The sequence below is a fragment of the Otolemur garnettii genome, unplaced genomic scaffold (genome assembly GCF_000181295.1).
Source record: "Otolemur garnettii isolate 467f Iridium unplaced genomic scaffold, OtoGar3 scaffold00019, whole genome shotgun sequence".
Classification (NCBI taxonomy): Eukaryota; Metazoa; Chordata; class Mammalia; order Primates; family Galagidae; genus Otolemur; species Otolemur garnettii.
Genome location: NW_003852414.1, coordinates 8720539 through 8853075, shown reverse-complemented (window position 1 = coordinate 8853075; position 132537 = coordinate 8720539). Strand labels below are relative to the sequence as shown.

Here is a 132537-nt window from a genome sequence, read left to right as displayed (position 1 = left end):
CTTCCTTTCTTTCTTTCTTTCTTTCTTTCTTTCTTTCTTTCTTTCTTTCTTTCTTTCTTTCTTTCTTTCTTTCTTTCTTTCTTTCTTTTTGAGACAGAGTCTCATTTGTAGCCCTTGGTAGAGTGAGGTGGCAGCATAGCTCACAGCAACCTCAAACTCTTGGGCTCAAGCAATCCTCCTGCCTCAGCCTCCTGAGTAGCTGAAACTATAGGTGCCTGCCACAATGCCTGATAGAGACAGGGTTTCAGTCTTCTCAGCCTGGTCTGGAACTCCTGAGCTTAAGCAATCCACCCACCTCTGCTCCCAGAGTGCTAGGATTACAGGCGTGAGCCACAGCACCTGGCCTCAGACTACCTGTTATCTTCACATGAAGTCCCACCTGTCCAGATACTGAGCACCACAGGAACCAGACTGTGGCCTAAATAAATCCGAGCATGAAAATAGATGAAGACACACCCTTGACTGTGGGCCATGGGCAGTATTATAATCTAGTACAGAAATCAATCCCATAGACCAATAGGTAGAGGGAGGACTGACATTACCGAGGAAGAACAAAGTTCAAATCATGAACTCTTGTTTGTATCAATGTGCCTGATGGCTGATAAAATTTGAATATGCTGTGAGTTAGCACACAAAAAGCCGGATTCTCTGATAATGGCCCACAAGTCAGTAGTGAACTCTGATCTAGACTGGCCAAAATGAAGCAACATGAGCCCTGCCTATTCTAGCAACTATTGGTGTCAAGTTACATGCACTAGAACCAGGAAATCCTACTACAGGAGCTGATGCTCTATTCAGAATACGAGGTGAAGGTTTTTCCTCTCAATGTATGGTATATACTGTTTTTACATATTTCAAGACTTCCCCCAATATTTTATTGATATGTATGTGTTATTCCTAAATTATAATAAATGTTACATCTACTTTTAAGATAGAAAATAAGTATCCTATAAGTTTCAGTGAGCAGAAAAATAGATTGATGCTACAGTGTGTTTATGTGTTCATTTGCAGTCAGGGAAAATTATTAGATTTGGAAGATTTCTATTATAAGGAATTTTTGCCCAGTCATTTTGGACCAAAGGATCATAACCCTAGTTTAAGAGAACAAAGAAGTCACCGAGAACTCCAGAATCAATGTTTTAAAGCTAATGAAAGGTAATAAACTGTACTTTAAAGTACAGCATTTTCAATTTTATACTCGCAATTCCATTTCTTAAGCAATTTTAATGCAGCGTGTGGGTGAGTTACAAAGCATCCTTACTGACTTTTGCATCTTTGGAGGGAAGTAAAATCATTAAGTATTATGGCAGGGTAATCAAGCATCACAGTTTTCCTAGCCAAAACTTAGTTTATACCTGTTTTCTTGGTGTAATTATTAATAGTCACCCCCTTTGGGGTCATGGTGTATGGCACACCTCTTAAAAGTGGGACACAATTATACGAGGGACTTTACCTAACAAATGCAATCAGTGTAACCTACTCATTTGTGCCCTCAATGAATCCTAAACAATAGAAAAAAATAAAATAGTACCCCCTTTTAAAAGTATCATTTTGGATGACAAGTGATATGGCCAAACTAATGATTAGCAACATGCCATATCCACAATCTATGTTCAAGCTCTAACCAATATAATTTTAATCACTTACTGTTTCTTTATTATGTTTGTATTGATGATTTCTCAGAATTGGTGGTGTCAGACCCAAAAATACTTGGGAGAAAGATTCATAGAAAAATTTCAGATTTGATTTCTCACCTTACCACTGACTTTGCGACCTTACTTATTTGAGTAAATAAGTAAGTGGTTAAGAAAAGAGATGTTAGAGTCAGACAGTCTTAAATTTATATCCTGATCCTGCCTCTTGGGAGTTGAGTGACCTTGCTCATTGCCCCAAAACTCTTTAAGCCTTTACTGCCACACCTGCAAAAGGATTTACTAATAACTGCCTTATCGTGTTGTAGAGATTCAATGAAATGATAGCACATTTAACGCTAAGGCAGTGCACTTAACACCTGTATTTATTTTTCCAGAATCTACCTAAACTATGATTTTTATCATCTTGGAGTCAAGAACTATCACCCATAGAGTGCTATGGCATCACAGCTCACAGCAACCTCAAACTCTTGGGTGCAAGCTATTCTCTTGCCTCAGCCTTCCAAATAGCTAGGACTATAGGTGCCTGCCACAATGCCCAGCTACTTTTTTTTTTTAAGAGACAGGGTTTCTCTCTAGCTCAGGCTAGTCTCTAACTCGTGAGCTCAGGCAGTCCACCCACCTCAGCCTCCCAGAGTGCTAGGATTACAAGTGTGAGCCACCACTCCTGGCCCTCATGGATTTTTCTAATTGATAAATAAAAAGTATACATATTCGTGGTGTAGAGCATGACATTTTAAATGTTAAAGCCATTGTGGAATGGCTTAAACTGATTAACATGCAAATGGCCTCTCATACTTAAAGATTTTTGTGGTGAGAAGACTTAAAATCTATAGCTTTTAGCAATTCTCAAATATACATCATCATTAACTGTAGTCAGCATGTTCTATGTCCAGTAGCTCTCTTGAATTTATTCCTCCTGTCTCACAGAAATTTTGTGTCCTTTACTAACATCTCCCCAAACCCCACCACCAGCACCAAGCCCCTGGTAACCACCATTCTATTCTCTTTTTTTTTTTTTGAGACAGGATCTCACTGTGTCACCCTCAGTAGAGTATGTGACGTCACAGCTCACAGCAACCTCAAACTCTTGGGCTTAAGCAATTCTCTTGCCTCAGCCTCCCAAGTAGCTGGGACTATAGGCGCCTGCCACAACACCTGGCTATTTTTGTTGTTGTTGTTGCAGTTGTCATTGTTGTTTAGCTGGCCCAGGCTGGGTTTGAACCTGTCAGCCTCAGTGCATGTGGCCAGCACAGTGGTTACGGCGCTGACCACATGGCTCTCCAGGGGCCAAGCCTATTCTACCAGTCTTTCTCTAGTTCCACATCTAAGTCCAATATTTGTCTTTCTGTGCCTGACTTACCTCACTTAGCATAATGTTCTCTGGGTTCATTTCTTTTGTCACAGATGGCCCGATTTCCTCCTTTTTCAAGGTTGAATAGTATTCCATTGTGTCTATATGGCATCTTTCCTTTATCCATTCATTCACTGGTAGATACTTAGGTAGATTCCATATCTGGGCTATTGCACATAACACTGCAATGAGCACAGGAGTGAAAATATCTTTTCCACATACCAATTTCATTCCTTTGGATACATACCCAGAAGTGAGATTGCTGCATCATATGGTAGTTCTACTTTTCATTTTTCGATGAACCTGCATACTTTTTCCTATGATGGTCATACTAATTTTCATTCTCACCAACATCGTGAAAGGATTCCTCATTGTTTGCCACACCTCGTCATCTTTTATTTTCATCTTTTGGATAGCAGCCATTCTCACAGGTGTGAGATCATATCTCATTGTGGTTTTCATTTGCATGTCCCTGATTAGTCATGCTGGGCATTTTTTTCATATACCTGTTGGCAATTTTTATGTCTTCTTTTGAGGAATGTTTATTTGCATCCTTTGCCCATTTTTTAGTCAGGTTACTTGTGGGTTTTTTCTTTTTTTTTATTGCTAAGTTGTATGTGTTCTTTATGTATTTTGATACATATCACCCCCTTATCAGATGTTTTGTTTGCAAACATTTTCTCCCATTTCCTGGGTTATCTCTTCTCTATGTTGAATGTTCCCTTTGCAGTGCAGAAGTTTTTTAGTTTGATGTAATCTCATTCATCTGTTTTGGCTTTTGTTGCCAGTGCTTTTGACATATCCAAAAAATCCTTCCCCAGACTGAGGTCATGGGGCTTTTCCCCTCTATTTTCTTCTAGTAGTTTTAAAATTTCAGGTCTTATGTTTAAATCTTTATCCACTTTGAGTGGATTTTTGCATATGGTGTGAGATAAGGGTATAATTTTATTCTTCTGTCTATGGATATCCAGTTTTCCCAGCACCATTTATGGAAGAAATTATCCTTTTCCCACTGTGTGTTTTTACTACCTTTGTTGAAAATCAAAAGAATGTAAAAGTTGAGTTTATGCCTGGGCTTTTTATTTTGTTCTATTGGTCTTTGTGTCTGTATTTATGCCAGTACCATGCTATTTTAATTACTATAGTTTGGTAATTTAGTTTTGAATCAGGTGTTGTGATGCCTTTGGCTCAAGATTGTTTCAGCTATTTGGGGTCTTTTGTTGTTCTATACAAATTTTAGGATTGCTTTTTCTATTTTTAGAATTTTGATGGAGATCGCATTGAATCTGTAGATCACTTTGGATAGTACCAAAATTTTAATACCATTTATTCTTCCAATCCACAAGCACAGGATAGCTTTTTTAATACCATTTATTCTTCCAATCCACAAGCACAGGATAGCTTTCTATTTATTTGCATCATCTTCAGAACCTTTCCTCAATACTCTACAGTTTTCAGTAAACGAATCTTTCACCTCCTTGGTTAAATTTGTACAGAAGTATTTTTTGGTAGCTATCGTAAATGGAATTATTTTCTTGATTTCTTTTGTGGACAGTTCACTGTTCTTGTGGATTTTTTTTTCTTTAAAGCATAAGGTCTCATTCTGTTGCTCAGGCTCGAGTACAATGGCTCAATCATAGTTCACTGCAGCCTTGAACTCCTGGGCTCAAGTGATCTCCCCACCTCAGTCTCCTGAGGGTGCACCCAGCATGTCTGGCTATTTCTTTTTTTAAATTTTTTGTAGAGACAGGGTCTCACTGTGTGACCCAGGCTGGTCTTGAACTCCTCACCTCAAGCTTGTTCCTGAAGCTAGTGGCAAGTGACCAATGATTAGAGAATGGAAGGAAGAATAGGAAGTTGTCTCCTTGTCCCCTTCTATGATGGGACCTAGTAGGGTCTCTGCTGGGCAGTAGTAAGAGATGTGGGGTATTTAGGGCATGACTGAGTTTTAATTATGGGTAATGAAAGATGAAAGCATTACTGGAGCACAAGTGCCTCCGTTAAGGGATAGGAGAATCAGGAAAGAAGCCTCAGCAGAAAAGAGGCAGAGAGATACACAAGGAAACAGGGAACACGAGCCCTATACACCTGTGGCTGAATCCTCCCTCCACTGCTCAGTAGCTATATCAACCAGAATCAGTCTGCTCTCTCATCTGCTGACAGCAGATAAGAATCTAAGGCCTTGCAGTGCTGTCCTTTGGAGTCAGAGATAATATGTGTGATGTCCATAGCATGTGGTTGATACTTAATGTTCTTAGAACAAAAATCAGCTGAATGTATAAAAATTCAAGTCAGTAACTCAGAAGAAGATCCTCTACTCCATCAGTACCCATCTTGACAACACGTGCCCTTTCCTGTCAAGCATCCACTGAGCTCAAGATGCCCTGAAAGACCTTCCCAGAGGTTTTTTTTCTTCTTTTAATTCCCTTTTCAGAATGGATCAGAATAAAGGCATGGTCCATCTATAGACCAAGTTCTGGCCCTCTCCTTTCACCATTAATTGCATTCATTTGCATTTACCCTCAGCGGCCTTGGCTTTCTCTCGTCCCCAGTTATACTCAACTGGCAAACTCTTGCTGGATAAAGCCAGCTTTCTACCCCATCGCTAGCTGACTATAGCTAGAGAAAAGCACAACCTACTCTCACTTAAAACCTCTGCCCACACACCTTAGGCAGGCCCTTAGAGTTATTTTACAATGCTACGTTTCCCTAAAAAATCCATTACCTCGCTTTCCGAGTCCAGGCTCTCAGACTTCCTCCTCTCTCTTCAAACCCTCAAAACTTCCCCACTCTCAGCTGACAATCTTCTCTTAACCCAGTAACTGATATCAGACAAATGCAAAGTCTACTGACCTTCTTGCCACTTACTTCCCCATGTACTTCCCTGAGGATACTGTGGGTGACCGTTCTGTCTTCCCAGCTAAAGCTACACCTGCCCTTTGTGCACAGTGCAGAGAATTGCCCTGCACTTGTCCCCTCTTCTCCTGTATCTCGAATGGTTTTTCTCTTTATCAGACCACTTCTGGCAATCCGTGAGCATGATACCACCAGACTCATCCTATAAAATACCCTTAACTCGTAATTAAATTTGGGTATCATTTGGGCACTATACTTTTAATTTTCAAAAATATTATCAAAATTATTAGAAACTTAAAATCATAAGAAAGATAATTACAAGACTATTATCTGTTTCTATAAAGTAATCAAAACTAAAAATAAATAAATACTTTTGACCCAATCTCCCTTGAAGACCACCCATTTTCCTACTCTTCAGTATCGCAAATGAATAATACTAGAAATAGCAATGACACTAGATCCTCCGTGTCCTTTCTTCCTGTTCCCTGTTAAGTCACTTCACTCAGGTTTCCTTTCCCACTGCTGAAACTACACCTGCCAGGGCCAACAATGACCTCCATGTTGCTGGATCCCGTGATCTATGTTCATACCTATTCTCTTCCTGTTAGCAACATTTAACACTCTGATCACTCATTTTTTTCTTTAAACACTTTCTTCTGCAATGGCTCATGCCTGTAATCCTAGCACTCTGGGAAGTCGAGGCAGGTGGATTGCCTGAGCTCACAGGTTCAAGACCAGCCAGAGCCAGAGTGAGAACTTGTCTCTAAAAATAGCCAGAAAAAAAAATTAGCCAGGTGTTGTGGCAGGTGCCTGTAGCCCCAGCTACTTGGCAGGCTGAGGCAAGAGAATTGCTTGAGCCCAAGAGTTTGAGGTTGCTGTGAGCTGTGATGCCACGTTACTCTACCAAGGATGGTAAAGTGAGACTCTGTCTCCAAAAAATAATAATAATAATAAATTTTTTAAATCACTTTCTTCATTGGCTTTCAGGACAGTAATTCTCTTTGTTCACCTCTTGCCCCGCTGGCTACTCTTCTCATTCCCTTGCTGACCCTCCTTCATTTCGCTGATCACTCAATAGTGTCGAGTCCTTTGCTTCATCAACACTCACTCTCATGCCCTTAAATATTATCGTCATGTTTTATACCCCTAAACCAAAATCTCTAACCTAGGTCATGATTCCTATACCCAACTGCCTGCTCAGTAACTACCTCTTGAATATCTAATAAAGAATAACAAAATTAAAACCTTTATCCCACCCCTTCCCCCCAAAAAGCATGGTCTCTTAGCTTTCCCCATTTCACTAAATGGCAACTCCAATCCCAGTTGTTTAAGCTCAAAACCTTGGTGACATTACTGATTCTCTCATTCTCAGTCCACATCCAAATGCATCCTCCAACTCCCTCCGTTCTACCTTCCAAGAATGACCAGAAATTGGCCAGTTCTCACCTCATCCTTCACAAGCCCAGTCTAAGCCACTGTTGGTCTTGCGGCCTTGTGTGGGCTATTCCTTTACCTTTTAATAGGTCTATCCACTTCCATTCTGGCACTCACGTCCTTTTATGGGTCACTCCTTCCTCCACATAGAACCCTTCAATGTTTCTCTCACTCAAAGTAAAATGCAAGTCTTTGCCACAGTCTCAAAGCACTAAATTATACTCTGCATAAATTTTTTTATCCTCATTCCTCCTACTGTCATCCCTTGTAGCTTCCCCACCTGGCTTACCCCAGTCAAGTCACAGTGGCTTCTTTGCTGTTGCTTAAACACTGTGTGCACACTGTAGACCCAGACCTGAACAATGTTGGTCTATCATCCTGGAATGACTCCCCTTCTCCCAAGAGATCTACATGGCTCACTTACCCTCTTCCTATAGTCTCTCCCTAAAGGTCATGAATTAGGGAGGCTCTTCCTGACCGCCCTTTAGAAAACAGCTTGTACACACACACACCATCACTCTTTCCCCATTATTCAGCTTTATTTTCTGTATAGCACCTGTCATTACCTAGTGTTTAAAGTTGCCTGTGGTGGGCCAGGCACAGTGGCTCACGCCTGTTATCCTAGCACTCTGGGAGGCCAAGGCAGGTGTATCTCTTGAGCTCAAGACCACCCAGAACAAAAGTGAGACCCCATTTCTACTAAAAGAAAAAAAATTAGAGAAACTAGCTGGGCGTCATGGTGGGTGCCTATAGTCCCAGATACTCAGGAGGCTGAGGCAAGAGGACTGCTCAAGCCCAAGACTTCGAGGTTGCTGTACGCTAAAAGGATGCCCTGGCACTCTACCCAGGGCTACAGAGTGAGACTTTGTCTCAAAAATAAATAAATAAATAAAGTTGCCTATGGTCATTGCCACACTATACTATTAATTCCATCAAAGTAGGGACCTTAGCTCACCCATCACCTATATTGGCGGCTGGTAGTGTTCCCTGAATTAATGAATGAATTGATGTAGCTGTATTTTAGGGAGCACCCACTTCACCAGCCATGCCACAGAATTTAAAGGTAAATGTTGACAGGGGTTCAGGACAATGGGTTGAGAAACCTTGGCCCTGCCACCTCACTGAAAATACAGAAACATTGAAAAAGCAAGCAAGGCCCACGGCCCCTGTGCAGCTAACAGAGCAGTTGGTCAGATTTGGGGGGACCTTTTAAAATAAACAGCAGCTGAGCAGTTTTAAAACGGGTGTACACATAGGTACTTTGAGTTTTTCTATTTGACCAAAGTGTGTTAAAAATTAAGGTACTAAAAAATAAGCGTTCGTTTATTGGTCATGAATGATTTCGATGCAAATGAAACTCACCTGGCGGACACCTTCTGAACTTTACCTGGCCACAAAGTCACCAGGTTCCACCAGCTCTCTGCTCCTCCCGGCTGACAGGTGTTTTGAAAACCCGCGGAGAGAATAATGGCAGATCCTGTCATTCCGACCGGGCCTTTCTCAGATGCCGGCCAGCGGTTGGTGGAACCTGTGAGGAAGAGGACCCGCCTAACTCAGGGTGGGTGGGGACGCGCGGTGGCGCGGCTGACACTGGGTCTCGCTCCCAGGTGCTGGGCAGCGGAGAGCCCGGAGGAGGAGGAAGTGGAGGAGGAGGAGAGCGGGCGAGCAGCCAACCCCTACGACTACCGGAGGCTGCTGCGCAAAACATCCCAGCGCCGGCGCCTGGTCCAGCAGGTGTAGGGCAGCTACCGGGCGGCCGCAGCCGTCGGAAAGTGCTGGAGCCTGTGGGGTTGCTGGGGCCAAAGCGAGCACCTTTGGGCTCTGGCGCACGCCTCCTCCCCGGCCCCGAAGGGGCTGTCTGCTGGAGTGGAGAGCCAGGGTCAGCCTTCTGTGCTCCGAAAGAAAAGAACCAGGAACCCTCGGCAAACCTCGACGCCACCTCTCCTCTCACCGCCCGCTGGTTGGAGCGTCCCTTTCCTTGGTCCCCTAATGGGTCTCTTTGCTCAGTTGTTTCTGAGTCCTGTGGGCAGGACTGCGCCTGAGCGCCCCCCGCCCCAAGTCCTCCCTCATTCTGGGTAACCTCAAAGATTTCTTCTTTCTTGGAAACGTCTTCCCCAGGCCCCGCGACACTGGAGGACAGGTTGGAGCTTCGAGAACAAAGCGCGGGGGTGGAGTGAATTTTGAAGATGAATTTCATCTTAGACTTGCGCGCTTCCTTTCGTTGTTACGGCCGGTCACTGAATAAAAGAAGTGCCTTGGAAAGCCTGTGGTTTGCGTGGCTGGTCTTCTGCTGTAGGGCTGTGCTGGTGGCCCTGCTCAGGGTGGGGTGTTGAGGTGCCTTCTGTCTCCATCAGCGAAGTGCCTGCCGCCACCACCCAGCCACCTCAAACAAACATAGAATCTAAGCTAAAACATCGCAAACACAGCCCCCAGACACATCTCCAACCCCCCAGCACACCCGCACAGCGCGCTCGCACGCGTTGCCTTCCCACCCACACCTATATAAATTCCGGTCCCCACCTCTCAACTGAACTGTCAGATTTTAGGTCCTCCTAGTCTGTAAACTGGGGGTAATCTTCCCTGCTCTGAATTTGAGTGTATTTAAGATGGGGGAGCAGGGTTGTGGGTGGGCAGAAGTTTGCATTCCTCAGTTGAGTGCACTGGTTTAAGCTCCTCTGTTAACTGACACTGTTCGAGTCTACCCGGGCTGGAGAGGATGAGGACCGGTGACTAGGTGGTTCCACGGATGACTGAATCCTGAGAAGGGCTCTGGCCTTGTGGCCGGGATAGGGCTTGTCCCATCTGTGAGTGCCCTGGGCTCCTCCACCTACCGGCTAGAGCCAGAAAACTCTAGGGAAACACTCGGTGGACTAGTGAGGGCGCGCGCTGAGGGCTTCATAACGTTTGCTGCGACGCCGCTGGTGCAAGGGACAATGAGAGCCTTTCCAATTCCCAGAGTTGTCGCTGAAAGGTCGCGGGAGATGATGCAGGCCACCGCTTTATTTTACAAATACGATCCAGCGAAGAGGGAACCTCCAGCAGTGGCAGGCCCTGTCCAGATTCCAAGTGTGCTGCTGGCCTTGTTTGTCCCTGGGTTAGCGCCTGGGCCTCTCCAGGGGTTGGGTCGGAAAGCGAATCACCCCCGGCTGTACCGAGTCACCGAGCGGCCAGACCTGGCCCTGGCGCCAAGGAAGCGAGCACACCAAGACCCCACAGGCCAGGAGTGAGGGGAACAGGAGTGTCTGAAACCCTCGGTGGGCCCTCCCCTCCAGGAGGCCTTGGGGTGCGGAGGGAGCAGAGCTGTGCTTGACAGCCAGGCCCTCCCCTCAGTCCCGGCTTCCTGGGTGGCACTGCCCTTCCGTTGCTGGAGGGGAGGCTACGAGCCCTCTTCCAAATCCTCCCTCACTTCTTTTTTAAAGTGAGACTAGAAAAGAGAACGGCTCGCACTTGGTGAACCGCTGCAGTGTTGTCGTTTCTGTTTTCTTTCCTATTTCTTTGATGCCTCTCCATTTACTTTCTCTTTCCATCTCTCCTTCTCTGTGTGTCCTTCCACATGTAAGGACGAGAGAAAACTTGGACCAGAGACTCTCTGGGGGGCGACGGGTCTCTGGATAACCCACCCGGAACAAAATAGCTCCTGCGAGGAGACTGTCCCTGCAGGCTGTCTCTCGCCATCAGGTCTCTCTCCCCTTATTCGAGGAAATGCTTTCAAAAGCTTTCCGCCAGCACTGGCCAGCCTCCCCTTCCCATTTGGTGGCTGCCTCCTTTGTGAACTAATGACTGTAATTATTACCTCCCTGAGCTCTTTTGTTATCTCCAATTCAGAGTCGCAGAGGGGGGAGGGGGGCATGGGGCTCTTTTGCAAAATCAAAGTCATTATAAAGCAAATTGCCCTCTAGGGAGGTGCTGGGTTAAGGAAAGACAAATCAGATCCCGGTCTGCCTCCAAAGCTGGGTGCGTTTAAATTTAAAAAAAAAAAAAAAAATGTAAATACCACCATTAGATTTGAAGTACTCCAGAGCTGCGGGATTTCGTGGAGTTTGAACAATGGAGGTTGAAGTGTTTGCCTTCCAAAAAAAAAAAAAATCAGTTAAATTCAAGTGTTGAGATTTCTACCCTTCTTGTATTTTTTAATCCTTGGGAGTTTTGTGTGTGTTTTAAATGCCTGTTTTTAATCACCTTCATGCCTTCGACACTCATCCATAGTAGAAAACTTCTGCAACCCCTGCCTGCTGGTCTGAAGCACACCCTTTGCAGATTTGGTGTGGATTTAAACAAAGAAGCTGTCCTGGGGTGGCTGGAACGAAGGCTGCGGTGCAGATGGCCAAACCAGGTAGTCTTCACATTCCTGGAGTTATCTTTGTGACTGGAGCATTGGAACCGGGAGTCCGAAAGTGGCCAAACTGAGGCCTGGATTGGTGACAGCAGCAGCCGTTTGGGCTTTTCCAGCCAGCCAGCTAGGCTCCACAAGTAAGGACCCCAACCAGCGCCCTCCCCAGCTCCAACCCTCGGTGCCGGGAACCTGGGGTCGCAGTGTAGATCTCAGGATGCCATGGGGATCCCCAGGACTTGGACATGTGAGAAAACAACGCTTTGTGGAGAGAATTAACCAGGAGACAATTGTGCCTGGGGACACAGGACCTGGGCCAATACGCGACCACCTGGAGCCCCACGCGCCCCAAGTGAACGAGGGCAGAGAGGAGTTAGCCAAGACTGAGGATACACAGGTCTCTGCGTTGACAGCGGCTCTGGCGACTGGTTCAGAAGGCCAGGGAAAGAAAAGCTTGTGAACACAATGGAACTGACAGGCGCTCTGGAAAGGCGCGGGGAAGGCAGACGCCTCCGGAACCGAAGGCAGCTCTTTCCCGCCAGGGTCATTCTCATCCTCTCTCTGCAAGCCCCGGGATCAGCAAAGTGTACTTCAAGTGATCTCGACCGCCAAGAGAAAGCAAGGCGGATTCAGTGTGCCATCCTAACAGCTCTTTAGAGAAGGGAAATCATCAGAAAGATTTTTTTTTCGGCCTTTTCTTTATTAGAAAAGAAAGAACCCCTTCCCACCAGGCCTTAGAGACAGCTCATTTCCCGCTCCCCAGCCCTTCACTACCGTGAAGATTGTCTTAGGGCGGTGTGGGGGGAAGGAGGGTCATTGGTTTGAGACGCCCTAAAAGGAGGACCCAGCAGGCGATGCCATCTTTCCTACACAGATTTGGAAAGCCGAAATTGCTTGGTTGGAAACCCCGTGCGCCCCTCCTCCCGCGCACACACGGATTCCCTGCACACGTAAGCAGCAGGCCCTCCACGCCTCCGTGGTCCAAGGTCACTAAATGACCTGATCTTATCCTCACCACCCCCATCAGTCATCAGTCCTGGCTCTGACCGCTCCGATTCCTCCCAATCTCTTCCAAGAAGTTTCCATTCGTTTTATTACTTTTTTTTCCCTCCAGCCCGAGGTCCTTAGTGATCGACTCCAGCGTGGATTTTAATTGCCTCAATCATAGGTCCTTCTACCTAGCCGTCAGTCGCAGTTTGGACCGTGGTCCTGCGATCTAGCCCTCGGCTGCACAGGAACCGTGCGCCCCGGGGGACGGCGCGGCTCACTGGGCAGGCGTTAGGCTCTACTAAGGAGCTGAAATGAATCCATCAGCGGGTAGGCGCCCTTCCCCCACTGTCTCCCCCCAACACACACAATCTCAGAAAAGGTCCCTGATTCTAGCTAGGTGGCCCGAGCTCTCTCGAGGTCGCAGCGACCTCAGCACCCGCTTAGAGGATGGAGGCACGAGTACTGAGCTTCCTTCCCCACAGCCAGAGCCAGACTTCAAACAATCCACCAATCCATGCGTACATAAAACTCGTTTCAGCCGCTCTACCCCCCTCGCCGGGGTCTCCCCAGTTCGCCCCTGGCTGAGGCCAAAGCCCTGCCTACTGCGGTAGCACCCTGGACAGCGCGCCCCGGAGGACGTGGACAGCCGACACTTTACGCCTCTTGCTCTCCGGGGACGCGCCTGCACGCCTCCCACCCCCTCGCTGTGACTCCAGCTTGCACGCACTGTCTGACTCGCGTCCTCACGATTCAGCTCCCTCCCTTTCCCATTTTTTCTCTCCGCCGCCCCCTCATGCACCCCACAGGGCTCTCTCGTCCTCAAAACCTCTCTGGCGCTCTGTGATTTCCTATCTCCAGACTGTGAGGACCATTCTGTCCCCTTCCCTATTTAAATTTCACGGCTTCCACAGCGTTGCCAGGTCCCTAAACTCTTAACTCCAACACACACGCACACGCTGACACGCACGTTTTCTGTCCCTGTGTGACACCCACCCTCGCCGCGCGGCCCCGCAGGTCCCCGTGCGGTGCCCTCCTCCCGCCACACACAGGCGCGCGCGCGCAGGGCCGAGTTGAAGGCAGCTTGTACGCAGCTAACACTCGGAGGCGACCTGCTCCAGTCTCGCATCGCCAATGGCAACTCCCGGCTCCGGCTTTTGGTCCTTCGGGTCTGAGGATGGCTCCGGGGATCCCGAGAATCCCGGCACAGGTAGGAGAACGGGACCCGCAGCAGAAGAGTTTTGCAGGTGGAGTGGGGGGTGCAGGGCTACAGGGAATACCAAGGAGGTTTTTCCACCTGCAACAGGAACTTCTTCGGGCGCTTAGCCCTGCTTTCGGGGGTAAAGTCCTTAATGTCCCAAGACCCAAGACCTCTACAGCCCCTTGTCCCCTGGGAAGGTGCCTAAAGAGTCTTGGGCTCCTTCCGCGGAAAGCTGGGAGATACCCCCCCCCCCCAAAAAAAAAAAGACGGCGGCGTCTCCAGGACACCGAATTCCGTGGGCCTGGAGCAGTGCTATCATCTTGATGTCTGGAGCCTGGGGAGGGACAGAGAGGCGGGGGAGACAGGAAAAATGGGAACAGGGAGAGAATTCTTGCTCTAGAAAGAGCCTGCGAGGAAACTGACAGCCTCAGTGTCTGGGGAAACTCGCCCAAGCCAGGCAGAGAGCGGAGTTTGAACCGTTTGGCACCTAAAAGGGGAGCACAGACGGCCGCGGTGTGGGCTTCTGCTTGGAAAACAAATCAACGAAATGAGGGCTAGTCGAGGCAGCTGGACTCCCACTCGTCGCGCACCTGCCCACCGCGCCGGGTCCCAGGCGGCCACACAAGAGGAAGGCAGCCCTTCCTGGGACCCCGGGCCTATGGACGTTCCCATAGAACGAAATTTCACACGTCTGTCTGTTGTTCTCTTTCTGCCTCGCTGTCCGCCCGCCTGTCTTTCCTTGCAGCGAGAGCCTGGTGCCAAGTGGCTCAGAAGTTCACGGGAGGCATCGGCAACAAGCTGTGTGGTGAGTGCGGGCGCCCGGGGACGCGGGACTGGCAAGGTCGGGAGCTTGCGGCCGGCTGGGTCGAAGCCGCCTTCTCACCTCTGCACCCTGCATCGGTGCAGACGGGGTTTCTTGGCCGCAGGTGGGTGAGGACGAGGGAACCGGGCCTGGGGGGCGGCTGACCGAGTCCGGTGCTCCATGTCCTTGCCCAGCCCTGCTTTATGGGGACGCAGAGAAGCCAGCAGAGAGCGGTGGGAGCGGGCCCCCGCGAGCCGCCGCCAGAAAGGCCGCCTGCGCCTGCAACCAGAAACCCTGCAGCTGTCCCAAAGGGGATGTCAACTACGCATTTCTACATGCAACAGGTAAGGGCACCTCGCGGGGCCTCAGGCGTCCCTGCCCCTCTCTGCCCCTCCCAACGCGGCCTGGAGGGACTGGCTGGGAGCAGGATCGAGGCGTCCAGGTGACGGGCAGAAGCAGGCCCTGCCACAATCTTCGGACAACAGCAAGAAATGCTGGACCTGCCCTCTCTGTCGGAGCCCTGGCCCCCGGCCTCTGCGCTCCACTAGGGCTCCGGCAAAGCAGCGCTGTCCCCCCAGCGCTGCCCTCTGGGCGGCGGTGACCTAGGCGCTCGCGCGCGCTGTGGCTCAATGTCGACTTCCCCAGGCCGCTGGGGCCTCAGGTGGGACTCGATTTTACATACAGTGCCAGGGAATGCAGAAATGCTGAGATTTTTTAATGTCTTTAGATTAGGTCGTGGGAGTGACTTCACAGGAGAACGATGCTATTAATGTGAGATCCGTACGTGAAGTTTTATCCCCGTGCGCTTACACGCCCGGTTTCCCAAATTCATTCTCTCTCTCTCTCTCTCTGACACACACACACACACACACCCCTTGTGGAAACAGCCAGAGATGCCAAAGTTGCATGTTCCATTTTGCCTTTTCTGCTCAGAGGCATTCCTCAAACATTTCTGACGTGAAGTACGTCCATAAACATTTAAGATGATTTACTGAGAAATAACGGTTAGAAAACAACGAACTGCTGTGAAATAGATAAGTGGAGGTGCACTCTCTTTACACACACACCAAAAAAGTAAAACTAAGTTATGACTTGAAATGCAAGAATTGATTTGGAGAGAAGAAATCAATCCTCTCCTTCATTCTCTTTGTCTTTGAAAACAGGAAACTGATTTGTGTTTCCAAAAGCTTTCTTTAAACATGAAATTGCTCAGTTCAGAGAGAAATTGCCTGATCGAGACCTCGCCTGAATATTTTGATGATAGAATTAAGATGTGACATTTCAATTCCATTCTTTAGATCTGCTGCCAGCTTGTGATGGAGAAAGGCCCACGTTGGCGTTTCTACAAGACGTTGTGGACATTTTGCTTCAGTATGTGGTGAAGAGTTTCGATAGATCAACCAAAGTGATTGATTTCCATTATCCTAATGAGCTTCTTCAGGAGTACAATTGGGAATTGGCAGATCAACCGCAAAATTTGGAGGAAATTTTGACGCATTGCCAAACGACTCTAAAGTATGCAATTAAAACAGGTATTGTCCAATCAGAAATAATAAAGCTATTTTTTTCTTGCAATCCTTTTCTATAAAAATGCTTTGTTTTTGTGGAGCTACTGGTATTTTCAAAATTGCCCAGGTCTTTTTCATTCTCTGCAAAATAGTCCTTATTGCAATGCTTCAAATCGAAAGCACCTTCCGCTGTTGTTAATGCTTCCGAAGTTGATAATATCAGAAACGGTATGGAGGCATAAATCACCAGATCTTACATCAGCGAGATTTAACTCACTGGTGTAGAGGCAACCATTTGTCAGCAGAGGCCGGTAGAAGCAACTCAAAATGGAGAAAGACAAGGAATATGGAAATTAAAGCTCAAAAAGGCATGATGCAAACAAAAGCCCAAATGGCAGTGTAGTGCTGGGAATTTCTCTGCCACGGAACTGGTCAGAAACTGGGCTGACCATTCTATGTAATTACTGAGCCAGAGGGATGAGGGTTTGGCATTGTCTCAAATGGCCAAGATTTGAATTCTGAATTTTTTTTCCTATTTTTTTAAAGAAATATGCACACATAGACAAAAAAAAAAAAATACAATATAGACTAGCGATTCAGCCATGTGATATAAGGATGTGTGTCCCTTCCAGCAACTGTGTATTTAAAAGAAAGAAAGAAGGAGGGAAGGGATGGATCAGAAATCTTTAGGGGTAAATTTTATCTAATGTATTTTGTGGTCTGATTATTGCTTTTTCACAGTGTTCTTTATACTCTATCCATGGTGTAGCTCAGGTGTAACATGTACTCGGGTGCACTCCAAGCTTCCATTTTATCTACACAAAGTCAGCTGTTCATCTGCCCAGGTCACGATCACCCATTCTTGCTTCATGGTCCCTAATCATCCTGATACATGATGGCATGGCACCTCATTAAAGCAATAAAAACGAATAGGAATGAATTTCTAGGAGAGGGGGGAGACTTTGTGATTAGTAGACTTAAAAAGATTTTCTAGCAAGTAACAAACATAAAGTAGGACAGGAACATTATTTAGCATAGGAACGGTCATCTTTTTATATTGCAAAATTTTTGTTGGTGAATTATCAGTATTATTCTAATGGACTCTTCAGTCCTTTTTTTTTTTTTTTCACATTCTTTATACCAACAGAGAAGAAAGGTATACATAGAAGAAAAGAAAGCTTGGGAAATCGATTTACCACATTATTAGTATATACTTTTGGGAGACTGTAGACTCAGAACTAGATACATCGGGAAAGAAATTTAACTTGTTATTTTTATCAATCTGCGGCCTCATTTTTGAAGGCTTATAAAATACTGTCCACAGTCAATGTTCATAAGAACCCACATGATGTCTATAAATGATGACATTTAAAAAATGTGCTTCCTGCAGCTTTTCATAGATCTGTCCGTGCAAATCTGAACAATGTTTTTTTTTCTATTTTTTTTTATTAAATCATAGCTGTGTACATTAATGCAGTCATGGGGTACAATGTGCTGGTTTTATATACAATTTGAAATATTTTCATCAAACTGGTTAACATAGCCTTCATGGCATTTTCTTATTGTGTTAAGATGTTTATATTCTACATTTAGTAAGTTTCACATGTACCCTTGTAAGATGCACCGTAGGTGTGGTCCCAGCAATTACTTTAATTAGTTTTCCTCTGAGCCGTTCCCCTTACCTACTGTTTAAATATGTTAATAGTAAATTGCTGCCTATTATTTTGGTTGTTACCAAGCCAAGAAGAATCTATAAAAATGTTTTACTTACATCTTCATCCTTAAAAGCTAGTTGTGTTTGAAATGCAATTTAAAGAGTTAAGATCATGGGAATTGCAAGTCAATGAAAGTAATAGTTCTGTCTATCAACCTTCCATTTAAAGTCTGGGAAAGATGGGCTGATTCAATACTTAAATTCTGCCATAATTCTTGTGCAACTGTTGAACTGTTGCTCTAATGTATTTATTTAAAATTCCAATAAAAAATATAATGGATTCAGTTGAATTTCTAAGCAAGGTGTATCAATATTAATTCAGTATCTCAATATTATTCATAATATTTACTCTGCTGGCCTTCTCTTCCCAAATAACATATCAAAAAAATTAACAGCATCATCTTCTCACCTCAAGGGGCAAGTTTATGGATTTTTTTATGCTATAACTGTCATATTTGTCATCTAATACTATTTGGGATCTGTCAAAGTAGTTACCATCCTGCTACCAGAAGACATTGGAATTCTGGGGAGATTATTTTATAAAATGCATGTTATCAGTTGGTTCCTACTCAGAGTCCTTAACCTGATTTCTTCTTGGACTCCAAGCTTAGAGAGGAGTAAGGGGCAGTAGAGAAATCCTTGAAAATGAAAGTCTTTATGGATTGTTAAATTACCTCTGGAAGAAATATTGGAATATAAACCTGCAGGGAATGATAATATTCTGGAGTAGTTAGTGTTTGTGGATGTCGTTAGATTTGATGATAGTGGTGATGGTGGTGGCTGGGGGAGAGAGTAGGGGGTAAAGTAGTCTAGAATCTTTAGCCCAGCCATCAGACAAAAGAAATTGAAAAGTGGATAAATGAATCCACCCCTCTGTGAGTGTTGCCAGTATAGAAAGGGCAGTGGGGACTGACTTTTGGTCCCTCCCTGACCGATTGTGACCATCAGAGTCGCCTGAAGCTGGTTGTTGGCAGAGTCTGAGCACCTTTCCGGGCTCATTTGCTGACTTGTGGGGAGCATTTCAGAGTCTGGAAGGGCTGGAATCTCACATCTCAAATGCTCTGTCTCCCTGGTTATACAGGCTGTGTGTGACCCCCCCAAGCCCCAGCCTAGCAAGTGGTGCCCCCATCACCAAGCCCTACCTGGCGTAGCAGCAGTGGGATGCCTGGGGCTTCCAGACAGCTGATAGACTTTCATACTCTCTCTCAGAGAGCCCTGCCTCAATTCACTCACTGGGGAGCCCTCTGTAGCAGGCTGTAGGGGCCACAGGACAAGTGCAAATATAATTAGGGGTCTGTTTCTACCAGAAACCAAGAGGGCCTGTTGCCCTACCCTATCAAACTACTTCCCTCTGTACTTTCACAGAATGATGAATGAAAAGTGAGCAAATGAATGAACATTTTGAGGCAGGAGAGATTCAGATGAAAATGGATGACCAAGATCAACAACACAGGTAGCAAAAGGCAAACCCAGCAATAGAAACATCATACTTGTTTTCGGAGTTTGCCACAAGTGGTCAATTGGGGCAGATTTCCCTTCTGCTATCCAGGGCCACAGCATACCTCTTAGAATCTCTCTCATTTTTCTGCAGAGATTTCCATGCCATGGTTTCCCTGGTGTTAAATACTGAGTGATAATAGACAGCAGACTCATCCAGAAAGTGTGTATGAATGGGGAGAGTAGATTAATGGATGGATTTGCTAATCCTTATGAATTTCCTCCTTTTAAAAAATGGCTTGGGGAAAGAGAAATGAAGGGGCCTCAGAGGGAGAAGGCATGATTTCAGCTGCAATTCCAGCATAATGAAATGGGGAATCACTGAGGCAGAGAGCAGGGGAGGGTTGCTCCAGATGTCAGCAGCAGCCGCAGCAGCAGGAAAGAAGCCCTTTTCACCTTTCATAGATGGGTTGCCTGACCTGGGTTAGCCTCAGAGGGCCTGGAAAAGAGCAGAAAAAGGTAGAAAAGGTTCCGTGCAAGGCCACGAGAAGGTAAAATCATGTCCACAAGCCCCAATCCCTCTAGACGGTGCTGTTTCCCAGCCCTATCTCTTCCCACTGTCTAACTCTCTGGCCACATGCCTGAGGCTGATAAGAGAGAGGCTCCAGTCCAGGAGATAAGCTGTGCGTTGACTTTTGTCCCCGCTTTCCCCCATTGCCTTCCTTTATCTTGTTTTGCCGGGGCTGGCAACCAGAGACTATCACATCCCCAGGCTTCAGACGGATGTCCAGTAAGTGGCAGGTACCTTTTTATCAGATGCTATTTCCATAATTGTTCCTCTGCCATGATTTTTGCTACTATGCAAATCACAGACTTATCCGTAAGCTTTTGTGGGGTGAGTGGAGGAAACAGAATTCTAATGAGCTATTTATAATCACATTTTAAATAATAGTCTCAGGAGAATGTGGATGTCAGTCCATTGAGAGAGTTTTAGAGAAATCCAGAAGTTAATTAGCTAAGTCTTCCTCATGGACCACTTGGGCCATTGAATTTTTTTTTTTACGTATCTTGTTGACAAGACAGTAATGCTAACTGTATTCGGCTTTCTTTTAACTTGTAACTAGGAGAGAGCTCTGTTGTTGATAATCAAATATTAAGGCAGAAAAGAATTGGCAAGAATTAGCTTTATCCATGCCACAGTTGAGACAATCATCTCCTCTTGAATCCAGGGCAGATCACTCAGCGAGGGTGTCCTATTTTCTCATTTTTGCCCTGTCTTTTGTAATCATCAGCCATTTGTCACTGATATTATTATGAATGTTGGCATGCCTGGGGGGATGTCACGGTCTGACTGATTCTCAGAACCACTACAACAAAAAGAGATCTTTAGCAGCAGGAGTGCAAACGAGAAGTCACCTGTCTTTGAATTGCGTTGGGTTTGAGGTACCATTCTGGTTTGCAAAACTATTGGAAGAATGTAGAAACAAAACCAGTGTCCAGATTGCAAGCCACACTTGTTGTCTCTCAGAGGGTATGTTTAGGGGAATATTTTTAGAGTCTGTTTTAAGACATTTCCAAACCCAAAGTAGCCTGTGTGATGATAGGAAATGCTTTCAAGGCTGTGAGTGTGGGTTCTTATACATTTGCACGCGTGCGTGAACGTCAACTTTCTGAATAGGAATTTCCTGTGACTGAAGGCTCTTTCCAGGTTCTTTAGCTATGGAAGTCATGTGTTTGAGAGGTATTTGTTTTCATGGCCTCTCAATCCTGATTCTGGTATTCCATTTTGTTCAGGGCATCCCAGATATTTCAATCAACTTTCCACCGGCTTGGATATGGTCGGATTAGCAGCAGACTGGCTCACATCAACCGCAAACACTAACATGTAAGTCGCTAAATGTATTTTTGTGTAATCCAGGATAATTATGAGTGAGATTCCATGGTCTTCACCTCGTACGTGAAAATCTTTCTATGAAGTAGCCCCTAAAATAGTGATATGAACTTCAGAAGTACATCAGTGTTCATGCTAACTTCATAGAAAATAGTCCTGATCTATCTTTCACACACTCAAACTATACAAAAACCTTAAAGCACAAAAAGGATTTTTTTTGGCATGTTTAGTTTATAATTACGCATAATGTGTAAGAGAAGTGGTCCTGGCTGTCTATTAAACAGTATATTCTGCAATGCTCTTTATTAATTCACTGTGATAAACTACCCATGTGCATTAGATAAATAATAGAAGCTCTTGACTTTAGGAATCCAGAAAAATGAGGACAGGATTTGGAAGACCCTTTTGAAATAATCTTCTCTCTGCTTAAGATTAGAAGCATGACATTTGTGAATGTGCAGATGTGGTGATGATGGTGAATGATTTCTTGGCGTTAACATACCTAACACGGGGCCATTACTGCGTTTCAGGTTCACCTATGAAATTGCTCCAGTATTTGTGCTTTTGGAATATGTCACGCTAAAGAAAATGAGAGAAATCATTGGCTGGCCAGGAGGCTCTGGCGATGGGATATTCTCTCCTGGTATGTGATATTTCAACCTTTCTTTGTATGCTGTCTTCTACCGTGCAGTGCCTTGATATGATCTAGGAAAGAGTAACTACCTAACCCTTGTCTCTGCTTACGTTAAATAGACTGCATTCCTCAAAGGAATGAATGTGATGAAGTGCACATGACCATTGGGCATGCCTCCAATTTACCCCGTGCTTGAATGGTACATACTGTGTTTTAAAAGAGCATCATCAGAGATAGTACTTACCCAGAACTTCCTCTGTCATCCTACAAACAGGCTATATGGATAATGTGAGACCAAAGAATAAAGATTCCCAGTAAGGGAATTCATTCTCTGATGCTCCTCCTAGAATTAGCGAAAGGAAAAGCGTGGCCTCATTCAAGGAAGTATTTGCTATTTGAGGGTACACAGCAAGGCAGAGCTACTCAATAGAGCATTTGTACTGCTCTATCCTTTGGAATAACAGGCGGGGAAGCAGATTTACCCTAATTTCAAGGAGGGCAGAGTGCCTCAGGAGATAATTTCTTAGAGCTAAAAAAGTGCTGATGATTTCGGCTCGACACCTGTAGCTCAAGTGGCCAGGGCGCCAGCCACATACACTGGAGCTGGCCGGTTCGAATCCAGCCCAGGCCCACCAAACAACAATGACAACTACAACCGAAAAAAAAAAAAATAGCCGGGCATTGTGGAAGGCACCTGTAGTCCCAGCCAGTTGGGAGGCTAAAGCAAGAGAATTGCTTAAGCCCGACAGTTGGAGGTTGTTGTGAGCTGCGACGCCATGGGACTCTACCCAGGGCAACAGCTTGAGACTCTGTCTCAAAAAAAAAAAAAAAAATTTATGAAGATTTCTCCAAGAGCTTTCTCATTCCTTCCCTTCTTTATCACGACATTCAACTTTTTCATTCTGCTCTTTGTAACTGGCCATTGCACCCTAAACTCCATTGTTTACATATCTTTGAGCTAAGAGAATCAACCTTGGTTTACAGTTCTAACCCTGACCTTGATTGGATACAAAAAAAGAAATAGAAATGAGGAAGGCAGTAGGAAGGAGAGTCACTGACTCATGGAAAAGAAACCTTTTGTGCAGACCATCGCCTCCTCAGTGGCTGGAAGTCGTGTGAGTCCATCGAGAGTGTCCCTGCTGGGGACACAGCAGGGCCACACCTACTTTAGTGTCAGGGAAGGCAAAGGCCAAGTGGGAGCTCTCTTCAGCAAATCTACCAAGACAAGCAAATGATGAGAGAGAAGGGGGAAAAAGAAATAGGAAAAGTGGAAAGAAGAGGTGATAAACAAACCACAGTGACCTCAAGGCCAGGGCATCAGATAAGCGTGTTTGTCTATAAGCTCGGATGTGCTATTTTATTTTGTTTTTAAACATAGAGCACAATTTTTCAGGTGCTGAAAGAAAAAGTGTTAGTTAAATGGAAGGGAAAATTAGCCTTTTTAAAAAAAAAAAAGTCATTGAACACCAGCTGTGACGAGTTTGAAGCTAGCCTTTCTTTTATAGGAACTTAGTACTTAGTTTTCCTTTGGAAAACCACCCCATCCAGGGAGCTTTGTCCTCATCACCTGAAACTGACACTTTGAGGGCATTTTTTAAGAAGAAGAGATTAGGATAGCAAAATCAATATCACTTCTACCTTTCTTCTTCCTCCCCATATGTGGTTGGTTGTAGGACTGAGCTGTCCCCAAGATGAACCTGGAGCATGCTGGGCTCTGTTTTATTTTATTTTATTATTTTATTATTTCATTTATTGAAACAGAGTCTCACTTTGTCACCCTGGGTAGAGCACCATGGCATCCTAGCTCGCATCAACCTCTAACTCTTGGGCTCAAGCGATTTTCTTGCCTCAGCCTCCCGAGTACCTAGGTCTACAGGTGCCCCCCACAATGCCCAGCTATTTTTAGAGAGGAGGTCTCGCTCTGGCTCAGGCTAGTCTCAAACCTGTGAGCTCAGGCAATCCGCTCGCCTTGGCCTCCCAAGTGCTGGGATTACATGCGTGAGCCACCACGCCCAGCTCTGGGCTCTATTTTACCGTTCCTCAGGAGTAGAAAGAGGACTGGTGCAGCTATTGATCTTGATATTGTGACTTATTGGACTCGGGCCTGGAACTAATTTCCCTAGCTCATCTGGAAACCTACATCCCCAAGAAAACGTATACCCAGAGAAAGATTCCTCTTTGGCAGCTCTCCTAGGCTAGATATGGGCTTAGGCCTTACCCCTGCACCACTGCTGATGATGAGAAAGTTCTAGGTAGATACACTCAACAGAGCATATGTACCACTCCAGTCTTTGGAATAACAGGCAGGGAAGCAGATTTATGCTCATTTCAATTAGCTCTACTACGAGGATTCTAGGCTTTCTTGGAGCCCAAATACCCATATGCTGTTACCCCAAGGTGCAAGCCACAGATGTCATGCCACAGTATAATGCACAGGTTGCACAGTGGGAAGGGGACAAGCAGAAGTGGCCGCTGGCAACCTATTTCTTTTTTTAGAGACAGAGTCTGACTTTGTCACCCTCGGTAGAGTGCCAATGCGTCACAGCTCTCAGCAACCTCTAGCTCTTGGGCTCAGGCAATTCTCTTGCCTCGGCCTCCCAAGTAGCTGAGACTACAGGTGCCTGCCACAACGCCCAGCTATTTTGTGTTGCAGTTTGGCCAGGGCTGGGTTTGAACCTGCCACCCTCAGTATATGGGGTCACACCCTACTCACTGCACCACAGGCGCTGCCCCAGCAACCTGTTTCTGTTCTACTTTCTATAAAGCATCAGGGAGAAAAATGACCATAACATCTCTGCTTGCTAATGGCTGATTTTCTAGATAATGCCCGGCCTTGTTTCTGGGATAAAGAGTCTTATAATTTAAGCAGGGGGATAGGAAAAATCATATCTCTTACATGCCTGTGATCTAAAAGTCTCATTCTCTGGGACTTGCTGTGACAAATGATGTCTGTGACTTATTTTATTTTATTTATTTATTTATTTTTGTAATTGTCATTGTTGTTTAGCAGGCCTGGGCCAGGTTCAAACCCACCAGCCTGGTGTATGTGGCCAGCACCCTACCCACTGAGCTCCGGGCACCGCCTGCCTATGTCTGTGACTTAAATATATAGCCTGGCCCAGGAGCCTCACACCTCTGCCTATAATATCCACAGCCTTTGAGCTTCTCGGACAGTTCTGCAGAACTAGAAGAAACTGCTTATGGAACGTCAACTAAACCTGGGGCCCAGAGTGACAAGGCATACTCTTCCCTGCTCAGCAGGTCAAAAAGGACAAACGCTAAGGGGGAACAAAGAAACGGGGCTGAGTCACAGACCTTTTCCTATCTAACAAGAGATGCAGACTGTCTCAGCACTTGTTTTCACCCTTTGTGAAAGGCTTTGTATGAAACGAGAGCAGGCAAGGCTCATGCGTGGATCCTCACCCACGTTGCACAATGCAGCCTGCTCTGAGCAGACCCAGAAGCTCCTTCTCCCCCCTCAGGCTGCTGAGTCTTCAGGCCTCCTGGGTAGCTCCCTGTGAAGCACTTTCTTTGGGTACATCCTCCCCTTCCTCTTCTCCCTTCCTTCCTCCCCCAGCCTCTTTGAGAAGGACAAGTAGCGCTACAGGTCCCAAACAGAGCTATTCTGCACACACACACACGTATCTCTCCAAGGGACATTTGGCAATTGGCAATATATAGGGTGGACACAAAGTTCATGTCCAATTTGCAATTTGCGCATGAACTATACGGCCACCCTATATGTAGACACTTTTCGTTGTCTGGGGAAGGGAGTCTGTGGGCATCTGGTGGGTAGAAGCCAGAGATTTTGCTAAACACCCTACAATATCCAGCACAGCCCTCACCACAAAGAATTGTGTAGCTCAAAATGTCTTACATCCCAAGATTGAGAAACCACGAGCTAGAATGGATGTTCCCACAGAAGCCAACCCTGGGTATGGCGTCTTACAGTCTTCTAGACAGGGTGCGTGCTCAGAGGAGGCTTGGCCTGGATTCTATTTGTCCTGTGTCTCTGGGGTCCAGAAACGTAGGCATTGACCTCATTCTGACTGATGGGTGATGACTCCCCTGTGCCAGGTCACAGCCCAGGACACATGGAGCCAGAATCATAGCCCTGCTGCGCCATTCTGCATGGCACAGAGCCCTCCTGCTCCTCAGCCATCAGGAGAGAAGGCCACTCAAGCACTCCCAGGAAGGCAGGGGTGTCCCACCTAGGGGTGTCCCCCTATGGGGGGGGAAGGGGAGGTAGTACCATTACTCCGCTTCCTTGTCTCATGCCTCCCATGCCAGCACATTCATTCACCTTCACAATAATCTGCCTTTCTCCTGGATAGCAAAACTCCTAAGCTTCCCAACAACCCTAAGGAAATCTCACTTTGCTTTGCTTTTCACGTGAGATACTACTTACGAGAGACACAAATCTGTTGGTTCAGAATCCCTGACCACCTTAGGATGACACGAGGAAATTCTATTAGTTGGGTGCTTCTCTGTAATTACAGAACAGGTTTTGTTAACTAATACAGTTCAACGTCAGTGTGATGTCTTTGAGAGGGAAGGATTGGTTTGTGGGAATGAACAGATGAGCATGATGAGATGGACTTGGGTATTTATTCTTCATTCTATAGGAATTGCTGGTCATCTGCACCTTTAACAGCAGCTGATTTATCTTAGTCCAAGTATGAGTTACAATGAAAAGAAGTAAGCATTCTCCATCAGGATGTCCATAGAATTTTATGAGCCTAATGCAGAATGACCCCACTTACAAGCTGGGAAGGAAGGCAACATTTTCTATCTTTGAAAGTCTCTCCAAAGGGTTCCCAGTAAGAGCAGAATCTATTGCAGCCTCCCTTAGTGAATGGGGGTGGGGTAGGGTGACCCCTAGGCAGAGGTTGGGACCAAGGTGCCTTTAAGTCTGAGGACTCAGTTCCAAGGATGGCCAACAAGGTTTCCTCTGTGCCCAAGGAAGACTCTGGGTCAGTGGAAATAAGGAATGTTGCTGGCACGTGAAATGATGTTGATGATAACGGGAAGTACCTGTGTATTGTGGTGCATTTTAGGTGGCGCCATTTCGAACATGTACGCCATGATGATCGCACGGTTTAAGATGTTCCCGGAAGTCAAGGAGAAAGGGATGGCTGCTGTTCCCAGGCTCATCGCCTTCACATCGGAGCATGTAGGTGTTTCTGTTCCTTCCAAATTTAACATTATGTTCCATAAAGCCTGAATTGAAGAGACAATGGCCGGAGATGTTTCATTCCCAGAGGTTCATTTTCCAGCAGACGTGTCGGGAGTATAAGGGTGAGGGAACAGACAAGGGATTCTCCTTATCTCCTTGGAGAAAGCAGAATGTTTTTACTTCTAGTTCCCACCCTTCGCTTCTCTGTGACAGTGTTGCGTGTTGGGGGACAGGGAGGGGAGAAGGCAGAGTGACCGCATACTCAGGTGGATGTCGATGCTATGCCTATGTTTATCCTGTCAATATAGTCTTGGTGTTTATAGATATTCAGTCAGCTGACCCAATAGATATTCTACCCTCAGGGTGCCTGGAACTATTTAACTTTAATCTTTACCAAAGCTTCCTTGTTACCATAAGGAAATAGCAGCATGGTCTATCCTAGCTGATGTTTGAGCCAAATCAGCCTCAGCCAAGCACAGACTGATGGTTCTGGTCTTCCTTGTAGTATCACAAATTTCCTTCCCCTTAATCTATTCTATTTCCTTCCCCTTAATCTATTCTATTAATCCTATTCTCCTAGACCAGCCACGCCTTGTGCACGGTAGTCTAAACTATTCACATAAATTGAGCTCAACAGCTGTAGCCTGCACCCAGCTTTCTCTCACAAGCCAGGGTAAGGCAGCACGCAAGCTGCAGCTGCGTGAACCACCTCTTGGTTCCAAACCATCCCCCCACACAGGGCCCAAGGTCAACCTGAGATCCACTCCTTGACAGGTATCGGATGAACATTACCTGCGTGTAATTCATAACTCTGTTCCCTTATGACCTCTGCCCTAAAGTAGCCTCGGGTCTAGGATCCAGCTGCCTCTGAGAGGATGGGAGCCCTCCGATGGCTAGGGAACTTGGAGACAGTGCGGAAGGGAGGGGTCTATAAGAAGACTTGGGCCGCCTGTAAGGAGACATTACTCGCAAGAATTAGGGAGCCACAGTGGGTCTCAGATCTCCCATGGAATTTTTCTTTTTCCTATTTTAAGTGGGGTGTGTGCCTCTGTGTGTCTGTGTCTATCTGTGTGTGTGGTTGTGTGTGTTTATGAAAGAAGAGACAGGGCAAGTTCAGATTGGAGGTCAGCAGATAGGGTTCACTACCTTAGCAGTAGCTGTGGAATTAAAGGAAACTAGCAATTACATGTTAATGAATTCACTTGAACATTTTGGTCTCAGTAATCTTTGGGAGTTTATCTTTTTTTAATGCCCTTTCTTGATTTATAGGGGCCAAACTTAGCAAAGAAGACCATAATTTGACATTAAATAGTATGTTACCTTTCCATTACTGCTAAAACACGTTATCACAAATTTAGTGGCTAAAAACAATGTGAAGTCATCGTCTTATAGCTCTGGGGGACAGAATTCTACAATGAGAAAAGCAGGGCTATATTTTTTCTGGAGGCGCCTGGGAAGAATCCATTTCTTTGCCTTTTTTAGCTTCTAGAAGCTGCTTGCGTTTCCTGGTTCATGGCGCCTTTCTCCATCTTCAAAACCAACATCATAACATCTTCAAATCTCTCTCTGACCTCTATTTCCCCACCAGACAGCTTTTTGTCTATGGCTCTGACCCTCCTGCCTCCCTCTTTCACACGTAAGTAAGGACCCCGTGATTACATTGGACTTCCTCGGATAAACCAGGGTAATCGCCATCTGCAAAATCCCTTTTACCATATCAGGCAATATAGTCACAGGTTTCAAAGACAAGGATGTGGACAGCTTTGGAGGAATATCCATTATTCAGCCTACCACCTAGGCAGGTAGTCCCTGGGTTACAAATGAGATAAGTTCTGTAGGTTTGTTCTTAAATCGAGTTTGTATGTAAGTCAGAACAGGCACGTTAACCGCTTACCTGTAATAACCTCCATTTGTAAGGATGAGTCGTAGGTCAGTCAGATGTTTGTAACTCTGATGTACTGTAATAGCCTCCATTCATAAGTGCACATTGGACATAAGTGAGATGTCTGTAACTTAGAGACTGCTCGTCCTCCACCAGGAGATTACATTTCATTTCTCATCTCCAAGGGTAGAAAAACATGATATAATTTTTCTTATCAATTTCTATTTCCCTGAAGGGGATTTGAACCCCTAGTTACCTCAAATGTAACTACATTCTCAGCCTCAAAAAGCCCAGAGGGCCTTACACTGGACATCTTTTTCTTCTGGCTTTTGAGTTGTTTCCACAAGCTACAATGAGGTGGCCCCAGCAGCAAGCTGCCCTGTGCTGAATGAGCTTCTCAGCCTCTTGCAAAATGGACTTGGCCTTGTCCAGAAGGCTCAGGCCATGTGATCTGAGGATAATTTTGCTATACTGTCTTTTCCTAACGTTGTAAACTTGGAGTCTACTTCTTTATTTCTGAAAGAAAGAAAGGCCATACAACCATTCGGTTCTCCCTACTCCTTCCTGTGTTTCTATCCACTCACAGAATTTGCATGATTTTTAGAATTGTGAACCTTTCCTAAAATCTGAACTGGTTCTAACAAAAGGCTTATCATTTTTGACGGATGAATTGTTTTTCTAATGTATGCCATTTATCCAATTACTATTTGACAGTTTCCAAAAACACTTCCAATATACCAGTGTATAAGCTTCTTTGATTCTCCCAACAACCTTGCGGGCAAAGTAGAACAGAGATTGTCACCAGCATTTTTCTTAAACTTTGTGTTAATATAAGAGGATGTACGATCAGGTTACATTATTTGCCTTTGTTAGGAAAAGTCCAAGTTGTACTTGAGTCCTTCACCCCGGAGGTGTCCCATATATACCCTTACATTCTAAAAATGAAGAGGCTGAAGTTAGCTAGGTAGGATCAAACCAGATTTCCCGACTCCCAGACAACTGAGGTCCCTGCCCCAACTACCATGGTAAAGATTAAAAGATTCAGCAACAAACTTTTGTACACAATAGCTCATCAATCAAATTAATGTTTTATAACTTCTCTAATCAAATTGCCACTATGAGCTTTTTCGTAATGTGAAGGGGGTGCTAAGTTGTTATTGCCTCCCCCTGCCCCGGCAAAAAAGCTCCTTATGATCTCATAGGGCTGGGCTGGAGGGGATTGGACAGATGAGCTGTTCAAAGTGTTCAGAGCTGGTCCAATTTTTAAATACTACCTCTGAATCTATTAAATTTTTAAGTCCTACCTCTGAAGCTCCAGGTGAAGAAGTACCACCGTGGCCCTGTCTCTAGTTCCTTTTAGGCTCTAGACCCCTCCTGCAGGATATCCAATTCATTATGCAGTGTCACTCCTTCTGGCCTCGGGCCAGCCAGGCCACACACTCCCTCAGTCTCTTCAGATTTTGCAATCACTTTGTCTCTACCAGCTCCAGAAATAGACCTGATGGAAGAAAATTAATAAGTCATTTCTCCAATGCCTTCTCTCCAGGCTAAACAATGTCAAGCCTTGCATGGAGATGTCTTTCCTGAATAGCTTGGCCCACGGGGAGGAAAGGGTGGGGTCAGTCTTCTGTGTTGATTGCAGTGGGGACAGTGGAGGCCAGTGGCTGAGGCAGAAGCTGGCTCAGGGAGTCCTCTCTCCAAGGCCCAAGACTTTGGGAGAATCAAATAACAGCTTTATAAAACACTTGTCTCAGAGCCTGGGACATAAGAAGCTCTATATAAACAGGAAGTAACTTTAGAAAACAATAACCTTGTTTCATAGATGAAGAAACCAACCCTCAAAGATGGGAGATGCTTTGGCCAAGGTTTACAGCAGAGCCAGAGCTAGGCCCTCAGTTACCCAGCAGTCCCTGCATTGCTCTTTTAGCTACTGGGGGGTGTGTCCTGTGAACACCACTGTCTGGCTGGCTGCTCTCAATCTACTTGGAGCATCTTTTCCCAAGCCCCATCCTGCCCATGTTGGTTATAGTAGTGCTAATATACTGTCCTGATCTACTGACCCAGGTCGAGTTGCCATTCTTTCTTCTATGCTGAAAATTGACTTAATAACTGAGCAGATTTAGAGCCCTGGGTGCAGAAATGACATCTGTAGTCCTCTGCATCCATCACCCAGAGATTCATATATTCAGAAACAGAAGAGCCATCTTTTATTTGCCAAATGACCCTCCACTCTCTCTCTCTGTTGCACTCACCAAAGCTGCCCCCCCCCCTTTTCTGGCCACCAACACAGGCTAGAACTTTACCGAGCTGACAAGGTGAGCAAGCTATTAAATTTTTCTGTTTGGTGGAGCTAACTGATCTCTTAGAAAACTTGAATTAAATAATATTGCTGTGAGAAACTTTAGAAGAAACAAATGAATCACTGAATTGGCATGAGAAATGGCATTTAAAGTATCAGTAAAAAGTTCTGAGATTACTTGCCTCCAAAATATGGGATCAGAGGATCTCAGACCTGGAAGAGATCTTAAAGATAATTTGTATGAACATTATTCATCCTTTGTTGGAATCTCATCACCTTTCTCAGTGATAGAGAAAGGCTTGGCAAAAATTAATCCAAGTGTATGATTTTTTTCTTGAAAGTACGTTTAAAGGGAAATGAAGATCCCAGGTCAGTAATTCACGTCTCTAGTTTTGAATCCTTTGAAAGCCTAAACCATGAGCTTGATTCTAGACTTAATTCCTTGTGTGGCACAAGCTCTTCCAGAAATAGCTTCCATGAAATGGCATGACCTCATCTAAGAAAAATGTTCTTCATAATTACAACAGGCACTGGGATCTTTTAGGCAAATCAACCATAATCGCTTCACTCGGTCTTTACAGGCCAGTCCCACCTCATACCCACATCACCCAGAATCAGTCACCAAGCTTTGGGCCACTTCAGTGAGAGGTGATTCTCATAATTGCTTTAGAAAGATATCCTTATTTGAGAGGATTTTAATTCCAAAAATAGATTTAAAAAAAAAACAAAAATGAAAACCAGCAACCTGGGCAGCTTGGAAAAATACAACTCCCTCAGAATGAAATGCTTCCCATCAGGCCGAAATGTGGTCTGAGGGAACTGGAAGTAAGTGAAATTGAGCTCACCCCGGGTTCCCTAGCACCCCTACTCTGAGTGCATTCCAGGGCCCTGTCCCTCTCATGTTTTTTTCTTCTCCACCCAGTTCTATAAACCTCCTCTCAGGAAAGAATCTGACAGCTGCTGAGATGGGAGTAGTAGGGAAGACCCAAGTGTCACCTCCTCTGGGTATTTCCAGTGCAATAGGAAGCAAAGGAATGACCTGGTTCCTGCTCTCGGGGCATGTCCCCTGCACTGGGGAAGAAAGGGAGATGGGGTCTGCAGAGGACCACAGAGATCACATGCCACATCAGGGGACTGACTCCCCTGGTTCCAAGTCCCAGGTAGAAGTAACTGGATGGACTTGTTTGATATTTCTCTCCAGGTGAGCAGACAAAGCCCATGGGCTTTGAAATTGACTAGAAATGGTGACAGGCCCAGGTCTGCCACCTCCTGGGGCCTGCTGCTTCATTTGCTCATCTATAAAGTGGGAATAATTCCACCTCACTCCTATAGTTGTCAGCAGGATAAAGTGAGGTGATAGGGTAGAGCAGTGCTTTTCAACCTTTTTAAATTCACGGCACACTTGAACCTGTAGTCAAACTTCCATAGCATGCTTAAATTATGTTGATCAGAAAGGAGAATAAAAAAAAAAAAGGAATATACTTACTGCGCTTTGAACTTCTTTCAAAAATAATTTAATTAACGATCTTTAAAATTTTTTGTGGCACACCTAAGCTCCTCTCATAGCACACCAGTTGAAAACCACTAGGGTAGAGGGAGTCACACAGCTCCTGACCCTGGGTGAGCACCTCACAAACAGGCAGCCAGCATTGCCGTTGGAACCAGCCACCCCCTGCTGTCCTGTGTAGAGAAAGAGCTGAGACATGTAAAATTTATTCTTAGTTACTTTGAAACATGCACTTGCATTGTGCACATTAGATAAGATTTAAATGTCTTACCACAAAAAATAAGTAAGTGAGGTGATGGCTATTTTAATCAGTTTGATTTAAGCATTCCACGCTGTATATCAGATCATCACATTGTACCCCATAAGTGTATACAGTTATAATTTTAATTAAAAAAATAATTTTAAAAAATTTTCAAAAACAGAGGCGAGCCAATATGGAGGCAGCAGAGAGAGTGACCAGTTGGGGGACAAGTCTGGGACCAAGTGATTTCCTTAAAATGCCCGTGGCCTCCCTCCCAGAATAGCAGAGCAACACTCCAATAGTCACAAGAGTTTTCCTCCCCTATTAGTGCTTGTATAATTTTGAAATTTCCCCATAGGCTCCAGATGGCATACACAAGTCATGACAAAAGTTTTGAGACACTTGAAAAATCAAGAAACCTAAAATCCGCACAGACAAAATGAAACAAATGAAACCCTCCCAGCAACACGGATAAGCCGGGCAAGTTGAAACTTACACTGGGGGATCAGAAAGGAGCCTGTCGACTGTGTTTCTTAGAAGTGAAATAACAGACCTTAACACAGTCTGTCTCAAAACTTTTGTAGTGACCCACGGTTTCCTTAAAGAAAGAGACTTGACATTAATTTTGAAGATTTCACAATTCCACTCGAGGTAATGAGAGAGAGCTGAGGATGGTCTCACACTAGGTGAGAGATTAAGGAAAGCCACAGCTTATGAGCAGCCTGTTGTGCACTGAGCAGCCTGGGGGCACCTCACATGGGACATCTACACCTGTCACAGCAATGCTGCCAGGAGAGGGACTCAGCATGGCAGCTCAGTAAAGGATGCCCCAGGATAAGGAAGAAACTGGCCTAAAGAGATCCACATGTCAAACCCACATCAGCGTGCCTCCAATCACCTCTTTCCGTTACATATTTTCATTCACACATCCCAGGATCCCAAAATCATGGGAATAATTGTCCACTGAGTCCTAGAAAAGACCAAATGCATTCTCAGTACCCATGTTTGCATTTGACACCAAACATCCTCCTTAAGTCTTTTTCTGTGTTAAACATGATCCTGCTAGCTACCATTCCTTGGTTTTGACACATGCTTAGGGTACAAGCTTACAGTGGTGGGGGGGGGGTTCACACTGGTCCTTAGAATTGGCTATGGCTGAGGAGACAGCAGCTTTGCAGAGAGCCTTGGGTACAGATCTACAACATCTCCAGCTCACACAGTCGCTAAAAACACGGCTAGAGGATCCCCTCTTCCACCCTATTATAACAAGTTAGAAATTAACCAGGTGGTTTCCCAGAGCACAAGGTTCCTGGAAATCAGGCCCATTGATGAACAGAAGCAAGCACAGAGGTGACCGGTCTTTCCAGGGCAAATGTAACTATCATTTCCTCCAAGTCCTAGGGTCTACCGTACAGGAGGCAAACCAGTGGGTGTGTGGGAGGGGTGTGAAGGAAGGAAGATGCAAGGGGACTGTGGGAACCCTCATCGCTGAGAGATTAGGGACTCTAAGCCCTGGAGAAGGGTCACAGAAGCAGGTTCCAGCTCCTTCCCAGGCTGAGGACCCCTGAGCATAAGAGCCTGTCCACCTCTGTTCATCGTCCTTCTACACACACCCATCAACTTCACCCACAGAGGAGAGGGGCATTGGGACAAAAGGAACAGAAGGATCAAGTCCAAGGACAACTGATCCAAGGACAGCTGAGCTAGAAGGTAGAATGCTCAAGTTAAGAGCTGAGATCTCCAAACTAGTATGTCCTTTCTCTTTGTCTGAAATCTGTAGGAAGCCTCTTTCTCCTCCCAAGCAATGGGTCTGGTTAGGAGGGCCTGCAGCTGCCTCCCACCAGGGAGGGGCTCTGTCTTAGGGAGCCTTCTCTCCTCTGTTTCAGGGAGAAGTAGCAAGGAGATCCCTGGACTTGCTTTTATTTATTTTTTAGTTTCACATTAATATGAGGGTACAAATGTTTAGGTGACACTGTTTGTGACTCTAAGGTAAAGTTCAAGTTGTAGTTGAGCCCTTCACGCAGGAGGTGTGCTACACACCCTCACACTGTGCACCTTGCCCTCCCTCCTTCCCTCTCCCCTCTCCCTTCCCCCTTGCTAGACTGTATTTGTGTTTTATCTTTCGTGTGGGTGTGTAGCTGTCTATATATTGGTTGCATGTTATGGACTTGCTTTTAGAATGGGCCTTAGATGAGAGCCACTGGGGTCTCCTGAGACCACCATCATCTGGTTCTAATCACCAAAGCCCACACCTCAACGTTGGGATTTGTGACCAGAAATGTAAGGCAATAGTGACATTTCCCTGGACTTGTTCTCTGAGCATATAGTCAACAAATTCAACAAGTGGCTCAGCACCTGTGGTTCAAGCTGCTAAGGCGTGAGCCACATACACCTGAGCTGGTGGGTTCGAATCCAGCCCAGGCCCACCAAACAACAATGATGGCTGCAACCAAAAAGTAGCCGGGTATTCTGGCGGGCACCTGTGGTCCCAGCTACTTGGGAGGCAGAGACAGGAGAATTGCTTAAGCCCAGGAGTTGGAGGTTGCTGTGAGCTGTTATGTCACAGCATTCTACCCAGGGTGACAGCTTGAGACTCTGTCTCAAAAAAAAAACAAATTCAACAAGTGTTTATCAAATATACACTGGGACAGAGTCTTGCCCTCACATAGCCTCCTATGCCCTGGTAGGGGACATACAGTGAACTAATTACACATTTGCTATAAGGTCATGTGGTGACAAGATAGTAGGGGATATTGGGCTATTTTATAGAACTGTCACAAAAGATCGCTCTGTGGAGGTGATATATGAACAGAGACCTGCAAGGTCTGAAAAGTTTGTGAACTCACCCTAGATAAAGTGCTTTGAGGGGTGATCAGTGCATAGCTTCCCAAGGGGGAGTACTTCAAAGGTGACCACGGGACTCTTCAGTGATGGAGTATGTAGCACTTTTTCTGGGATGAATTCACAAACTTAATTGTCTGACATCATAGATCGAATGAGAGAGGGTTTTCAGGGAAGTAGAACAGCAGTGGTTTTCAACCTTCCTAATGCCATGACCCTTTAATACAGTTCCTCATGTTGTGGTGACCCCCAATAAGAAAATTATTTTCGTTGCTACTTCATAACTGTAATTTTGCAATTGTTGTGAATCGTAATGTTAGAAAGCCTGACTTTTTTTTAATTTCAAGTGTTTTATAACTCTAAAATCCCTTAATTGTTTGCACTTGTTTGAAAGCTAAGCCGAATCACATAATCTTGTTTCTAGAGTTCCCTCATATTTAAAAAAAAAATAGAGAAATGACTCTTTCATCATCTTTGAACTTTTCATTTAGCACAAAGTAAAAATTATATGGGTATAGAAATATAATAGAAACTTATAGAAATTATAGAAAAAAGTATAGAATATATAGAAAATATAATAGAAAATTATATGGGTTTAAATAGAAATATAATTTACTCCTACATAAGCATGAGAGTCAATTGCTATTTTTTCCAAATCAGGGAAGGGGCCGTAGGTTGGGGGCTCATTAACTTATTTTCCAGAAATTCTATTGATGAACAATTGATGATTATGAGAGTCTTAGTACTGCAGTCCCCAGTCCCTGGGCTGTGGCCTATTAGGAAGCAGATTGTATGTACAGCAGGAGGTTAGTGAGTGAAGCTTCATCTGTATTTACAGCCATTCCCCATTACCTCCTGAGCTCCACCTCCTGTCAGATCAGGGGACATTAGATTCTCAGAGGAGTGTGAACCCTACTGTATGAGCTGTGTGTTTGCAGGATCTAGGTTGCACACTCTTTGTGAGAGTCTGATGCCTGAAGATCTGAGGTGGAGCTGTAATGCACTTGAATCATCCCCAAACCATTACCTTGGCCACTCTAGAAAAATTCTTGTATTCCATGAAACCATTCCCTGGTGCCCAAAAGATTGAGGAGTACTGTTTTATTAGTAGTAGTATATCATAATTATAGTCTTATTATTAGGGACAAATTTGAATCCTTGTAGCTTCTAATTTTTGTTCAGAATTTTGCCTGTTATATAGAGCATCCTGTCCCCTGTCCCACCTTGGCAGAGCCCTTTATATCTAAAGGCCACTGAATCTTTTGTATTAACCTGGAGAGAGTTTTGGAGAACATTATCTCAAGTAAAGTATCACAAAAATGGGAAAGCAAGTATCCAGTGTATTCAATACTACTATGAAGCCAAGAGATGAATTATTCCATGCCCACACAAATCAAGAAAAACTCAATTTAATTCAGGTTGGGAGTGGGGACCAGTGCTCTCATCCAGTGGGCACAGTGTGAGAGTATATGGCACGCCTCCTGGGTGAAGGGCACAACTACAACAGGGACCTTACCAAATAAATGCAAACATTGAAACCCAATCATAGGTACCTTCATATTAATCGGAAATAAATAAATAAATAAAAGCCACCTATGCCATAGGTCCGTGATGCCCTCTGCTCATGGCCAAGCTTCCTGAGTTCTCTTCGGTCACCTGCTTCCCAGGCTCCTCCGCATCCAGAAGTTAATCCTTTTCTCCTCTCATCTACCAACAAGTGGCTCCGTTAAATGTGGTGCCAAGGATTGAAAATGAGAGACGTGCCATTTAAGCTGCCTTCCTTGTTTCTTCCTCATGAGATAGTGGTATTTTTCCTTTTTTCCCTCTCAAGTTCCTTCTTCTCCACGAGTCCCTTGCTATTTGTGAATAACATTTAGCTTTTTTTTTTTTTTGGCTCCTTTTCCTGAAAATATAAACAGACTCGATGTTTCCTACCTAATTTTCTTTTTCATGCCTCATCTCACCTTTGTTCCCCATCTTTAAGCTTTCCATTTGGGCATGTGTTTTTCTTTAAATCGGTAGCATTTGGCGCAGTGATCAATTATCTTGGGTAATTGCTCTTCATTTAGGGCTCCCCATTCTTTCCCATTAGAGACCAGACAGGAACGTGGCTTCTGTTGACCAGGTGCACCAGATCTCTTACTTATCCCCAATTTGCCATTTTGCAGTTCAGAGCTTAAGAGCTCGTTCACAGAAGGGCATAATTTGAGCGGCTGGTGTTGGCTCAGTGGGGGCAGCTGGCCCCTCTGTCCTGTGCCCTCCTGGCTGTAAGGGACTTAGCACCACTTTGCCCTTAGCTCACTCTCCTCAGGCTCTCCCAAGTCTCCTCCTAAATACACAAAAACACTTTTTTGTGTTGACGGGAGGGTCATGCATCTTTACAAATCCCTGACCTAATTAAACTTTCTCCTCCAGCTCCCAGGTATCTTGGTAACGGTCATCCACTTTGTCATTCTCAGGTTGTAAGATGAAGCTAATGGCCCTTTCTCATTGCATCTAACCGCACTGGGCTTTTTAAACTCCTCTGTTCAACGTCCCCCTTGACTGGGTAACATTATTTGCTGCTGTTATAAATGTGATTTCTTTCTGAGTATTAGACATACGCCCTAAAAATACAGTATGTTCAGAGTTCCTGTGCTGTGTATGTAAGAATTCAGATGAGTGGAAAGTGGGCGTTGGAAGAGAGAGTACCCTCTGTGGAATCGTAACTTAAAATTCCAGTCAGCGAGCCTTTGGAGATGTAGATGGAGGAAGCCAGCTCTTCTTTTGGACGGCTTAATGATCTGTAGTTAATAGGGAGAGGCTGATGGGCAGATGCGGTACAGCTGGGTTTAAGTCAGCCTTTCTCAGCTCTCAGAATGGCACAGTGATTATGACCATTGAGACACACGATCCCACCCAGAATCAAAGGCACAAAGACTTGGCAGTGGTGTGAGGCTGCCACAGGCTGGGCAGTTGCCTGCAGGACAGATCACCCCTCCAACAAGTCTGGGGAGAAGAGTGCCAGGTTGAGGGCCAACTTCCTGAATGCACCGATTTCACTGAACTTGGAAGAAACCGGGTATGCTCTTTTGGTAGCAAAATGCAAGTCTGATCGCGGCTGGAGGCGGCTGATTACCCTGGTTAGTGACATAGGCCTTGATGTGAAGTTGGCTCAGAGTTACAGTGTGCTGGGGTATCGGGTCCATTTCCAGTTTCCAACATCTTGTTATCTTCCCTCAAAAAGCCCAAGTGACTTCAACCCCAGTAACAAAAAAAATAAGCTTATTCAAAAATGGGCAAAGGACTTGAATAGAACGTATCCAAAGAATGTGTATAAATATCCAGTAAGCACGTGAGATGTTGAACAGCTAGCTAATCATTAGGGAAATGAGATGCAAATCAAAAGCAAAATGAGTTACCGTCTCACATCCATTAGGATGGTTATTTTCTTTCTTTTTTTTTTTTTTCTTTTGAGACAGAGTCTCACTCTGTCACCCTGGGTAGAGTCCTCTGTCGTCATAGCTCACAGCAACCTCAGACTCTTGGACTCAAGCGATTCCCTTGCCTCAGCCTCCCGAGTAGCTGGGACTACAGGCACCCACCCCAACAACCGGCTAGTTATGAGGATGACTATCATCTAAAAACACAAAATTACAAATGTTGATGAAAATGTGGAGAAACTGAAACTCTCATACTCTGCTGATAAGAATGTAAAATGGTGCGGCCACAGTGGGGAAAGGAGGGAAGTTCCTCAAAAGGTTAAAATAGGAGCGTCATGTGATCCAGCAAAGCCCCTCTAGTTACCTACTCAGAACAATTGAAAGCAGAGTCTTGAAGAGGCATTTGTGTGGCCAAGTTTCAAAGCAGCATGAGTCAGTCACAAAAGCCAAAAGGTGGAATCAACTGAGCAACCATCCACAGATAAACGGATAAACAAAATGAGATACATACATACAGTGAAATATCATTTGTCCTTAAAAAGGAAGGGAATCCCGACCTTGGGGACTTTATGCCAAGTGAAATACACCACTTACGAAAGCCAAATTCTATATGATTCCACTCATTCTAAGCACCCAGAGGAGTCAAATCCACAGAGACAGAAAGTAGAGTGGTGGTTGCCGGGGCTGGTGGAGGGAGGAAATAAGAAATGTTTAATGCATACAGAGCTTGAGTTTTGCAAGACGAAAAGTGTTCTGGAGTCAGATGCAGGTAATGGTTGTACACAACAAAGGGAATGCATTTAAAGCTGCTGAATTATACACTTAAAAAATGGCTAACAGGGTATTCACAGTATACAGAGTGGCCATAAGTTGGGGTGCAAATTGCACACTATTTTAAATTGCACTTGGACTTTATGGCCACCCTGTATGTGTTTCACCACAATTTTTAAAAGTGCAAGAGAAGGATGCCACCTTCTGTCAGCAGCCCAGGCTTTGAAGATTACAAACTAGAAATATAAGGGGGGGGGGGGAAGCCAATGGAATGGAACTTATCTTTATATGAAACTAATTGCAAATATGCTCTTTTTTTTTTTTTTCGGAGTCATTTTTCTCTCAAGAAGGGAGCTGCAGCCTTAGGGATTGGAACAGACAGCGTGATTCTGATTAAATGTGATGAGAGGTGAGCAGGCATCTGTAACCCTTGTTGGTCAGTGACTTGTGAATTCCACAACAAATACCTTTCGGTCTGAAGACAGGAGACGACCGCAGGGCAGCCAGCCGCTGCTGGCTGCTCTTTTGTTTTTAACCTGTTTGGAGCCTTCAGAGGTTGTGCCTCGATACTGTCAGAGGCTCTCGCAGCCTTTGAATCAGAACCTTTGTTAAATGAATCAAAATATTCTGCACGTTCAGAATCTGCAGGAGCACATTCATCACCTGGGCTCCTTAGCAGCAGCAGACAGCTCGATCTCTGATTTATGGCGGCATCATCACGTTCAGCATGATGACCGATGTAAACTTGATGAGCTGATTACGGGAGGTAGGGGGCAGTTTGGGGAGCGGAGGAAATGGCACACCAGTAACTCCACAGTTCTGTGCTGGAACTAGAGGACTCCCGGGGAAAATCCCTGTCTCTATGGGCACCTGGGTTTCCCGGGCGCTCTGGGATTGAGGTGCTGCTTTGTGGTGGAGATTTTAAAGTATTTTTAGAATATCCATGTAAAGTATCACTGGCCTATAGGCCAGAGCCTCGTAAAAACTACATCCAGTCTTGAAAGGCTTAAGTAACAACTTTCGCTAAATTGAAAGGAAGCCACTCCATGAACCATTCTTATATATTTATTAGGCAGGGGTGCACTGATTGGCTACCATGTCACTAGGTTCTAGAGAACCATGAGGCTGGACCCCAATTCCCTGACAATGATGTGATCTAGGTGGGAAAATGCACTAGTATCAGTAGGGGGCAGTATATGGTTGGACCGCACAGCATGGGTGAGCACGTGTTCACAGGACAGGCATAGAAAACTTCATGTAAGGGACAGGCGTTAACTGAACTTTTAAAATTAGAAGTTAGATAGGTGCAGGGGAAGGCAGGGGGATTTACAGAAGACTCGACACCAGCAGAAAAGCTGCAGAAGTAGCAGGGCTGAAGGCGAGGAGCCAGGCCTGAGCAGAGGCAGCAGGAGGGGTCAGCCCTGGCTGGTACAGTTGGTCCCCTGGACCCCTGAAAGTTCTGAAATTCCAATTGATTAATAACCACATTCACCTCTGGGTGAGGAGGTTAAAGACAATTGTCACTTTTTGTTTATACCTTTCTGTTTTGCCTGATTTTGTTTGCTTGTTTGCAAAGAACATACATTGTTTGTACAAGGCAGGTGTTACCGGACAAAGACCGGGTCTGGCTGCCTGTCACTGTCAGCCAGGGGCTGAGATAGGGATTAAGTCCACCACACTTTGTCATCCAAAAGTCAGCAATCCAGAGAACAGCCAGAGTAGTCTCTCAGTTCTGTTCTGACTCAGTTACAGTTCTAATAATTTTTATAATAAGAATATAAGGAAACCTAGAAACTTTTAACTGTATCTGATAGGAAGCAGTCTTCATTTTAACAGTGTAAAATGTTTAAACAACAGAAAGGTAATTTGCACTTTAACCAAAAGAGAATCATCAAAGAAAACATTATATCATCAAAGTAACCTTTACTGATATCCAAACACCTATGGTCTATGTGTGACTACTTCCCCCAATGTCTTTTGAGACAAACATCCTCACAATCACAGTGAAACCTTAACTAGATAATCTTGCAAGGTGTGTGGAGAAGGCTGAGCCAACTAAGGTCAGCTGTAATGCCCCAGCTCAGCTTCTCAGACTCCATCTTGCAGGCTGTTTTCCTGGCTTCAAGGGGATGGAGGAAAGGTGTGTTATTCTTTCCTTTGGGAGCAGTGGAACTACAATTAGGGCTTGAGCTTGATAGGTCTGGGAACAAGGTAATTTGAAAGCATTTGTATTCAAGAAGGACATGGATGAAGTTGCCCTGGAGGAAGCAAGGAAGGGGAGACGGTCTCCAGCCAGGTAGGCCAGGTGGGAAGTTCTAGCAATGGGACAGGCAAGAAGTGTGAAAAAGACCGGGGTGAGGCTGCACATTTTGAAAAATGGAGCTGCCTTATAATTTTAAGGTTGCCAATGTGCCTCATTAGCAAGGACTTAAGAGCCAAATTCGAGGTGAAAACTCAAAAAATTGCTTAATCAGAAACAAGGTTTAGATGACTTTAAAATTTTTCTTAATCCGTAGTTGATCTGTTTTGAGTAAGAAGTCTAGAATTCGGGGAAGACCCTCCTAGATAAGCCATCCTGGCCCTCCTCGCTGCCTAGGCCAGAAGCATTCTTGAGTTGAATCCTAGTGGGCTGATGGGGCATCCTCTTGCCTCCACTCCTAAAAGCATCCTGATGGCCACTTCTGCTACTGTGAAAATCGGGTGTGACAATAAAAAAGATCTTGCACAAGTCCACCAAGCCTCGTGGGAACAAAAGGCTGAGGACCCCTGAACATCTGCAAGAGAAGTGCAGGCCTGGTCCAGAGGGAGAGCTAAGGGCAGGGACCAGGCTGCCAGGACAGGCACCAGGAGCTTGTCACCACCAACAGGAGGGCGGAGGAGGCAGGAGGCAGGAATGCTGGAAAGCCAGTGGGAGTGAGAATCACTGGCCAGGTGGCCTCAAATCTGAAAATCAAAGAATGTTATTTCAATGATTTTAGAGGCCATTAGGAAAACTATAATGCTTAAACTATAACTTTAAAAGTACTGGGTTATACAACTTAAAAGTACTGGGTTTTTGTTTTGTTTTGTTTTTGAGACAGAGTCTCACTCTGTCACCCTGGGTAGAGTGCCATGGCATCATAGCTCACAGCAATCTCAACTCTTGGGTTTGAGCAATCCTCTTGCCTCAGCCTCCCAAGTAGCTGGGACTACAGATGCCCACCACAATTCCTGATGAGTTTTTCTCTATTTTTAGTAGAGACAGGGTCTTGATCTTTCTCAGGCTGGTCTCGAACTCCTGAGCTCAAGCAATCCACCTGCCTTGGCCTCCCAGAGTGCTAGGATGACAGGCGTGAGCCACCGCCCCCATCTAAAAGTATTGCTTTTTATCTTTTGCAACTTGCTTGATGGGGGACAGAGGAGAGCAGTAGAGGAAGGAAGGAAAATGGAAGGAGCAAAAAGAATAAGAAATAAGGTGGGAAAGAACGAGGCCTAGGAGAACCAGGTGTGCGGTGGAAGCCTGCGGCGAGGAGGAGAGGTGTGAAGGGAAACGGGAGCGGAAGAAGGAAGCACAGTTGGAGCTTTACGAGGAATAAATTACAGTTTTACCATCTAAATAACAACTATGCTTTCTTTTAAAAAATAGACGATAACTGCAAAAAAAAAGCCTAGTTCTACCATCTAAAGATCATCACTCATTCCATATCAGTATCTAAATCTTTGACTCTCTTTTTCTAGGCATAGAAGCATTTTCATTTTTTTTCTCTACATGTTTGTGATCATTTTTCTCCTAAGTAAACAAGATAATGTAATTTTTGTACATTGTTACATACAGAGACCCCCTTAACTGTGTGATATTTCAGGGGTGGCTGTCAGAAAGCACGATAGTACTTTAGAGGGCTGGCTCTGGAACTGATTGTTTGAATTGGAATCTCAGTGCCCACAGTGGAAGGTACATGCCTCTCCGTGCCTCATTTTATCTGAAAAAAGGAAAAAAGGACTGGCACCTGCTTCGTAGGGTTATGAAGATTAAATGTGTTGAAAAATGTGAAAAGCTAAAAAGAAAGAAAAAGAATGAACAATACCTAGAACAGAGTAAGCAGAAACGTGGATATTCCTATATCTGGAATTCTTGTCAAAATTAGCCTTCCCATCCTTCAGTACACATCCTCACATTTCTGCAGCTTCTTCATTTATATTTATCCCTTCATAGATTTGCTAACTAAAATTATATGAATGTTCGAACGGGGAGGGAGACGTCAGGCCAGATTACCTTGTAAAAGGTCTTGCCAGATTATTCTCTTAGCAGTATTATATGAGGGTCTGTGGGGGGGAGAAAAACGGATTTAAAGCTGTGTTAGTAGCTACATGTAGTCTTTTAACTGTATGTTGATAATTCCTACAATCTATGTAGCATGAGTTGAAGACTGACAGCCACCCTGGCCTTAGTGATTTAAGTGAAGTTCATGGGTTTGGGGTCAGACGCCCAGAAGAATGTCTTGGACAGTCATTTGTAGCCGCCACTCCCATCGGTATTGGCTAAAGCACTCTGGGCCCTTTTTATTGTCCTGTCCTTGTGAAACTCAGACGTGCAGTTCAGAAAATCACTTGAAGTTGACAAGGTGAGTTTCTGCATGCTCGCTGCTCCTGACTGTGCTTTGGGAAGTCCGTCCAGGCCCAGAACACAAACCTGGGCCTGCTCTTTCCCAGGGCACATTGATCTCCCTGCGGCTGGGGTGATGGGTTTCACTGTGTTCTACAGACAGTTGAACTAGTGGAGATTCGCGACTGAAAGGACGTGTCTCAGTGAAAGGGAACCCTCTGTGCCTTTCTAGCTACAAATCCCAAATGACACGAGGCAGGAGATCTCAGAAAGGTACCCTCTTCCCATGAGCAGACACAGGGGTTTACTTTGGTGACCACTTCAAAGGGAAACTGGTTCTCAGTTAAAACAAAATAAAGATAAGGGTATAGTAAATCCTTGTCTGAACTAGGTTCCCTCAGAGTTAAATATCAAGAAGCATTTTAATTGTGTTCTAATAAGTAGAATAAGATGAAGTAATGCAAACTTTGAGTCCACCACAGCCTACCCTTCAGTGTGAAGTATCATGGCCAAAAAAAGAGTATTCTATTTTGTAAAAAATGACTAATTAAATTCCAGGAAGGGAAGTGTGTTGAATGAATCTTCTATTTCATTCTCGTTTAAGAGTCCCCTTTCCTTGTTAACAAAAAGTCAAATATTCACATTGATGGGATTAATGATTTTTTTTATTCAAGTGCCATTGGGTCTACGATTTGCAAAATCTGAATTAGTGAAGTCCACATGAATGCTGTGTGGATGCATCTAAGAATACAGAAGAAAAATGAATCAATATAGGAAAATATGTACTTATGAAAGTAGACTGAGCAATATTTCAGAATTGGATTAGGTCGCTGAGCAAAAGAGATGTTTTCCCAAATATTCAGTAAAGAGAAGAGGAGAGAAAATTTCTACCATATGCATGATAATTTGGGAGACTATCAAGTTCCCATGTTAAGAAAGTGGGAGCTCTGTGAACTACTTCTTTTGGCCATGGGCAGTAGCCTCGATTGGGAGCACAGTGGACATTGTCACAGATGATACAAAACTTAGCCCAGTGTGAACCAAGCTATAACACTCAGGAAGGTGAGCACAATGATATACTAGGCCATTGATACACATGCAGTTCTGCTTCTAGAGGAAGGACGATGGGAGGTCGCCAGGTGAAGATGAAGAGGAGAAGAAAGGATGTTCCAGGCACATTCTAAATCATTGATGAGAGAACTTGGCTTGTTCAAGGAACTGGAAAAAAGGGGAGGATGTGGTGAGACTATCCTTACCATGAAGGGCCTTGTGCATGAGATTAAGCTGTTTGAACTTGAGGTTGAAAGCATGGGACATCACTATGTTGAGCAGAGAAGCAACATCATAGTTTTATGTTAGATTAGTTTCGATACAGAGTGAGAGGGGTTAGAGACTGCATGTTGGTGGCTGCTGTAGTAAGAGGAATGGAAGGTGACAAATGGGGGGCTGAGCAGTGGACAAGCAGTGCTAGGATTAATACAGATGTTTATTGACTGGCGTGCAGGATGAGGAAGGAGACCAGACAGATGGCAGCTTCTGGCTTGCCAGCTAAGCCAAGGTGGTGTTCTCTGGGATAAGAGCCCCTGGCTGAGCTGAGAAGTTCAGATTAGGAGATGTTGAGTTTGAAGAGTTTCTGGGACATCCGAGGGAGGCTGTCTGGTAGGCAGTTGGGAATGTGAGCCTAGGGGTGAACTCCACAGAGCGTCCACGCTTCGGGGGCAGGCAGAGTAAGAGGAACCTGCAAGGGAGACAGAGAGAGTGGCCTGAGCTGTGGGCATAGAATTAGGAATGGAGGCCACAAGGGTGTGTCTAGAGCAGTGGTTCTCCACCTTCCTAATGCCGCAACCCTTCAATATAGTTCCTCATGTTGTGGTGAACCCCATCCAGGAAATTATTTTCATTGCTACTTCATAACTGTAATTTTGCTACTGTTACAAATTGCAATGTAAATATCTGATATGCAGGATAGTCTTAGGTGACCCCTGTGAAAGGGTCATTTGACCCCCAAAGGGGTCAGTGACCCACAGATTGAGAACCGCTGGTCTAGAGAAAGAAGTGGTCAGCAGGACCAAATGCTACCTTTCAAGGAGATGTGGGTCACCCACTACCCCTTGGCTTGACTTACAAGGAGGTGGCTGGTGAGTTTGGCAAGAGCAGTTTCGATGTGGGGTGAGGTCCAAAGGCAGTTAGCAGGGGCCCAGGTGAGAGACAGGAGAAGAGAGAATCCAGACAAGCAACTTCCAAGAGCTTGAGCAGGAAGGGAGGACGTAGGGCAGCCAGAGGGGATTGATTGTTGGATCCAGGGCAGGGCAGCTTTTAAGGAGAGGAGCTGAAGGCCTGTTTCGCTGGGAGGGGAAGGTCCTGCTGGAGAGGAAGTGTGAATAGTGTGGGGAGAAAGAAGGGATAAAATAGATTGCAGACGTTTCATTTCCCCCGTTGAGTTCCTTCTTCTTTTGGCTGAAATTGTGTGGGCTCTTTGAGGATCTCCCAAAACCTCTGGAATTATCACACATCATAAAATTGGAAGGGAATGGGAGAGAAGGCAACAGGAGCAAGATGGAAAGTGGGGAGGTTTGGGGAGGAGGGGGAGGAGGGAAGGGACAGATCCGGGCATAGCCTCTGTTGACAACTGAATAGTATTCCATGATATACAGATACCAGAGTTCTTTTGACACCCTTAGAGTTGGAAAGGTTCTTGGACAGTAACTCATCCAACCTTTTTTTTTTTTTACATTGTATTTTCTAAATAATTCCGAATGGAAAGAAAAATTGCAAAAATAGTCAAAAGGTATACCCTACACCTACATGGACCAATTATGAACATTCTGACACATGAGCTTTTTCCTTCTTTTTCTCCCCATATATACTGTATATAAAATTCAAAATATTACATAATTGAAGGTAATGAACACTACATACATTAATTTCATATATATACACAGTTTTTTTTTCCTGAGCCCTTAGAGAGTTCCTTATAAGACATAGTCCCAGTTTTACCCCCTTAATACCTCAATGTGTGTTTCCTGAGAAGAAAGATATCCGCAAACACAGGACAATTATCAAAATCCAGAAATTTGACACTGATGCAATGCCATTATTAAATCTACATACCGGATGCAAGTTTGATCAACTGTCCCAGTCATACCCACCGTAGCTATCTTTCCCAGTCCAGGATCACAAGTGGCATTTAGTCATCAGCACAGCTCTTCAGTCTCCTTTAATCTGGAACATTCCCTAAGCCTTTCCTTTGTCTATCACATCATTGATCTTTTCTGAAGCATGTAGACCATTTATTTTGTAGTTAATTTGGATTTTTCCTGATATTTCCTCATGATTAGATGCGAGTGACGCATTTAGAGCAAGACTTCAGGGACATGCGGCTTCCCCTTGATCAAGTGTATTTCATCCTGAGATGAGATTACCAGTAATGGTAACTTTGACCATTTTTCCAGGTTTCTCCATTACACAATGACTATTTTTCTTCTTTGCAGTGAGTATCTTGTAGGGGATTCTTGGACACTATATAAATATCCTGTTGCTCCTGAAATGTTCACCCACTAGTTTGACATCCACTGATGAATTTTGCCTGAAATATTGTGATGGTCCTTGCAGAATAGTGATTTTCGAACTCCATCATTCTGTCTATATTTATTAGTTCCCTTCATTCTATGATAGGAGAGAGTTCCCCTTATCTTTTTGTCTTTTTTTTCTTTTTGTCCTCTCTCTCTCTCTCTCTCTCTCTCTCTCTCTCATTTATTATCAGTGTGGACTCAAGGGTATTTTTAGAAATTAATAGCCTCTAGCACTCTCTATTTTTAGAAATTAATACCCTCTTCCCTCTCTCCTCCATTCTCCATCTCTTTCTGCTATCTTCAGGGTTCCTTTCTGTTACTTACATTAGTAGTAATCTGTTGTAAAACCTTACAGAAAAGAAATCTAACCAAGGCACCTGATACCAGCTGGCAGAGGATTAAAAGAGGCACCAGCTTTCCTAGCTCCTGTGTAACACAAGAATTTTGTCAGCTATTTTGATTAATGCTTTTAATCGCATACCACAAATTAACTACTAATGCTTCTGTATACATTTCAGCCTTTCTTTTAAACCCATCACTCTGGCTTTATAAATTAAAGTTAGATTACATTTCCCTGTGCTTGTTAAGGACCACACTTTATCATACAATTGGTTGAAACAATTGAAAGTATAAATAATCTGGGGTCATTACACTCTTTTCTGAAATTAGCTAAATTGTGGCCAGTGCCAGAAAGTGGTTAGGGATGCTCATTAACTCTTTCAGGTCCTTGGGGAACTGTTCTGTGTTCTGTAAGAAAACACATTTCAGATAGACACCAAATCAATTATTATCAAGCAGGGGCCATGAGAGGCACTCTGAGTGCCCGGTCTCCCATGAGTTTAGATGCAGAGAACTTAGGATGTTGATGGTGTGGGGTCTTCATCATGTCCTATACCAGGGGTCCTCAAACTTTTTAAACAGGGTGCCAGTTCACCGTCCCTCCGACCATTGGAGGGCCGGACCACGGGCCCCAGGACAAGTCGCTGCTAAGCAGGACAGGCAGTGGCGGCAAAAACACCCGGCAGGCTGGATAAATGTCCTAGGCAGGCCGCATGTGGCCCACAGGCCGTAGTTTGAGGATGCCTGTCCTATACCAAGAGGGATCCTAGAATAACAACAGCTGACACATACTGAGTCTTTATTACAAACCAGGCACAATCCTAGGCTCTTTGCACATTTGATCTAATTAATTCATTTAACTACACATACAAAAGCGTCTATTTCCTTACATTTACTTCGTGCTGACATAATGAAGTGTTTCCACAACACAACAATATTCAACAGTATGGCAAGTTTAGGGGATGTTTTTCCATTTGACCTTTAACACCTCACAGGTGATACATCCAGCGTGACATGGGTGGCAAGTGATGAGTCAGGACTTGGCCTCAGAAGACAATTCCTAATATTCGCTAGCTAAACACAGACCCTGCTATTTTCTTCCCTAATTTTTCATTGTGATTAAAAAAAGAACACACAAAATTTTTCATCTTAACCATTTTGATGTGTATATTTCAGTGGGATGCACTCATATGGTTGTACAACCGTCACCACTATCCATCTCCACGACTCTTCCTCCTGCAAAACTAAAACTCCGTGCCCGTTAAACACTAACTCCCTGTCAGCGCCTCCAACCCTGGCATCCAGCATCCTGCTTTCCATGTCTACGAACTTGACTTCTCTATAGACCCCACTCATATAAATGGAATTGTATAGTGTTTCATTTTTTTGACTGGTGTATTTCACTTACTATAATGCTCTTAAGGTTTATTCGTGTCATAGCATATGTCCCAGTTGCCTTCCTTTGGGGGGCTGTATAATATTCCTTTATAAATATGCATCTTTGTTTATCCGTTCATTCATCTACAGACACTTGAGTTGTTTCCATTCGGGGCTACTGTGAATAATGCTGCTATAAAACATGGGCATACCATTCCCTCTTTGAGACTTTGCTTTTTGCTGATTTGGGGAGATATCTAGAAGTAGAATTGCTGGATCATGTGGTAATTCTATTTTTAATTTATTGAGGAAATGCTTCACTGTTTTCCATGACTGCTCTACCATTTTACCTTCCCATCAGCAGTATGCAAAGGTGCCAATATTTCAACATCTTAACCAACACTTGTATTTTCTGTTTTCATTGTGTTTTTTTGTTTGTTTGTTTGTTTTGAGACAGAGTCTCACTATGTCAGCCCTGGTAGAGTGCTGTGGTGTCACAGCTCACAACAACCTCAAACTCTTGGGTTCAAGCAATTCTCTTACCTCAGCCTCCCAAGTAGCTGGGACTACAGGCACCCACCATAACGCCCAGCTATTTTTTGGTTGCAGTTGTCATTGTTGTTTAGCGGGCCCGGGCTGGGCTTGAACCCACCAGCTTCTGTGTATGTGGCTGGTGCCCTACTCAGTGAGCTACAGGTGCCGAGCCTTCATTATGCTTTTGATTTGCATTTTCCTAGTGCACGTCTTTTCATGTACTTGTTGGCCATTTATACATCTTCTTTTTTTTTTCTTTGTTTGCAGTTTTGGCTGGGGCCAGGCTTGAACCCGACACCCCCAGTATATGACCTCCTTGAGTCACAGGAACCACCCCATTTATACATCTTCTTTGTGGAAATGTCTATTCAAGTGCTTTGCCTATTTTTGAATTGGGTTTGTCATTGCTGAATTTTAGGAGTTCTTTATATATTCTGGATATTAATTCCTTATCAGTTATATACTTTCAAATGTTTTCCCCATTCTGTGAGTTGTCTTCCTCCTTGTTGATAACGTCTTTTGATGTACCAACGTTTTGATTTTTCATGAAGTCCAATATGTCTAGTTTTTCTTCATCATTGGCTGGGCCTTTGGTATTATATCCTCAAAATCATTACCAAATTCAGTGACTTGCAGGCGGCACCTGTGGCTCAGTGAGTAGGGTGCCGGCCCCATATACCGAGGGTGATGGGTTCAAACCCAGCTCCAGCCTAACTGAAACAAAAAAATAGTCAGGCATTGTGGTGGGCACCTGTAGTCCCAGCTACTTGGGAGGCTGAGGCAAGAGAATCACCTAAGCCCAAGGAGTTGGAGGTTGCTGTGAGCTGCAACTTCACAGCACTCTATCAAGGGCTAATAAATGAAACTCTGTCTCAAAAAAAAAAAAATTAGTGACATGTAGATTTTTCCCTTTGTTTTCTTCTTAGAGTTTTATAATTTTAACTTTTACATTCAGGTCTCTGATCTATTTTGAGCTAATTTATATGATGTTATAGGAGATAGTTCCTTTTTTTAAATAATTATTCCAGAAGCCACACATATTAATTGTGGAAAAATAAGAAAATAAAAGATAAAATATTTCATAATACTTTGGTGCATATGCTGTCAAATGTATTTTTATACATTTTAACATAAAAGGAACAAAATGTTCAATATTATCAACAACTTGCATGTCAATAGAAATTCTCCAATACAATTCTCAATCACTATTTAATAATCTATGATTTAGCATTTATGTTACTTAACAAATCCATTTTTAAACATTTAAGAGCCTTTAAATTTTCACTATTTAAAAATGCTGATATAAATATCATTGTGGCTGAACACGCACACACATCCTTACAGTATTTTCTTAGAATAAACTCCCAGGATCTCTGAGCCCAGGACTTTGCCTATGCTGAGTTTTTGGGGGGTTTTTTGCAGTTTTTGGCCAGGGCTGCATTTGAACCCGCCACCTCCGGCTCATGGGGCCAGTGCCCTACTCCTTTGAGCCACAGGCACCACCCGTATGCTAAGAGTTTTGATATTGATGTCAGCAAAGGTCCAACCAATTTACCCTCCCGTCAAGTGGTAGAAAGGGGCACCTGCCCTGACTAACCCATAAAACCTTAAGTGATTTGTGTCAATTTGATGGATGGAGGGTTTTTTTTAATATTCATGTTTTCATTTGCATGTTGATAATTAGCATAGTTGACTATTTTATGCTTGCCAGTTATTTATAGCTCAAAAAGGAAAAGAAAACAAAGCCATCTTTTGTCATACATGTTGCAAATGTCTTCTAAAATGTATAATCTGCTTTTTAATTTTAATTTCATTAGTGGTATTTATAAAAATGTTTCTTTTTTGGTAGTCAAAGTGATAATCACCCAGTTTTCAACTTTAGTGTTGTTAGAAGATGTTTTCCACTGTTGACATGTATAAATATTCATGTTTTTCCCTAGGACCTTTGTATTATTATTATTATTGAGACAGTCTCACTGTGTCGCCCTGGGTAGAGTGCTGTGACATCACAGCTCACAGCAACCTCCAACTCTTGGGCTCAAGCGATTCTCTTGCCTCAGCCTCCAAGTATCTGGGACTATAGGTGCCCACCACAACCCCCAGCTATTTTTTGGTTGCAGTTGTCATTGCTATTTAGCTGGCCGGGGCTGGGTTCAAACCCACCAGCCTCTGTGTATGTGTCTAATGCCGTAACTATTGTGCCACGAGCGCCAAGCCAGGACCTTTGTATTATTATTTAAATATTTAAATAGTTGATCTATCTGAAATTTATTTTAGTCTGTGGTAAGAAATATGAATTTTTTTTCTTTCTCTCTCTCTCTCTCTCTTTTTGTTGTTGTTGTTGCTATTCCAATACTATTTAACATCCCCCGCATCTCTCATTTATATATTTGTACACTAAATTCATACTGGGTATTTCTCAACTTTTAGATTTATTCCATTGCTATCCCTATCTGGCTCTATTATCCTACTATTTATTTATTTACTTAAGAGACAGAGTCTCACTAGACTAGCTAGAGTGCAGTGGCATCATCATAGTTCACTGCAGCCTCAAACTCCTGGGCTCAAGCAATCCTGTTTCCTCCTGGCCCCCAAGCAGGTAGGATTATAGACACACACCACCATGCCCAGTTAATGTGAACTTTTTGTAGAGATACGGTCTCACTCTTGCTCAGACTCGTCTCAAACTCTGAGTGCAAGTGATCCTTTTGCCTCTGCCTCCCAGAGTGCCAGGATTACAGGCATAAGCCACCACTCATGGCCACCATACTTTTTAATCACTATAGTTTTATAATATGTTCTACTAGGTAATAGAAAAAAAATTTCCCCTGCCCATTCTTTTTTTTTTTCCTCTCTCTCTCTTTTACTAATGTTTTTCATCCTCTTCTACTTTAGAATTACTTTCCCAGGTTCCCACTCACCTAAAATTCCCATAGGGGATCCTATCATTGGGAATTCTGTTAAGTTTAGATATTAACTGTTGAGTTTTCTTATCAAAGAACATGATGTGCTCTCCATTTTATGTGTCCTTTGGTAAAGATCTGGTTTCTCTTATAGATTTTATAGTTACTTGGTAAGTTTATTTTGAGATATTTTTAAATTTTTGTTACCATTGTTAAATTTCTCTCTTTTTCATTAAGTTTTCTCCTGATCATTGTTGCAATATAAGAAAGCTTTTGACTTTTGAATGGTTTTAGATTTCTGATAGTTTCAGTTTACTCATTTATAGTTTCAGATACTGATTATTATCATACCTCCCTTCCAGTCTGCCCTTGTCTTTTTCTTATTATTTAAACTTTTAAGAAAAATGTTATTTTCTTCCCCACCTTAATTGAGGTATAACTAAGAAATTAAAATTCTGTACGTGTAATGTATACAGTGATGCTTTGATATACGTACATGTGTATTGTGAAATTATTACTACAATCAAGCTAACTGATTCACATCGGTGCCCCTTTCTACCACTTAACATTCACAGTTACCCTTATTTGGGTGAGAACACTTAAGATCTACTTTCTTAGAAAGCTTCAAGTATATGATGCATCGTTATTAACTATAGTCACCATGTTGTACATGAGGTCTCACCTTGAATCTGAGAGTCTGTAAACATGAGACCAATATCAGCCCATTTCCCCCACCCTCCACACCTGATAACCACTCTATTTCTATGAGCTTGGCTTTTTTAGATTCTATATATAAGTGAGATCAGGCAGTACTTGTCATTTTGGACCTGGATTATTTTACTTAGCATAATGTCCTCCAAGTTCATCTGTGTTGTCACAAATGGCAGGATTTCCTTCTCTTACAGTCCTGAATAATATCTCTCTATATACATTTATCACATTTTCTTTATTCATTCATCCACTGACAAACACTTAGGTTGTTTCCTTATCTTGGCTATTGTGAATAATGTTGCACAAAGACTATATGATAGTTCTATTTTTAATCTTTTGAAGGAACCACTGTACTGTTTTCCATAATGGTTATACCAATATAGAAAAGCTCTCTTTTCTCCAAATCTCTCCTAGCACTTGTTACATTTTGACTTTTTGATAATAGCTACCATAACACGTGTGAGACGATAGCTCATTGTGGTTTTGATTTGCATTGCCCTGATGATTACTTATGTTGAGCAACTCTTCACATACCTGTTGGCCATTTCTATGTCTTTTTTTGGAAAAAGCTCTAATCAGGCCCTTCACCCATTTTTTAATCAGGTTATTTAGGGAAAGCATAGGTTTTGCTCTCAAGTTGCTTGAGTTCCTTATACATTTTGGATGTTAAACCCCTATCTGCTATATAGTGACAAATATTTTCTCCCATTCCGTGAATATCTTTTCATTCTGTTAGTGGTTTCCTTACCAAAAGCAGAAACTTTTTAGTCTGATGCAGAGTCACACTTGTTTATTTTTGGTTTTAGTATCACATCTAAAAAGTCAATGCCAAAACCAGTGGTGTGGAGATTTCCCCTTGTTTTCTTCTAGTTTTACAGTTTCAAGTTTTATGTTTAAATCTTCAATCCATTTCAAGCTGATTTTTATGTATTCCTTTTTTTTTATATATGGATGTTCAGTTTCACAGAATAATTATTGAAAAGACAGTTCTTTACCCACTGTATATTTGTAGCACTTTTGTTGATGATTAGTTGACCATGCATAGGCTTATTGGGAGGCTTTCTATTTTGTTACATTGCTCCGTGTGTCTATTTTTATTCAGTACTATACTGTTTTGATTACTATAGCTTTGTAATATAATTTGAAATCAGAAAGTATGATGCCTCCAGCTTTGTTCTTCTTGCTCAGAATTGCTTTGCCTTTGGATAGTATGGACATTTAACAATAGTATACAAGGTACAGATTCAACAAAATCCCTATCATAATTCCAAAGGTATGTCTCACAATAGAGAAAACAATTTTATAAATTAATATGGAAACACAGAAGACCATGAATAGTAAAGCAATCTTCCCATGAACACAGGCTATCTTTTCATTTATTTATATCATCTTCAATGTCTTTCATCAACATATTATAGTTTTCTTGTATGCTCATATTAATTTGAATAAAAATATATATTATAGTTTTCAGCATACGGATCTTTTATCTCTTTGGTTGAATTTATTACCAAGTATTTTATGGTTTTGGTGCTATTGTAAATATTTTCTTAATTTCTTTTTTGCACAGTATGGTTTTAGCGTATAGTATCACCACTGATTTTTTTTTTTTTGTATGGTGATTTTTGTATCTTGTAACTTTCCCAAATAATTTATTAGTTCTCATAGCCTTTTGGTGGAGTCTTTAAGGTTTTCTATCTATTAAATCATGTCATATAAAAACAGTGAAAAATTAACTTCTGAAATTTGAATGCCTGTTACTTCTTTTTCTTGCCCAATTTCTCTGATAAGGACTTCCAGGGTTGGGTAGATGTGGAAAGAGTTGGCATCCTTATCTTGCTTTTCTAATCTTAGAGGGAAAGCTTTCAACTTCACTCTGTTGAGTATGATGTGTTAGCTGTGGGCTGGTGGTCATAGGCAACCTTTATTGTATTAGCTGTGGGCTGGTGGTCATAGATGACCTTTATTGTATTGAGATACATTCTCTTATGGCTAATCTGTTGAGAGTTTTTTAACATGAAAAGATATTGAATTTTTTCTAACACTTTTTCTTCACTTATTGAGATGATTAATGGTTTTTACCCTTCATTCTGTTAATGTGGTGTATCACATTGATTGATTTGCATTTGCTTAACCATCCTTGCATCCCAGATATGAATCCCACTTGATCCTTTTGAAGTGCTAATGAATTAGGTAGTATTTTGTTGAGGATTTTTGCATCTACATATGTTCAAGGATGTTGACCTGTAGTTTTCTTTTCTTGTAGTACTCTTGTCTGGCTCTGGTATCAGGGTAATGCTGGTCTTGTAAAATGAGTTTGGAAGTGTTTTTCCTCTTAAATTATATAGAAGAATTTGAGAAGGATTGTTATTAATCTTTCTTTAAAAGTTTTGTAGAATTCTTCAGTGACACTATTACGTCTTGGGCTTTTCTTTGATGGAAGATTTTTGATTAATGTTTCAATCTCCTTACTCATTGTTGGTCTATTCAGATTCTCTGTTTCTTTAGGAAGAATATTCTTGTCCCTAAATTTGATGAAAACATATTTATTATTTTTAGTATTTTGTGTTTAGATATTATGTATACTTTTGATTTGAAATAGATTTTCTTTTTTCTTATTTCTTTTTTTTTTAATTTCAGATTAATATGAGGGTACAAACAATTGGGTTACAATGGTTGCCCTTGTTAGTTAAAGTCCCTGTTGTAGTTGTGTCCTGCACCCAGGAGGAGTGCCATGTACCCTTGTGTCCATTAAGTGGGAGCACATGAATCCTCCTTCCCTTTCCCCTCTCCTCCCTCCCTAGATGTTCTTTATTATGTTAAGGAAGTGCCCTCTTTTTCTTTATTTACCAAAAATTGTTTTTGCTTCTCTTTCTCTTTCCACCTTTGTCTCTTCCCCCTTTTGCCAATGTTCATAAAATACGTTTACACATCCATTAAGGCAACACTATGATTCCCTCACTTTGATCAATTGATAGGATGAGTTGTGCTAAGAAGATTTTCTAATAGTTCCCACCTTTGCATTCTTGTGACAAATCCTACTTGGTCCTATCTTTAATTTCCTTCTGGATTATATTCCCCAATATTACGTTCGGGATTTTTGTAACTATATTTGCAATATATATTTATAGGTTTTTCTGAGCAATCTTTGACAGATTTTGCTTTCAGAGTCAGCTAGTCAGAAAATGACTTTACATTATCTGCTCTGTAAGAATTTTAGAAGTATCATCTGCCAACAGTAGACTTGTTAAAATTCACCAAATGAGCCTGGCATTTTTTTTCTGGCAACTTTCCTCCCACTTATTTTTTGTTTATTAGGTGTTTTTTTCCAAGTTTTCTATATATTCTTGAATCCATTCTTACAATTTACATTTTCCTAGGGAAAAAGTTTTTATTTCCTCAAGATTTTTAAGATTAGTATGAAGGTTTACATAGAATCTTTTTATAGTATTAAAATGTCTTTTAAACCTTTTTTAATCAAATGTCATGTCTTTATCTATAATATCATTTCTCATTTCAAATGTTACATTTTCTCTGCTCTCTTTATGAACTAATCAGATAGTTGTGATCCACTGATCTTTTCAATCCCCCAGCTTGTGAGTTAACTTTTAAGTTTACTTTCTTAAGTTTTCAAATTCACTGAAAAATTCATTTTTTTCCAGCCTATATTATCTGTTATTATTTCCCTAGCTTCTTGTGTTAAATGTTTAATTTTTTATTCTCAGTTATTTAATTGCAAAAGCATTTAGGGCTATACATTTTCCTCTGAGAATGACTTAGGGTGCTCCTCATATTTTTATATGTAGTGCTCTTATCATTAATTTTTAATGTTCTATAATTGCCATTTTGATTTCCTCACAGACTCAAGAGTTATTTAGAATAGCCAAGCATGTTTTGTTTTTTTTTAATGGCAAATTGGACCTTTTATCATAACCCAGTTTCCCTCATCACATATTTCCTGCTCAGGTCAAATCCTGGCCTTCAATGGCAACAATCAGGAGGTCTCATGTAAAAAAGTAGGTAGCTCCCCATCACCTCACGGAGTCCTCTGCTGAGTATCCCTGGGATGGTTGTGTAATGAAAGTATGTGTGCTGAGTGAATGTTTTTAGGGACAGACAATAAGAAGAATTGCTAGAACTACAAAAATCACTGCTCGCATGACCTGACCATAATGCTGAGTGATCGCGCTGTGCATATTAGAAAACAAATCTTCAAAGAGAAAAATGTGGTTCATTGTTACAATTAAAATTCATTTTCCAGGGCAGCGCCTGTGGCTCAAGGAGTAGGGTGCTGGCCCCATATACCAGAGGTCGTGGGTTCAAACCTGGCCCCGGCAAGAAACTAAAAAAAAAAAAAAATTCTTTTTCCAAATCAAACTATATAGCAAAGGGACCAAGGAAGTTTACTGGTTATAATTAAAGTAAAATTCATGCCAAAGGATTTGGTCTTATACCGCAAGTACTTCTTAATAGTCTGTTTTGGCTTTCATTGGTTAATTTACCTTGGGGGTCTTTCCTCAGACAGGCTGCTCATGTTAACAGCAGCCATGGAAGGACATGTGGACCCATGGTTCCCAAGGGAACGCTCTGGTAATTTGTACCTCCTCTCTGCTAGTGCTACTTCTAATAACAAGCATGTATTGAGTTGTCACCAAGTGGAGTTTGCCAAGTGGAGTTGAGTGTGCCAAGTGGAGTTTCATATTTAGTGCATGTGCCAAGTGGAGTTTTATATTTAGTGCTTCGTGTTGTTTGTAGTATCTCATTTAATCCTCATGCAAACCTTGCAAGGGAGGTGCTATGATCATCATTTTATAAATGAGCAAAAGGAAGAATGTAATTCCTCAAGTGCACACAGAATGGGATCCAGGACAGGCACCTGTCTGCCACCTCCGTGTTCTAAGCTTTAAGCCCAGTTCAGCTGCCTCTCTGAGCTTCACTTTTCTTATGTTCCAATGTAAGTGAAAGAATAACTCTCTAGTAGGTCTGGCGGCAGGAACAGATATTATGTTTGCAGGCATAGCACAGGGGCTGCTTCTAAAACTGGTCATTCAATGCCATTACCAGTGGTGTTGCTATGATATAACATCAGTCAGTTTTAACAGGAAGGATTCAGTATCCTTTGCACACATGTTTCCGTGATCAGAACCAAGTCCTACTCAGTCAGAAAAGGCTGGTAGAATCTCTACAGTTTCAGGGCAAGGGAATAACTCAACCAATGACTCAAGCACCCCCTATGGGACAGTTTGTAAGCCTGCCTGGGTATGTACACTGCCCAGTGATGAGCTCCATTTGATGAGATAGTTAGATCTTTCCTTTAGAGGCGTGGACCTATAGTCCAAGGTGTAATCAATGTTTTTTGCTTCTTCTCACAAAGAGAAGCTCTTTCCTGCTGGTAGTTTTACCCGGCATTTTGTCCAGGTAACTTTCTCTGACCCTGTAGCACCGTGGGACTTTCCAAAGGCTACAGATGATCAAGAATCTCAGGGCAAAACAGCCTCATCCCAAGCGTTGGGTGGAATCAATGGCCTTCACTTTAGAGGCAGTTCATTGTTTTGTTTTTGTTTTGTTTTGTTTTTGGAGACAGATCTTATTCTGTCACCCTGCATACAGTGCAATGGTCACAGCTCACAGCAACCTCAAACTCTTGGGCTCAAGCAATCCTCTTGCCTCAGCTTCCCCAGTAGCTGGGACTACAGGCACCTGCCACAATGCCCAGCTAGTTTTCCTAGTTTTAGTAGAGATGGGGTCTTGCTGTTGCTCAGGCTGGTCTCTAACTCCTGAGCTCAGGCAGTCCAGCTTGCCATGGCCTCCCAGAGTGCTAGGATTACAGGCATGAATACATTAAAAACTAACCAAGACCAGTTGTCCCCAACCCCCAGCCTTGTTATTCTGCAGCCTATCAGGAGCCTGGCCACAGAGCTCCTCCCTGGAAATCTGTGGAAAAATTTTGTCTTCCATGAAACTTAGGAACCAGCAGGAAGTGAGCAGAGGGCAATAGAGCAAAGCAGCTTCATCTGTATTTACAACCACGTGCATCACTGCCTGAGCTCTACCTACCCCCCACCACTCCGCACCCTGTTTGTGGAAAAAATTGTCTTCCATGAAACTGGCTCCTGGTGCCAAACATGTTGGGGACTGCTGCTATAAAGCATCTGTGCTGCTTAACTGTGATATGTAAATAGTAAAGATATACATTTATGCTATACAAATACTTTTAGACCAGGCACAAAGTATGGAATAGCTGGGATCTAAAGTCTTCCATGCACTGGGAAATGCTGGTCCAGAAAAACCAGCTTGGAATCCTCAGAGGACACCTGTCGGTTGTCACCCAATGTTTTATCCCTCCATAAATTATGCACAATGATACACAAAGAGCTCCTTCTGCGGCCAGCCTTGTTACAGCCACAATGTTTCCAAACCAGGGATCACAAGAAAAGTACTTAGTTAGTATGTTACACATTCACTTAAATACCTCCAGGCTAACACTTCCATTTTAAAGCAGTGTTTTCTCAATATAAAGACCTGGGTCTACCTGCTTCAGAATCACCCGGGGGGTTTGTTAGAAATGCAAATTCCTATGCTTATCTGTTTATTTATTTGTCTCCCTCGTTAGTATGCAAGTCCTAGAGAGTAGAAACTGGTTCTGATCACCCAGCTTTTAGAACCCTATTTGACACAAAGTAAGTGCTCAATAAATATTTGTAGAATGAATTAATTCCTGGACCTTATGATGATCTACTGAAACTTAAATCTCTGAGAATGGCACCAAGGAATCTGCACTTTAAACAGGTACACTAATTTTTGAGAACCAGTGTTCTAAAGTGATTCAGCCAATTCTATCAGCAAAAGGTAAAGGATTTTGTCCTAAGAGTTCTCCATATTTTCTGTCTGGTCAGACTGAAGGTAAAGCAAACTTATTAATATCCTTGGGTTAAACTTTTCCCTGGGGTACTTTCCTCCAACAAATGTGTTTATCCACCATCTGCCGTATGTCAGGCTGGGTTCCTAAGTGGACAAAACAAATACAGGCTTGGAGCAGAGCCACACCCATCTCCTTCAGAAGGGAACACTCGGAGGTGATTATTTGACAAGCCTGCACCTTCCTCCTGCCCAGAGCTCGCTGATAAGAGAATGAAACCGAGTGTATGTTCATTGTTGTTTTCCTGGCAGGCTTGGCTGACACCTCTGATTCACAAAAGCTGTGCATTTATCTTATTTTAAAGGAATCCAATATGTTTGATCCTTGGAGTTCATTCTGGAAGGCCGGGCTTTTCTTTCCAGTTATGACCCCACCTTTTACCAGTATTTGATCTCAGGCAGCTGTTTCATCTCTCAGCCTGTTACCTTATTTGAAAAATGAGATGGTTCAGCTAAAATCAGGTCTTATGCCCCTTCTAACTCTAATGTACCCTAGTCTGTAACTTCACAGAGACATCTTACTGCCTTATACTTAACAAAATGCCCTGATATGAGATGAACAAACAGTGATTGTCAAGCTAGTCTCTCCAAAATTCTCCAAGGCAAAGGGATTTTGCTTGTGATCAACTTAGTTAAAATTCAAGACTTGCAAAACAATTTCTAAGAATTCTATCTCTCATTTTACGTGTTTACCTACAAAAATACTAGGGTGATTTTAATGCACTTAAAACTTTATATGAAAGGTAAATATAATCCCCCAAGTTTCTTCAGAAATGTGAACATTTTGTTTATAATTGGGGCACAACCTGATCTAGGAGAGGTTAAAAATCGCCGCTTTGAGGAATGTTCCAGGCAAAGCTATGAAGTGTAGGGAGAAACGTAAGTGAGATGATTTCCAGAGCTTTATTCCCCAACCACACCACCCTCCGTTCTGACCTCTCCATCTCACGGAAGTTCCCTAAGGGTGGGATGCTCTGAATCTAAGTCCAAACCCTTTGCACCAAAGATACTCGTGATGCCCTTGTTCCATTCTGGCCTGGCAAACTAATCTCCAGGAACTGGTCCATCCCATCACCCAGGTCATTACCTCTCTTTGAGCAACAGCTTCATTTAAATCAATGATTCTCTGTGCTTTGAGGTTTAATGTCTGCTTTATAAACCATTTTGTCACGCCTCCTTTATGGACCAAAATGAAAATAGTAGAAACTATAACTTACCTTTTCACTGTATAATGCTCGAATTATGTTTTAAAATAAAGAAACGTTAGGCAAGTGATTTGTAATCATTTCAGTATGTAAAAACTTACGCAGGACACCCCAGAACGGTGGTTCTCAACCTTCCTTGTGCCGTGGCCCATTAATACAGTTCCTGTGGGTCGCAACCCACAGGCTGAGAACCGCTGCACTAGAAGCTATAATGAAATAGTCTGATGCCAGCTGTTAGGGTAGAAACTTACTACCCTACCTTCATGGCAGGCTGGAGAAAGAATTCTCACACAGTGATTAGGATAGAAAGAAGATCAACCTTTATTTATTTTTCTGGGGAGAGAGACAGAGAAAGAAAGAGAGAAAAAGAGAGAGGGAGGGAGGGAAGGAAGGGAGGAAGGGAGGGAGGAAGGAAGGAAGGAAGGAAGGAAGGAAGGAAAAAAGGAAGCCACCTACAGCACACAGAGGAAGGAGTAAAAATGCCAAGCAGTTGAGGAAAAGCAGCTGGTTTTTTAAAGGGTAAAAATGGCTTTTTTTCTCTGCTTCAGCAGACTGATAACAGAAATAGTGGCAAAGCAGCTGCAGGCATTCTCTCTGGCCTATCTGAATCCCTGGAATCTGGCTTTTGGCAAGAACTGAGGCAGCGGCCTGTAGGAGCAGGGTCCAATCAGGGCTTTTCAAGGCTGAGAAAGCAAAGCCTGCGAGATAATGAGTTAGGGCACCGGGATTTTAAGTTAGGGCACCGGTGTTTTAAGCAAAACAGAGGGAGTAATTGTTATCCTGAGTTTTCTCTTCAGAGGGGCCATTAGAGCTGTAAGTTCATTTCTCTCACTTTCTGTTTGATAGTTTGTGTTCCTCTGTCAGACAGGTGGTTAGTAACACCACCTCCACAGGCTGTGTATGAGAGTCACAGGGAGAGCCTCAAAGGTACCATTGCACTGTGACAAATGCCAAAATCCCAGCTGACTGTTCACTAAATGCTGACAGCATCTTCCAAGCACTTATTCTGATAATTACCTCTATTGTAAGTTGCTTTTTCAAATAGTCTTTTAAAAACCTAGATCAGTAATGTCTGGTCAAGTTAGCAAACTCCAATGAGCTATTTTGGTTTAAAGATTATTTCGCTGCCTCCTGAACCAGGAAACTACTCTGTCTGCCCTTTGATTTTTTTTCCCAAGGTCTTGAAATAGAAGGTCACAATGCATTAATAAATTTCAACAATTAAAACTAACATTTGTTGAATGCTTACCATATGTCAAGCCCTTTTAAAAACCGTTTTGCATCAATACCCTATTTAACCCTTATAATTCTATCAATAGTGTTATTTTCCAGGGATACTTGGTACAGGAGATTAAGTGACTTGACTAAGATCACACATGTAACCACACCTAGCTTCTTGTAGAGACCAATTAATTCCTCTGATTATCATAGACGTAAGCAAAGTCCTGTTAATTTTAAGGAGACATTTCAGAATGAAAAGGTGTTTCTTTCTCGAATATCTTTCTATCTTAACTGTTTGAAATTTTGAGCCCAGGATTTCTTGGCCCATTCTGTGCTTTTACACTTGGAATGTAATCAACTAGGTTTGGGCTTATTATTTTCATTCCAGTGTTTCAGAAGGGATTGTTTTTTCTTCTTGGTATTTCATCTATATGAAAAATCGCATTTGAAGATTTGGTGTAAAAAATGTTTTTCTCAATTCTTCTTTCACTGCCGATCAGGTTTGTTTTAACCAAATTAAGAGAATTACTTCAAAAGAAGTTTCTGTGCATAGTGGAGAACTGACTTGAGAACTGGCTTGACTCATGGTGTGGGCAGGAGTCTCTAAGGTGTGCCAGGAATGTAGGCATGTATTATTCAGGGAGGTAAATCTGTTTCTTCCTAGAAGCAGCTAAAGAGTTATCAACAAGATAAAGACGGGACTTTACCCTCATCTGGCTGCTTACATTGTAAAGACAACAAAGTAAATTATTCAAAGCAAACATGTAATGCCTTTTTTTTTTCTTTCAGAGGGAAAATGATCCCATCTGATCTTGAAAGAAGAATCCTTGAAGCCAAACAAAATGTAAGTTTCCGTAGAAAGCTTTATCCAGCCTATATTTCTATTTCTCTCCAATGAAGAATACGCTTTGGTTTTCTTTTATTAAAAAGAGGATCCAAACCTCAATCCCTGGCTCTAGTGAGAATATGGAATTCTGCGCCCAGCCGTTATTTCTCTGCATTGTAGGCTCTGCTTTAGAAAAATGTAAATTGCTGGGTAAATATTATATACAGGGATACTGTAAGTTTCCAAAGCGATTGTCTCCCTAGTTGAGGTGAGGGGTGGCATTCAGCAGGCACATCTGAAAGATCATTTTCACAAGCAGGAGTGATCAGGATCCTAATGTAGCTTGGGAGTTATGGTTGTAAGTTTACTTCAAAGGGGGCAGTTTTTCCTGGGTAGGCTTCTGTTGTGTGATTTGCTCTGTAAACAGCACAGTCTGTAGGAAGCAATTTAGAACTCTTTTCAGAAGTAACAAGGTCCCGAAGACCTGCCAAAGACACCCACAAACCTCCAGAAAGTCGTTTACATAGTCGTTTACATCCCTGGGTGGGTTCTCAAGCCAGAGAGTTTGTCTCTAGCATTCCCTGTTTAACTTTTAGCAGATAGAATCCTCAGGTTCTGGTTTAATGACACACATATGTGTTTTATTATTACCAACTCAGGGATAATTCTTTGTTTCCATATGCCCTTCTTTTTGTTGTTACAAAGTGGCAACAGGAGATTTCCCTAGTTCTTGTTCAGGTGCTAGAACTGCTTGAGACCATCACTAGGAGATTAAACTTTTGGTGCCACCTAACGACGGACTGTGTAACATCACGTCTTATAAAACAATAGGACAGCGTGCGTCCTTATGGAATGTGTGACTGCGATCCTGTATGTAGCCTCTTCTTCTGCCCCATTCTAGCACCAGCCTGTTACTCAATCAGTTTTCATTTCGCTAAAGCCGCAGAGACGAAAACAGCCTTAGTCTAGCTAGAAGGCCTGGCTAGAATATACAAATGTCTTCTGGGCGTCCCTGCCACCTCTGGAGTCAGCATAGCCTCTTCTGCAAACCCTATGTCTGTTCTCACAAGGCACCGTGCGGAAGGGCGCGCAGGGTTCAGATTCCAGAGCAGACATTAATTCACACCAGGACCCAGGGTGTCCATAACCCTCCTACAATTCCCAAAACACAGATGTGTGTGGTAGGGGGGTGATTTCAGGTGTTTTTCATGCAGCCTTTAAAAGCATTTCTTGCACCCCTGTTTTACATCATCGGGGGCTTTCTCATTTCTGTAGGGATTTGTCCCTTTCCTCGTGAGTGCCACGGCCGGAACCACCGTGTATGGAGCATTTGATCCCCTCTTGGCCATCGCTGACATTTGCAAAAAGTATAAGATCTGGATGCACGTGGATGTAAGTACCCTGAGGGCCTGGCCGCTACAGCGTCCTTGCACATTTTTCCTATGGAGCTCACGGAATAATTTTTTTTTTTTTTTTACTTTATCAACTTATTTTCAGAATGGTGATATTTATAGCTTTTAAAGATTTGCAGAAACAGGGTGGCGCCTGTGGCTCAAGGAGTAGGATGCCAGCCCCATATACCAGAGGTGGCAGGTTCAAACCCGGCCCCAGCCAAAAAAAAAAAAAAGATTTGCAGAAACAAATTAGCATACAACTCACACAATACACAACAAGTATTGTAAGGCCACTTGTGCCTGAATGTCCCCAACAGGGTAAGGTTTTTATCTCTATGAGGAGCACCAGAGCTGAGCACTTGGTCCTCAATTACCACCTTCACCCATGGAGGGATACAGCCTACACAAAGTCACACACATGTAGATCTTCCTTCCTGATAGAATTGATCAAAAGGGTCAAAAGGGCCAGGCACAGTGACTCACGCCTGTAATCCTAGCACTCTGGGATGCCTGAGCCCAGGAGTTTGAAACCAGAGCAAGAGCAAGACCCTATTTCTACAAAAACCAGAAAAACTAGCCAAATGTGGTGATGGGAGCCTCCTGTCCCAGCTACTCAGGAGGGAGGCATGAGGATCACTTGAACTTAGGAGTTTGAGGTTGCTCCGAGCTACCACACCACGGCATTCTGATGCTACCGCTCCTGGCAACATAGTGAGACTCTGTGTCAATCAATCAATCAATAAACAAACAAAAGGGTAAAAGGCGTTACATTTATATAGGAAATTCAAAGGGTAAGAAACTCAAGCTCAAGTTAGCTATTCATGTGTTTGGAGAGGAAAATAAGTTTGACAACTTAATGGGAAATGTGGACCACCAAATATCCAATTTCTTAGCTTGGTCAACTAGGAAGATAAATTCTATTATAGTTGACATGTTTTGACATCAGGCATAATCACACCAAAATAATGATGATGGCGGGGGTGGGGGGGGGTGGTAGTGGTTCTGGCTCACCAGAACATTTTCAAATGAGAAATAGTTTTTAGAAGGACGAATTGAAAGATTTAAAATTAGATTCAGTATTACTTAGAGTATAGTTTGAAGATCAGTTGCCATCTGCAAACTGTTTGTTCGGGATCCATGAAGCATCACTAATCACACCCATCACAAACTAAGTACAATGTTGGGTTCAGCTGATACCTTTTTCATGGAAAGACTTTCTCAGCGAAGGAATCCCTAAGTGGATGGACATTTTGGTGCAAGGCCCTTATGTTCTTGTGGGCTGGCACTTAGAATAGCAGGGCCTTAGATCACTTCAGCTTATTAAAGCAAGTACTCAGACAAAATTAGGTCCCTTTCTTTAGAAGCTAGAAACTCCCCCGGGCTAAGTGGTGCATATTCCCATTAATTATCTTGCATAGAAGTTTCCAGCCTTCTTTTCCTTCTCTGATCTGCTATGTGAGTTGTTCATTAGACTGCCAGACAGCCCTTCTTTTTATACATGAAGACACCAAAGAAAGATTGAACAACTCAGATACTTTCAGTGACCTGGTTCTCAAAAGTGGAAAACCTCTGAGCCATTGCTGGCTGACTCAGTAAACGGATTATCTGCCTACTTTTAAAATGAGAATATTTGTGTATCCTTAAGCAACAGATACCATGGTCTTCCTTCCAGGCTTTCTACATAAATTAGTACTAGGGGATCTTTTAACCATTTGTGTTAGCTTTTCTTTGAAATGCATCGTTTGCCACTTATTAGCTTTAACATTCATTAAATAATTAAACAGAAAAAACTTAAAATATTATACATGTGGAAAATCAAATAATTGCTCAAAGTATAAATGAACTGAAATTATAACAAATAGGGAAACAGTAATTACATCCTAACAGGGTTTTCTTTTTTTTTCTTTTTTTTTCTTTTTTTGCAGTTTTTGGCCGGGGCTGGGTTTGAACCCACCACCTCCGGCATATGGGGCCAGCGCCCTACTCCTTTAAGCCACAGGTGCTGCCCCTATTTTTTCTTTAAAATTATCCCAGAATTATTTGTACACGCAGAATAAAGAATGTGAACACTTTCAAATGAATCTCCATCTTGACATCCTGTTTTAAAAGATGATTACTACACCAGATCTTCAAACTTAAGTATAAGTTTTTAAGGGATATATCCTAATTGCTCAGCTAACTGGTAGGACTCTTTCCTACTTGTGGATTTTTGGTGGGTGTTTTGCTGTTTTGTTTTTTGTTTTTGTGGTTTTTTGAACACAGAAATTATCCAAAATGACACATCAATCAAATAAGGTTGTGAAGCTGCTTCCTCCCTCTGGAATCATCCAGACTTATCAAAAGCGTTTTCTTTGCAATGTGGAAGCTGTTTAATAGATGCTTGGTCCATCTGTTCTTCTGTGAACCGTGTAGACCACCAGTTTTCTCATTCTGAGAACACGGGCTTCACTGGAACTCACAGTGGGCGTTGGGCTGGGGCCAGGTTCTTTCGCCATCTCAGACAGATTGAGGAAATGTACCCCAAGTTGGCTCCTGACACTGTATAAATGTAAGATAGAGTCGGATACCATAGGGTGGCCCTCCGATTTAAACTTTGAATGCCTAGGAGCAGAAGAGGGTGGCCAGCTCCCCAGTGACCCGGAAGACACCAAACTGTAGAAATCTAGGCAATGAAAACTGCCACCTCTTTCCCTGTATGATCTTCTTTTCCAGGCGGCTTGGGGCGGGGGATTACTGATGTCGCGGAAACACAAGTGGAAAGTGAGCGGCGTGGAGAGGTAGGTGCCTTTTTTTTTTTTTGTTAACAACGTAAAGTGTTGAAAGCTGGAAAAGTGAAAAGCAAATGACACTCAATTTCCAGGGACTCTCGGAATCCAGGGGAGCCCAGTCTTTTCAGTGCTTGTATGCCTTATCGGGTGTGGCATTACACGCGTGACTATTGTGTGTAAACAAGCAAAAAAATCAAATCCCACGTCAAGTGACCCGGCTAGATTGTCTCTTAGACATAGTGATTCCTAACCAGGGGCATATTCCTGGGAACTCTGAACCACCTCAGAGTTGTTCAAAACCTGCAGACAGTCCATACTTTTCTAGGGAAAATATTTATAGCTTTTATGTTCCATAAAAGAATAATATCCACCACTTAAAAAAAAATTTTTTTTTTTTTTTGCAAAGCAAAAAACAATACCTTGTAATTTATCAGCATTGAAAGTTTGCACTTGGGGTTTAATATGTCAGTTCACATAAAGTGAAACAGACTCGTGTTCACGTCATCACACAGTTTAATTCCCGTAACCTTTTCCTCTGCACAGCACCTTTTATTTAGAGCCTCTGCTACTGCAGAGACCACCAAGAAAAGCTGCAAAATGCAAAGGAGGTTCTACTTGATTAGCATAAGGGGTCTTGGAGTCCACAGGGGAGGATAAAACACAAATTGCAAAATACTGTGTCAGGCTTTGGTGCTGGGCCACATGAAAAGGGAAGCCAGTTCTGTTGTCCCAGCACAGCCGGTCAGCTATGGGGGTGAGCTCTGTCAGTCCAAGCGACTAAGAAAGCCTGAATTCAGCAGAGGCTGCCAAAGAGCTTCACGCCAGCTCTGCCCCTAGATATCATGGCACAGTTTCTGCTCCAGGCCCAGGATAGAGGCTGGTGGAGCCTGCGAGCAGCTGTCAGCACTGAGCAAGCAAGCAGTGTGCAAGTACTGTGTGACTCCGGCCTGCTCACACTCAGAGAGCCCATGAGTGTGGATGGGGGTTTACTGGGATGGCGTCCAGGGTGCTCTGCCAAAATGGCAGAAAGAAAGCTAAGGACAATTTAGGATGGACTAGCTGAGGCCCACATCACAAGGATGATTGTCACTGAATCTGCTGGCCAGGGTCAGGGTCTGGCCAGTTGGGTCTGGCTTGGGCACAGCTAGATTAAGGGCATGGAGACCCTCCCATATTCTGACCGCAAGTGCCACTTAAGTGTGGGAGGATGAAGACAGACCATCCCCCTCCCACAGTCAGCCAGTTCCAGGCTTCTGCTTCTTGTGCTCTGGAGCTTCTCCCAGCCCTAATCCCTTCCCATCATGAAGATCTATATGGAACCAGAAACTCACGGAAGAGGCAGTGAACTCAACAGAGAAAGACCACAAAAAAAAAAGAGAGAGAGAGAGAGAGAGAGAGAGAAAGAGAGAGAAACGTGGATGTCATCTGCTCAGATGATCAGAACGAGAACTCAATTCATGTGTTTTCAAGAGAGATGGTCTAGATAGAGCCCCTCCTGTTCTCTGGGTTTCTTTCTGACTAGCACAAAAAGGGTCTCTTATTCTACGTTTGATGTCATACGTGACTGTAAGTGCTGAAAACCCTGGAACATCATCTACTTGCAAGCTCACTAAATTACCTACTCGGAACCTTAGAAGAATAAACACCCACACGCTTTTGCACTAGAGACTGTTATTTGAGAGCAAAGCTTAGAACGTTCATAGCAGAACAAGAAGTCCTCTCTTGGCACCGTGATTCTTGAAATTGTGTTGTAAAGAAATCTTTCAAATAGAATAGCCAGATATGAAGTCCTAAAAATGAGAGGGCTGCTGACGTCCTCCTTTGGAGGGGAACCCTGTTAGCCTCTCACTTTCCCTGAGATCCCCCATCCTGCTGACTTACCATCAAATCTTACTCACCTTCTTTCGTGAAAAGGTCGTAGGATCAGGGGAAAGGACTGACACATAATGTTCATGGACACACATTTAGGAAAGAAATTTGTCTCACTTGGGGGGGACTGACCCTTTTCCAAGCATTACAAACCAAAGTAAGGGGATGAAGGGTAGAAAATTACATGTGGGGTACAGTGTACACTATTCGGGTGATAGGAATACTAATAGCCCAGACTTAACCACCTTATAACATACGCGTGCAATGGAATTCAACGTGTACCCTTTATTTTTTTTAACTTGTACCCTTTAAATCTATTAAATTATTTTTCAATTTCAAATAAACAAATAAAACATAGTCACAGTCTCTAACTGCAAAATTAATTAATATCATTAAAAGTGGAGAAAATCCTCAGACATTTCTCGTCCTCAGATTCAGAGGTTCCTCGGTGGTCACAGAGGGGCCTGAATGCCATTCTCAGAGCCAAATAGTACAAGCATCAGGAGCCCTGTTCAGCATCTCCTTTAAGAACCAATCCAAATTGTCCAAAAACAACTGTCTTCCTGGTAGGAATGGCAAAGCTTTTAGCTGGACACGGTGGTGCGCACCTATGAGAGTAGTTCCAGCTACTCTGCAGGCAGAAGCAGGGGGATCACTTGATCCCAGGAGTTTAAGGTTGCAGTGAGCCGTGATAGTGCCAGTGCACCCAAGCCTGGGTGACAGAGCAAGACCTTGTCTCAAAAAAAACAGACAAACGAACAAAGACGGTGACACTGAGAGGGCAGCAGGAGCCCTGGCACTCCAAAACACACCTCCTGCATTCTATGCTGACCCCGTGCTCACAGGCTACCGCGTTCCTGTAATAGCCCATTGCTGTGTCCACTCTCCAGGCTGTCAGACCCAGTTGAAGGTTCTGGGGCAGTTTCTGCTGCTTCGCCAGTTGGCCTCCCTCCCGCCCTGAGAGCCAAGGGTTCAGAATTCGTTCTGAGGTTTCTGAATTTCTGTCTTAGGCAAATCACACACGAGGCACAAATTTCAAGGTACAGGAAGTAAAGGTTGGGGAGACGGACAAGTGGGCTCATTGGAGAGCACAGAGAAAGGAATGGTTCGTTCTGAGCAGCACTGTTACAAGACGCTTTTGCCAAGGGCATCAGTGTCAGAGCTGAGTGACAACAGATGCGGGTACTTCATGAAGCAGAAATACAGAAGGGGTTTCAGGCTGAAGAGCAGAGACACAGACGTTTGAAAGTGTGCGGAGCGTCACAGGAGTTCGGGAGGTGGCTGAGATGGATCCATGGCACTGGCAGCTGGTAGAAGAGGCAGAATTCCTGTCCAGGGAGTCTCTGCCAGGGGGCCCGCCTGGAAAGCCGGTGAGAATTACCTGGGATGCTGTCCCCGCTTCAGCTGGGAACACTGCTGTGTGAGCCACTGTGTGGGTGGAGAACATTCTATTTCTCGAGACGGGGACAAAAAAAGATGGAAAACCTCTGTGTTGGGAGCCACAGCAGGGTTTCGAGCAGAGGAGAGATAGCTCCTTGCCTGTGGTTTGGAATAGCTCTGCATTAGAGAGGAGAAGGGAGCTGGGACTGACTAGAAGCTATGAAGCTATCAGGACCCCAGGTGTCGGGGGGAGAGAGACTGAGGGTGTGACAGGGACTGTAGCAGCAGCGAGCCAGCAGGACCGAGACAGGCCCCCAAGGGGTGGTGGCGGGAGAGGAGGAAGGATGGAATGAAAACAGTTCCATCACTGAGACTTGAGGGGCTGGATGCCCAGAAGGAAAACGATGCTGGGAACACAGAAGATAGAAGAGAAAGAATAAATCTAAGGGGATGAGCAGTGGCAGGTTCATCAGTTCCTTGGAATCTGTGCAAACAAGGGCCCGAGGATGTCTTAAAACGGTCCTGGGGGATCAGTTCTCTCCAACTCAACCACATGACTGAGTCCCACGGCAAAGCATTTCGAAATGAACCTGAGGAAGTTTTTCATCAATTGGTACCATTTCTCCACAAAAGCAAGGTCATGTCATCGAATCGATCTGCATGGCTTTTTGCCGTCTTTATGAGACATCTGAATGCCTCCGAGAGACAGGACAGAGGACTTAGTGGCAGGTAGCTGTGCGTCTCGACAGCTTCTCTTCTTAACAGATGAATAGGCCGCTGCACCAAAATAAGCACCCACAGTCACAGAAAGCGAGGACAGCTGCTTCCCTCTCCCATCAGACGTCCTTACTGACAAAACTACACTCATCAGAATTGGATGTCTAGCTATAGAATATTACAGAACGTACGGAATGGTGGCGTGTATGTGCCCAAGGTCACAAAGCTCATAAATGAGAGACAACTTCATTTACTCCTCACTGTGTGTTAGGCACAGTTTTAAACACTTTACTCCAACTATTTACTGTTATTCTCCTCTTACACATGAAGCCATCTGGGCACAGAGAGGTTGAGTAGCTTTTTCAAGGTCACACAGCTAGGAAGTGGTGGAACCTGAGTGCAAAACCTTATTTTCTTACTACAGAGTCTTTCTCCCTTAGCCGTAATGATCTGTTTGGCTCAAGCACAGGTTTCTTCCCTTCAGGGTCATTTTACAGAGCCTGTAAATATTTTCTTGGAAGGAACTTTTCAATATGACAGGTTAATCTTCATTTGGTCATTTAGTCCTCTGTCCAGGGGGTCATAATCTGGCCCTGTACTGCCTTTGCTTCTGATTCAACAATTCTAATCTTAAATGTATATATCAGCCAGTGTCAGAGCCAAAGAAATACCAGCAGATGAGCTGGACTATTTGCTGGCTCAGGTAACATCCACAGGCCAGTAAGTGTCCTCTGACAGGCTGGCCGACTTCAGCCATTCCTCAAATGGATGGACAGGATCTTTCCTGGCTTCTGATTTCTTCCCAAGGTTTGGGATGAGCTGGAGTGGAGTCAGCTGTCCCTGCACTCCAGAGGCAGCAGCCACAGATCGTTCTGCCACTTTACTTTCTCCATGGGCCTGTCTGTACCACGGTCACACCCATGACCCTTAACCTGAAGGAGCCATCAGTCTCTCAGAAGATAGGCTCAGGGACTCAAAGTGCCTGATAAATAAGTGACATGAGTGGTGGGATTCGTGCTGGGAGCAGCTGCTTTTCCTGGGGACTGGAGGAGGAGCACAGCAGGAGTGAGGAAGAGACGTTGAAGCTCAGTGAACAGGACTGTGGAGGTGCCGCTGAAAGGCTCGGGGGGCTTGAAGAGTAATCATGACTCAGCCACGTGACGCGAAGGGAGATGACATTCCAGGAACAGGAGAACAGAATTCTCTGAGAACAAAACAAATAATCTGGTGTGATGAAAATGGATAAAGGAAAGCGAAGTGAAGAGATGTAAGACTCAGTGTGGCTGGGGCTGGTGGTTCTGGGGAGGGCGCCTCATGGCCAGACCACAAGGTCCAGAATCTGGGCTGGGGGCAAAAGGCGTTTTCAACAGTTGGGAAGGGGAGAGGGTTCTAAAGAGAGCCAGAAGATAATTCTGGTGCCAGGTGGCAGATGAAATGGAGACCAAGAGTCAGTTAAGATAAAACTGCTGTGTCCAGAGGAATAATAATTATTATTGAAGGAGTCTGAACTAGGACTGTGGTTCAGGCTTTTCAAATAACATAAATCCTTGAGCTGGGAATCTCTGCTGTGTGAGCCAATGTCCCCAAAGAGGGAGTGTTACATGTCTCAGATTGAGGGGGGACACAAAAGGAGTGGAACCGTCTGCCCATGGGCCCCCTGGCACATCTCTAACTCTAGATCAGAAACGAGATGGAAGCAGGGCACTAGCTAGAACCTACTACAAAACGACACATTAGCCAGGCACAGTGGCTCACGTCTGTAATCCCAGCAGTCTGAGAGGCTGAGGCAAGTGGATTGCCTGAGCTCACAGGTTCAAGACTAGCCTGACCCAGAGCTAGACCTTGTCTCTAAAAATAGCCAGGCATTGTAGCAGTGGTCCCAGCTACTTGGGAGGCTGAGGCAAGAGGATCGCTTGAACCCAAGAGTTTGAGGTTGCTGTGAGCTATGATGCCACAGGACTCCACAGAGAGCTACAAAGTGAGAATCTGTCTCAAAAAAAAAAAGAAAAAAGAAAAGACACATTAGAGAAATGTAGTCATCAATTAAATAGAAAGGAGAAATGGAGTTGAGAGAAGAACAAAATTCAGCCATGGACTGAGCTTGCTCTCTGAGCTCCAGGCCACTGTGATGGCAGGGAAAATTGGGGGGGGGAGGGGAGGTCAGGAGGCTGCTGCCCTGACCTGCCAGGAGCTCTGATCCTCAGCGCCAAAGGCGGGGGACCCTGGATAGAGTGATCCTGGTCACTCAGCTGGGCTCTTCTGAGGCCACCCTGGAGGCAGAAACGCAGCTAACTATGCTTCTGCTGGAGCTCGAGGACACCACGTGGAAACCTGCACCCGCGCCTACAGTGTCTGTGTACAAAGACAAGTGGCATGTTTAAGATTCTACTTTTTGTTTTATAAAGTTAGTGTCATCCTAAAGAAACAGAAGCTCTGCTGCCCATGTTCTCCACCTGTCAAGGAGTGTCATTCTCTCACTTGATTTGTGTATTTCAGGGCCAATTCCGTGACGTGGAATCCACACAAGATGATGGGGGTCCCTCTGCAGTGCTCTGCTCTCCTGGTTAGAGAAGAGGTACGTCCTCACTGACTCTGCACCCCGGCTATCAGTGGGGCTTCAGTGTCATACAGTTGACTTTTCTCTTTAAACAGCAAGATCCTCAGGTCTTTTCTACAGTGGCTCATGTTCCCCAGAGAGGAGCCTTCTAAACACCTGTCTAGAGGATAAAAGTATGGTGCCTAAAAAGGGGGAAAGACAGGAGATCTCAACTTTCAGAATATAAACGTGGACCTATGACCTCAGAAAGGGGGATGAAGGAAAGGACGAAGCATGTTTAATGTTGGGAGAAGTGGAAAAAGAAAAAGAAATGTAAAGGAGGGAGAGCGGGATAGGAGCCTTCATAGTTTAAAGGACTCTTGAGTGGAAGAGATTCATTTTTTTCCTTAAGGCTTTTGGGTGGTAGGGGTTTAGCAACGCTGAGTAGGACCAAGTTGATGGCAAAAATCAAAACATACTATGGGCTCAGCACCCATGGCTTAGTGGTTAAGGCACCAGTCGCATACACTGGGGCTGGTGGGTTCAAACCCAGCCCGGGCCAGCTAAACAACAATGACAACTGCAACAAAAAATAGCTCAGTGTTGTGGCGGGCACCTGTAGTCCCAGCTACTCGGAAGACTGAGGCAAGAGAATCACTTAAGAGTTGGAGGTTGCTGTGAGCTGTGACACTACAGCACTCTACATAGTGAGACTCTGTCTCAAAAAAAAAAAAACTATGATTTTAGGTCTGACATGGGTTCAATAAAAATAACGGTTTTCTAAAAATTAAGCTGTCCTATGGTAGGAAAAAAGTACTCATGGGAAGTGAATAAATAGAGATTAGACAGCCACTTATTAGTAAGAAGATAGGGAGTATTCCTTTATTGGGTGGGAAAACAGTAAATGAGTTTTCAATACCCTGAACCCAAGAGTTTATGATGCTCTGGCAGCATTTCTTTTATTGGGGTCTGAGGAATCATACTGTTTTATAAGAAGGTAATAAGTGTTCTGGGATATGACAGTTCTTAGCATTAAAAGGGTTAGGACCTACTGAATTAGAAGTTAAAACAGGTTTCATTATTTCAGGGCTTACTGGAGCCTTTAATATACTCATATGCATTGCAGTATCTAAAAAGAAGGTACAGGTTTCTAAATTGAAGCATGAGAATCTCTTTCTGTACAGCAACTATTAACATGTTTTACCTCAGGATATTATCTCACCAAGGCCTTCTGTGTGAAAAAAGCATCACATTTTTACTTGTCCTTTGGGAAATAGTTAACTAGTGCTGTCCCAACTTTTTAGAGGTCATGTGTTTTGAGTTGCTTTTTCTCTCCCAATTAGAATTTAGTCTGTTCCATTCTGTACTCTCTGAGGTGGTTGCCCTTAGTCCTGATGGGAGATTGATGGCATCCATTTGTGAACTTGGATGGCCAGGGGGAAGAATAATACAAAGTCTCTGTGACCAGGAGATCAAATGGGAGGCACCTGTTGCAATGTTCACATCTTATGGGTCTTCAAGTGAATTTTCTTTTTTAAGTTCATTGTCTTTCTACTGCTCTAATATAAATGTGCTGTAATGGATTTTCTCAATCTCAGAAATAACTTAATAGATTCCTGCATATGAAGCATAATCTCCAAGGTAGAGTCTAGTTCTGTTGCTTGCCGCCTGGGCACTCTGTCTGTCAAAACTTAGTTAAAATTGTAGCTTTATTGCCACTGTGTTCTCGTTTGGATGATTTTCAAAGAGTGCTCTCACTTCAAACTTCAACTAAGTGATCACACTTTAGTCTTTTCTTGGCTGCCATCACGAGAGAAGCAAAAACCAAATGCCAAAGCTCTTGGAAAATCACAATCATACAGTAGATAACAAAAGAGTCAAAGGCTCCCCAGCGGTTCGTGACAAACTGAAACGTGGTGGGATTTCTGATGAGGAGACTGGGGACCCTATTTTAGTCAGACAGCATGATTCATTCACTGTTCTTTAGAACGGTTCAATCACTTTGCCCCCCATTTCCATGGTGAGGTTATGGTGCGAGGGCAAAACAATGGGTATGGACAACGAAACTTTCCACCGTTCCTACCACAAGGAACAGAGTAAGAAAATGCAGAACCGAAGGTCTGACCACTCTTGAGAGAGGAACGTGACATTAGAAAGACTGGTTATTTAAATGCATCTCAGATTTGCAATGTCTTTTTTTAAGATTTCAACATAGAAAAAGAATAGCAATGGATTGTCTTACGAGCTATGCTTTCCAAAGATGGCTCAAACTAAGAGTTGAATAATAAAGCCCTTAAATTAGATATGAATGAAAATGCTAGAAGAACCAGCCTAATGATATCTTACAGAACCGAAGAGTTCCCAAAATATTTAAATGACAACAAAACCAGAATATCAGGATATTCTGCCAAAGAAGGAACCTCATACTCTGATTTTGACTTTTAATTTATTGATTGAATTTTTTATGAATGTTTTCTCTTAAAAGGGAGAGTAAGTATGAGTATGTCCCGGTGAACCACTGTGACATTTGTCCAGAGCTGATCTATCACAACAGCTGAGCACTCCTGTCCAGAACTGTCACTCCCGTCCACCTTTTTATGTCATTTGATTCTTACCATTTTCTTTCTCAAACATATACAATCCCTTTTTCTTAATAATTCCCACCACAAAATAATTCTGATGAATAGCCATTAAGAGTTTCCTAAATCTTCTCTTCTGCCTTTTAGGGATTGATGCAGAATTGCAACCAAATGCATGCCTCCTACCTCTTTCAGCAAGATAAACATTATGACCTGTCCTACGACACCGGAGACAAGGCTTTACAGTGTGGACGCCATGTCGACGTTTTTAAGTTATGGCTGATGTGGAGGGCAAAGGTGAGCTTGTGTAAAACAGCGGAATGTCAACTAAGAAAAAACTTTTTCTGATGACACCTATTAGAACATGTTGAAAAATTGATCTCCAAATTGAAAATTACCTACCCAAGATTGTTTCTTTCTTCTGTATCTAAATACCCCCATTCTACACAGGCAAGAATCTGATCAAATCCATTGTTTGCTTTTGTTCCTTTGAGGCTAAACTGCTTCTGAGGCTCACTCATGCAGAAAACACATCCATTTTGCTTCATATGGCAAAACACCTCGACTTATAGTAGGCGGTAGTTGTCATTGTTGGGTTTTTTTATCCCCTGACTCTTGGGTTGCTATGCCCAGTGATTGATCACCCAGGTAGGTTAATGCAATCTGAAAGGAGATGTTTAGAGAATAAAAAGAGAAAGAAAAAGTCCACCGTGATAGCTTATTTTGGACATTGCAATAGACAACCTCTAGCTAGGTTTTTATAAAAACTCCAGCAGTACGTACTCACCTGCTTTTGTTGGGTTTCTCTGATTACCTCAGAATTGAACTGTACGTGATCATTCTCACGGCAAGGTAAACTCTGTAATCACTGGTGTGCAGCACTGGCTGGACCTACTTGTAGCCTTCCAAGGGCATCCAGTTATGTCTAAACATGGGCAGGCTGGAAAGGTCAAAGATTTGAGTTTTAATCTTGACCAGATTTCTCATTTAAAGGTCACAAATGAGTGACTTCATTTATCTCCCACTGAAGGCAAATCTTCCTTTCCAGCCCTGGCCTGACTTGGGAGCAGAATGCACAGGGCAGGGAGGGGTTCTGGCCTTTCAGGCTTTACCCCATCCCTCTTGGGGATCTGTCCCTGCCCAGGCCAGGGCTTGTCATGTCTTCAAGACTGCAGCCAAAGAGCATGGGGCAGCTCATTGCCGTGGTCGGGATAGAAATTGTATGCCTGGGAGACTGGTGGCTGTGTGACTTCAGCATTCTGGCTTTGGTTTCCCCTGCCTTGTAGAGGGGCCAGTCATGTCTGCTATAGAAACCCCAAGGCAAAGCACGTTCCAGGGAAACCTACAAAGAAAAATAGATAGGGAGAGAGTTAAGGGGTCAGCCTAAACCACAAACAGAGCAAGGCCCCCTAAAAGAAAAGATGTTTCTTGGGGAATAAAGCACTGCAGTGGGGATACACTCAGTATGCTAGGAAACATGCATATTCAGGAATGCAAAAGAAGACAAAAGTTATTAAAGAAAAAATAATGGGGAGGATTGCAGGATTGTTTTGAAATAATTATCCTTGGCTACTGACATGAATGACGAGGAGGACACCAGTCCAAGGTTGGACAGGTCATTGCTGGGCAGACGTCCTTGCAGAAGTATCCTTTGTGTAAGGTGGTGAAGGAGTTTGGGCAAGGCTGTGGTTTTGCAGCCTTTGTGACTGTGTTTGCTGTCAGGCATACCGGCATGAGAGCCCTCTCTTCGTGGCCTTTCCTGGCTCTATCTGGGGGTTTTCTTGGCATTAGTGACTCCATTTTGGTACTGACAACTTTCACAAATGGAAGCTGATGTGCCCTTAACTCCTGTATTGGAGTTGGTGCCTGTAGTCCTATGTACACCGGAGATTGAGGCAGGAGGATCACTTGAGCCCAGGAGTTTGAGGTTGCTGTGAGCTATGACACCACGGCACTCTAGCCTGGGCAACAGAGTGAGACTCTGTCTTAAAAAAAGAAGGAAAAAAGGAGCCCCTTCCACCCTTACACTACCCTTACCAGGCCACATGGTAGAGCCTCTTTGCAAGTAGCCTGATACTTAGCAACACTTAAAGAAAACTCAGTTGGGGGAAATACTGAGACTCTCTTTACAGATCAATAAAGGGATGCAAGGCAAAAACTGGGGTACAGGCCTAAGACTCTGTGAAGGCACAGGCTCAGCTAAAAATAATGATAATAAGTCATCAGTGTCTGCCTTGTTCACGTCTCTATAATTGTTGCTCTGAAGTCCCACAGCTAGTGGTCACAAAGATTCGTCACTTTCTCCATAGATAACGTCACCTTTTCCAAACCTAGTGATAGTTTCCCAAAGCCAGTAGCAGTGGCTCACGCCTCTAATCCTAGAAGTTGGGGAGTCTGAGGTGGGTAGACTGCTTGAGCTCAGGAGTTCAAGACCAGCCTGAGCAAGAGCAAGACCCTGTCTCTACTAAAAAGAGAAGAACTAGCCAGGTGTTGTGGTGGGAGCTTGTAGTCCCAGCTACTTGGAAGGCTGAGGCAGGAGGATCACTTGAACCCAGGGATTTGAGGTTGCTGTGAGCTAGGATGACACCATGGCACTCTACCCAGGGTGACAGAGTGAGACTCTGTCTCAAAAAATAACAAAAGATACCTGAGGTATCTTCCAGGTCTCACATTCCAGTGGATTGGCTGGCCCACCCACTGGCAACCCAGGCCAACAGTTGACTCAACTGGAATTGTGACCCCAACTGTGCCAACTCAACACAAGAAGATTGCTTAATTCTTTGCCTGACAAAGTATCTTGAAAAACTCTGTCTCCCAAATTCTCTGGGAGGCAGATTTGAGAAATTCCTCCTGTCTCCCTGCTCAGTGCTCTGTGTAACTAATTGAACCCTTCCTCTGCTGCTAACACCTGCTGCCTCTGTGTGCTGCCTTCCCCTTGAGCAGCGGCTTTGAACTTGGTTGGATGGTGACAATACAACCAAAGAGGCTTCCCTGAAACCATCTACGAGTTATTTCTGCATTAAGCAAGACCTTTTTTCTATTTAACTTGCCTCTTTTTTTCCCAGAATGGATTTAAAGAAGATTCCATAAAATACTTGCGGATTACATTGTTTCATTCCCAAGCCTTCTCGTTTTCTTGTTAGCCATATACCCCATCCCCACTGTTTAAGGCAATTCTGTTTACTGTACAACATTTTATAAACAATGGCATGTGGAATCCATCAATGTTTCTACACATCTATAAAGATGGATGTCCATCTTTATATGGACCCACGATGCCCAGCTAGTTTTTCTATTTTTGGTAGAGATGGGGTCTAGCTCTTGCTCAGGCTGGTCTCGAGGGATCCTCCTGCCTCAGCCTTTCTTCCTCTTTTAAAAGATGGGAACCTGCTCCCCAACACCCAGCATGACTCATTCTGTTGGCAGTGACACTGTCATTTGGTAGAAAGGGAGGGGAAGAAAAGGGAAGGGGACGGAAGGGAACAGAAGGGAAGAAGGAAAGGAAAAAGAAAAGGAAGGAATCAAGAATATAAGTTATTGGTGCACTCCCAAGCTATTTTGGAATAGGAGCTGGTTTTTCATTTCATCAATTGGTGGGAATGACAAAATGATAAATATATAAATACCAGGCAGTAAGTTGAGGAAACCTCCATCTTTACATATGGCGCAAGTTCCCTCTGACTTTTAGCATCGTTCTCTTCATCTCTTCCTCCTGTCATGCTTTTTTTTTTTGCATTGTAATTTTTTTTTATTAAATCATAGTTGTGCACATTAATACTATCATGGGGTACAGTGTGTTGTTTCCATGTACAATTTGAAACAGTCTCATCCAATTGGCCAACATAGCCTTCGTGTCATGCTCATAGTCATTGTGTTAAGACATTTGTACTCCACATTTAGAGAGATTCACATGTAGCCTTGTAGGATAGATCATAGGCGTGATCCCAACATTACCCCTCCCTTCACCCATCCTCCCCCCTCCCCTCCCCTCCCCCTCCCCTTTCCCTGTATTCTTGGGCTTAACCTGGGTTATAGCTTTCCTATGATAGCTAACTATCAGTTTCATAGTAGGGTTGAGTACATTGGATACTTTTTAATTATCCTCTTAATAAAAGCACAACAGTGGGCTGATGAGGAAAATGTCTAATAAAACTGAATACACATTTTCCTCATCAGCCCACTGTCATGCTTTTATTAAGAGGATGATCATTAGCTGTGTTTGCATAGAAATGTTTCTCATGGTTCATCAGTTCCTCCTGCTCTTTCTTTACCTGAAGCGTCTCCTCCAGCTCTGTGCAGCCCTTTGGTTCTTAGAGAAATAACTTGCAGGACATCAGGTGTAACTCCAACAGCAGGACCAGACAAAGTCTAAAGTAAGGGCAAGAGATCCGGTTCTTAAAGCACTGAAATAAAAGCACAGGGAGAGAGGACGAAAGGAGGAAAGAGAAAAATCACTGCGGCAGCATCACTCACAAGAACGTGTCCTTCAACCCCTTACATAAAACCTCAAGTATCTAGACACCTAAATGGCCAGAAACGTCCATTTGGTTTCCAACCTGAAGCTGTATTTTTTCTTTTTTTTTCTTTTTTTTGCAAAATGAAATGATAATAGTTATTAAAATAATAAGCTCAGTCCTGTAATCTAGATCAAAGGTAAAGATAATTATATCCACACATCAAAAACTCACAGGAAGCCTCTGTTCTCAGAGGTGCCTGGAGAATGTGATTTTCTCGCCTCTTCCCCACCTTTTCTCCCAAGGTAAACCCCATGAGACATAGTAACCTAAGTGTAAATAAATCATTATTCTTCAAACTCATCTGTTCATGACTAATGAAGCTATGGACAGATGATGGCCATATTAAGTCTAAAACAAACTGATTGTGCAAAAAGTGAGACTCTTGCTTTGAGGTGCTGAGAGGCCATTCTAGAAGGGGATAAACTATGCAAGTTTCATCAGCAAAGACACCATGCCTGCCCTCGACCCTGTTCTTATGCAGTAGACCTTTCATTTCATCTGCATTTTATTATGGAATCCTAAGACTTCGCGATTATTTTCCACTTTGACAGGTTGCAACAGTGGCTAAAACTCAACAACTGACTAAAAGAAATAACCTCAAGATTACTCTCCCTTTTTGGCTGGGGCCGGGCTTGAACCCACCACCTCTGGCATATGGGGCCAACACCCTACTCCTTGAGCCACAGGCACTGCCCAGTTACTCTTCCTTTTTTTAGGCCTGCAAGGATGCTTAATATGTGACAACAGAGGTTTCATAGTAAATCCCTGTTTTTATACATGGTTACACGAATTGGCAGGTTTCCTTGCATTGGCTCTGCAATTAAAAATGGATAATAAAGAAACTGGCAATGGCCGAGGGAAAAAAATAACAGGAAAAAATTATTGAAAGCAGATGGACACCTGACATCCTTTGCTGAATGATTGAACGTTGACTTTCTGTCTAAAATATGAATTTATTTTAGTAAGTAGATTTTGAGCATGTATGATCATACCTGATGCTGAATGGGAGAAGGAGGCTCTTGTTTTCCAGACGGGGTAAGGGTAATTCACAGAGAGCTGTCATGTAAGACAGAATGGATCTGGTCAGAAAAGACACACAGATACTCCAGCAGCAATTAAAAGATGGGGAATCCAGTCCTAGTTTGAGAGTCAAAAATGATGTATCAAGAGATGATCTTTGATACGGGTCTTGAAGAAAAGAGGTAAAAGATACAGAATTCTAGCCCACAACACTGTGAGAAGGCTGTTCCAGGAAGCTGCAGTGTATTTTCTGAGCTACAAGAAAGTCTTCATGACTGAAGGATGATTTGGGAGCTATAGCCCAGGTGAAAAGTAAGAAGGACTGAGTGAGGGGGGTGGCAATAAAAAGCAAGAGATCAGCAAGGGATTCAGCAGTTATTTCAGAAGCAGCATCTCTGCTCAGAGCCTTTATAAAAAGGCTTCAAGAAGCAGAGAAGACTCATGGCCAGCACCCAAGATGATAAAGCCCAAGATGACACAGAGGTCGTTGCTGAATACTCGGTTCACAGTGAGAGCTCTGAAGAAGATGAAATAACATTGTCCATCTCCCTGAAATTCTGATTTGGGCGCCTGGGTTGGGACCTGAGAAGCTCCATATTTAACACCATCTGGTTTTGATACAGATGGCTTCTCCAAAAAAAAAAGAAAATTGTGTCCCTGTGTGGAGAGTCAGAGAGGCACTCTCACTCCTGTCTGAGCAGAGAGAGTAGCCAAGGCCACACAGCAGGCAGGGTCAGCGAGGGTGGCTCTGGCCATGTCCAAGATCAGATACATGATAGTTTAAACCCAACTCTAGACTAGTCTGAAGGACGCAGTTTGGAGGACAACTAGCTTTCCTCTCTTCTGCTATCCCAAGTGGACCCAAATTGTCAGGTTGGTTCAAGCCAATTCTAATTTCATTAGCACCCACAGTCAATGGAGCCATGGTGCTGGCTGGAACACTGAGGCATTAGGACCTACCAGCCTTCCTTGAGCCAATCAGCTGGGCCAACAATCTCCAAAGAAATGGATTTCTGAACCCACTGGATTTCTCCAGTGCAACTTGTTCTTAATCATACCTCGGATGTCACACACCACTGGGCCATGCCGGGCCCCTACTGAGCTGTGTGTAAACAGGCAGGGGGACCCACATCGTCTTTGCTGAAGCCGCTGCCTCCATCTTCCTTGTTGGCTGAGTTGCTGCTAAGCCAGTTCAAAGTGCTGCTGGGGCGAGCACTGGCTGTTTTTCTAAGCTTTCTTTTAGAAATCAGAAAATGTGAAGAACACAAGAGGGAAGCTATTTTGAGAATAATCCCCTTGTATGTCCTGACATTGGTTAGCTTCAGCCCAGGACCGCTGTGATGATTTTCCTAAGCGCAGCTCCATTGAAAGACCTCGGTGGTGACGTTCATCCATTACAGACACATGAGTCATTTATCTGTCACCGAAGGAGAATTCTCTGCTCCTGGCAGAATGACAGGCTAAAAGAGCCTCTGTGAGCTCCCTAAGATTCTCTTATCCATTTGTTCAGCAAATTCATTGAGCACTGTGCCCTATTTGTTTTATAACAGATATAGTGGGGGTTGGGAATGGAAAATTCAGGTGTCGGGTGGGGGTAAGTGGCCTCCTGGGGGTCTCTGATGATGCTTCTTGTCTTCGGGAAGAGAATAGCTCAGCTCTCTCGTTATTAATGACTTCCGTGGTTACTCTTGCGAATAGCAGAGACAAATTTTCCCCATGAGTAATCAAAATAATTGGCTAGGGATTGGAGGCTCTGGAAGAAAAGAAGTCTGCAGCAGAAAGCAGTAAAAAAAGGGGAACAAAATCACCTGAGGATGAGAGCATTGATGAGAAAATTTAAGTGCTAGAAAAGCGTAGAGACAGTCTTGGAACAATGAAGGGTCAGATGCGCTGAAATGAAAGACCTAGGCAGGTCATCTGTCTGCAGAGGGATCACTCATCGTCCCATGTTCCCAGCCCATCTAATGAGCTTTTTTTTTTTTTTTTTGTAGGGAACTACTGGGTTTGAAGCTCATGTTGATAAGTGTTTGGAGCTGGCAGAGTATTTATACAATATCATAAAAAACCGAGAAGGATATGAGATGGTGTTTGATGGGAAGGTACGTACTCGGGTTTCCACCATCCCAAAAGATTTAGTCCATTCCAGTTCTTACCACTGAAATTGTTTGATGCGAATGACGTGCTGTCCAGGTGAGTGGGACCATCCCAGAGGGGTAGCTATTCTGAGCTGGAATAAGAATCCAACTGACAAATGACTCCTATCATGTTGAGGAAGTCGGGTCCCCCAAAGGCAATTCCTGATTTAAAGTAGGAATCGTATGGCGAACCTGCCAAATAAATAGATTGGAAGTGAAATTTCAAAATTGCTGGCTTGGGCTGGGTGTGACTCTTCCTTCCCTCCTTGTAGCCTCAGCACACCAACGTCTGCTTCTGGTACATACCTCCAAGTTTGCGGACTCTGGAAGACAACGAAGAGAGAATGAGTCGCCTCTCAAAGGTATGTGCTCCAGGCTCCTCTGACGTGAGTGTACGCTGCACTTTTCATGCGAGTGCCTTCTTCACGATGTATGTGTGTATCTTCAGGAGGTATCGGACCTTGGTGCAGGGCCCTCTCCCTTTTGTGGGCTCCTGTAAGGTCAAGACATATGGAGCTCCATAGAGCCTGCCTTTTAACAACTCTACTTGCTTGTTTTCTGAGAGCCAGTTTATGTTTACTGCCATTCACAAAGTAGCATGAACCATGGCTGAAATTGACTGATTGTCCAACCGAAGTTGATGTTCAATTACCAGGATAACATGGGCTTCCGGTACCAGAAATGGTTAGAAAATGGAGCTGCTGTGGACCTTCTTGAGATGTCAAGGCTACCTTATGTTTTTTGTTTGTTTATTTGTTTGTTTTGTTTTGTTTTGTTTGAGACAGAGTCTTACTCTGTCACCCAGTGTAGAGTGGCATCATAGATCACAGCAACCTCAAACTATTAGGTTCAAGCCATCTTCTTGCTTCAGCTTCCCAAGTAGTTGGGACTACAGGCACCTTCCACAACACCTGGCTAGTTTTTCTATTTTCGGTAGAGACGGGGTCTCACTCTTGCTCAGGGTGGTGTCCAATTCTTGAGCTCAGGCAATCCACCCTTCTCAGCCTCCCAGAGTGCTAGGATTACAGGTGTGAGCTGCTGCAGCCTGCCCCTGTGGAATCTTTAGAGCACCAGCGACCCTCAGAATGTAACATGGCAAAGAACAGTATAAACAGCCATCATTCAGAGTGTCAACAGTGTCCCAGGCTCAACTTTTATAAGGCATTAGATCAGGTAAAGCCCATAGGAAGTGAGTGATACAGGAAGGACTGTTGCCACTGGTTACCTTCAAAATATTCTCCTTGGGTAGCTATGCACTGATTCCCGTGTCTAGCCCACCCTTTAAAGCAACTTGGAAACTCTTTTTCTGAAATGGCCATCAGAGCTGTTGTCATACAAAGGTCTGACAATTAAGTTGGCAAATTTGCCACAATGCAAGTTAGCTGCACTATACAAACAACTTGGTAAGGTTTCATACCTTGGTATATCAGTGTCTCATAGCTGTTTTTTTGTTTGTTTGTTTGTTTGTTTTGAGACAGAGCCCCAAGCTATCCCCCTGGGTAGAATGCGGTGGCATCACAGCTCATAGCAATCTCCAACTCCTGGGCTCAAGCGAGTCTCCTGCCTCAGCCTCCCAAGTAGCTGGGACCACAGGCACCTGCCACAACGCCCGGCTATTTTTTGGTTGCAGCCATCATTGTTGTTTGGTGGGCCCGGGCTGGATTCAAACCTACTACCTTAGGTGTATGTGACTGGCACCTTAGCCACTTGAGCCACAGGCAGCGAGCCCATAGCTGTTTTTATGTTAATGTGTGGCAGTGTCTTACTGAGAGTCATTCATTATTGTTGTTATATGTGTGCTGTACAAAAAGGACTCTGATGGTCATTCCAGAAAAAAGAGTTCCAAAATTTCTTAGAAGGGTGGACTAGGCCCTGGAGTTGGTGCATAGCTTCACAAGGGGAATACCTTGAAGGTGACCATAGTGATATTCAGCAATAAGGTACTCTTATGTGGCACTCTTTCTAGGATTAGTTTGCAAACTTAATTGTCAAACCTCATACATTTCTATGGTATCTTGTAAGTTTTTTATTTCATGATGCTTTTTTATGAGCTTTCTTTGGAGAAAACAAATGTGGGTTCAAATTATGCAAGAGTCCCTTGGTTATTTTCCAAAAGACTGAAAAATCTAATGGCACAAGGGAGAAACAGTACCCTAAAACTCTTAAGATAGCCCCAAAGAGCTCTTACGGATTAGGCCTTTAGTGAATTCTTCAACATACAGCTTCTCTCTTTCTCAGCAAAACCGAGAATCCAGCAACAACAACAACAACAAAGCCTAGAAATAAGTGAAAGCTCTATATATTCACCAAAATAGTCAGAATCTTATTTTCCTTCTCAATTTACAATTAGTGAACAAACAATGAAGTAGATGTTCCATGTTCCAGCTAATTTTAGTTCATCTGCATTTTGGGAAGCAATCAAGAGTTGTATGTATTTAGACATCTGCAATTTCCGCCAACTTGGCTTGCTTCAGGAATGGGGGGAATTCAGTCTCACTTTATGACAAAATCAGATACATTTTGACATTATTTTGTTGACATTATTCTGTTGACCTTTGATTTGCATTCATCTGAAAAGTTAAGGGATAATTGTCCTTAATAATTAGTGCCATTCTTATGTATTTTTGCTTGGGCAGCTAAGAAAAATAACCAGAGTTTAATTCACTGGTAAGCATTGTCATTATTTTATCAGTTCTAAAGAGCAAGCATGATTTACTATACGGATAAAATGAAGGAATACTTGTTGGGGGTTGGGAGTGCCCCAAACCAAATCGATCTGGTTCAATTACTTGGCTGAGCTAGAAAGTTCAACTGAGGCACCAGGGTAATCAAATCAAAAATGAGGCTCAGTGCCTATAGCACAGTGGTGAGGGCACCAGCCACATACACCAAGTGTGGCAGGTTCGAACCCAGCCTGGGACAGCTAAATAACAATGGCAACTGCAACAAAAAATAGCTGGGTGTTGTGGTGGGTGCCTGTAGTCCCAGCTACTTAGAAGGCTGAGGCAAGAGCATTGCTTAAGCCCAAGAGTTTGAGGTTGCTGTGAGCTATGACACCATAGCACCCTACTCAGGGCAACGAGGTGCAACTCTGTCTCAAAAAAAAAAGCAAAAGTGAGTGGAAACTTAAAATAAAACTAAAGTAGCTCAGGCAATGTGGATAGAAAGCAAAAGTAACTTACACAAGTTCCAAGGTAACAAAGAGAGATTTTATTTAGGAAGAACAAAGAGAAAGTTTTAGAGCACTTCCAAAGAGCGCTACAAGTGGGTCTCTCTCATGAAGGAGAAAAGTTTAGAGAGGAGGTGATGCAAAGGCCCTAGCAGAAGTAAAATACTCTCTTCATTTGAAATTGGTTGCAAGTCTTTCATTGGCCTCTCTGCACCTCCATCATTGGTCACTGATGGTCTCTTTCTAACGGTCATTGGTTACCATAACCACATTCATAACGACATTCTTATAGGCCCTCTAGATTTCCTGGTTCAGCAGGCCAGGTTTTCCTCCCACCCCACCCCCGTTCATAGTGTTTCTGCTCAATATTTACATGACTTTTCCTTAAATTCTTGCAGCCATGTAGATCTGGGATTCCTTTTCTGATTTTGGATTTCTCTTCTCCAGAACTACACTGACTTAACATACCTTGCAGCATAAACTGATAAATTTCATGCTTTCTGGGATAGAATATTCTAGAAGAATTATTTTCTGAACTTAATCCTAGTCTTGACATATTTCAATTATTTTTTATATTTATCCCCCATAACGAGCCTGTGCTCTGCGTACATTCTAATCCCTTAGATAAAAGAAGGATCAAAGCAACAGAAACATTCTTCTTCACATCGCCCTCCCATGGAGGGAGGAACTTGTTAATGGAGATGAGGAACTTGTTAATCTAGAATCAGAAAATCTCAGCTCTGGCTGGAATCATCATCCACATTCATTTGTAGATGAAGAAATTAGGTTCAGAATGAGAAGTGAAGGGGCAAAGGTGAAGTCTGTCTGTTCACTTTCTCTCTGGTAACTGACAAATGATGGGGCCTGATGGGAACCTGATTTTGACTAGAAAGATTTAGGGACTTACAGAAGTTATCAGAATCTTATTTATCTTTATACATCACTTGACATTGAAACTTGCCTTTTGGTAACAATTGTCTGAACGATGTTTTATTTCAATGTTTTTACATCGCCTAAAGAGTACAGAACTCCCCCAAATGTTTTATTGCCAAACTATTTAGCCTTGGGGCCAATACTGGATGCTTCCCATTCTCCCAAAACTGAAGAAAGTGAAAGATAAGATGACAAAGACTTGATCCCCTATTATTTATTATTGCTCTTATCACCTTCAGGATCTTAAACATCTTGAACTGTTACAGAACTCTGATCCCAAGAAAACTTGAGGCAATTCCTTCCAGAGAAAACAAATATGGTTCTGATTATTTAGTTAAAAGCTACGAATGGTGCTTGCTCTTGAGTTCTTTGACTAAAGGGAGAGTTCCAGAGGAAACAGTCATCATTCTGGTATGATCTTTTCCACAGGTGGCTCCAGTGATTAAAGCCAGAATGATGGAGTATGGAACCACCATGGTCAGCTACCAACCCTTGGGAGACAAGGTCAATTTCTTCCGCATGGTCATCTCAAACCCGGCCGCAACTCACCAAGACATTGACTTCCTGATTGAAGAAATAGAACGCCTTGGACAAGACTTATAATAACCTAGCTCGCCAAGCTGTTTCATTTCTCTAGGTAGACAATTAAGTTGTCACAAACTGTGTGAATGTATTTGTAGTTTGTTCCAAAGTAAATCTATTTCTATATTGTGTTGTGCAAGTAGAGTTCAAAAAAATCAGAAGAACATTGCTCCTTTTAAAAATCCTTTCTTAAGTTTAGAATACCTCTCTAATACTAATTAGTGACAAAAGGCTGTGTTCTAATCAATAAGGAAAAGCTTAAAATTATTATAAAGACTTCCCTTAGTTTTAATATAGTGTGCAAATCAAACTTTATTTTCACTTCAGAGTAGTAGGAATGAATAGTGCCAAATTGCCCCTGAATCATAAAAGGTTCTTTGGGGTGCAGTGAAAAGGATAAAGTAAATATAAAATGTATGTTGACAATAAAAACTCTTGCCTTTTTCATAGTATTAGAAAAAAAAATTTCTAATTTACCTATAGCAACATTTCAAATGTATTTAAATACATATAATTTTACAAAAGGAAAATATATATATTAAAAAAGAAATCCTATTTTGTAACATATAGATTTTTATTTTATATGGGTTATACAAACTGCAGGGGCAGATATAAAAAAATGAAGCCAGATTTTTTTTTTTTCCCTCTTTCCTTTAATGGAGGTCCCATCAAACACAGCAAAGTTATTTTAAAACATAGGCCTACAAACATTCTTAAAGGGTATGATTCCTTCTTTCTATGCATGTTCTGGCTTAACACATTCCCAAAGTCAGTATTTCAAAAGATACACAAGTTCTTTAAAATGATTGATTAGATTGGCCATGAGATTCTCTTCCCATTCAAGTTTTCCACCCAGTTGACCCTAAGCAGACTCACTTTGGCAAGCCAAGCTCCACCTTAGATTAAATTAGGTATCGTCTCCACTGGGCTTCCCAATTTGGCCTGTTTTGAACACAATGTTGATGCGGGTTCTTGAGGCATCTTCCCAAACAATATTCTTTTATTAGGTCATCTGGATTAATTAGAGAAAAAATAAAATTAATCAGCATGAGCAAAGAGGAAAGAAGCACGTTCCCAGAACATGGTAAGCCTAGAAAATGAAACTCAGCCTTGAGAGACCGGATCTCTGTGTGACAGTAATGACATCATGCTGGATGCCATATTGGTATTGTCCAGGAAAGAGAAATTTACCTCCTGAATTATTGCTTATTTCTATTCCTTCCCCATTCCTACCCACAAAAGTCTCTCCTGCTAGATTCCCTTATCACTAAGATCGCGAATAATTTCTATTCCATGGGTGGTGATTTCCCTTTCGTGAAATGAGCTTCCTGACCTACATTTTGAGATATCAACCTAAGACCTTCTCTCCCCTGTCTCTGGTCAAGATATAAAGTGATCAGCATGTGCAGAGGTAATGAGATCCTCAGAATCCAAAATATTAATAATAATTTTAAAACATCCTTCTTCCCCTGCAAACCTGATGGAGAGACATGAGCTAACAAAAATTTTTCAGGGATATTTAAGGGGGCACAGATTGTCAGATCCCAAGTGTCATAGGAGTACCATAAACTTTTATATGCAGGCTGCAAGTAATAATTTAGAAATATTTGCCCTTTCTGTATGGACCAGGCAATTCAATGGTCAAAAACTCGATTTTCCAGATACACAGGTGAAAAGAAAGGGTGTTATCCTACCGCAAGTAGAAATGCCCTTTGTATAACCACAGGAACCAACCATCTAAAACCTTCACAAGCTTGCCCCCCTCCACACACGTTATTTCTCCTAGGTTATATTCAAAAACACTGATGCTTGATATGAACATGGCTTTGGGCCCTTTCTACCGAGAAGAGAGATGGTTTCACTGTGACAATTACAAATAAATCTTCCTCTGAGCAGCAGAGTTTCACGAAGGAATAGCCTCCCCTTCTAGGCTCTGTCTAATGGCCAAGCATCCCTTTCCTTTCTAGAAAACTGGCTGCTGAGAATAAGCACATAGCTGCCCGTATGTCCTGAGTCTCAGGTCTGAAGGTGCCACCTCGGAGGCAGAGTCATTAGCTGGTCCAACCTGCCATCTTGCTTCGAGAAGTTGGTGGTACGACCCCTCTCTACCCCAGGATGCAGATCCATTGAGTGCTGCTTTTCAGATTCGTGGGTTGACAGAATTTAAAAGGACAACGTGTGCCTGTGTATGAAATTCCAGCAAAACAATTTTAACCAATAGGTTAAATTTGTTTTAACAACCGCCCCCCACCACTTCCTCAAATTTGATGACAGCCTTGCTGAGACCTACACAGGGAAGTCCCTACCAACCACTGCCCAGGGAAGGGATACATAAAAGCCTAGTGATTCCCACTAGTTTAATAAATACTCCTTAAAGTAGGATTGTAATCTTCTCAGGAAAGAGGCAGGATGAAAGAAGGAAGGAAGGAAGGAAGGAAGGAAGGAAGGAAGGAAGGAAGGAAGGAAGGAAGGAAGATTGTTTTGAATATTAGCCCAAATTCCCAGTGCCAAAGGTCTTTATGGAAACCATCCTTTATAAATTTTAGAAAAGTAAAGTTTGGTTTTAGCTTTAATCAGAATGGACATGGCCATTTTCATTTATACAGCAATATTGTGTTTATTATTTAAGATACTTGAAAAATAAAAGCGTGATATGTCTTTATCTGAGACCTGACCACGGGATGGACTTCATGTACTGTCACAGGACGTGAGGAAAGGAAAGGAAACCAATTGTGTGTGACTGTGTTGCCTTTCTTACATTGATAGAGTACTGTCTTGTCACCTCAAATTGGGGTCGTGCACTTTAGAGCTGAACTGTACAGTGTTGCAAATCAACATGTGTTTCTGTGAAAGCTTGTACAATATATTATTGGTATGTCTTTTTCTGTGTGGTAGCCGTATTGAACTTTGATATGAAAACAACATGTGTATCTGTTACTATTCTCTCTCTCTCTCTCTTTTCAAAACTCAATGCCCTCCACATCAGCTCTGATAGAGAATATCCCCGCCCCCCAGCTAAGCCCCGTACTGAGAAACCTCCTTTGAGAATTGTGTGATTTCACAAAATGCAAGGTGAACACGACTTTGTCTTTAAGAGTAGAGGAAACTAATTAGGGAGTGTCACCATCGCAAGTGTTGACTCTGCTGGGCATTGCCATTGGCTACTCCTCCAATTATGGACAAAGAAAGCACAGGTGTAAATATAGTAGCAAGACAGCCATCGAGGAACCTCACACCGGGTATCATCTTGCACGTGGTCTTCTATTTTCAAATGCTAAATGCAGACACCGTGTACGTATTAGTTATGTGCACCAAAATACTGTTCCAATTGGTGTTTCTGAATGGCATTGACATTCCATTACTGAAGACAGAAAAAATAAAAAACAAAAAAATAAGCTATACAAACATGTGGCAACCTGTTCTTCTTACCAAATATAAACTGTGTATGATCAAAGTATTTTATCTGTGTTGTCTCTCTAAACCCAAATAAATGTGTAAGTGTGGACATGTCTTGGGCCCTTATTTCGGACTTTGTCACATGATGACATGTGGTTAATCTTGTTTCATCCATTCCCTCCCCAATAATAAATTATTTTTATATGAATCTTTAAAAGAGAAGGACTCGTAAGTGTCCTCACCACCATTATCACAGCTAAAACTGTAATAATATCAAACATCTAGGGGGCATTCTCACTTCCCCCATTCTCTGTTCTGTAGCCCATGGCCTATGGCCCAGGTAACCCAGCAAGGCTGTGTGGTTCAGGACTGGTGGGTACAAGGCTCTATATATACACACAGCTGTGCACATGCTGTTGGGTATTTTCCATTGTGTTGAGTTTATTTCTGGACTTCTGTGGGTCTATGTGTTCAGGGGCTTGTCTCCCAGGCTCTCAGGAGCAGAGGCTAATAGATCTGAGAATGTTAAAAACTAGGAAACTGTAGGCATATAATGGGTGATGACATGAATAGACGTCTGATGTGCCTGGTCTGCTCCGGGATGCCTTTGGGAGTAAAAAAATAGGATTTCAAATAGGTGCTGAGGATGGAGCGACAGAAAAGGGAAGAGGATGGGGTTTGAAGCCTATTGTAGTATAGTTTATGGGGGAACCAAAGACAACAGCCAAATAAAGAGAGGCACTGAACATTCCTGCCTTTGTTCACGTTATCCCCTCCACCTAGCAAGCATTTCCCGTTCCTTCTCCATTGGGGAGACAATCTCTCATGAGCATCCAGAGCTCTGGCTCTGCAGCTGATCACCTGGGACCCAGTCACAGCCCCACCACTCACCAGTGGTGAGACCTAGAGCTCAGCTGACCCCCCGACTCTGATTCCCAGTTTTCCAACAGCAACCTGTTCACAAGGTTCTTTTGGGAGGGAGGAGGATTCATTAAGGGTACAGAGAACTAGGCTACACTCATTGCATTTGTTAGGTAAAGTCCTTCTTTGTGTCCCACCCCCAAGAGGTGTGTCACACACCATGACCCCTCCACCCCCCTCTCTTCTTCCCTCCCTCCACTCCCCTATTCCCCCACCCCCTACCATGTCCTAGATCATCAGTTGTCCTCATATCAGAATTGAGTACATTGGATTCTCGGTTCTCCATTCTTATGATGCTTTACTAAGAAGAATGTGTTTCAACTCCATCCAGGTTAATTAATATGAAAGGTGTAAAGTCTTCATCTTTTTTAGTGGCTGAATAATATTCCATGGTATACATATACCACAGCTTGTTAATCCGTTACTGAATTGGTGGGCATTTTGGTTGTTGTCCTTGCATTTTGGTGATTGTAAATTGAGCTGCAATAAACAATCTAGTGCAAACGTCCTTATGATAAAAAGATATTTTTCCTTCTGGATAGATGCCCATTAATAGGATTGCAGGATCAAACGGGAGGTCTAGTTTGAGTTCCTTGAAGATTCTCCATACTTCCTTCCAAAAAGGTTGTATTATTTTGCAGTCCCACCAGCACTGTAAAAGTGTTCCCTACTCTCCACATCCATGCCAGCATCTGCAGCTTTGAGATTTTGTAATGTGGGCCATCTCACTGGGGTTAGATGACAGTTATCTAAGGGTGGTTTTGATTTGCATTTCTCTGATAATTGGGGGTGATGAGCACTTTTTTTTTGTATGTTTGTTACCCATTCATCTATCTTCTCTGGAGAAGGTTCTAGTCATCTCTCTTGACCATTGATATAAGGGATGATTGGGTTTTTTTATGTTGATTAATTGAGTTCTCTGTAGATCCTAGTTATCGCACTTTTGTTCAATTCATACTATGCAAATATCTTTTCCCATTCAGATGGTTGTCTGTTTATTTCACAAGGTTCTTGTGTAGACTAAATAAAATCTATGTACAGCACTTAATGCAGCACCTGGAACCCAAGAAGCGCTCAACAAATCTTGTTCTGTTAATTCTATATGAATTCTGTGAATCAGCTCATGTCACCTCCTTTAACACTCCCCCTCCCTGGACTTTCCCGACTGCTCACCCATGGCCAGCTCTGCTCACTGGTTTCCTACCCGGCAAGTTTAGACCCGCAACATTATCATCAGCACTGTCTGTGGAGTATCCAGTGTAGATTATAAGTACAATCAACTAACAGCTCTCAGCTTATCAGGATAACAGAACTGTTGCCTATTCCAATCAGGTGAATAGACCTTGCTCTAAATTTAAACCCCACACAATATTGAGTTTAACCTGGTTCTCATGACCTCAGACAATTGTCCACATTTCTGTATGTATTTTCCACTAACAGAGCCAGGCAGAGCCATCTTGTTCTTTTAACATATTTGCCTATCAAACATACACAAGTATGTCTACACATATGTTCTTTTTTTTTTACACATATGTTCTTTTAATGTATTAGCCTATCTGTTCTTTTAATGTATCTGCCTATCAGACACATACACGAATATGTCTACACATATGTCACACGACTATATACTTGCATACACTTACATATAACCATAGAGGGAAAGATGCATATGCACTCAGTAATGGACTCTAGACAAATAAGTTGAAATAAAATTCTATTTCAATTAGCGACACCAAATGGGAGCAAACGCTCACCACATGATCAAAAACTTGATTTCAAGTTTCAAGAGAATGGGGGAACTAATTTCCCCCAAATTAAATAATGGTGCTATGAAAGGCCCCTGTGACAAGCCTCACTCTCTCTGCTCATGAATGTAGACAGGCTGTGAAGAAAAGCTGCTGCAAGTAGCTGGGAGGGCAGCAGCTCCGAGGAACCGTCCAGGGCCCCTGGCTGCCCAGCCTGCCCACTGTTTACCCTTCTCTCTTCACCTTTCTCCCATTCTCTGTCCCTGAGCTGTTGTGACACCAGTTATCTCTGAGGAATAGAAAAATTGCTTTCAAAGAGTAAAATAACTACAAATGGATGATTTTTGTGAAGGGGAGGGCAGACGGCTCAGTGTGGAAGATGGAATAACACTTTTGCAATGAGAGGTAGAGAGACAGGGCAGATAGAAACAGGCCAAAGACCAAGTAAATGGAAATATTCACCTCAGATCTGGCCTTCCCCTCAGCCAAGGGACTCAGCAGGCCTTTCTCCAGCCCTGGGCGCTGAGCCCCCTCCCAGCAGCCCTATCTAGCAGGTCTACTCCCCTTTGCCATATCTCTCAACAGAAGAAAATACGACTGATTAGAAGACTTGACTGTGTTTCACCTTCTTCACAAAGAGAGAGTTTTGAAGACTCCACCAAGTCCTGTTAATTTCCCTGCCAAGCACTTCCATGGCCAAGCAAATTCCACCCTGATGGAGTAGCTATTCTGAGTGCAGCATCTCTCCAGGGTGCTGAAGAGGTCAGATCCAGCTGCCCACGTTTTCGTTCCTCTCACGCAGCAACCGTAGAAGCAGCAGCTGAAGTCCACCTGCCCAGCCTCAGGTGCAGGCTCTGCCTTTTACTGTGGCCCTGAGAAAATCACTTAACCTCTCTGAACCTCAGTTCTCTCATCTGTAAAATGAGGACAAATATCGAACTGCCCTCACAGTGTGCTAGTGAACATCCTTGTGAGTAAAAGCCCAGTCCCTAGAACACAGGGAATTGAAAGGAAAACTTTTGACTTCAAACCTCCAGCCTCCAGAGTAGTGAAAATTAAATTTGTGTTGTTTCGGAGCCACTTGGTTTGGGGTATTTTGTTACAGCAGCCAGCGTTAATTGAAATAACTGAGGCTACGCCAGGAGAAGGAAAAATGGTTAGTTTTCTCCCAAGCTGTTAAAGAGTTTTAGGACCTCAAAAACCAAGTACAAAGGAGAAGAAAAAGTTCCAGACTGAAGGGCAGCCCTGTTCCCAGTAGCACGCGCAGGACAGACACACACAAACCACTGACTCCAGTGCGCTGAGCAGCCACTTCTGTGCTTGAAATCCTTTCTCTACTTTTGGAAAACAAATGTTTGCAAATCCCAATGAAAGCGTCAGAACCGAGGCTTCTGGCTGTGGAAAAGTAATGAAAAGCTTACCACAGTTGGCAAGAAAATGACTTTCAAGAGGGATTTCAATATATTTAAACACAGCAACTTCGCAAATTCCAAGAAAATTCAATCATGCAAACTTAAGAAGAGATTCAAAAAGTTTCCTTTCAATTCAGAATTTAGTCAGTTGAAAGGAAATCTTGCTACGTCTTGTGCCTTCTCTCTATTTCCTTAAACAGCCTGTTTTGGGATTGTGGACTTTGCAATAGGAAAGAATAGGATTGTCTTTATTATTCATTTGGATTTAAATAGCGTAACGTTTCCACTTCCTCTGTATGGCAGCGACGTATTCTAGTGGGAAAAATCCTTCTTCATCATGCATCTCCACAGCTGGCTGCTGGGCCAGGTTGGTTTATATGGTCGGGGAAGAGCAGGATGGCACCAATTAGAGCTGAGATGTAAAGAAAGATGTTTTGTTTAGGTTTTGTGTATATGTGCTTGTGAAAGTTGCAAAGACATATCATCGGCTCACCTTACTTTTCTAAAATAGTGAACAGAATTTCAGGTGAAATGCCTATTGAGAATGCGCTATCTATAATTAGGCATGGGTGAGAAATTAAATTCTGACCTTGAGTGATCATCTCTGTTTCTGTCATAACGACCTATAATCATTCATTACAAGAGATTATATAGTCTAAGTGTAAGTTTAACGCATAAAGGGCCCCCACTCCCTGACGCCATTAATCTAGTGATTACCACCATATTTAGCAAGGAACTCACAGAGTCATGGCCTCATTTTTTTTGCCCTACAATCATCCTGATTCTGAGGTAGCTAAAAATGCCAGGAGCCCCTCCGACGCTTCCTGGACCAATGACAAAATCCCCTGCTCTGTAATAATATATTGTTCCTTCCCTTTATAAGTGCTGAGTGTACTTTTCCTCACTTATATAACGGAGTTCAAAAAGGACTTAGCAGAAAAAAAAATACTTATCAGAAAGGGTTGTAAGGATTTAATGAGAAAATATCCGTGGGGCCCTTGGCCATAGTGAGCCGCCATTGCTGTTCCCCTCCTTTCCTCCTCATCATGTCCTTCCCATGGTATTGGAAACATCTCCTGCTCCAATTGCCCCTAGTGACTTAAGCGGATCAACCTGTTCACTATGAATGTGGCTGTTCACTACCCTGGGTTTAAGTAGAGCAGTGATTTTCAACCAGTGTGCTGCAAAAAAATTTCAGACATTGTTAATTAAAATTTTTTCAAAAGAGGTTCAAAGCACGGTAAGTATAATCTTTTTTTAACTCTTTATTTTTTATCAACATAATTTAGGTGTGCCTTGAAAGCTATAGGTTCGAGTGTGCTGTGAGATAAAAAAAGGTTGACAAAGACCAAACTAGAGTATGCACGGAGAGGATGCGCTTCTGCAAAACACGGGAGCAGCTTTTGTTCTAGTAAACTCATTTGTAAAGACTGTATTGAATTCTATTTAGACGGGACCCAACAAGGGACAGACCAGATAATCGCCTATTAGCGAGAGAAGGACCTGAGACAGAGGACCCCAGATTGATAGAGACCCTTGCAGCTGCCTTTGTGCACAGAGATGGCACCTGAGGCCGAGGGAGCTCCAGCCGTGAGGAACAGAATCAGCGAGGCTGATGTTGACACCCCCTCACCCAAGGCCGGTGCTCAGGAGGACGCTCATTCTCTGCCTTTCATACAAGGTTCCCCCATTCAAGGCTGGACTGGGGACCTCAGTTTCCTAGGTCTGGGCAATTTCATGAAGGGAATGCCCTTCCATTTTGCCCAGAGCTGTAGGGACTACATTCAATACAGTGTTAATACACTGTATTGATATTAAAAGGGATTAATATTAAAAGGTGTCTCCCATCTACCAAGTCCATTAATAATGTAATTCTCAAGACCTTATCCCCCTAGACAAAAGGACCCTCTGCCGGAAGCTCTGGTGCTTCTTATTCCTTCTGTATTCCTTTCTGTCTAATAAATCCTTCATTCACCCGAGGCACACACCAGAGGAAACTGCTCTCCCGGGGTCTCCTCAGGGCCTCTAAGGGGCCCACACAGGACACCTGTCAGCCAACAGCAACCTGAGGAGGAACCATGTCCCTCCAACTTCCGTCTGACACAGGGACCACAGTTACCTTGTCCTCCCACTGCTCTACCAAGGGAAAAACAGAAAGAGGAAGAGAGGGAACTAGAAAAGGCCTTAGTCCTTCTTCCTTTCTGCTTCAGGAATGGGGGAAACCCAGTCGTGTCTCAGAACAGGTATATAGAAACTTCCCATGTAAAAAAGAATATGTTGCAACACATGTGACACAGACAAACTTCCCGGGCCCAGGGCTCTACTTGCTTTCTCCAGCCCTCTGCACCCGGGGAATCATGGCCCTACTTATTAAAAGAGTGAGTTGAGAGTAAGTTACAATAAACGTTAAATATTTGCAATGTGGTAGCTGCTGACAGAAAAGATGAAATGCTGTCACCCCAGGCTTCGAGGGGCTCTCCGCGTGGCAGGAGAGATGGGAAGCGAGCCCACACAGGACATCACGGTCATTCCCACAGGTCTGTGAGGATGCTGAGGCAGAAGCACAGAGAAAGCTGGGTGTGAAGGATGATTTCCCAAAGGCAGAGGGGAGAAAAGCGTTCCCGGTCTCCTGTAGCACTTGAGGACGGCGTAGGAGGCCCTCATGTGGAGAGGTGTCCAGATGACTGTGCCACTCGCCATCCAGCAGGCAGAGCTGGGCCAGCTCTCCACAATGCCCATTAAGAGAACCAGATGCCCTTTGAGTTCAGGAGTTTGAGACCAGCTGTTATTTTTATTGGGTTTTATCCTAAATAATTTGTATGTGTGGTTGGTTGAACCTACAAATGGTGACTTTGCAGATATGGGGACCCAGCTGCATAACTAACCTACTTTTTCAATTTCAGCCAATTCAGTATATGTGAATGTGATAGACACGCTCTTCTTTTCATTTATTCAGATTACTTGCAGAATTATTATTCTAAACAGAAATTTAAATTTAGCTTTCTAGCATAGTCACAGAAAGCGTAGGGTTCTTGAGGGGTGGGAGGGAAATGTAGATTTGGGAGAAAATATTTTTAAAAAGCAAAAAACACAAGGTGATTGACAACATCTGTCTTTAGGAACCCCTCATAATACTAATGGTTGTTCAGGGGCTACATATTGCTTTAATTTTCTCAAAGATAAAGAATGAGATTAGACATGCCAAATTTTTAGCTTTGCAAATTATGTGACTGCCTTAAAATGCTTTAAAAATTAAAAAGAAATAAAATGAAAGCAAATATCCAACGTACTCAATACTAATATGAAGCCAATAGATGATCTAATTCACACCCACATAGGAGAAAAGCTCATTTCAATTCAAGCTGGGAGGAGGGGAGGGGGGTTGGGGTGCTCCAACTGAATGGGCACCATGTAGGGGTATATGGAACACTTTTGGGGTACAGGACATAACTACAAGAGGGACTCTAACTAACAAATTCAAATATTGTGACTTGGTTATACCCTCACATTATCTTGAAATTTAAAAAAAAAATAAAAGCAAACAAAATATGTTGAGTATTTTTCCTTTTTGGAAAGGATGCGACTCTATTTTACAGAGAGGCATTTTTAGAAGTTACCAAAAAATATTCCAACTTAGGGAAAAACATTTGAAAATAAGTTGTATATTTGCATTTGAATGAAGTCCTATTTCTGTTCATGTCGATAAAATCAGCGTTCTGCTTCCAGTAATATTCGGGGCCTTGACTGTCAACTTGTTCATCAGAAGTCACGGTGATGAAGTTCTCTGTTTCTCACAGCTCAAGAAGATGCAGAACTTCTTCTTCATGAGCTTCGTGCACGTACATATGGGATTTTGATCATCGTTGGAAGATAAAGCACGCCCTTCCACCTGTGCCAGCCAGATCATTCTCAGTACACACAGCTGAAAATGTTAAATAAAATATTATGTTAAAGGGATGTAACCTGGAGGATATGCATGGGTATATAAGAGATTCGTCAATCTGAATAGAGGAGGAGAGACCCTGAACTTGAGAATTGCCAATTACTTCTTAAAATTTCTTTATATCTTGGATCTAAAATATGACCCCGTGGCACTTATCTACATAGCCTGCTTCGAGGGGATATCAGGATGGAATTTCCTGCCTGCCCCACTCCAGAACATTCTATCCTCTGCGTTGTGCTTTCACAGTGCAGGTAAGTTTTACCATTAGAGGGCTACCCTTTGGGGTTAGCATTGCCCATCCCAGAGGTCCTCTTAAAAAATGCAGATTCTGGCTCAGCACCTGAAGTTCAGTGTCTGGGGCGCCAGCCACTTACACCGGAGCTGGCAGGTTCAAACCCAGCCTGGGCCTGCCAAACAACAATGACAACTGCAACAAAAAACAGCTGGGTGTTGTGGCAGGTGCCTGTAGTCCCAGCTACTTGGGAGGCAGAGGCAAGAGAATAGTTTAAGCCCAAGAGTTTGAGGTTGCTGTGAGCTGTGATGCCACAGTACTCTACCAAGGGTGACATAATGAGACTGTCTCAAAAAAAAAAAATGCAGATTCTCCTGAGAGAGATAATATGGAGCATGAATGGCATCTTCACCTGAGAGGTTTTATCAAATAGCTTGTGCAGACAGTGTGGGGTAACAAGAGGGAGAAGAAAGGGCAGAAAATGAACCTGAGAGAGCACAGAACACTACTCACCAGCTCAGCATGAATTCAATAATTACTCTGATGTTTTCCTCAGTGGGAAAAGAAAAACTCTAATAACAAAACTGTTTCAAGTTTGGATCCTATTTTGTTAGGCTGATTTTAAATCTTAAAGCTATCCCAATGTGGTTGGCTCTGTGATTTGAATTACGTTGTACCAAAAGGCTTGTCTGTCAGGTTCAAGGTCTTTACCAGGACCTTCACCACATAGCCATAGGGAGAAACCAGTGATATGCAGCTGAACCACAATCTTGTTCTCATTTTCAAATCAACATAGAGCTGATTTGTCAAGGTATAAAAACGTTTTATGGTATCTGGATGTGTGTTTTGAATGAACACCGGGTATCAGAGTGAAGTTGGGTCCATCAAACATTTTTTTCTCCCCAAAATTTATAATTAGGGAGCCTAGGAGAGAAGGAGATAGAGTCCCCACATAACTGGAATTGGGATGTGTCAGTGGAGAGCAAGAGGTGGTATATTCTGTCCTTTGAACTCAGGAAGCCAGAGGAAACACCAGACTATTGAGAAAGCAAGATGCAGGGGGTATGCAGAGAGAGTCTGGTCAACACCGCCATTCCTAGCTCCAGATCCATCCTGGGCCTGACTGCTTTTTGGACCCTAGGGTCCCTGAAAGACCTTATGCCCATACATTAAATTCTCCACCATCACCTGTTTACTTTGCTTTCACTCAGCCTGAGTTGAAAGTAATATAGCTGTTGGATGTTCTGCACATGTGTAACCATAACATGTCAAAGAAGAGAATTTCAAATAAGACTTCCAACAGGGCCTTCCTCGTATTGATTAAGGGTCAAGGTGTATTTCAGAAGAATTCCCTGCAAACTACTAAGAAGTTTAAGCCATTGACTACTCATTTAAGGACTAGGGCTTATCAGTATATATTATCAAGAGCATGAAAATCAGTCAAATAGGATTGTCTTCCAGGGACATCAGGCATAAAATCAACACACAGTGAATCAGAATAGAAACACACCAAAGCATCACTTATAAAAAATAAGCATGCCAAAATTTTTTTATGCCAAAAATTTGATAATAGCATGACTCAATATACTTACTATATTGACATCTGAAGAGAAAGTATGTTTATCAGAATTGAGAACTGGTTGGCCCTGGGAACTTAGAAATGTGTAAATTACTCTACCACCCCCAACTGCTATTAGGGCAGAGGTCTAGAAATACATTCTAGTCTCCCTCCAGGATGTCAACCTTCTCCTCATTATGGGACTGTAATCAGAGGGTCCTTCTGATTCATAAGAATGTTAAGGAAGGGGCACAGGGTGTTACGCTCAGCTCGGTCTTACCCCAGTGGATTAACTGCTGTGTATACAAGGGAGGCCCGGGTAAGTCGTATCTGAACTGGAGAATCAGAGGTTGACTCCCAGCCTTCATCGTGGTGGCCGCTCTGGGACAGCAGCCTCCTTGGAAACAGCCTATCTTTGAGTATTTCTTTGGGTACCCCCAGATAAATGGAAACTTAGTTCTACACAAAAACCTGTACACTGATGTTTATAGCAGCTTTCCTCATAACCACCAGAACTTGGAAGCAAGCAGGATAGCCTTCAACAGTTGAATGAATAAGCAAAGTCTGGATCCCAAATCACCCAGTCACAGATGGACACCTGTCCCCAGCTGTTAGAAGCTGGGCAGCAGAGCTTCACCACTCCACCTCCCCCCCACCCCACCCTCACCTGTGGTTCATGGGAAAATGGTCTGAAACTTAGGAACCAGCTGCACAGCAGGAGGTGAACAAGGGGTGATCCAGGTAAGCAGCTTCATCTGTACAGCATTGACGGCTGCCAGCTGCTCCCCATCACTCGTATCACGGCCTAAGCTCCGCCTCCTCTCTCATCAGCAGCATTAGATTCTGGGAACCCTACTGTAAACTGCACATGTGAGGGATGTGGTTTGCATAGTCCATATGCACCCTGCCCCCCACAGTCCGTGGAAAAATTGTCTTCCTTGAAACCAATGCCTGGTGCCAAAAAGGTTGAGGACTGCTGAGTTAGGGAATGTTGATCATTCATTTATACAACAAATATTTACTGAGTACCTACTGTATACTACGTACTCTTCTAGAAAATGGAAATACAACAGGAAAAAAAGCTAGACAAGATTTCTGTCCTCTTAGAGCTTACGTTCTAGTAGTGGAGACATAATTAACAAAGTAGATCATATGTAAGCAAACTACGTAGCATGATCATAACAAATGCTAAGAAGAACACAGAAGGGAAGGAGGGAGGGAGGAAAGCCTCCCTGAAAAGGTGGGCTTTGAGTAAACACTGGAATAGTCAGGGAGCAAGCCATGATTTATTAAAAGAGAATAGTTAAGCAGAATTGTGGGTGAGAAAGTGTATGTGTCCAAACAGTACTACATAGGAATTACAGCACACGTTCTCAAAGTGTGGTCCTTTGAATACTGGGAATCCCAAATGCTTTTCAGAGGGTCCAGGGGTCAAAATTGTTTTCAAAAGCTCTGTTAAGTGTAAATATCTCTTTCAAAAGGATGGGAACTGGGCAGCTCCTGTGGCTCAAGGAGTAGGGTACCGGTCCCATATACCAGGGGTGGCAGGTTCAAGCCTGGCCCCAGCCAAAACTAAAAAAAAAAACAGAAAAAGACGACTTACTGAAAATAAAGAGAAATAATATATATGTTTAAAAAATAAAAGGATGGGGACTGAGAGAGAGTGTGTCTGGCGGTAGGACCTCTATATTTAGAATGATGGAAAATGGTTAAAAAAAAAAAAAAAGTGTTCACCAAGGCGGTTTTGGGGAAAGGTCCTGGGAGGAGGAATTTCTCCTGTCTTTCTACCTGAACTTTTCTGATTCACAGAATTCCTCTCTTAGACTTCAGCCTGTCTCTAGATGGCAGTGTGTGTACTTTAAAAGCAATAAACATCAATTCTCTTGTTGGAAGACCTTAGATAATAACAAGTCTCTAATATATATATAAGATTAAAGTATTTTGTGTGATGAGTCAGGCAATGTTCTTAAAATGGACCCCCCTCCAAAGTGGTCAACCTCATCATAATCAGTGTTGGATATTGGGGAAATGATAAACATTTCTTGCCCTTCTGCATTTTATGAGCTCTCTGGGAGACAAACCCATCCAGGAGACATATTTCTCAGAGAATTTATGAGATGAAAGGTCATAAAAATCCTATACAGTTTCTTTTTATCTTACCTTTTGAAACACTAGTAAACATGGATACGAGGTTTTCAAGAGACTTAAGCCCCTGATTCAATTTGTATTCAAGGTCTGTGAAGACAGTCATCAATTTCTGCTTTCTTTCAAACTCCAAATTACACCAGCACAGCCTCTCCTGACACACGGCTATTGGTCTGATTTAAAACACGCTCATTTAAACTTGTACCTATAGTCTTAGACCAGCCTGAATCCTAAATATAGCCCATCTTTCTTTAAGATGCGAGGCCAATGGAGTATGAATTCTACACAGAATTTCATGCAATTTTAAATATTCACATCAAATTACTATCTCAGAGTTACATTTCTTAAAATATGAATTTTTATCTTCTGCGTAGAAACCTAGTAATGGGATTGTGGGATCCAATGGAAGGTCAACTTTAGTTCTTTGAGAATTCTCCATACTTCTTTCCATAAAGGTAGGGAAGGGGCGGAGGGATTGGCGGGATCTCACCCAAAGTGCACAATGTGAGGGTGTTCAGCATGCCCCCTGGCGGAAGGGCTCAACTACAATTTGAACTTTATCTTGGAAATGTGAACAATGTAACCTAAACATTTGTACCCTCATATTAATCTGAAATTTAACAAAAAAAGAAAACTCTTTGATTTTTAAAAATATGAATTTTTAAATTATATAATCAAATCAGTAGCTTACTCTTAACTGCTGATACATGATCAGATCTTTAAATTTCATTTTAGTATTAAAAAGTTTTGATTGGGATCAATACTCAATTTCCAGGAGGAACAATATTCACCAGAAAACTGTCATGCTCTGACATCAGGCCCTATATCTCCCACCCTGTGAGCTGGTTACCAGCCATGCCTTGGGTTTAGTTCCTGACTCCAGCAGACAGGAGTTTATAAGAGGATCCCCAGCTGGGGGGCAGAACTCTGTTTCCATATTTTCTTTTTTCCTTTCTATCTCTCTTTCTTTTTAGCAACAGGGCCTTGTTCCATTGCCCAAGCTAGAGAATGAGACCACAGGCTTGCACCACCACACACAGCTAATTTTTAAACTTTTTGTACAGGTGGGGTCTCACTATGTTGTCCAGACGGATCTCAAACTCCTGGCCTCATGCAATCCTCCCTTCAGCCTCCTAAAGTCCTGGGATTAGAGGTATGAGGTAGTGTAGTGCACCCAGACTGTTTCTGTGTTTTCTTACCATCCAATTATTCCATCTTTTTCCAGGCCCCTCTGAATGTTATTCTGAGATTAACCCATTTTCCTTCTGGCCTCTGTTCTTATGCCTTTGACTAACCTCCCCTTTGGCCCAGCATCCTGTCCTACTTCTGTTAACCCCCAAAGTCTGCAAAACAAGAAATAGGAAGTTCATCCTCCTTGGGAAGCCCCACCCCTGTTCTTCATTCTACCCTTCTGCATTCATTCCACCTGCTCCCTGGTCCCGCTGAGCTCCCTCTGCCCCAGTCACTTGCTATTGTCTTGCTCTTTTCCTAACCTTCTATTCATTCGTATTCTTCCTTTAAAGTAATGTCTGTGGCTGCTGTTCCTTCCTTTCAACCCTTCTCCTCCTCCCCAATCTCCTAGTCTCTCTTCCTCGTAATCTGTCTCTGTCCCATCTTTGCATCCGATGCTCTTCCAGTTTCCTTTCAGTTCCCCCCCCCTCCTTTTCCCTTTATGTCACAACCAAAACTTTTACCTAAATACTTTCCCGGCAATCAGCAGTGCCAAATATGTGACTTGGGACCAAATAGCCCCCATATTTGAGCTCTTTGGGAAATCAATTAAGAAAATACAAGACATTCATAATGGTTTCAAATGAAGTAAGGTTTGCTGCAGCATCTTATAAAATGGCCTTGCAGCAGCATCGTGGGTCACTCTCTGGGCCTCTGCACATCTCTGTTCTGATACCCCAAAAACACCTTCCATGCTGGCAACTTCCATGAAGAGAGGCAGAGAGCATGGGCTGAATAAAATCTACCATCCAGCGGTGTGACGTTCAGATAGGCAGACTGTTGGGGGTTTTGTTTGTTTGTTTGTTTCAGACTGTTGTTTTTATGTATTTACTGTTCATGATTGTGCTGCAGTACATCTATTGCTACATCTATTTTTTCCAAAGCTGGCAGAAATTTTTTTTTTTTTTGAGACAGAGTCTCACTTTGTCATCCTGAGTAGAGTGCCATGGCATCATAGCTCACAGCAACCTCAAACTCTTGGGCTCAAATGATCCTCTTGCCTCAACCTCCCAAGTAGCTGGGGCTACAGGTGCCTACCACAACACCTGGCTGTTTTTTAGAGACAGGGTCTTACTCTGGCTCAGGCTGGTCTCAAACTCATGAGCTCAAGCAATCCACCCACCTTGGCCTCCCAGAGTGCTGGGAGTCGTGAGCTACCTCTCCGGGCCTAAGCTTATAGAACTTTCTTTTTTTTTTTTTTTTTTGCAATTTTTGGCTGGGGCTGGGTTTGAATCCACCACCTCTGCTATATGGGGCCAGCACCCTACTCCTTTGAGCCACAGGCACTGTCCAGACCTTTTTTTTTTTTTTTGCCTCAGCCTCCCAAGTAGCTGAAACTATAGGCCCACACACACACAATGCTTGGCTATTTTTCTTTCTTTCTTTCTTTTTTTTGATGAAGTTGTCATTGTTTAGTAGGCCTGGGCAGGGTTTGAACCCGCCACCTCTGGTATATGGGGCCAGCGCCCTACTCCTTTGAGCCACAGGCGCTGCTATAGAACTTTTAAAATGGAAATTCCGTGCTTAATTAGAGAAAAAAAAAGGAGGGGTTGTATTCTAAAATAAAAACATTTTAAGGCATAAAATTCAGTTCTGAAAATCCCTGAGAAAAGACTCATGGTAATTTGTCTCATGAAAGTTAGAGCAGCATTGTCATGGGGCTCTTATAAGGTACTTGATGTATACATGAGCATCCTGAGATAGCCATAAAAATGATTCTGTAGTTTTCCATCAAATTTGGTGAGTCCAGACCTTATAAACAAATTCGGGAAGCGGCAAGTGGTTGTGACCCTCACTTCCTGAGAGGTGTCACCAACTCTTCAGAAGGAGAAGTGTGCCATCCTGACAAGTACCTACCACTGGAAATATGCGTAAACTATTCCAGATTCTGTTTCAATTTCTAGATTAAATTCAACATGTGAAGAATTGATAGCATCATAGAAAGAAGTAATCATCCATGTCAAGTCCAACTGATCAGAACAGAGAGCACAGTGGTGCTGCTATCAGCTCTGGTTTTAAAAACCTAGGGAGCAATAAATCTAAGAGATTAAGAATATCAGTATATTGTACTACATGTATTTGTAGTGTGTCCTTTGCTTATATGAAAGAAAAAGATGGTTTGGGTAAGTGAGCATTGGGAATGCCTCATTCCTTAAGGTAAAATTGAGCTGTAAGTTAAATTACCGAGCAAAGTTTCCTCCTAAGTGGAGGTGCCAGATGCATTGTCTGAATAGCATAGACATAATGGGAAGTTGAAATGGTGTTATTAGCTGGGCGTGGTGACTCACGACTGTAATCCTAGCACTATGGGAGGCTGAGGCAGGTTGATTGAGCTTAGGAGTTCAAGACCAGCCTGACCAAGAGCTAGACCCCATCTCTAAAAAATGGCTGGGTGTTGTGGCAGGAGCCTGTAGTCCAGCTACTCGGGAGGCTGAGGCAAGAGAATCACTTGACCCCAAGAGTTTGAGGTTGCTGTGAGCTATGATGCCAGAGCTGCCACACTACCCAGGACGACAAAGTGAGACTCTGTCTCAAAACAATAAATAAATAACAAAATAAAAATAAATAAAATGGTGCTATTTGTATTATAACTTACTTATCCACAACTGTTTATCAGAAATGTATTGAAAATCTATGACCACCCAGAGGATCTATCTCCATAACCTAGAGGCCTCACAAGACTATCCAACTACATCCCCCCCACCAAAAAAAAAAAAAAACAGTTGAGCATGCATAGAAAATGAAAATAAGGAAGAAGAAAGCCATGACTCTGGGATGTGGAAGATACCAGTAGATGGGAGCCAAAGAACAGGAAGTAAACTCCGAAATGCTCAGAGAAAAGAGGAAGTAAAAAGGAAGCTGGGAAAAAACATCGACTGAAAATACATTTTGTGAAAATCCACAGCCCTGGGATGGGAAGATGGCCAACAGTTGGGGGACGTGGATCTAAGAACTACAATGACCTAGACGAGTTAGAGCCGGGCTCAGAAAACCTTTCAGGGTTGACTCATGTTGTTCAGGAGAAAAGGAGTCTTGTAGGAAGCCAGTACAGTTGCTTCGCCAGGATCCAAGGTAGGCCCAAGAGAGAAGTCCCTCTCCACCCTTCACACCCAGACTTCAGCCCTCAGACTCTTCTGCTCCCACTGGTAATTCACCATTTTAAAGTTAGCAATTGTCCTTCTCTTGCTTACAGTTATAGCGTTAGCACCATAGTTGTGTCCTTATGTAATAGAAGGCTTCATTTTGCACATTTTATCTCTTTACAAATAATATCACACACGTCCTGCAACTTGCTATTTTAGCTTGACATTATGTTTGTGAAGTTTATGTTGAACACCTATGACTATAGTTCACTGGGGGGTTTTCTGTTTGTTTGTTTGGTTGGTTTTTTTGCAGTTTTTGGCCGGGGCCGGGTTTGAACCCACCCACTTCCAGTATATGGGGCTGGTGCCCTACTCCCTTGAGCCACAGGCGTGGCCCTGTAGTTCACTGGTTTCACTGCAGTGCATTATTCTATTAATATGTTAGCAAGTATTTATCCTTTCCACTACTCATGAATACTTAGGTTGTTCCAGGTTTTTCCATGACAGTTTTACAAATACTCTTTTCATAGAGCTTGGTGCACATCTGAGACTTTTTTCTCTAGAAAAAGTCTCAACCTGTGGGTCACGGCCCCTTTGTAACAATGAAAATACATCCTGCATATCAGATAGTTACATGATGACTCATAACAGTAGCAAACTTACAGTTAGGAAGTAGCAATGAAAATTATTTTATGGTTGGGGGCCACCACAACATGCGGAACTATATTAAAGGGTTGCAGCATTAGGACGCGTTAGGAAGGTGTAGAGTCTAGTGTATTTTGTTGATTTGGGCACAGGTGCAGAAAACAGAACTGATTCTATATGATGTAAAGTGCATCATACATAGTTGCATACAACTATATGATGAAAGTGCATTTATTGCAAAATAAGAATGAAATTATGAGTTAAATTTCCTATTACAATTTATACCGCTATAAAAAAGAATGGAGTGGACAGCACCTGTGGCTCAAAGGAGTAGGGCGCTGGCCTCATATACTGGAGGTGGTGGGTTCAAACCCAGCCCCAGCCAAAGAAAAAAAAAGAATGGGGGCTCAGCGCCTGTAGCTCAAGAGGCTAAGGCACCAACCACATACACCTAAGGTGGTGGGTTCGAATCCGGGCCAGGCCCGCCAAATAACAATGACGGCTGCAACCAAAAAATAGCCAGGTGTTGTGGCAGGCGCCTGTGGTCCCAGCTACTGGGGAGGCTGAGGCAGGAGACTTGCTTCAGCCCAGGAGTTGGAGGTTGCTGTGAGCTGAGATGCCACAGCACTCTACCCAGGGGGACAGCTTGAGGCTCTGTCTAAAAAAAAGAATGGGGATTATGGCTGTGAAGTGATCATTACAATATGATATTAAGTGAGAAAAAGCAAGATGGATAAAAACATATTCAAGTTGAGCATCCCTAATCCAAAAATCCAAAATCTGAAATGCACCAAAATTTGAAACTTTTTGAGTGCTGATGTGATGCTCCAGGGAAATGCTCATTGGAGCATTTCAGATTTCAGATTTTTCTGATCAACCATGCTCAACTGGTATACAATCTGCAAATATTCCAAAATTTGAAAAAATTCACCACATTTAAAACATTTCTGGTCCCAAGCATTTCAGATAAGGGATACTCAACCTGTATGTATATATATAATTAAGAGGGTAGAATATAAAAATAAATATTATGTACACTCTCACGTACACCCTTATACTATTAAAGGCCAAACAAACCATAAAAGGATGCTCTGGGGAAACCCAAAGAAAAAAAAATCTACATTTTTCTGAATATAACCTTTGTTGTGGACTTGATTTTGGAACACGTAAATGTTTTTCATAACTTTAAAACAAATCCAAATGAAAATAAAGGCAGCTTCTAAATATCAAAAGCAAAATGAAATAAATGAAGGTATCTGAGTTCCAAATTGGTGGCTTACCCACCTAGAGAGAAATTATTTCAAGTCATTTTAAAATACAGTGACTTGCCCACACATCAAATCACTCACAAATCAACTTGAAGAGGCTTCCCCTGGCCGGAGATGGGGCAATTAGAGCAAACATAAAAATAATAATGCATATGTTCTATTAAATACCCATTTATTCATGATGATTCTAAAATGACTTAACCATCCTAAACTAACACATAAACTTGACAAAACATTTAAGAGACAATTAGGAAAAGCATAATGTTGACTGAATAGTTGATGACATTAAGAAATTATTAAGGTTGGGTGCTCACACCTGTAATCCTAGCTCTCTGGGAGGCAGAGGCAGGTGGATTGCTTGAGCTCAGGAGGTTGGAGACCAGCCCCAGCACCAATGAGACCCTGTTTCTAAAAATAACCAGGTGTTGTGGCAGGCACTTGTACCCCACGTACTCAGGAGGCCAAGACAACAGGATCACTTGAGCCCAAGAGTTTGAGGTCACTGTGACCTGTGATGCCACGGCACTCAACCCAGGGTGACAAAGTGAGACTCTATCACCCCCCCCCAAAAAAGAAAGAAATTATTGTTATTTTTCAGACGTGACAAGACAATTGTTGTAGTCATACTGTTTTTGAAAGATACACACTTAAATAATTACAGATAAAATGATATGTTATCTAAATCATTCTCCAAACAAGGCCCAAATTCTGAAAACTCAATAACTAGAAAAACTGTGGCTATTATCAAAAACAAATTAACGTGAAAAGTATCACTGTCAGATTTGATGTAAAATGAAAACAGTGTGGCTGGACATGATGGCTCACACCTGTAATTTAGCACTCTAGGAGGCTGAGGTGGGTGGATTGCTTGAGTTCAGGACCTCAAGACCAGCCTGAGCAAGAGCAAGACCCTGCCTCTACTAAAAATAGAAACACTAGCAGAGCGTCATGGTGGGCGCCTATGGTCTCAGCTACTTGGGAGGCTGAGGCAAGAGGGTCTCTCCAGCCCAAGAGACTGAGGTTGCTGTGAGCTATGATGATGCTACAGCACTCTACTCAGAGTGACAGAGGGGAGGGTGACAGAGTCTCATTCCATCCCAAGAAAAATAAAATAAAAACTGTGCTGAGTAAGCACAATGCTCATATTTTATGTGAAATTGAGAAAACTTATGAACACAAAGAATATAAAAACATTAACAGGACTAAGGACAACTTACAAAAGAGGGAAAATGAAGAAATGTAGAGTTACCACGAATAAAACGTAATTAATTGATGATTCATTGGTAACGTATTTTCCTATGAAGTGCCAGAAACCAATAAACACTCTTTTTCAAATAAGGAAAAATAGGGTAGATCTTCTGAGAGAATATTTCCCTGTGTGCTCTGGAATGAGAGCGTCACAGCTGTCGTGGTGTTCAAAATGATTAGCAACCACGCAATAACCAACCAATCAGAACATGAGCCCTACCCTTGGGGTCTCCTGATTGGCTGGTTATAATGCCTTTATTCAATGACCAGGAGGAGGTTGCAAGGTGGAGCTAGGGCAGCCAAAATGCCTGCAGAAGTCACTTAGGTGTTCAGGGTAATAGCTGTTAATGAGCCAGTAGATAATTATTATGATATTTTAATACCTGAAAGAGTCCAACACAATCAAATCAAATCAATTTTCTCAAAGTAAAGTCAAGGCAACATTGTTTCTCACTCATAGTGCTCGCTCACCTTCTATGTGTAATTTTTTTTTCAGTCAGAGTCTCACTATGTCGCCTCAGTAGAGTGCTGTGATGTCACAGCAACCTCAAACTCTTGGGCTTAAGCGATTCTCTTGCCTCAGCCTCCCAAGTAGCTGGGACTACAGGTGCCCGCCACAACACCCTGCTATTTTTTGTTGCAGTTGTCATTGTTGTTTAGCTGACCTGGGCCAGGTTTGAACCCACCATCCCTGGTGTATGTGGCCGACACTGTAACCACTGTGCTATGGGCGCGGAGGCAAAGAAGCTCACCTTCTATGTGTAATTAGGAGTACCTATTAGCAGCTTCTGTGGCCAGCAGCCATTTGGCTCTAAAACCTATCTATCTGTCTTTGTATTCATATGTCTCTTATGTGTGTATATGTTGAAGGCAAAGAAAATCAACATGCATAATAGAAACTCATTCTTCTCCTCTACCCAAATTAACTATTTAAACCAAAATAGTAGACTCTGTTGAGTTTGAAATCCCATCAGAACGACCTTGCCAGCCCCTTCTTATAAGTTCTATGTACAAGATCCTCCATGATACAACACCTAGATTTTTTTACAACTCCTCTTCAGCTTTTTCTGTTCATCACATTGTATGTTCTTGCCGTATCAAACATATCAAATGTAGATCCTTAACCAGGTCCTCTTTTTTTATTATTAATGATGTTTTCTCTCCCTGGGATGCCTCTCAGGACTCTTTCACTTAGAGCTATATTTTTTTTTTTAGAGCTATATTTTAAGGTTCAAATCAAATTGTTAGCACTTATGCAAAGCTGCTGCAGTCATAAGAACAGCAGTGTAGAAAGTACTGGAAAGCTTACCTTTCAGAGAAGAAAACTCTCTTCTTAGAAATTAACTATTTGAATCTTTTCCCTGTAATCTCCCAAATTCCTAGCAGCGTTAGATTTTGATGCATTTGGGATTTGGATTTTTGGATTAGGGATGCTCAACTTGTATATATTTTTCACCATCTTTTTTTTTTTTTTTTTTTTTTACTTTGTCACCCTGGGTAGAGTACCATGACGTCCTAACTCACAGCAATCTCAAACACTTGTGCTCAAGTGACTCTCTTGCCTCAGCCTCCCAAGTAGCTGGACCTACAGCAACCTGGCTATTTTTGGAGATGGGGTCTCGCTCTGGCTCAGGCTGATGTCAAATTCCTGAGCTCAGGCAATCCACCTGCCTCTGTCTCCCAGAGAGCTAGGATTACAGGTGTGAGCCACCACACCCGGCATTTTTCACCATCTTGCTTGTTCTCACTTGGCATTACATTTGATGGTCACTGCGCGGTGACAATCTCCATTTCTTTATACCTATTCAAGTTGTAATAGAAAATCTAACTTCTAATTTCTTTCTTACTTTGTAACAGATGCATTTACATTTACATCATATAGAATCAATTCTGTTTTCTGTAATTGTACCCAAACCAAAGAAATGCCCTAGAGAAAAAACTCCTAGAAGTGCCCCAAGCTCTACGAAAAGAATATTCGTAAAAGTATTGTTTATAATGGAAAAACCTGAAACAACCTAAATATTCATGAGTAGTGGAAAGGATAAATACTTGCTGACATAGTGAATCAATAGAATAATGCACTGCAGGGAAACCAGTGAACTACAGTCACGTGCATTCAGAATAAATTTCACAAACATAATGTCGAGCTAAAATAGCAAGTTGCAGGACATGTGGCCGGCATTTATCATCAGTGGCTGTCTCTCCAAAAACCACGTTAGTCTGTCTGTATCTGTGTCCCTCCATTTTCTCTGTATCTTTTTTCATCTGGTTCAGAATTGGTGGGATTGTGCACAAATCACCAGAAGCCAGGTGTTGGGGGAAACTTCCTTATCCAAGCAGGTAGGATGATTCAGCACCAAGGACAGGGGCACCCAATGCCTGTCCAGGCTCACTTCCCTGCCTCCTCCATCCCATGCATATTTTAGTCACACCATGACCATGTCCCTTAGAATAAATACCCCCCCTTACTGCTGAGTCTAACTCTATCATGGTTTTAACCTCATGTCGAAATTACCTGTGTCTTACTTATCTCCCCATCACACTACTTTACCCTCACTTAACACAATTCCTGGGGCATTATAGGCTCAATACATTACAGATAAATTAATAAATGAGTCAATCACTCAATAAATCAACAAACTTTTTCAGGGGAAAAATAGTAGAATGCAAGGAGACATTTAGATAACACAAGTATGTAAGGAAGTAACAATATGTTTTCTGTTACTCCTTTAGACATCAATTCTCAACCCTGGCTTTGCATTGCAACAATCTACAGAGATTATTTCTTTTTTTTCTTTTTTTTTATTAAATGATAGATGTGTACATTAATGCAATCATGGGGTACAGTGTGCTGGTTTTATATACAATTTGAAATATTTTCATCAAACTGGTTAACATAGCCTTTATGTCATTTTCTTAGTTATTGTGTTAAGACATTTATATTCTACCCTTAGAAAGATTCACCTGTACCCCTGTAAGATAAACCATAGAGGTGATCCCTCCAATCGCCCTCCCTCCACCTACTTTAGAAATGTAGAGTAAGAATCCTGAGCCTGGGGACATGGCATGTGTAAGGGAAGGGGGGGGGCAACTGACACAGGTGATTTCCAAGGACAAAAAATGATTGTTCTATGGATAGCTATGAGTGCTGCTATATCCCTAGAGGAGAGAGTAAGCATCTGAAAGTGGAAGAAAGCTCCAGCTGCTCTGAATCATACGAGCAACAAGACCTCATCTTTTCATTTAAGTGAAATGAAAATCAGCAAGAATTGAATCTTGATTCTGACACCTGCTGGCCTTCCATTCATGGTGTAATGCAATTAAAGTTATTCTTTCAGATCCTCCCTTCCCCATCTGCAATCTGCAGCCATATATTCCTCAGAACCATTTCATTTCCCAGATGGTACCCGTAGCAAGGAACAGGTGCATTCTGCTTCAATGAGGAAAACAAAGAAATGGCAATAACAGCACAGTGGACTCAAGAGAGAATCTGTTTCAGCTTCTAATTTCCTTTCTTTTGGCGAACTTCACCTTTCAGGTTATCTTTGTAGTACTGAGTGTGAAAATTTCTCACTGAAAATGTGAGTGCTCGTTACAAGTGAACATGCCCACATTCTTAAGTAACTTGAACTGCCAGGTATATTTACACTCCTTCTATTTTAAATTTTTAATTTTTTTTTTTTTATTCAGAAACAGACTACTTGAATTTTAAACACCTGCACTGAGGACTGTCTTCCAGATTTTCCAAAAATCTGGAAACACTTATTAACTGGGCCTTATTATTTTTTATTATTTTCAATTCCAATTGTAAAAATCATTCCTGTGGCTCTTATTTTATCTAGCGTGATAGCATTTGATCCTGTCCTTCTGTCTGGGAGCTTACACTTGACTTAAGGGACACAGGGCTGGCCTTAAAGGATGTAACTAAAAAACTGGCCATCTTCTTCATCACCCTCTCTGCCAACCCCTTGACTTTTATAATGAAACTCTTCCAATCACATAAACAACTTACATGATTAGAATACAAGGTTGCCTAATATTTTTACTGAATTTAAAGCCTCCTTGATTTATTAGCCATAATATTATCCAAAAAATCTGGTTTAATATTTATGAATCACTAATTGATTTAGCATAAGAGTTGTTCCACCACAGGAGGACATTCAAACTCTAAAAAGTATAATCAGTTTAAAAATATAACATTAGGGACTGGGCGAGATGGCTCACGTCTCTAGTAGAAAGAAAACTATAAAGGGAAATTCTAAAACTGCTGGTTTCCTATACACTGTAGGTGGTACAACTTTCAAATTTTAATTGGCACCATTTGAAATAAATACAAACACATGTGCCCAATCACTATGGAAATAAAGCTGAAACCGAAGGCTTCATGTGTTGTAGGAAGATAAGGCCAATGGAAAGAAGAAGGAGCACCCAAACACGACGTGTAAAAGATGAAGGGCTTTATTTCAACCGGTGGAGCGACTGCACGGAAGGGTTCAAATGGCCCCACTCCCCAACTGGCTCAGTCTTCTCCTTTTTATCCCCAGTCAAAAAGTTCCAGCCCACGGGCATCTTTCTCATTGGTCAGTTTGAATCAAGCTGGAGAAGCTGGTTCCGGCTTTTGCAGAAGCGGAAGCAAGCATCAGTTTCCAGGTCCCACGAAGTTAAGTTTCTACAAATTCCTACGAGCTGAGTCACCACGCGGAGGACCTCGCAGGTGTATCCTTGAGGTAACCTTGACCTGGGTTCTCTTAGACCTCACTTTTTCCGGGTATCCTCTCTCACATGCGTTTGTCGTGGATCTGTCCCTTTGGCAGCTGTTTCCTATTACACTGAGTCTGAAGGTTACAATCGGCCTTCACCTTGCAGGGGCTCTTGCTTCTGATACAGAAGAAAGTGGACCAAGTTGACTTTAACAGAAACCAGGGAAGTAGCACTGCACTGTCATCAGTTAATTATGCCAAATTTATAGCGAGCCAGTCTGGGGCAGATACGGTCACAAACTGGATGGAACTCGATTCATTCTTCCCTAATTTATTTTTATCCTGGTACTTCCTTAAAGTTGTCCTAAGTCATGTCAGAAGTTTTCATCCGGGGTTCATTTTGTCACTAAAGTGGGTCCAGCTGCCTGTCACTGTCAGCCAATATGCAGAGACGGGATAGCTCCACCAAATTTTGTCAGAAGACCAGGATACTAGAGAACAGTGGCCTCTCCAGGATTGTTCTGGTCTTCCATTTCCAAAATTATAGTCTTATACATAAAAGTTCAAAGCAAAGACCACACCAACCTCCATTCCAAATAATGATCAGCGTAACTCAGAGACCTATTACAACATTCCAATTCAAAAGTTAATCTCCTAAATCAATCCCCCTAAACTACTCAAGATAGGCACCTTCATGGTGGGAACTAAATTTACAAAACAGCAAGAATAGGAGACTAGGGGTGAAAAGTCAGGCAGGACCTAAACGGACCAGACCAGCTGGGTCATGTCTGCCCTAGTCTCCCTGACTCCCACTTTATTCTCACCACAGGTGCTTTTATTTTGAAACTTTCTATTCAACAAATTACAGTTGGTAAATCCTGGTGTGAATTCTCATGCTACAGAATTGTGGCCCTGAAATACCAGCAGATACCAAAGAGAACTGACTTAAATTTGTAAGAAGCCATTAACCTGAATTGCACAAGTGGAAAAAAAAAAAAAAAAAGCACAAAACCAGTTTACTTGACTATGGCTATCAAGGCATTCGGGCTAAGCCCCAATCTGCCCTGCAGAAATACAGCCTGACCTGAGTTGCATGGACACTATCGTTTAAGTTGTACACGGGCTACAGTTCTCAAGGTGGTGCCTTGAAAACATTTCTTTTTAAAACTTCTCATGAATTTCAAGAGCTAGGGTTTTCCCTCCTGGGCTTCCAGTGAACTAGAGCAATCTTACATCTACTGGGCCCTGTTAATGGGAACAAGGCTAAAAAGCCTGGACTCCCAAGGTCGGGGAACCCCAGGGCAGACCTCCTTTTGCTCCCTGATATCCCTGAGCATCTAACATTTTCCCATGAGATGTAGAAAAGGGCACAGGCTTTGAGCTATCCCACTGAAGTTCAAATCAGGCCTCTGCCATTACGAGCTTGTGAACTTGACAAGTCATCGACTTCTCTAGCTCACCATAAAGAGGGTAAACTACTACCTGCCTGGCTCATCATCCTGATTAAAATGAAATGAGGAACACAAAAATTTTAACCAGTTTCTGGCACATGCGAACAGTTTAATAAAAGGTTATCAGGAGTGTGGTAGAAAGAAATGATCTAACAGTGTTTTAAAAGCTGGTTAGCTCATGCACCATGAAGAATGGCATTGATAGTACTGCATTTGCTGTAAATGGCTAAAAAGAGAAAAAGAAGGTAAGCAACTTCGTATTAATTTGTGGTATGTCTTTGCCTATCATTTAAACACCAAGTAGGACAATATCTCATCAATCAGTTATCCTAGCTGTATGTGAAAGTTCCATGTACCTGTCATAAAGTAAAGGGTAACTTCCCTTCTGTATGTGAAACTGTGTGTAATCAATTGCTGTAAACTGAATGTCTAGGCTCCCCCGTTCCCCAAAATTCATATGCTGAAGCCCTAATAGCTAGTGGGACTATATTTAGAGATGGGGACTTTAAGAATGTAATTAAGGTTAAAAGGAGGTCTTAAGGGCGAGGCCCTCATCCGATAGGATTAGCAGCATCCTTAAAAGAAAAGACACCAGAGAGGGCGGCACCTGTGGCTCAGAGGAGTAGGGCACTGGCCCCATACGCCGGAGGTGGTGGGTTCAAACCCAGCCCCAGCCAAAAACTGCAATAAATAAATAAATAGAAAAAAAAAAGAAAAGACACCAGAGAGCTTTCTCTCTCCCCCTCCCCTTTTCCATATGCATGCATCTGAGAAGAGTTCATCAGAAGACATTGCAAGAAGGCAGCCAACAGCAAACCAGGAAGAGAGTCCTCACCAGAAACTAAATCAGAGTGGGACCCTGATCTTGGACTTCCCAGCCTCCAGAACGGTGAGGAAATAAATTTCTGTTGTTTAAGCCATACTATCTATAATATTTTGTTACGGCAGCTTGAGCTAAGATACCAATCGACTTCTAAAATGCACTTGAAATAACTATAGATCTCAGAAAAAATTAATCCTTCAGTATCTTTAATTCTTAGATGGGTCAAACTCACTTAAATGCACAACATACATAACTTAGTGTCCCTCGTGTTTCAACAATTTACTCTGTAATCGATTACAGTTCATAAGAATAATAGATGCCTCTCACTGCTGGAAGGCTAGGAATATTAGAACATATTTAATCAGTAACCACTTGATGACAAACTAGCTTTTGTACAATTAAATATAGGAATAGGAGACACATTGCATCAAAATCACTAAGAAATATTTAAATGCCAAGATTTAAATAGCCAATTTAAAGGTAAAGATCGTGTCTTTTGAATGAAAATTCCTTAAGGTACACCAGTTTGGGCACGTCTTACATTCCTGTCTTTGATACTTTAAAAAAGTATATAGATTTTTTGTGATTGTAATGTTCATGAGTTGAGTTTGCACCAACACTGCTAGCTGAAGTCAGATGTGACTGGTGGGCACGTTATCGCTTTATGTGGCTGAAAATAAACCACACATAGAGCCAAGTGCATCACTTGCAATGGGCTTAAGAATCACAGCCGCACAGACCAAAGACTGACTTTGTATGAGCCCTTGAGCTCCATCTCAAAGATTCATCTCACAGCCACACCAAGCACACAGGGCTCTTTTCTACGTCCAGGTTGTTTGGCCCAGTGTCACTGAATAGTGGTGACATTTTGCTTATTCCACAGCTGAGATCAGGAAGAATTTTTAACTTGGCTTTGGAACTGAACATTTCAGTTCGGCTCATAAAGCTCCTTTGATTATTCTCTGGACATGAAGCCTGCCTTCCTTTGCTTATTAGATAAGTTGGATGCTGGAAGGGGAAAAGGCACTTTGCTCATCTCCTACGTATCAGTATAGCAATAAACAAGTCTGAATTCGTAGGTGCAAAAAGAAATACACTCAAACAACCATGAAAGACATCAATAACAAGTAGCCACCATCTTTCAAACAATCTGATATATACACAGCCAAGCCGGGTACTGCATTTTATCTGTAGTCTTGCCTGTTATTAACATTACCCTTATGACAAGTTTATAATTTCTTTTTATTTTTTTTAGAGACAGAGTCTCACTTTGTCACCCTTGGTAGAATGCCGTGGCATCACAGCTCACAGCAATCTCCAGCTCTTGAGCTTAGCTGATTCTCTTGCCTCAGCCTCCCAAGTAGCTGGGACCTGTAGGTGCCCACCACAACGCCTGACTATGACAAGTTTATAATTTTTTATGAATTTTTAAAGAGGTACTGCAATTTCTTTTTTTTTTTTTTTTTTTTGAGACAGAGTCTTACTTTATCACCCTCAGTAGAGTGCCGTGGAATCGTAGCTTACAGCAAACTCTTGGGCTCAAATGATCCTTTTGCCTCAGCCTCCTAAGTAGCTAGGACTATAGGTGCCCACCTTAACACCTGGCTATTTTTAGAGAGGGGATCTCGCTCTTGCTCAGGCTGGTCTCAAACCTGTGAGCTCAGGCGATCCACCTGCATCAGCCTCCCAGAGTGCTAGGATTACAGGTATAAGCCACCACATTCAGCCAAGCAGTACAATTTCACAGGGAAACTTTAGTAGAAAGAAAAAGGCCTGGTGATTATAACCAGCTGTCTACACCCCCTGCTAAAGACTCACTTTGGAAGAGGGCAGAAGGCAAAGGAAACAAAGTAAAAATAAAAGCAAGTGGCAACAGGCAGGAGTTCCTGAGGGTTTTCAGAATAAACAACTGGGGGCTGAGAGTGGTGGCTCACACCTGTAACCCTAGCACTCTTGGAAGCTTTTGGGTGGATACCTTGAGCTCATGAGTTCAAGACCAGCCTCAGCAAAAGCAAGACCCCCATCTCTACTAAAAAATAGAAAAACTCAAGCAAGAGGATTACTTGAGCCCGAGAGTTGGAGATTGCTATGAGTTATGATGTCATGGCACTCTACCCAGGGTAAAAGCTTGAGACTCTGTCTCAAAAAAAAAAAAAAAAAAAACTAATAAAAGTATAACCCAGTGTTTGAAAAAAAGCCCAAAGTGCTCGTAAAAGACAGAAAAAGATCAAGAGTACAAATAAATATGATGCAAAGGAAAGAATGTCAGGGCCAGGTGCAGTGGCTCACACCTGTAATCCCAGCACTTTGGGAGGCCAAGGCTGGTTGATTGCCTGAGTGTACGGGTTCAAGACCAGTCTGAGCCAGAGCGAGACCTCACCTCTAAAAATAGCCAAGCATTGTGGCAGGCTCCTGTAATTCCAGTTACTTGGGAGGCTAAGGCAAGAGAATCACTTGAGCCCAGGAGTCTGAGGTTGCTGTGAGCTGGGATGTCATAGCACTCTACCAAGGGCGTCAAAGTAAGACTCAAAAACCTAAATAAATAAAAAAGAAAAGAAAAGAAATAAATGTCAGCAGACTAATACGGATAGTTTCAGCATTTACATGTTGAACTTCATTGTTCAATCCAACTTTCATTGATAAAATGCCTATTATCGTTGTTTTAGTTAACCCAATTAATGAGAAGTATCAAACAATTTGTCTTAAAGTGTTAGTGTGAGCTTTGCTTAAGCTAAAATTAGTACGTGTTGACTTGAAGTTAGATGCACATAATTTCTGTGGTGTTTATTTAGTAACACGCTTTCTTGTCCAATACATATTAAGAAAGTCCCAAATATGCCATAATACCTAGTTAAAATTAGAGTTGTTTAACCAGAATCTTCTTAAGTCCAGCCTGCCGGAAGTAAGACTATGAATCAGACTACATTTCATACAGATTCTTAAAAGAGAGACTGGGTCTTCTTTTTATGAAAATGACTACTTACAATGACTCAAATATATTTCAAAAGCACAGTTCTATTCGACGTTGATTTTGCAATATGTAAATACTGGCTCTTCCAAGAGTTCAGCATGTGTCAGTAGGATTTTTTTTATTCTCTAAGGATGTCGGGAGGCAATCCATCAAATAGATATGCTGGTCCCATGTCCCAGAGCAACCTGACCGATCTTTCTGTGAACACCATCAGGAAAAGCAGATCATGGCCTGGTTGTGGGCCTCAAAGGAAGAAAGGAAAGTTAATGAGCCCACAGTCTTCCTCTGGGCGTCTGACCACATTTGCTGAGCAATGGTGACTGGTTACATAGTGAGCCGGCTGATTTAAAGTAATGTGAACTATATTCCACGAATGAATCAGCTCTGGATTAAAAGCAACATTAAAATTTGCAGTAAATCTAAACCACTTCTGAGCAACCAACTGGAAGAAACCAGCTATGTCTGTCTCTCCTCTGATTTAAGCAGGTGGAAATACAGTTTGTTTCAGACAGCTCCGGTGGGTGATCCTGTCTTGGAAACAGTGACCAAAAGAGCAGCAGAAATTGCTGACTGATGGGCTCCAGATGAGGGTACACATGCTTACCCCAGAGCTGTCTCTAAAAGATTGTACAGGGCGCTGAGCAGGGGAAGGAATCTCATGGCCCATCAGATCTCCAGGCTGGCCTGGCTGCTCCCGAGGTGGAGAGTGATGTGGCTTGGTATTGACACCTCATCCCATATGTTCATCATTTCCACATTGGTACCCTTCCTGCTGATATCAGCGAAAGAAGACCCTTTGTGGACATCTGTAAAACCCATGGAGTACAAGATTCAGTGGAAAACAAACTCGATAGGCCAATATTCACGAAGGCCCTCCCATCATGGGATAGTCACGAAGGCCCTCCCATCATGGGATAGAATGGTCACATGTGGCTCAGAGAGTTCATTTTAAACCTAGGATGAGTTTCTTTGGTAATATATCACTGTTGCAATCTGTGCATTTGGGGCCACCACCCCTTGTGTCATGAGACAACCAAAACAAACTGAGCAGGCATGCAAAGAGCATCCAAATGGAAATTTTTGCTTTGGTTGCAAAGCTGATTAGGACTCCTGAGGCTTAACTCAAGGGCACGGCAAGCTGCTGACACCAAATGCTCCAGAAGTGCCTCCCCTAGGTGGCTCAATCCCAGCTCCACTGAGCTCAGGCTCCTCCTGGCTGTTACTTAACTTTAAAGGGAGGTGATGAGGATTTCCACAGTGATGTTTTATGAGAAAATTGAGGTCAATCCATAGTAAATGGAGTTGACACTATGGAACAGGGTACCTTTATTTTCAGGCTTAAGCAGAAGGCCAGGCTGAGGGTAACAAAATCTGCATCCCAGGTCCTGGCACGCTGCTTTCCACCAGGCTCTATACAAGTCATGCCTGATAAGCCCAACGTTCTTGGACTTCTTTACTGAAAAAAATAGCTGCCACAACTCATTATTTAATGAGATAGGAATTTAATCTTTAATATTCCTCTCTCATTACAAGAGAGAAAACGCAACATTTGGAAGCACAGCTTGGCAGGAGAGATACCAGATGTTTCTTAACCTTACCCTGACCCCAATAATTGAGTACACTAGCTGTCCGCATTTCTGCTCACATTTCATTCATTAACTTCTGGTCCTTTTCCCATCAATGGGAAGTAGGCTGGGGCTTAGCAGATGAATGAGAAAACTAGTTTCCTTAAAACTTAAGAATATTCCTCCCTAACTAAATAGCAAATCATATCACTTTCAATCAGATCAATTCCTTCATTCCTCAAACTTCTCCTTTTTAAACATTTGTTTCAAACAAACATTTGGAAAGTATACTAGGTGAATTACCTAGATCCATGCTTTTTTTTTTCTTTAGTTTTTTTTAACTAAAATGTTCTAACCTGATTTAACCTATTTTAACCTAAATATTTAAAAAACAGTTAGTCTGAAGGGAGGGGAAGAAAACAAAAAACAAAATAGAATAAAAACAAAAAAATTTCTAAAGTACGAACATCAATCTTATTTATGCAATAACTGGTGAGATAACCATACTGTAAATTCTAGCAAACTCTTACTAAATCTATCCTGATTCAAATTAAATATGCTTCCAAGTTCAGGCAAGACTCCAAAAACCTCATATACAGCCTACTGAACAACCTAATCTAATCAGATGACAGGCTAAAATGAGAAGAGCTGTCCACTCCCAAAGAGGATTTGTATGGTTAGGTAATTCTCTGGTCTTTGGGTGATAAATGGAAAGGGAATTACAGGAACCTCAAGGCCATCCATCAGTCAAGAGTTACTTCAGTCCCCCATCAGCCTTCCAGTCTCTAATGGAAACACACTTCCCTTCACATTAGTGGTTTCTACTCCTAATCATCTCCTTGCTTCCTAGCAACTAATGGTAGAGAGGGACACAGAAAGAATGAGGTCCTCTCTAGGCCCAGAAGGAAGAAGGGGCAGCAGAAGTTTCTAGAAGTTTTTAGAAGTTTCTTCCCTTAGCTCAGTGAGTTCATTCCATAATGGGAAGGGTCTTGGGACCATACCCATTGACTCCCCTTTTCTACCACAAAGAAATGGACTCTGCAACAGGGAGAAAGTAGCCCAGAATTTAACCCTGATAATGAATTCTGCCATCAAAGAGCTGGTCCTAACCTTTTCTGAGTTGGGTCAGTCACCCGCGTTAACAAAAGAAAACCTCCAAGAAACCCAAATAACCTAACTTATGGCTTTTTTGGCTTTCAAATGCACTGTTAAATTCCTTTGCATCTCATTTACCTTCTGAATTGTAGTCTGCCTCGATAACTATTAAAATATCTTTGCATTTTTCAGAGAAGTCACAGGCAGATGATAGGGGAAACCCCAAAAAATATTCAGAGTGGTTAAAGGAAGGCAATTTGGAACAAGAATTTTCACCGGAAAGTCCAGAAATTTACTAACCCCTAAGCCAGGATTAACTGCTTATACTCGAGTTCACATGAATGTACAGGTGTTTGAAAAGACTTCAACCATCAAATCCAATCCTGTTTTTATCCTTTCTCACATTTTAATAAAAAAACAGGTGCTGTTTAAATATATTACATACAGTGTTCAGACATTTTATCTTTTTACCATATGTATTTGGAGAGTTGATGCAGGCATCTCTGTCCTGAAATTATCATTGTGAGATACAAAAACAGAAATAAATTATTTAAGTACATCACAATGCTGATTTGCTCAGCTTATTTTGAGGAAATTTCTTATTCGACTGTGAAAAGACGAAGAAATTTAGATCTGGAAGTACTAATGGAATTTAGATACATTCTGTTTGCAAATACAAATATAGGATGTTATATTATAGTAGTTTTACCACCACATTTTTGGCAAAAATTTTCAGGTTGCTCATTTCAACATTAACTTGAAATATGTTGCATTTGCTTTTTTTTATACCCATGTAAAACTGAACTTAGTCATAATGACTTCAACTTTAGGGAATGCAGCCTACTGCCCAACAGAGGGGGTTTTAAATCCCTGATTATAAAAGACAATATTTTTCCTGGCAAGTCCAATCTGACTTAGTAGAACATTCAGACATCTTGGGTGGAGGGAGTAGGAAGTACATTTTTGGCACTGGGATATCTTCTTTTGGAAATTGCAAAATTCTTAAGTTTCACAAGGGCCACCATTTCCCCAACTGTCCTCATTTTTGTATCATCTTCAACTTCCTGTGCAGAGTCTGACTCCTGGAAATGATATCAGACCTGTTTCTATGGCCCCTACCAGGAGTTTTGAAATAACACTGGATGTCCTCGTGCAAGCTATAGAGAGACAGCTCGACGATATCAAAGAACACACCATACTAGACTTTTTTCAGATTCATTAGTTCTTACATTTTATTTTATTTATTTATTTATTTGCTGGTCTTGAATAGCTTGTTGCTCACGACTCAATTTTGTGAAGCTTTGCTGCAAATCATCAATAACTGTATGCTGCCTCTTTAGCATCTCAACAAATTTTTTTATCCTTTTGCAAGCTCTAGTTGGAAGACCAGCTCGCCCGCACATGAGATTTCACTTTCTCCTGTACTTCTCTTGCATAACGGCTCTTTGTTTTCCATTCCAGCTTCAGCACTGTAAAAAGATATAGGCTGAGTTTAAAATGGCAGTTTTTAAATAACAGAACGTCCTATTTTAGGTAGGTTTTTGCTTTCTTGGGTTTTGGGGGGTTTTTTGGTTTTGGCCAGGGCTACATTTGAACCTGCCACCCCTAGTATATGGGGCCGGTGCCCTACTCCTTTGAGCCACAGGCGCTGCCCTGTTTTTTTGTTTTTTTGAGACAGAGTCTCACTTTGTTGCCCTGACCTAGAGTGCTGTGGCATCAGAGCTTACAGCAACCTCAAAGTCCTGAGTTCAAGCGATCCTCTGGCCTCAGCCTTCCAAGTAGCTGGGACTACAGGCACCTGCCACAAAGCCTGGCTAGTTTTTCTATTTTTTCAGTAGACATGGGGACTTACCAGCTCAGGCTGGTTTCAAATTCCTGGAGCTGAGGCAATCCACCCGCCTTGGCCTCCCGGAGTGTTAGATTTACACGTGTGAGCTACCACACCCCACCCATTTCAAGTAGTTTAAACTTGAAATCCTAAGTATTCCAAATATTTTACCTGTGATCATGGTTAAGCTTTAGGTTCTTTGTTCATTTGAATGCACAAAAATCTTAGATTACTTAGGGCATCAAAATGGAATAGATGCTTCTTAACATCAAAAGTAATAGACTTCAATATAAAAGATGGTTTTTTGGGCTGAGAACAGTGGCTCACATCTGTAAGCCCAGCACTTTGGGAGCTAGTTAGATCACTTATATCAAGGCACTCAAGACCAGCCTGGGCAACAAGGTGAGACCCCATCTCTAAAAAAAAAATTTATCTAGGTGTGATGGCATGAGTCTATAGTCCTAGCTACTCAGGAGTCTAAGACAGAAGGATCACTTAAACCCAGGAGTTTGAAGTTAGATTGAATTCTGATCATTCCACTGCACTCCAAGCTGGATGGCAGAGCAAGACCCTGTTTCTAAATGCAGAATTTAAAAACCACTCTTTGGTTTTAAATTTCACACACACAATCATAGCTCCATGCCACTTAGCCTGTGGTTCCCCGAAGCCACCCATAGAACTGAATTAGCCACAGGCGAGTACACCATGATGCAGAAAATGCTAACTTTACAGTTAATTACGGCCTTTAGCGAGAAGGATAAAGGGCTCATAGCTTTGCACGTGTTTATTCATTGGCTCGTGAGTGGTGAGAGGTGTGTTCATTTGTGTGCGTGTCTTTGTATATGTGTTTGTTTTTTCACTTAGGCGCTTCTCCAGAAAATAACCAATCTGATAAGACACAAGCTGGGGTCATTTCTTGTTCATAAATAAATGGCCTCCTCCCTGTTCACCCACAGTCTGGAAACTTCTCTGCTCTCATCTGGTTTCTTCCGGAGCCTCTCTTGGCCGGCCGGTTTTCACCCGGGGAGGGGAGCGTCCGCCCTGGTGCAGGGTCTTCCCCTGCAGCCCCAACTGCGCGGCCTGGAGGCTCCTGCCAGGGCTGGAAATGCAAGTTTGAGCCCCAGGCAGCCCCACGGAGTGACCTCAGAAAGCGTAGGGAGGAATCTGTAACTCTGTGCGTTCCCGAGACTTCTTCAGCGTCAGATTTCCAAAGCACCCCACCTTTAAGCGAAGGTTCACAAGAAGCCCAAGGCACGAGGCCATGAGGATGAAAGGCGCAGGGCTTCGCAGAGGCAGCCCGCGATGAGCAGCCGGTTTGAACGCAGATCCGATCCATAAGTGATGCCAGCCGCCCCCCTCCCTTTCCTTCCCCTCCCCCTCCTCCCCTCTCTCCCCTCACTAGACTTTTCAAGCTATTCCAGTGAGCACCTTATTTCTGTTACTACTTAAATTTTTTTTTAAAAAATTTTTTTTGCAGTTTTTGGCCTGGGCCGGGTTTGAACCCACCACCTGCGGTATATGGGGCCAGCGCCCTACTCCTTTGAGCCACAGACACGGCCCTAAACATTTTTTGAATTACAGTAACACCTCTGTGACTTGACCACCCAAAAGGGCTGTAACAAACCCATCAGCATACAGAGGTGGTCAACATAAGGAACTAGGCCAGGGGGGTATCATCTGTGGCCTGTGGTCCTCAGGCTGATTTTATGAGGATTTCTCTTTTTTCGCTTATCTGTGGTGTTAAATCAGGAAAAGTATGCGTGGACTTTATCTTCGCTAATCAGCTTTCATTACTGTTTGTTTGGTGTGTGGCCCAGGATAGCTCCAGCTCCTCTTTTTCCAATGTGAAACAAACAAACAAACAAACAAAAAAGCTTAGACACCCTGGAATTAGGCCTACTGTACGGATACATACAGGTGGTGCATGTCCAGTCTATGAGAATTAGGTCAACTTAAGGAGGTGGTCAGGGTAAGGAGGTGGTTAACTATGGAGGTGCTACTACATTATGGGAACATAATAGTTGTGTATATCTTTACAGAGTACATGTGATGTCTTGATACATGCATACAACATATAGTAATCAAATCAGGGTAACTGGGGTATCCATCTCCTCAGACATTTATTTATTGGGAGCATTCCAATCCACTACTTTAGTTATAGTGAAGCATACCCTAGTTTATTGTTGATTGTAGTCACTTTGTTGTGCTATCAGATAGTCTTCACTCTATCCAACAGTTCATTCTCTCAAATTTCAGCTGCCTGATGAGTTTGCTGTTCCCCACACCCCCTGTTGCCACATATAGACCAAAAGTGGCTCATCTTTTTATTAAAAACAGAACAAAAAGCAAAGAAAACACCTTTCTCTGTTGAGGCTCACATCATTTGGCTAAACTACCCTGTCTACCTCCCTGGAACTGTCATCTCCCAAATTCCCAATCTCCTCCTCTCTCATTTCAAAATCCTGATGCCCGACTCCTTGACACCAGTCTTCAAGATGATCTTAAATCCCGTCTCAAAGAGTCAATTGGTTCTTAGCTTCCTATCCAGTTAGCAGTCTGGCTAACTCAAAAATATCCTGGTTTTAACAATCAGTTATGCTGCCACCCTAGTCCAGAGTGGATTGAATCCTTAAGTCTTGGAACAATACACATAACCCCATGGCCTCTTGCTTCCCTGATCACTACAGTCACCACCTTGATCATCCTGGACATAATCAGCACCTAAAAATATCATGACCTGTGTGTGGAAGCAAAATTCAATCTGCCTACCTTCTGGCCATAATAATCCATCCTCTGGCTCAGCCACGCCCATTACGGCCAGACTGTCTTCAAACCTCACAGTGCAGGACAGAGCCACAACTAAGCAGATCACTTCCACCATAATCCACGATCGCCAGTTTCATACAGACTCTCATGCTAACTGGCAATGTCAACCCAGTCTCCCATTCTCTGCTCCGCCCTTATCAAACATTCCCCAGGTCCCCAAATCTATGTCCAGCCTACCTCCTATCTCACCCTCAGCAGATGAACCTACATCTTGCAAGGAAAATAGAGGCTTTAGACTGGAATTTCTTTATCTTACAACCATAAAAGAAGAAAATTCTTATCTGTGCTAAGCCCACCCTCCTTCCTTCCTCTTATCTAAAGGCCCTTTCTTTTACCACTGCCTAGACCCTACCCACTTCCTCAGTCTGGAGAACTTTTAACCATTGATTATCCACCCTCTCTTTCATGGTTCAACTCTTCACTCTCATTTGGATTCTTCCTACTTGAAAGCCATTTCTTAAAAGTCAATAAAATCTTCCTCAATCCCATATCGCCCACTTACTGCCTCCTATCACTCACCCCTCTTCATCAGCAAACTACTTTACAAGGGTTATTCTGGTCATGGTGTTGACTCTTCACATCCTTTGCTCTCCAGCTGCCAAAAATGGTCTCCAAGGTCATTAACCATGGCCAAAGCCAATGAGCACATCTCAGTCTTATCTGACCTGTCCTTTCAACATCCCTGGACATCAGTGACCACTCCTTCCCACTCTTGCGGCTTTCACAATACTAGTTTCTCCCCCATTTTCCTCCCTCCCCTTCAAAGCTCTTCCTCTGTCATTTTTGCAGGTTTTGCTTCCTCTGCTTTGAATACTGAAGTTCCTGAAGGCGTAGCTGTATCGTCTCTCTAAGCAATCTCGTGAATCACCACACTGGTTACGCCAAATGTGTATCTCTACCTCGAAACCACACCTCTCCTCTGAACAACAGAGCCTTCTACACAACTCTGCTTGAAATCTCCACTTGGACATCTCAAAGACTTGTCAAATTCCACTTGCTCAAAGTAAAACTCATGATCTTCCCTTTACCAAATAGAAGGCTCTCCTGCCGAGGGTCTCCTCTCTAGGACTAGCACAGGAAATCATCATTGTATAAGCCTGATTCTTGAAAGGCAAGAATCTGCCTCACTCTGGCCATTCCCAGTCATCACAAGCTCCTACCAAATGCTATCTTATCTCTCAGGTCCATTTCATTTCCACTGCAACTGACCTAGTCAAAAACATTATACAGTTGACCCCTGAACAACACAGGGTCAACACCACCTCTTCCTCCTCCTCTCCAGCTACTCAACTTGAAGATGACGAGGATAAAGACCTTTATGAAGATCCATTTCCACTTAATGAATATCTTTTCTCTTCTGATTTCCTTAGTAATGTTTTCTTTTCTCTGGCTTACTTTATCGTAAGAATACAGTATAGAATACATGTAACATACAAAATATGTGATAATCAACTGTGTATATGTCATCAGTAAGGCTTCTGGTCAACAGAGGGCTATTAGTAGTTTAGCCTTGAAGGAGTTAAAAGTTATATGTGGATTTTCAATTTTCCATAGTCCAAGGGTCAATTTTATTTTCTTGCCCAGCTTAGCTCAGAAATCTTCCTACCTCCATTCTTTTCTTCTTCTAACCAATCCCCTAAATTACAGCCAGAATGATTTTTCTAAAACACAAATCCCACCATCTGCCATCTTGGAATATCATTTACCACACTCATTGCTCTTAGGATGAGGAAACAGTCCTTGACATGGTCCACTCATGGCCCTCCATAGTTTGTCCCTGCTGACATTTCTACCCAGCCTTGTCTGGAACCATTCACACTGGTTTACATTCAATTCCTAATTGTTTCTGCCACTCCCCCCACCCCTGCCCACCATCAGTAATGGCTATTGGTTCTGCTTTGAAAACTGTATCTTGACTCCAAACTCTTCTCATCTCCACTGTTAGGATACTAGTCAAAGCTCCTATTGTCATTTGGCTGGGCTCTTGCCATGGCCTACTGAGTAATCTCTACTTCTTCTCTTACCTCATTCAACAGATTTTCCAATCACCAACCAGTTGTGGCAGGAGGAGGTGGTATAGCATAAGTCAAACTATATACTCAGTTGCCAAAAACCTTCCAATAGCTCCCCATAGCAATTAGAATAAACCCCAAAGTCCTCAACACTTGGCCCAAGGCTCTGCTTGATCTAGTCCCTGCTTACCTCTGTCCCTAACCCTACCCTCTACCATTGCCCTACTCTTCCAAGATTTTCCAGCCACACCAGCTGCCTTCTCTCTAATCTCCTACATTCCATCTCAACACCTTTTCTTGTTCTTCCATCTTTTGGAATGCTCTTCCAAGCCTCTGAGTGGCTGCCCCTTCTCATTTGCAAAGAAATGGCCCCATCATACCATATTCCCTGCCACTAATAAAGTCATTCTCTATTCCGTTGCTTGGTTTTACTTTCTATATAGCACTGATGACTGTGCTCAGAACCTCCCAATGACTTCCCATCTCACTTGTTTTTTGTTTTGTTTTTGAAATAGAGTCTCACTTTGTCACCCTCAGTAGAGTCCTGTGGCATCATAGCTCACAGCAACCTCAAACTCTTGGGCTCAAGTGATTCTCTTGACTCAGCCTCCTAAGTAGCTGGGACTACAGGCACCCATACCACAATGTCTGGCTATTTTTATAGATGGGGTCTTGCTCTGATGCAGGCTGGTCTCAAACTCCTGAGCTCAGGCAATC

At 42.8% G+C, this 132537-nt stretch overlaps 2 protein-coding genes across 2 annotated transcripts in view; both read left to right on the top strand.

Annotated features, from left to right (window-relative positions):
• MYO3A (myosin IIIA) overlaps positions 1-9036 on the top strand; it is a 188650-nt gene extending 179614 nt beyond the window's left edge. Inside the window, exons 32-33 of the mRNA XM_012803266.1 lie at positions 1012-1155; positions 8904-9036. Coding sequence (XP_012658720.1) covers positions 1012-1155; positions 8904-9036 — 277 coding nt within the window. The remainder of the gene's footprint in view (positions 1-1011; positions 1156-8903) is intronic.
• Positions 9037-13747: 4711 nt separating this feature from the next.
• On the top strand, positions 13748-89744 carry GAD2 (glutamate decarboxylase 2). Its single transcript, XM_003786746.2, has 17 exons — positions 13748-13823; positions 14560-14619; positions 14811-14960; positions 15915-16148; positions 21070-21160; positions 21697-21809; positions 26858-26973; positions 27062-27063; positions 40271-40348; positions 64088-64142; positions 65400-65516; positions 68231-68295; positions 74749-74827; positions 77515-77664; positions 84896-85003; positions 85312-85401; positions 89571-89744. Exons 1-17 carry the CDS (start codon positions 13748-13750, stop codon positions 89742-89744), a joined length of 1758 nt encoding a protein of 585 aa, XP_003786794.1.
• The last annotated feature ends 42793 nt before the right edge of the window (positions 89745-132537 follow it).

Bases quoted from the DNA above. Each gene is read 5' to 3' on its own strand.
- GAD2 (XM_003786746.2), top strand. From the start codon at position 13,748: ATGGCAACTCCCGGCTCCGGCTTTTGGTCCTTCGGGTCTGAGGATGGC. The intron at 13,824-14,559 runs GTAGGAGAACGG...CTTTCCTTGCAG, and splicing joins TCCCGAGAATCCCGGCACAG to CGAGAGCCTGGTGCCAAGTG. The intron at 65,517-68,230 runs GTAAGTACCCTG...CTTCTTTTCCAG, and splicing joins AGATCTGGATGCACGTGGAT to GCGGCTTGGGGCGGGGGATT.